The sequence below is a fragment of the Notechis scutatus genome, chromosome 6, assembly GCF_049901735.1.
Source record: "Notechis scutatus isolate UNSWTSFEM ecotype Mainland chromosome 6, rNotScu1.2, whole genome shotgun sequence".
Taxonomy (NCBI): Eukaryota; Metazoa; Chordata; class Lepidosauria; order Squamata; family Elapidae; genus Notechis; species Notechis scutatus.
Window position 1 is genome coordinate 3252833 of NC_142014.1, and position 144179 is coordinate 3397011.

General features: G+C 43.3%; 2 protein-coding genes across 3 annotated transcripts in view; one reads left to right on the plus strand and one right to left on the minus strand.

The window, feature by feature from the left end:
• Positions 1-6502: 6502 nt before the first annotated feature.
• Positions 6503-81681, plus strand: GRM3 (glutamate metabotropic receptor 3). Of its 2 annotated transcripts, XM_087969184.1 has the most exons (7): positions 6503-6693; positions 47665-47787; positions 49737-50335; positions 52654-53509; positions 77148-78214; positions 80214-80388; positions 81206-81681. In XM_087969184.1, the coding sequence occupies exons 3-7, from the start codon at positions 49874-49876 to the stop codon at positions 81277-81279; spliced, it is 2634 nt and encodes an 877-aa protein (XP_087825310.1). In that variant the 5' UTR covers positions 6503-6693; positions 47665-47787; positions 49737-49873; the 3' UTR covers positions 81280-81681. The 2 variants fall into 2 exon arrangements, with proteins under 2 accessions (XP_087825310.1, XP_026538401.1); XM_026682616.2 differs by lacking the exon at positions 47665-47787.
• Positions 81682-87025: 5344 nt separating this feature from the next.
• Positions 87026-144179, minus strand: part of ELAPOR2 (endosome-lysosome associated apoptosis and autophagy regulator family member 2) — a 73968-nt gene continuing 16814 nt past the window's right edge. Inside the window, exons 2-22 of the mRNA XM_087969193.1 lie at positions 136217-136337; positions 132622-132817; positions 131101-131248; positions 127359-127445; positions 114770-114875; positions 112684-112836; positions 110967-111055; positions 108679-108859; positions 106914-107042; positions 106078-106168; positions 105039-105141; positions 104502-104639; positions 103348-103611; positions 102145-102318; positions 100915-101104; positions 98896-98992; positions 96744-96845; positions 95242-95368; positions 92738-92916; positions 90911-91076; positions 87026-89061 (exon numbers count right to left, since the gene is read on the minus strand). Coding sequence (XP_087825319.1) covers positions 89002-89061; positions 90911-91076; positions 92738-92916; positions 95242-95368; positions 96744-96845; positions 98896-98992; positions 100915-101104; positions 102145-102318; positions 103348-103611; positions 104502-104639; positions 105039-105141; positions 106078-106168; positions 106914-107042; positions 108679-108859; positions 110967-111055; positions 112684-112836; positions 114770-114875; positions 127359-127445; positions 131101-131248; positions 132622-132817; positions 136217-136337 — 2901 coding nt within the window. The 3' untranslated portion in view covers positions 87026-89001. The remainder of the gene's footprint in view (positions 89062-90910; positions 91077-92737; positions 92917-95241; positions 95369-96743; positions 96846-98895; positions 98993-100914; positions 101105-102144; positions 102319-103347; positions 103612-104501; positions 104640-105038; positions 105142-106077; positions 106169-106913; positions 107043-108678; positions 108860-110966; positions 111056-112683; positions 112837-114769; positions 114876-127358; positions 127446-131100; positions 131249-132621; positions 132818-136216; positions 136338-144179) is intronic.

The following is a 144179-nucleotide window of genomic DNA, read 5'->3' on the forward strand; positions in this document are numbered from 1 at the left end:
AAATGCCAGTTTCTTCTAAGAGGGAATATTGAGGGACCTAACTGAATTTGAAAACGTTACTGGTGAAATTTGGATTGTTTGCTGGGTCTCTCCTATAAATTGTTGATGAGGTATGACTCAGAATCCAAACACTGCATTATTAAAAAGGTACAAAATCTGAATGTAGTAATGGAAATGCAGCAGGGGGAATTTCAGGGGAAGGAAAACATTTGATCCCATTTACAATGGTACAGTTTTACAATACCAGAAAACGGTTGTGTTTTATTGTTGATAGATGACTGCAATTCTGGCTGCCAAAGTTGACTCTTCGCTTTCTAAAACTTGCTGAAACGTAATGAGCAGTGGCAAGCTACAAAGCTCAATACTTATGGAAAATTGTCTCTATTAGAATGAAATCAAATAATGAAAGTTGAATTCCCATTTCAACCTGCAATATTCATATTAAAACTTCTAAATCGCATATCCCTTCAAAATATACTGAATATTTTTTTCCTTTATGCTAACTGCTGCTTTTCACTGAAAATGTTTCAATGCCCTCCATGGTGGCATGGATAACTTAAGTTGTGGGAGCATGCTTAGAATAACTACGTACTTTAAAAATAAATCTGACACAGAATTAAGTTCAAATCATTCCAAGACTCCAATGGAAAACATGGATTTGTACCAAAATAAATAAATAATCTTCTATTTCTTGAGCAGCCATACAACTCTAGATTATATTTTATTTCAGTAGTCAATAGCAAATGGTGACACATTGGATAACAGCATTCAAAATATTTCACTGTACTCTTTGACAGATGACATTCAAAGGAGTTGCGTATTTAAATATTTTCAGAGAATACTAATTAGCTGATATTAGTTTGCTGCCCTCCCTCATAACACTCGCAAAAACTGCTTTTAGTATTTTTTAAAAAATGAATTGTTATGCTTGGCTGCCTAATCAGCCAGGTGTTTAGACCAAATTTGTCACTTTTATCCACCTATCCAATCCCTCCAATGTTCATGGTTCGCAAAAGCAATTAAAAATGTTAATTTTCTATTGTAGTCAACAAAACAGGGAACAATATTAATACCTGTGAAAGCTCAGGTTACTTTTTATGTGTACACAAATTAAGTATGCATTGATGTGCAGTGATGTGCTCTATGGAATCACAAAAAACCTGCTGGCTTCAGAGCTCTTCCAGATGGGGATGTAAACGCAAGAACCAAGGAAGTTGATCCCTTCCCCACCTGGGGATCTTAATGGGCACCGTAACGGGGAAAATCCTTTTGCAACAATAGGTGTTGCTATGTAAGTAGAAATATTACAGGACAGCATAGGAACTGTCTCTCTCCAACCATCCTTCTACTATTACCATACTGTGATGACCCAAAGGGGCGTGGCACAAAGGCAACACAGTCAGATAACAATAAGTAGGAGTCCCTTTATTAGCTCCAACTTTGCCCCCAATGTCCTGGTTACCTTCTGGCTGGATTAAAAACTCTCCCAGGAACAGCCTTTGGTTGCAGAGAATCAAGTCCAACACATGGTCAACAAAAGCTATAACTATAAGTCCAATCAAAGCAAGAGGAGGTAATTAATTAGTCCAGCAGGGCAGGAGAAGGAATTCCAGACATGGAGGAACAGCAGTAATTCAACCTGGTTGGGAGGATGCCAGGAATGAAGATAACCACAGTCACACCACAAGATAAACTCATGTTCGTTCCCAGCAGATGCAGCACTCAGCTTGCATCTCTTTTAAACTCTCTTTCCAGGTGTGGCTAATGAAGGAAATCAGGGCCCTTTCCTCTCCCGTAAGCCACACAACCCATGTTGCTCCCTTCTCTGTTCCTCCCTGCATGCCCTAGGATGAAGAGGGGGTGGGCCTGGGTCTTCCTCTGAACTCCCTCTGCCTTGTTCTACCTCTCCCCTGCTCTTTGCCCTTCCCCAGTTTCCACCACAGCCAACAGAGCCACACTCCCATTCCCTGCCGGCCGTTCATCTTCCTCCTCAGATTCAGACTCCGACAGAGGCATGACACATACTTTGGTGACATGTTTGTTGGGAAATTCCCATCCAGGTAGAAAGGAGGATTCAGGTAGGGGATTAGCCTTGAATCCTTGTGCAGACACAAGAGATCCAGGACTGACCATCCTCCCTGAAGCTCCAAGGGACTTTATCTACCTGTCCGCAAGGGAAGGAAAGCCATCTGGGGAAGAATCCTGTAGTATAGGCAAATACAATAAAATAGTTAGTTTGAATTCTACGTATCTGGATCTAGTTTCTTCAGCCTGACAATCTTTGTTTGACTCAGATGCTAGATGCAGAGTATGCTACCCATCATGGCAAGTGCAAGAAATTTTGAACAGGTACCCTTCCTTGTTTATTTCATGGTTTGAGTTGGTTCAGGTGCAAAGATGAAGGAGTATGAACAAAGAGATAATTCCTGCCTACCGACTGAGCATTGTTGACTGACACTTTTCTGTGCTTGGCTATTGGCCTAAAAGAAACAAATGCGAATTGACCGGGGGGGTCCCCAGCTTCTACTTTCATAATTTCCCATGTCTTAAATAATTTGGAATGATTGGAGTGGTACAAAACAGCCTTATGTGGATTAGGAGGGGAAGGATTGAGGGGCAGGAGGACTGAAAATCTATCGCACCAAAAGATCCTGAGCTGTAACCAGACTGATAGATGGTGCGTAATGTTAATATTGGACAACAGTTGGCTGCTTATGAAATGTCATATTTGGTGGAGGCCAAAACAATCAAGGGAAGCAATAAATGCGACATGGCATTCAAAATCCAATTTTGAATTTGAAAAACCTTAAACGTTTATAGCTGCTTGGCAGAAGCAAAAATTTGTTATAAATGGGCTGCTCGTGAATATTCATTTCAGCTTCAGCTTAGGAGGATATTTACCTTGTAGATCAACAGCAGCATCTCCACAGACGTGCAAATGTGGATTAAGACACAGAGCAGGGTAATTTTAATCCATGCACCTAACGCTTTATAATGTGACGAGGAAGAACAGCGTGAGTTCTGGTGGGAAAGTTGTTTTTATTTATCTACAAGAACCCTGAGATCCAGTGAACAAAATGTGAGCCATCAGAAATACTCTTAAGATTTACAGGGTTTTTCAGTCCAGGAATTGCTTTGACTCTTAAACCCTCAAAGTCTCTCCACTCCATCTTTCCAAAAGTCCTCCAACTCTCTTCTCGACCGTCCAGTCTGGGACACCTTTTAGTGCTCTCATAGCTAAGAAAGCTAGAGCAAGCGATCCTTACCGATCTTGTTCCAAATCATGGAAAGATCCACAAGTAATTTTGCCTGATACTGTATGTCATCCAGTGGTGGGATTCATTTTTATTTTTTTTTACTACTGGTTCTGTGGGTGTGGCTTGGTGGGCCTGGCAGGGGAAGGACACTGTAAAATCTCCAGTCAGAGATGGGAGTTGCCAGGTCTCTGAACTACTCAAAATTTCTACTGCCGGTTCTCCAGAACTGGTCAGAACCTGCTGAATGTCACCTCTGGCATTCAGTCTGGTATGTTGTGGGGCTTAACTTCTATAATGGCTTCCATCAAATCAAAGAGAGATGCTCTTTGTTGTGGTGAAATACACAACAGAAATTAAACCTACAACTTCATCAAAAGCTCAAGAACACTTTTGAAGTCAGTACCGCAGGGATCTATAATATCATACATGAACCAAGAGTCTATTCATGGCTGTATGTTCTTTCAAATATTAAATTTAGGTTGATGAATTTGAATTTAAAGTTGATTAATCAAAATGGTTGTATTTGAAAGGCAGATGAAAGGGCAGGCAACAAATTTCCTCTGCTGGAGATACAAAAACATTGAAGATGTATTGACCTATTTGATATGGTCTTGTGAATTTTCGAAACTTTTCTGGAATAGTATTTCAGTGCATATTTGTGGATTTAGGTATATATACATATTTAGACGTTCAAGACATTAACATGATGTTATTGATGTAATGAGGGCTACTGTTTATCCTTGGATGCCCAGAATTATTTATTGCGGGTTTTTCTGTATTTTAAGCCTTGTAAACCACCCAAAGTCTCTTCTATGAGTTGAGCAGCTATATAAATCAATAAATGAGTAAATGTTGAATTATATAACTAAGTTCATCAATCTGTGAAGAGTTGTGGTGGCACTTTCCTTCCAGGTGGCAAATAAACTTGAGAAATTAGAAAAATGGCATTAGATCAGAATTTACAGAGCAGCTTTTGAAACAGTGTATTTTTATCTGTTCTGAAAAAGGCAATATTTTCTACTAATCAAAGAATGACCCAATATGCTTTTCTTTGACATGGCTTTATAAGGTTTCACACCTGATTCTAATATGGTATTGTATGGTACATTTTTGTAAACCAGCCATTACCTATAAATTTAAAACAAAAAGTAAAGTTTTTCTCTTTCTTTTATTATCGCTTTTCATTTAGGGGACTATTTCATATAATTTTGTTCTTGTTGCGTGTCTTGGTATTCTGTTTATGTTTGCAATCTTTTAAAATTGGCAAAAATTGGCAAAAAAAATCAGAACATAAAATACAAGCTGGACAGACAAGACCTTGTAGACGATCCTCACTCTGTCAAGGACCTTGGAGTTCTCATCTCTGATGATCTAAGTGCCAGAGCCCACTGTAACAACACAGACAAAAAGGCATTCGGAGTTGTTAACCTAATCCTGCGAAGCTTCTTCTCCGGTAATATTGTACTACTAACTAGAGCATACAAAACGTTTGCTAGCTAGACCAATTCTCGAATACAGCTCATCTGTCTGGAATCCGCACTGCATATCAGACATTAATACAATCGAGAGAGTCCAGAGGTGTTTCACGAGAAGAGTCCTCCACTCCTCAATTCCTCCAGTCTCTTCTTAAAAGCCTCCAGTGATGGATCACCCACAACTTCTGGTGGCAAGCAGTTCCATTGCCTGATTGTCCTCACCATTAGGAAGTTTCTCCTAAATTCCAGGTTGCTTCTCTCCTTGGTTAGTTTCCAACCGTTCCATTTCCTCCTCCAATTTACCACACGGGGACTTCTGTCCTAGATAAACAAATAAATGAAATAATCCGAAACCTCTCATGGAAAATAAAATAAAAGGTTCTGATATTGACGTGAACCTCTCTCAAATAATATGAGCAGTAGAAGACAACTGGGGTTTGCCCCCCCTCCTTTCTTGGAAGCTGGGGTTGCTCATAATTCTCACACTCATTCCAGAGTGGAACGGATTTGATAATCCCGGATGAAACCTACTTTCTACTCGCTTCACGTGTTATAAAGCATTACAGCTGTAAAGAACCGAATCCTATTTTCCTCCAAGTCCATCAACATGTGACGGAAAGTTTGCAAGGATCTTTCCCTTTTTTAACATGCTGTAGAGAACATCCAATGAGCCTCATCATGTTAAAACCCGAGCCTTTTTCTGTAAATTTCCTCTGCCTATTGTTGTTTATTCTCGGCACACATTTTAATTGCAAACACCCCACCATTATTAAGACGGCCATTATGAAAAAAACACACACTTTTAACTTCAAATGGCCCATGAATTATTAAGACCAGGGTTCCCAGCCGAAATATGTCATCGCATATAAAAGTCTGATTGCGACTTTGATTGTATCTTAAAATAGAAACAGAAAGAGCATCTAAGATGATGATGAAGATGATGATGATTATCATTATCATCATCATCATGATATACTTATAAACTTAAACATGAAAATCAGTCAACTGAACATTTAAAAATGTATCAAAATAATATATTATTAGTATTAGTATTAGTATTAGTATTAGTATTCCTCCCTGGGACAGAAGGAGAAAGTGGGCCTTTTTCTTAAATACAGCCCAGGTGTCAGGGGTGTGATTTTTCTGCCTGCCATACCTCCTGTCTGACCTGCCTCTCCATCTACTCGGGAGGATGCCAACCGCCGGCAGGCTTCTTTGGGAAAGAACGGGCGTGGCTCCCCTCTCTGCCCGGGCCAATCAGGCGGCACCCCGAGAAGATTGATGAGGGGTTGCTAGGAGACAAGCATCCTCTCCCTTTCCGAGGGACCAGAGAGGGAATTTGCTCTCTCGCCGGACAGCAAGTTCAACAGCTGGAGCGCCCAGCTCGCCAGGGTGGTGCAGCGCGTGCGGACTGGGTGTGTGTGTGTCTCTGGGGGGTGTATGCACGCGCGGGCGTGCAAGGCACGCGTGGGGAGGAGCTCCGCATCCCCCTCCCCGCCAAATCCTCGGGGCTTCCAAGTTCGCCCCCCGCCTCCCTTTCCCCAAATGGCCCCGGAGACCGGGAGGACGAGGAGGCGGAGGCGGCGAGGACTGAGCGCGAAGGCGCCGCAGCCGAGCGCATCCCCGGCGGAGAGAAGCTGAACTTCTCCCGCCGGCCGAGCCGGGACGGAAGGCGAGCGAGCCGTTGCCCCGCTGTCCTTCTTGCCCGCCAGGCAGCCCGGCCCCCACCGGCCCGGGGGCCCTGGAGGAGCTGCGGCCAGGAGGAGGCGAAGAAGAAGAAGAAGAGGCCGAGGAGGAGCGAGAGGGGCCCTCCCCGGCGCCCCCTGCCCACCGCCTGCCCGTCCGAGGAGGAGAGGAGGCAGCGAGAGAGGCGGACGGGAGGATGACGGGGGTGGGGACGCCCGCCGGGAGCCCAGCAGTAGCAGCAGCGGCGGCGGCGGCAGCAGCTCCGGCCAGGCACGGTAAGCAGACACCCCCCCGCCCCTTCTCCCCTCCTCCTCCTCCGCCCCCCTCCTGCCTGCCAGGCTTTGCACCGTCTCCCTCGGACCCGGCTGGGCGAGGCTTTGCGCCCCGGGGTGCTGCAGAAGCCTCGGAGAGCCCCCCGGGTTTCTCCCTGGGGCGCTTTTGCTTTTGGTTCTCCTCCTCCTGCCTGCCTGCTCTCCTCCGCTCCTCCTTGGGAGGGAGAAAGCCCATCCGAGAACTCTCCTTACGCAGTCGGGCGTTTGGTGGGTTTGGCCCCACGTTTCCTCGCGGAGTTGAGGAGCGGCGGGTGTTCTTTGAGCGGAGAGATGAACCCGCGCAGGTTGTTACTAAACACGGTCTGGTGGGCTGGTCTTCGGCTCTTGGTCCCGTTTCACGGGCTTCTTCGGGAGAGGTTCTTTTCCTTGGGTCCTGGGTCAAAGACGTGGGTTTGTTTTTGTTTTTATTTATTCTTTTTCAGGCGAGATCCCTTCAAATACGGTGGTGGGTTGAATAACCGTATTGTTTGGTAAGCTCCTATCAATCCCAGGACTTGAGTGGTGCGGATTAGCCTCCTGTAACGAATCCTCTTTGTTATCTTGATAACTAATTTGCAGACTATTTGGAAGAAATATAGGGTGAGTTGAGTAAGCGTGAAATAATATTTCAAGTCTTAGTGTGGCTTAAGTAACAGGGTCTCGTTTTTTGGGTTAAACTCAGGTGTGAATGAAGTCCATTTTGGTGGCTGTGCTCAAGGCTCTCTCTGCTAGGAAGCACCCAAAGTTTTTGGCTGGCAGCTGGCAAGCAGATTTGCAGTAGATTTAGCACAAAGCATCTCTCTAGAGAACAGGTCTTCTGCAGTGGAGGTGGGAGAGAGGAAGAAGAGGGAAGAGAGAGAGAGAGGAGCAGGGGCTGGAAAATGGCAGGTGTATAAACAGGGTTTTCGGAGAAAATGCATGCCAGGGATGGTGGAAATAACGGGAGACTTGAATATCAGAATGATTTGGCTTTTTCAGGGAGAGGGGGGAGAAAAGGAGGGAGGGAGGGAGAACGAGACAGAGAGAGAAGGAAGGAGAGAGAATACAATTAAGAGATGCTATTAGTGTAGAGTTGTTTTTTGTGCATAAAAAATGTTCAGCCTCATGGTTTGGGTAGAGTAACATTAGAGCATAATATCAAACCCTGATATTATGCTTAAATAGAGAGTTTCAACCTGGTTGTTTCTTGAAGCTTCCTTTGTTATAGGATAGAGGCGCGTCTTCCAAATCCAATTGATAGGGGAAGGAACATTCCTTTGGGAAGAAGGCCTCTAGTAGGTCTCTCTTCGTGTCAGGAGGTCATGGACGGGAGAACCTCCTCATGGATCCTACCATTAAGACCTCATATCTTCTGTCCTTCAACGGGGGACTGAACCGGAGAGATCCACTTGATCTCTGCTTCCCGTGGTGATTTCAGATCAACAGATATTCTGGTACAACCCCCCACCACGTGTTCTCCTCCCAGCGGACTTCAAATTATTTATGCACTATCTGGTGTCCACAAAGCCGGTGAGCCTTTGAACCTGACTCGGAGGAGACGTCCTCTCTTTTGAATCCTACAACAGCTTGTATGACTGTTGAGTGAGCATCCCTGTTCTGTTTGATGTTCACAGACTGGGTAGAAAAGGAGGTTTGCCTTGAAGGGAGAAAATGTCATCCCCTTAGGCTTATTTAGGACTTTGGGAATAGGACATTGTGTGTGTGTGTGTGCCATTTTTTTCCCCCTCTAGAAGGTGACATGCATTATGGCGATTTGATTTGATTTGATTTGATTTTTTTTACAAAATCATCCATGAAGATCGATACCGTTGCTTGCCAAAAGCGCTCTTAGCTTCATCATGTATCTCGGGAAAGCAGGTGTACTTTCCAGTGCCTTCGTTTCTAGCAGGTGTGATCAGCCGAACTGGGGTGGGCGTGGGTGCCCAAGGTTTATTTTTAAAGTCTCTTTCTTCTCTGAAAGGAAATTCAACCAGCCTGAATGGGACAGCAGCACCTTAGCATGAATTTACACACCTATAAATATATATATTTTCCCCTCCTGGTTATAAGTCCCTGATAGCTGTTGACTGAATGCAGGAGTCACCTAATCAAATAGCTTGACACAGAACAATGGCAAAACACTCGTGAGTCCATTCCTCTCCCTGGCAAGGGATGGAAGGTGCTACCTGCAGATTTCAGTCACTCTAAGCAATTTAAAATAAAACAATGCTATTTTAGGGAAACTGGAAGGTTTAAAACAGTGTCCGCCTTGTGTGTGTGTGTGAGAGAGAGAGACAGAGAGAGAGAGAGAGAGATATGAGATAGAGAGAGAGAGAGAGAGAAGTGAAACTTGTCTTTCACATTCAGAGCAGAGCAGAAAATATGCATTTTAAACATTTTTGTTTCACTGATCGTTGAACAGAACCATGAAACTGCCAAATGCATATAATGGGATGCTTCAACTGTTTGTAGTCCTTTAATTAAAACACCTTCTAGCATCCAGAGATTATCCATGGCTTTAAGGTCAGCTGTTATAGAGGAAGGCAAGGTTTTGTTCCCTTCAAATCCAGTTAAATGGAGACAGATATGGATAGAAATAAGTATGACCAAGAAATTCTAAAGTTATAGCGTGATGTGTATGGCCTGGGTTGATCTGTAAAATCTTTTTGGTTCTTGAATGGAAGAGCCCCCCCAGATACTTCAGGCTATATTGGGAGATAATACCAGAAGGGACCTTAGAGGTCTTCTAGCCCAACCCCCTATTCAAGCAAGAGAGCCTAGATCTTTCCAGACAAGTGACTGTCCAGTCTCTTCCTAAAAACCTCCAGTGATGGAGCACCAATAACTTCTTGTGGCAAGCTGTTCCACTAGTTAATTGTGCTCACTCTGAGGAAATTCCTCCTTAATTCCAGGTTGCTTCTCTCCTTGATTAGTTTCTACCTATTGCTTCTTGTCCTGCCTTCTGGGGCTTTGGAGAATGGCTTGACCCCCCTCTTCTTTGGAGCAGCCAAAAACGTGGGGTCAATTAGATATTGGAACACTTCTCTCACGTCTCCCCTAGACCTTCTTTTCAATAAGCTGAATATATCCCATTCCAGCAACCGTCCAGTCCCCTAATGGTCTTTGTTGCTCTTCTCTGCAGTCCTTCCAAAGTCTCCACATCTAAAAGGCAGAAGAAAGCAAAGACAGACTTCTTCTTCTAAGGCAGAGGTCTCCAACCTTGGCAACTTTAAGACTTGTGGACTTCAACTCCCAGAATTCCTCAGCCAGCTGAAACTAGATGCATGTATAGCTTTAAGATTTGCTTTTTAAAGACCTTTGGAGTTTTTCTACTTAGTAGAAATCATGCGAAGAATTGCATTTGAAATGTGTGTGTGTGTGTGTGCATGTGTGTGGGTGTGGGTGTGGGTGTGTGTGGAGGGGAATCAGATGTTTTATGTGTGGTGCCTCTTGACAAGCGTATGCTGAAAACTGGCACTGGAAATGAAGTGAATGCTCTCCCTGGAGGGTGTTAAACCTGCCACATTCACAGACTAAATGTTACAGTCAATGCTAAGCGACCCTGTGAACTAGCCTTCACCCAAAGGTTTTGATGGGTTTCATTTCGGGGTGACTTTTCATAGATCTCGTCCATTTCTGAGTATGAGCACGTGTACTGGGAAGGATATCCATTTACTATTTTCCTTTTAGCCATAGCAACAAAGTGTTAAGTCTAAAAACTCAAGGAAGTAGTCCATTCACAAGTTAATTAATGGCGACATAAGCTTTCTCCCACCTCCCCCTGGCATCCTCAGTGTATTGAAGTCAAAGCTCTTTAGCCAACAGAGAGAACTTCTTATGTCTGTGAATCTCAACCCTCAGGTCCTAATTCAGCATTTCGCAAGCTGGAGCATAGCTGGCTGGGGGGTTCTGAGAGTTGAAATCAGCTCGTCTTAAAGTGGCCAAGGTTGAGAAACCCGGCCTAGGCTGAAGGTTGCATTAAGTGGGCCTAAAGCCTTTCTAGAACTGCAGGCAGGGTGAAGTATAGAGAAGAGAGAGAGAGTGTGTGTTTGCCTGTGTGTGTGTGTGTGTGTGTGATGTGAAAGCAAAAAAGTAGAGCTGAGATGGATGATTTTGACACGGGCAGTTTTACTTCATTTTAAATCTTAAATCTTTTTTTTTTAAATATAGTTTATTAATTTTTACAATTAAAAGCAGTCACAATACATACACAAATAAGCAAAGGAAAGAAAAAGAAAGAAAAGAGGAGAGGAAGAGAGGGAAAGGATTTTGAGAAAGGAAAGAAAAAGAAAGGGGGAAGAAAGAAAGAAGGAGGTTACAAGGTTAAAAGTATTCTTATTTTAACACAAGTTAAGGTTATGACACAAGTTAAGGTTATGAAAACAAAAGAAGATCTTGCAAACTGTTTTTAAATCTAATAGCTCCTTTCCCCCCCTCTAATTAGCTGCCCCGCTAGGAGGGTGGGGTTCCTTTCAGTCAAAGAAAAAAATTAGGCATTTATCATTCAGGGAAGGTCATCCTTGGCAAATAAAGGCAGGGAGGGTCGAGACTGACAGAAGCAATTGTGCATCACAAATTGTTTCCCAACCTGGGTGACCATGGCTGCTAAGCTGGAAGAAGCAGGATAAGTTCACTGGAGGTAAGGTAAGATGATAAGACGAGACGATAAGAAGAGGGGAGGAGAAGAGAGGAGAGGAAATAGGGAGGGGAAGACAGAAGGGGAGAGGGAGGGAGAGGGGAGGGGGAGAGAGAGGGAGAGGGGAGGAGAAGAGAGGAGAGGAAACAGGAGGGGAGGACAGGAGGGGAGAGGGAGAGGGGGGAGAGTAGAGGGAGAGGGAAGGGGAAGAGAGGAGAGGAAATGGGGGAGGGGAAGACAGAAGGGGAGAGGGAGGGAGAGGGGAGAGGGGAGGAGAAGAGAGGAGAGGAACGGGAGGGGAGGACAGGAGGGGAGAGGGAGGGAGAGTAGAGGAAGAGGGAAGGGGAAGAGAGGAGAGGAAATGGGGGAGGGGAAGACAGAAGGGGAGAGGGGGAGAGGGGAGGAGAAGAGAGGAGAGGAAACGGGAGGGGAGGACAGGAGGGAAAGGGAGAGAGGAGGGGGAGTAGAGGGAGAGGGAAGGGGAAGAGAGGAGAGGAAATGGGGAGGGGAAGACAGAAGGGGAGAGGGAGGGAGAGGGGAGGGGGAGAGAGGGAGAGGGGAGGAGAAGAGAGGAGAGGAAACGGGAGGGAGGACAGGAGGGGAAAGGGAGAGAGGGAGGGGGAGTAGAGGGAGAGGGAAGGGGAAGAGAGGAGAGGAAATGGGGAGGGGAAGACAAGGGGAGAGGGAGGGAGAGGAGAGGGGAGAGAGAGAGGGAGGGAGGAGAAGAGAGGAAACGGGAGGGGAGGGGAGGAGGGAAAGGGAGAGAGGGAGGGAGAGAAGAGGGAGAGGGAAGAGAGGAAAGGAAATGGGGGAGGGGAGAACAGGAGAGGAGAGGAAGCGGGAGGAGAGGACCGGAGGAGAGAGGGAGAGGGAGAGGAGAGTATAAACTCTTCATGTATAAACCCATCCCTAGTCCTCATGGTTACACCCTTTCTCAGCTTCTGTAAATTGTTTCTCTGGAGCCATGCGATGAGTGGTTCTTACAACCAGGAGATCTTTGCTATGTCTGTATTTTACACCTTCCATTTTTCCTGTTCCCGTAGATAATGCAGTTTCTTTATTGCACCAATCTTCGTTTTGCAATCAGTGAGAAAATTACGGCAGGCTCATCTTTAGTTCTACCAAGAGTAATCCTCAGGACCCCTACATCATAGTGTAAATAGCTCTCCACGCTTAGGTATTTTGCTAGCCTAAAGCCTCTGTCAGTCCAATCTTTATTAGGGTCACAGACATCTCTGTCTTTTGGCTAAGATCAAGTGTAGTAAAGCATCCGTTGCAGCCGTGACATTTATCATCGCAATCAGAATTAGATGTAATGAAAGCAAAAATCCATATTAAGGCCAAATCTTTATTAAAGCCCTTTAAGATTTCACAGTGATGTGCAAGATTTCCAGTGGCCCAGAGATTTTTCATCCAGTGAATCGGAAGAAAAACTGAAATGAAGGTTAAAGAAAGAGAGAGAAAGAAAGTGGTTGCAACTTGGACGGTTCCCAGTGCACATGTCAACTGGGCCTTTCAGCTGAATTTAAATTTGGTTTCCAAAGATCAAAACACAATGTGAATCCCCATTTGGGGGAATAAGCAGCTGACAATATCTAATAAGTGGCTTAGCTGGAGATTATTCACACATTCCATTAAGATGGTAACTGAGATTAAACATGTCTTGAATAACATCCGCCTTCCCCCTCTTCTATCACACCCATCTTGTGCCTTCGTGTGTATGTTGTGTCTTCTAGCAATCTCTCCTGATGAAAACATTTGGAAAACTTGCTTAATGTTTTGTAACTGAGTTGTCCTCCTACACATGTTGATCTGATAAAGAGTTTTTGGACCAATGTTTTGTCATACAGAGACACAGAGAACTATCTCTCTTTGGCCTCTCATAGGGTAAGGTGTGTGAAATGTTGTTAGTTGCGAAGTCATGTCTGACCCATTGCGACCCCATGGACAACATTCCTCCAGGCCTTCCTGTCCTCCACCATCCTCCCCAAGGTTGAGAAACATTGGGTGAGATAGCTACAAAAAGGTGTTTCCTAAATAAGTAAATAAATAACCCAGCACATTGAAATCTGGGAGCCAAGCATGAATAGAGAAGAAAGAAAGAAAGAAGAAAGAAAGAAAGAAAGAAAGAAAGAAAGAAAGAAAGAAAGAAAGAAAGAAAGAAAGAAAGAAAGAAAGAAAGGAAGAAAGAAAGAAAGAAAGAAAGAAAGAAAGAAAGAAAGAAAGAAAGAAAGAAAGAAAGAAAGAAAGAAAGAAAGAAGGAAGGAAGGAAGAAAGAAAGAAAGAAAGAAAGAAAGAAAGAAGAGAGAGAGAGAGAGAGAGAGAGAGAAGAAAGAAAGAAAGAAAGAAAGAAAGAAAGAAAGAAAGAAAGAAAGAAAGAAAGAAAGAAAGAAAGAAAGAAAGTCATCCCAATGATTTAAAACCCTCTATTTGTTTTTGCCCAAATACCAATGCTCACCTTTTGTACTTAAAAAAATGGAGGAAATGGCTTCCCAAAGATTGGCAGGTGCTCTCCATCCATACCAGGACCTTTAGGGGCCTCTGCACAGGACGCAGCTCAGCCCTAAGCTCCCCTTTGGCCAGCCTTGTTTTCAAGGGGGATCGGGGGACGTGGGAATAACAGGATCTCCCCCAGACTGCCAAGCAGCAAAGAGCCCAGGGAAAGGCTGGACGTGAGAGGACGGGTGAACTGACTCCCCCTTCCCAACCCTTGTTCTTCTGCTAGATTCACAAACTGGGGGGACATCTGCACTGTCCCAATGGCTGCCAGTCTTAGCTTCCCGAGGCTGGTTCTTCAGGCTTCCCAGCAGCAAAAACAAGGATGGGAATCGTAAAACCCTTGACCGTTTGGTCAGCAGCCTTTGCCAAAAACCCCTTCCCAGCTCTACTCGGTGGCAGGCAAGGACAATTTAAAATGAAGAGCTAAATCCACCTTGCCAGTGGATTTATTTAGATCCGTTTCCGAAGGGAGCCTTCTCTGATCAGTGTGTGCTTCCAGAATACTAATCAGGAGAGCTACCTTTTATGGAATAATACATTAAGTAGCCCTCTGCTGAGTTAAAATCCTCACGAAGAGGGCGGCATGGCTTTCTTTAACCTTTTCACTACCCCCCTCCCTTCCGAAAGGATCTCAAATTAATCACACGATTTAACTCAACTCTGCACTCCCTGAGAGTCAAGGGGAAGGAAGGTGGTTTTTAAACCCCAAGAGGAAGACATTACTGGGATAGGATGGGATGGGATAGAAACTATGGAGTGGAGTGGAGTGGAGTGGAGTGGAGTGGAGTGGAATGGAGTAGAGTAGAGTAGAGTAGAGTAGAGTAGAGTAGAGTAGAGTAGAGTAGAGTAGAGTAAGTAGAGTAGAGTAGAGTAGAGTAGAGTAGAGTAGAACAGAACAGAACAGAACAGAATAGAATAAGGAATGAGAAAAGAGAAAATAATATAAAATAGAACAGAAAATAATAGAAGGGAAAATTAGAATAGAATAGAATAGAATAGAATAGAATAGAATAGAATAGAATAGAATAGAATAGAATAGAATAGAATAGAGGAAATCAGAATATAAAGAATATAAAATAGAATAAGGAATAGAATAGAATTAGAATTGAATAGAATTCTTTATTGGCCAAATGTGATTGGACACATAGGAAATTGTGCATAAGATCTCAGTGTACATACAAACAGCAAAATGTCATAGATCACACATCATAAGATACAAACAACAAGTGATAAATCATAAGATACGAATCAGTAGTAGAAGGTAGTAGGAATGATGAGAGGTTGAGAAGGATAATAGCAATACAGGTGTGCTGTCTTCTTCCACACATTGTGTGGGGAGAGAGAAACATCAGCCTACAGTAGCAACAAGTCAGAAAGAAGTAGTAGCATCTTTTTGACTCATGACCATGATTAAAAGGAGACGCTGCAGCTCCCTTCATTAGATTCAGAGAGTAGCTAAACTGGTGGGGGATTTACATTAAGAGGGAAAGGCAAGTGACGAATGCAGATGAGATCAAGAAAAACTTTACAAAACCTACCAAGAATCTGACACAGATATAAACAAATCCTCACTCCATGTAATTTGTCATCAGGCTGTAGCTTAATGCATTGATCTAAACCAGTTACTTTTCACCCCAATCCCTCCTCTGTTCCCCATAAACACTCTCTGTCTACAGTCAGCAACTATTGTGATGTACGACCAATATAACCATTGTCTTCAGCATGCCTGGCTGGGGAATTCTAGGAGTTGAAGTCCACAAGTCTTCAAGTTGCTAAGTTTTAAAGTTTATTTATTCATTTATTTGTATTTATTTATTTTATTTGTGTGTCAAACATGTACAAGGTAACAAGTATGAACCTAAACAAGAACAAAGGGAGTAAGTACAGGTAAATGGGGACGGTAGGCATGCTGGTGCGCTTATGCATGCCCCCTTTGAGGACCTCTTAGGAATGGGGTGAGGTCCACGGTAGACAGTTTGAGGTTGAAGCTGTGAGGGGTTGAGGCTGTAACCACGGAGTCAGGTCGGGCATTCCAGATGTTGACCACTTTGTGGCTGAAGTTGTATTTTCTGCCATCAAGTTTGGAGCAGTTTACCTTGAGTTTGCATCGGTTGTTTGCCCGTGTGTTGTTGTGGTTAAGGCTGAAGAAGTCGTTGGTAGGCAAGACGTTGTACCAGACAATTTTGTGAACGATGCTTAGACTGGACCGCAAGTAGTGCATTTCCAGATTGTCCAGCCCCAAAATTTCGAGCCTGGAGGCATAAGGGAATTCTATGGTGAGTGGAGGAGTGGAGAACTCTTCTCAAGAAATACCTCTGTATTGGCAGACCCATGCTTTAGATCCAGGGCCTTCCAACTTGGCCAGCTTTAAGACTTGTGGACTTCAACTCCCAGAATTCCTGACCTAACATGACCAGAGGAGGAATTCTAGGAGCTGAAGTCCACAAGTCTTAAAGTTGCCAAGTTTTAAAGTTGGCAGACCCTTGCTTTAGATGTTGGCTTCACAGAGTAAGTCTGGGAGCAGCTACATGATACTCCTCTCTATTCCTGCCTTCCTGGTCCATTTTCCCATCTATAATGCACATCATTGCTGCCTTTGAATTCACTCTTCTTTTTAAAAGCAAAATAGCTTCAGGGCATTTGAAAATTAACAACCCACTAGAATCCACCAGGTTCATCTCCTGAGAATCAGCACTGGGAAGAAGCATGGATAAAGGAAGATTATACAGCATGCTAATCATTCACTAGGCCAGCCTAAGTCAGCTCAATGTGCTAATTACTGGCTGTCATCATAGCCACCTTTGGACTTTTCCTATACTGCACTTCAACAGGCTATGTTGGTTAATTAAGGCCCATACCTGTATTCCCAGAGTTAATTCCATAATATTTACTGACGGAACAAAATGATGAGAGAGCAAACAATTGATCCGTTCTCCAATTCTTAGAACTAAGGAGAAATTTCCTAACAGTGGAAACAATTAATTGGTAGAACAACTTGTCTCCAGAAGTTGTGAATGCTCCAACACTGGAAGTTTTTAAGAAGAAATTGGATAACCATTTGTCTGAAGTGGTGTAGGGTTTCCTACCTAAGCAGGGGGTTGGACTAGAAGACCTCCAAGGTCCCTTCCAACTCTGTTATTCTAAGTTCCTAAAAGCCTTCCATTAGATGTGACCAAAATGGGGCCAAGGAGAAAGGTCTTTGTGTAGTTACTGGATAACATGATCCTTGACCTGTCTCGATGTAGTTCTCTTGGAGATTTCTTCTCCTGAATTCTGGGTCCTGCGTGGATGTCAAGGAAGGACAAAGTGGTCGGTGATGAATTTTCAACCCATTTTCAGGGTGACCAGGACCCCCACTTTGGAGCAACGAATGCCTCTGTATTTGGGCTTCAGCCCACGATGGAAGTCCATTCATGTTGCCTTGTAGAATCCCTTTCTGACCTCTTGGGCTGGAGTTCCCCAATTATTAGTGCTTCAATTTCCATGTCTTGGGGGTGGAATCTGACATTTTCAGATTGATGTGACTTCCATGGTCATCCAGGGCCTGTCCCAGGTGTTCTCTGATGTGACTCAGGTGAAGGTCACAGATTGGGCTTGTTTATATTGAGCCATAGTGGCCCAGTGGGTTGGAATGTAGTATTGCAGGCTGACTCTCCTCACTGTCAGGAGTTCGATTGCAACCAGCTCAAGGTTGACTCAGCCTTTCACGCTTTCCATCCTTGGGTCAAATGAGGAACCAGATTGTTGAGGGCAATAGGCTGACTCTGTAAACCACTTAGAGGGGTCTGTAAAGCAGTTGTATGAAGTATGTTGTATGAAGTATGAAGAAGTGGAACATAAGTCTAAGTGCTATTGATAATGCTATTACATCGCAGAATATGTTGTTGGTTTGAGCTCCGAGCTTGGCGATTTGGTTGCAAACGTTTCGTCCCCATTCAAGGAGACATCTTCCGTGTGCTTTGGATGGAAGCAAGACACTGAAGATGTCTCCTCCAACGGGGACGAAACGTTTGCAACCAAATCGCCAAGCTCGGAGCCCAAACCAGCAACATAACTACCAGCCCGAGCTACTAATATTCAAAGACATTTCAACATCACAGAATGCTTGACGAATGGCCTGCAGACAGAAAACCCAGCAGTGGGTTTGTTCTTTGGTCAGATCACTTCCTGATCCAAGTTAGACAAGCTGCCTCCCCAGGATGCTCATGGGGTAGGAGGACCAATTAGTGGGTATCCAGGGTGGATCCAGAAAGATTCCAGCAGATGTTTGGGATTTATCCAGTACTCTGATGGGCAATTTTGTAGATAGGCAACCAAAGTCCGTAAAACATTTTCCCAAGTGGGCTTCTTCTATCAGATCATGGGGGACGAAGTAAGAAAAAAGATACCTGGAGCACAGCTGCCAAAAAAAATCCCAAGAGTGAATTGCAGTTCACATCTAAATAGAGGTGGTCTTCAGCTGGTTCTGACCAGTTCTGGAGAACCAGTAGTGGAAATTTGGAGAACCGGCAAATCCCACCTCTGACTGGCCCTGCCTCCCATTGAGTCCCAGCTGATCGGCTGGGTCTTCTTTGGTTGCCCTGCACAGGAGAACGGAGCTGGAAAGCAGGTTAGTGGGGTGGGGAGGGAATGGGGATTTTGCAGTATCCTTCCCTTGCCATGCCCATCAAGCCACGCTCACCAAGCCACGCTCACCAAGCCACGCCCAAAAAACTGGTAGTAAAAATTTTTGAATCCCACCATTGATCTAGAAGTCCATGACTGAGCCTAAACTCCAGCTATAAGGGATGAAACCATCCCTATTTTTCCTGATTAAAAATTATCTGTGAGTACCATTCAGCGGCCTGGCTTAAGATCAGTCATTCCCTGGAAGGGAGGGACAAACACAGAGTGTTTATGGCGCCTTTATTGTCTTTATTAAATTTGGAATCTATTTCAAGAACTCCAGGTGGCTACCACAATAAAAAAAATAGTCACGCATAATAATAGTTAAAACAGCCAAGAGCAAATGATCAACACTGAATTAAACTAAGCAAGGCTCAACCATCCAACACAGGTGGTGCCATCCAATTAATTTCTCAACATTTTCAACAGAAGGACTTTCACCGTAACCCTCTTCCCAGAAAGGCAGCCAAGAGGGGAGTCAGGGGGAAACTAGGGTGTAGAACTGGCGTCCTTAATGAATAACAGACCCAAAAGTGTTTGTTTTTTTCCAGGAAGAATTTAATGGGTGGGTCAGTTCTGGTTGGAAAAGGCAATCCTTGGACCTAGGCCCAAAACTTTAGAGTGCTTTAAAGGGCAAAAAAATGGTACTTTGAATTATGCCTAGAAATGTTTGTGGAGAGTTTCAATCACGCAGGTCCTGGTTGTCCCCAAAATGTTTTTCCCAAAAGACAACAGGATTTTCTTGGTGTTTTTTTTTCCCCTTGGAGACATTTAAGACGTTTCTTCAGAACTGAAGAAGCATCTTGGATGAGAAGCAAAACATTTTCAAGGGAAAAAAAAACCCAGGAAAGTCCATTTGCCTGTCTCAAAAACAGCCACTGTGAGAGGGACTTTGGAGTCCTAGTGGATGATCCATTAAACACGAGCCAGCCGTGTGCAGCGGCAGCCCAAAGAGCTCATACAATCCTTGGTTGTGTAAACAGAGGCACAGAATCACGTGAAGTGTTAGGAGCACTTTATAAAAACTTAGTAAGGCCACCCCTGGAATATTCTGCATTCAGTTTTGGTCCCCACATTACAAAAAGGATGTTGAGATTTTGGAAAAAGTGCAGAGAAAAGCAACTAAGATGTTTAAAGGCCTGGAGATTAAAACATACAAAGAACGGTTGCAGGATTGGGGCTTGGCCGGTCTCGAGAAGGACCAGGGGGGACAGGATAGCAGTCTCCAGTGTTTGAGGGGCTGCCCCAAAGAAGAGAGGGAGTCAAGCTATTCTCCAAAGCACCAGAGGGCAGGACAAAGAAGAGTTGGGTCAACTGGTTTTCCAAAGCCTCTGAAGGCAAGAAGCAACGGGTGGAAACTTTTTAAGAAAAGACTGGACAGCCACTTGTCTGAAATGGTCTAGGGCAGGGGTGTCCAACCTTGGCAACTTTAAGACTTGTGGACTTCAACTCCCAGAGTTCCTCAGCCAGCAAAGCTGGCTGAGGAACTCTGGGAGTTGAAGTCCACAAGTCTTAAAGTTACCAAGGCTGGACACCCTGGTCTAGGGTCTGTCTCCTGCTTCAGCAGGGAGGGTTGGACTAGAAGACCTCCAAGGTCCCTTCCAGCTGTATTTTGATGGATTTGCCCCTTGGGAAAAAAAACCACCTTTGAGATATGCCTAGAAACCTGGTAGGCAGCAGTGCAGAACCCGTGATAGAGCCCCGGTGACGAGCCTCAGCCCAATAAAGAGATGGTACATTCTGACCTAACTGCCGTTTGTGAGTGGCCTTCAGAGGGTTTCCTGCTTCCCCCCTCTCCCCCGTCCAGCGATGCCTTTAACCTCCTTTTGTTGACGGAGACTTTTATCACAAAAACCAGTTGCAAAATTGACTCAGGTCATGTGGTGACCCCACTTAACAACTGCAATAACTCACAACCAAAATTTCAGGCTCAGCTGTGGACATTAAGTAAGGACTATTTACTGTATAATATCCAGTGTTCTCATTTGCCTTAGACGAGTGTTTTTCAATCCTGACAGACTTTTAGATAGGTGGAGTTCGACGCCCAGAATTCATGCTGGCGGGGGCATATTCTGAGCCTTGAAGTCCACCCATTCCAAAACTGCCAGGTTTGAAAAACGCCGCCGGAGGCCACCAGCATCCATTCCTCCTAGAAAGTTCCATTGGGCCTGGGGTGCTTGTTTGCTTCCTAAAAGCAGATCATTCTCTCCATCTCTTTAAATTAGGAGCCTCCAGGTTTTCCTAGTGAGTTTTCAATGCCTGTAAATCAAGCCCTGCTCTCCGTCTTGGAACCTGGCCCCGTTTTTCTCCACGGCTCTTTGTGAAATCCCTCCTTTGTCCAAAGCCTTTTTCAAAAGATGAATGGGGCTCGTTCTGGAAGCCCATATCCTGTTGGAGTCCAATCCCACCGTTCATTCAGGAGATGCCCTGGGGGTGGTCCCTGCAACAACCAAGAGGAAGGTCTCTTCCCAGGCTCCCGGATAAACCGAGATGCTAATTTCGGATGAATTGTGTGTGGTTAATAAGAAGCAGGCGGTTTCCAATGGGTGGCTCTTCAAAGGGCGCCTGGAGATCAGGACGAGCTACAGAGACGGCAATGCCAACCTTCTTGAAATAGGCGATGCTGGGATCACGAGGGCTTTGTCTGCTAGCTTTCCTGACTCACACCATACACAGCACTCCCGGGAACCCACAGTCTGTGAGGAAACTCTGTGTGTACCACAGGATCCCATTAAATGCACAACACAAACACTTCAACATCTTGGCTTCTCCGGGGAGCGGTTCCTAAGGATGGGTTATCAACAGGCACTCAGCACGTTTACACAACATTATCAAAGGCAGGAAGCCCATCAGGGCCACTCTGCTCTACTTAAGGACATTTTCCCGAGCAGTCAAGCTGTCCAGCAATTCTGGTTGGTAGCCATAATAAATTCATTCATTCATTCATTCATTCATTCATTCATTCATTCATTCATTCATTCATTCACTCCTCTATTTCAAACTATTTACTATTTAGTCAAACTATTTACTAAGTCTGCATCACTATTACTATTAACCCTCCAATCCTTCCTTTCACCCATCCCTTCCCACTTGTGACTGTATTACTGTGTAACTTTGTCACTTGTATCCTTACAATTTTTATTGACTGTTTCCTAGTATGATTTGATGGCTTATTGTACCCTGTGACTATCATTAAGTGTTGTACCTGATGATTCTTGACTCTTGACGAAGGTATCTTTTCTTTTATGGACACTGAGAGCATTTGCACCAAGACAAATTCCTTGGGTGTCCAATCACCCTTGGCCAATAAAGAATTCTATTCTATTCATTCATTCACACATATCTCTTGCTGGGCATCTGAACAGGCATTTATTTCTTTTAGGACATATAAAGATTGTCAGGATATGCATTTTGCTGTGGTTGGATATGGCTCACTATTTCATCAATCAGTGTTTTATATCACACCTGTCTCAATGCCCCTTTACAATATCTTGATCTGCAGAAATTCACAAGTGTGATTTCATTCATTCATTCATTCATTCATTCATTCATTCATTCATTCATTCATACAGCTGCCCATCTAACCCAAGTGGACAGCTCACAACAGCTAAAAGTAATGTCCAATACTGAAACTCAAGTTAAATCATTCTGTAACACCGTTCACTCTTTCAAGGCAGAGCAATGACCTTGCTCTTCATTCCAGGATGAAAGTGAGTGTGTGTGAGTGTGTGTTTGTGTGCACAACTATGCATGTGCACATTACTAGTAATTTAACTAGTAATTATAGACATCAAAAATCAGTACAAATTGTGTTATGTATAACATTAATTACTGAAGATTCCTCCCTCCCTCCCTTCCTTTCTTCCTTCCCTCCTTCCTCCCTCACTCCTTCTTCTCTCCCTCCCAACCCTTCCCTTCCTTTCCTCCTCTCTCCTTCCTTCCTTCCTTCCCTCTCCCTCCTTTTTCTCCCTCCCTCCTTTCTCCCTCCCTTCCTTTCTTCCGTCCTTCCATCCTCCTTCCCTTCCCTTCTTCCCTCTCCTTCCTCCCTCCTTTCTTCCTCCCTCCCTTTCTTCTTTTCTTTTCTCCTTCCTCCCTCTTTCCCTCCCTCTGAGCTTTCTTTCCTTGAGATTTTTCTGCAGTTCAGACATTTTTTTTTCCTGGATTTTAAAAAGTCATGTAGCATGCAAAGCTATTCAGTAACAGGTCTGAGTGAGTGAAGGATATTCTTTTAAAAAGGGGTATTATGTGGCACCAGAGGAAGTGTTTTATTCATATGAATGAGAAATAAACCAAATAACATGCATTGTCACTCTTCAATCCTGGCCTTCTCCAGTTTTCATAATTCATTGTGATTTGATTTCATTAGACACAATGGGAACTTTAGCAGAAAATATGAATATTGAATGGAGGAGAACCATCTTACAAAGCATTTGCCAGTCCAGTCCAGCTAAAAGACCTAAAACTGGTTTGCCATCCTGATGTCTGCTTGGAGCATCCCCCCTCCCAAAAAACATGAACTTTGATTGGTCATATGTTGATATCCACAAAATGACCATGAATGATAAGCTGCTTCTCTCCATTCCAAGGAATAACACAAAATATTCATGGAGGAGAAGAGCTACTCTACAAACTGCAAAAATAATTCTAATTGAACCTTCCACTGCCTTATCAAATGCTTGAGTTTTATTGCTGTTGTGCTCTGCTGTTTTCTTTTAGGTTAAGTCACACCAAGAGGGTTTGTCCATTGTTGAGGAACATGAAACAAGACAAAGAGGAGCCCTGAAGATGGTACAAAAGACCATCGGGGCCATTTTGAGAACAAATGATCCTTCTCTCGCAGCCATCTTTTTATTGATAAGAGACACTTATTTGTAGCTCAGGGTTGACATGAGGGGGTCCTTGGTGCTCTCTGAGCTTGGTGGTTTTCTTGCAGATGTTTCATGACCCAACTAGGTAACATCATCAGTGCTAGAAGGGAGTGAGTTTGCAGGGGGGGAGGAAGAGGAGGGGAGGAGGAAGGGGAGTAGTAGAGGAGAATGGGGAAGAGGAGGAGGATGGGGTAAGGAGGAGAGGAGGAGGAGGAGGAGGAGGAGGAGAACAGTTGTGGGGTCCTTGGTGCTTTTTGAGCTTGAAGGTTTTCTTGCAGACATTTCATGACCCAGCTAGGGAACAACTTCAGTGCTGATGATGTTCCCCAGTTGAGAGAGTGCCAAGGATCCCTCCATTTTTTTTTTATTATTTGTCCCCTCCTTTGCAAACTTTAGGGAACCTGTGCTGCAAACGTAAAGGCTTGCCTGCAGGTGCACCGTGCACCATTTTGTCCTCCCAGGTGAGCTGCTGACTCAGCTTCCCTCCCCTAATGAACCTGTTTCGGATGCAGAGCAGGAAGATGAAAGCACAAAGCGTTTTTTTTCCGGTCTTTTCACACCTTCTCCCAGTCCCTGCGGAGCGTCAGCTGAGCGCTTCGTTAGTCATCACTGAAACGGTAAAGCTGGGAAGGCTAGGTGCCTTGTGGGGGGGAGGCCATTTACAGAAAGAAACATCTCAAAAACGCTCTCCAGAGTTACAAGCCCTGGAACTGCCCAGAACTCCCCTGGTTTCAGTCTGGAGCGCAGCTGAAAAGCGTCCTTCTGGAGTGATGGGACGAGGCAAAGCAACCTGAGCAGGGGCTGGCTTCAAATATTTTAGCAATGGATTGTCTGCATGGTTGCTGGGTGGGCGTGGCCTAGTTGGCCTCTTGCACCATGGTGTGTGTGTGGGGGGGGTGCGTTTTTGCCCTCCCTGGCCTCCTGAGGCTTTCCTCGAGCCTCCAGGAGGGTGAAAACAGCCTCCCCGGACTCCGGAGGCTCTCTGGATGGCGGAAACAGGCCCATTTCCGACCTTCTCGAACTTCCGGGAGGCCCGTTTTTCACCCTCCCTGAGTCTCGGCATGGCCCCTGCACTGACCTGCATCCAAAACGGGCCGCGTGGGGACCCCTGGGAGGGGAGGGGAGGGGCCAGCCAGGAGTGGGATTTGGGGGGTTCTCCAAACGGCACGGAATCTTAGCTAGGGGGCTCCCCCTGCGAACCCCCAGCAGCCCAGCCCTTCAACTTGAGAGGAGGAGAGTGGCTTTATTTTATTTTGTTTTCCAAATACTCTGGCGAGTGCCTTTCCTCACCTTCTGGGCATTGAGCAGGAAAGGCATCGATGTCGGTGTCGGCCACGAGATTTGCGGTTCTGCTGAGGTGTTAAAGGGAAGAGTTGATTCCTGTTCGCCTCTGTCTGAGGCGATGAACCTCTGGTGATCTCTCGGCACAGCTAGGCTTTCCCTAGCCAGGAGCAGCAAGCAGGCCTTGCGGATTCGCCTACAATGTGATCAGGGTGAGGGGTTGAGCAGACCAAGAGCTGCCTGGGGCAACCTCGGTTCCTGACGGGAGTCAGTAGAGACCAGGGCTAGCCACTTTTAACAGAATAACAGAGCTGGAAGGGACCTTGGAGGTCTTCTAGTCCAGCCCTCCCTGCTCAAGCAGGAGACCCTACACCACTTCAGACAAGAGACTGTTCAGTCTCTTCTTAAAAGCCTCCAGTGATGGAGCAGCCATGATTTCTGGTGGCAAGCAGTTCCCCTGGTTAATTGTCCTCACTGTTAGGAAATTCCTCCTCAATTCCAGGTTGCTTCTCTCCATGATTGGTTTCCATCCGTTGCTTCTTCTCCTGCCTTCTGGTGCTTTGGAGAAGAGGTTGACCCCTAACTCTTCTTTGGGGCAGCCCCTCAAATACTGGAACGCTTCTATCATGTCGCCTCTACCCTTTCTTTTCTCTAGGCTAGCCAAACCCAAATCCTGCAACCTTCATATGTTTTAGTCTCCAGGCCTTTAATCCTCTTTGTTGCTCTTCTCTGCCCTTTTTCCAAAGTCTCAACATCTTTTTTGTAATGTGGTGACCAAAACTGGATGCAGCATTCCTGGTGTGGCCTTACGAAGGCTTTATCAAGCGGTACTAATACTTCACGTCATGTTGATTCTGTGCCTCTGTTGATACCACCAAGGATTGTCAACTTGTCCAAACTGAGTTGGGGAAAATGAAAGTTTATTTCTTAGCTCCATTTGCGTCTTATCGCTTCTCTCATAATCTGTCTGTGCATATATACTTATTAAGGTCACAGAATTCAGGGAACAAAATTGTTTTACGTCAACCAACATCTGAGAAAAAGTGACTTCGGGACTGCAGCTAATTCCCTTTAGTAAGTCCAGCTTTAAATATGGTTTTAATTATCTAAGTGTGTACATATCAGCAATATTAAAAAGGATGGGTAGAATTAGAGTAAACAAGAGAAAAACCATTTCTCTGAACACTGACCCTTTCCCATTGTCTCTGTTTATGTCTTTAATTCTCTGAGTAAAGCAACTAAGCCCAGTTTTCTTACCATCAAGGAGTGCAGAAGAGTTCTCTCTCCACCCTAAATTCCAACAACACAGTATTTTTCAAGAGGTTCAGCTTAACTTTAGTTACATGCTATTATTTGATGAGCCTCGGTGGTGCAGTGGTCAGAGTGCAGGACTGCAGGGCTACTTCTGCTTCTCTGCTGGCTGCCTGAAATTTGCCAGTTTAAATCCCACCAGGCTCAAGGTTGACTCAGCCTTCCATCCTTCCAAGGTGGGTCAAATGAGGACCCAGATGGTTGGGGTCCAGAGGCTGACTCTGTAAAATGCTTAGAGAGGGCTGGAAAGCCCTCGGAAGCAGTATATAAGTCTAAGGGCTATTGCTGTTTCTGTTATTTAGAGCAGATTCCTGAATTTGGAATATCAAGATGAGAAAGGTCTACCCACTTTGAAATGTCATCATTTTATGCTGTTACAAAATTTGAAAACCCTTGTGTGACTGGAACTGTTGTGATTCACTTTATGGAAACAATACGGCTTTTTAAAAAGACTCTTTGGTCTATCCTGATCCTTAATTACATTGCCAGTTGTCATTTTGAAGAGTTAGTACAATGCATTATTATTAGAGGCAGGTGTCCTCTAACTTAGACATCCTGTCTGCAGCAGACGTTTACTTCCATCTCGTGACGGTCTCTGGTTGGGACAAGTTGTTGGACAAAGATGAGTCTCAGCCTGATGAAGCAAAGCTGGTCTTATAGAAGACAAAATTTGTAGCTCAGGGTTGAACGGTGGGGTCCTTGCTGATGATAACTGAGATTGATGGTTTCCTTGAAGATGTTTCATTACCAAACTAGGTAACGTGATCAGTGCATTGATGGTTACTGAATGCATCCCTTTTCTATTATTGAGTTGGAAGGGACCTTGGAGGTCTTCTAGTCCAACCCCTGCTCAAGCAGGAGACCCCACTCCATTCTGGATAAATGGTTGTCCAGTCTCTTTTTCTAAAACCTCCAATGTTGGAGCAGCCACAACTTCTGGAGGCAAACTGTTCCACTGGTTAATTGCTCTCACTGTCTGGAAATTTCTCCTTAATTCCAGGTTGGATATTTTTTTGATAAAGCTTCCATCCTTTGCTTCTTGTCCTCCCTTCAGGCGTTTTGGACACCAGTTCAAGGGGGTGTAACTCTTCCACGCTTCCAATGGGATAGTACCTATTTTTCTTTATCCCCTTGGAAAATATTCTTTCCCAGTAGGAAAATCATGGCTTTATTAGGCCGTTCTATTTTACAAATCTCTGCTCCGTATTGCGTGGGCTGGCTTTAATTGCCAGATTAGTTGTGTCCTATGAAGGCAGCCTTTAAAAAATCCTCTGTTTTGGGAAATATTCTTTAGCATTCTTACGGTAGCATTATACGGAAACTGAGCGAAATCCTTTCATTAAAAGCAGGTATAAAATAGCTCTCCGTGCGGATCGTCTGCTTTAAACCCCGCAGAAACAATATTGGGATTAAGAGACAAAACAGTCCCTTGTCAGGGATCTCTCCTTTATGCCAAGGCATTGTTCTTTCACGGCTATTCCTGGTGGAAGTGACTGTTTATGGCATTATATTTGGGCTTCTTGACTTGCCCCCTGTGTAGAGTTGTCACCTGACCTTTTTTTTTTTTTTCCAAGGTTTGGCAAGGTGTGCAACACAGGCGAAACAAATCAGGCGATAAAACTGTTATTGCATCTAAGAAGGGGGAGATGGTTTAATAATAGAATCCTGGACCAATCAATGGGTTGGACTTGGTGTCTCTCAATTCATGGATTTTGTGACTCCATAATTAACCATTAGACCCACATCCGCCAATGAGTTCAATTCCACTTAATTAATTAAACAGACCCTTTTAGCTTCCAGGCCTCTGGGATCATCCACAAGCAAACTGTACGGTTATTTGAAAATTTTCTGGAGGGGGGCGAAAAGCACATTAAATTAGCATTCTTATACAGTAGGATAGTTATACAGGGGCATCTAAGGAGAGGAAGGGGCTAAAAAATGTCAGGCCCCCATTAGAGACCTGATATTGTATCAACGCAGTCACAATTTAAGCAGATGGTGCTTTAAATACAAGATTTTTCTTGTCACACAAAAACAGACACAATTATGTGGGCCATAATCACACAACTGCCTACAACAAGGAAGTTTGCAGGTGTTCCATCTTCCAGGCAGTGAAATATCTGAAACTGTTATTCATGGAAACATTATGATTGGATTATTTAATATCTCGCTAGTGCTTAAATTTCAGTCGGATTTCTTTCCCCAGAAGCTCTTCTTGTTAAAAAAAATAATAATAATAACAATAGAAGTTGATAATCATTCTGAAAATGTAATTCTGTGCCAAGTGGAACAGTGTGAGAGATGAAATGTACTGTATCTTCAAAGGCAATTCAAAATTGCAAATTGATAATTTCACAGTATTATCTTTGACATGCAGTCAGTCTAGAAAACAACGCATTTGATTAGCAGAGTCAAATTAAGGCAAACTGGTGGGTTGACATAAGATTTCATGGCCAGTGCTGAGAACATAGAAGCCCATTTTAACATGGAAGGAGGGACAAATTCTCTGTTGTTTAGACGAAGAATTTGAAAAAGGGGGCCAAACAGCGGCTCCATGCCCACATGTCTATTTGGATCAGTGGGAAGGGCAATTGATAAGGCCAACTAATCTTCGAAGAGATTGATTTAGCCCTAACAAAGCCTGTCAGGCCCAAGATTAAACTACCTTATCACGGCATTAACTAACCATCACAGGAGAATATTTGCAGCTCAGGGTTGAAATAGCAATAGCCCTTAGACTTATATATTGTTTCACATGGATTTGCAGCCCCTCTCTAAGCAGTTTACAGAGTCAGCCTCTCGCCCCCCAACAATTTGGGTCCTCATTTTATCAACCTTGGAAGGATGGAAGGAGGAGTCAGTCTTGAGCTGGCCAGGATTGAACAAGGCAGGGTTACCTTGCAATACTGCACTCTAACCACTGTGCCATCAGGAAGGAGATTAAGAAAGAGAGGGAGGGAGGGAAGGAAGGAGGGAGGGAGGGAATAGCACCTATATACTGCTTCACAGTGCTCTCTAAGTGTTTTATAGAGTCAGCCTCTTTCCCCCAACAATCTGGGTCCTCATTTTACTGACGTTGGAAGGATGGAAGCCTGAGTCAACTTTGAGCCTGGTGAGATTCGAACTGCCAAACTGCGGGCAGCCGGCAGTCAACAGAAGTAGCCTGCAGTATTGCACTCTAACCACTGCACCACTGCAGCCCCCCACGAAATGCTCTCTGAGCTTGGTTGTTTTCTTGCAGGCGTTTCTTCACCCAAGCTAGGTAACATCATCAGTGCTAGTGATGACCATAGCAGTGACCATAGCAGTGGTGGGATTCATTTTTTTTTACTGCTGGTTCTGTGGGTGTGGCTTGGTGGGCGTGGCTTGGTGGGCGTGACAAGGGAAGGAGATACTGTAAAATCCCCCTTCCCTCCCCCACCCCACTGACCTGCTTTCCAGCTCCGTTCTCCTGGGCAGGGCAACCAAAGGAGACCCAGCTGATCAGCTGGGACTCAATGGGAGGCGGAGAAGAGATGGGGTTGGCGGGGCCAGTCAGAGGTGGGAATTGGCCGGTTCTCCGAACGACTCAAAATTTCCACTACCGGTTCTGCAAAATATACCAGGGGATGCTAGATGGTGGTGGAACAGGTAGAATTCTTTGATATATATTAAAGTTATGTCTATGACTTCATAATGATAGAAATTCTACATTATTTTGGAAGCTCACTGATTGGTGCTTTTAGAAAACTTAAGTTTGAAGAGCCCAAATGGTAGAACAATAGAGAAATAGAGTTATCCCAAGCCCCACATTCCTTCACTCTTCAATTCTTCTGGACTAAACATCATGACGGAAAGCATCTGTCTATCTAGCCTAACCCTTTGTTCCTGTAAGATATTTTTGGTGGGGCATTCATGAAACCCAGCAGGAGAGGAGATGAAAGCGAGGAGTACAAAGGAGCCAGTGAGATTCCATTTCCATACCAAATAACTTCCCACAAGCTGTGTCAACTATCTCTAATCAAACAAACGCTCCCCAAAAATCAACATGGTTAACTTTGAAAGAATTAAAGCACGTCCCATCACCTATATGGCTCTGCTGTCTTGGGAACTTCAGCAACGAGCCAGAAATAATTAGCTTTTGATTGTACTGATTGCATCCACCAAAAATGTCCTCAAAAGGGAAAACAACCCCACTCATATCTGGACAGATATCCTGATATGAATTTCAAATATCTCAGCCTTCTGCATCTTAGCAATGGGTTGCAATCATAATTCCCAGAAGGTAGGCTTACTAACCTCAGGAATTGTGGGACACCCCTACCCTCACTAATCCTGTTTGCACGACTTTTTAGAGTTGCCTTGCAACAGACAGAAAGGAGGGGGAAAGCAGTGTCAGGGTGGGGTCAAGGGGAGTGAGCGTGGTGGCCTCGCGGCTCGAACGGGGGGGCGGGGGCCCCGGGGGGGGGGGGGGGGGCAGAGGGGGGGGGGGGGGGTTGGGGGGGGGGTGTTTTTTGTGGGGGGGGGGGTTTTTTTTTTTTGGGGGTTTTTTTTTTTTTTTTTTTTTTTTTTCCTTTTGGGGGGGCCCTTCTTTTTGGCAGCGAAGGGGGGGGGGGGGGGGGGGGGGGGGGGGGGGGGGGGGGGGGGGGGGGTCGCCTTGGTTGAGAGGTCAATCCTAGGCCGCCACAGATGTTTCTCTCTCCCTTGGGTGCAAATAAAAACATGTCTGCTTCCCACTGCTTCCCCCTCCTTTTCTGTTGGCAACTCTAAAAGGCCACAGAAATATTTTATGAGTTGACAGACAGGATATTGCCAACAAGGACTCTTGGGGTTGGTAACATTAAGGAGCGGTGGTGGGATCCTCAAGAAGGCTTAATCTTGAAGAGGGAAAAGGCTGCCTAGGGAAATAGGACCTGGCCTTGTCCTTCTCTCTACCGATCTTCTCAGCCTAAAAATTTTCTGATTTATGATCCCAAGATGCAACTCTGCTGAGCATGTCAATTAGGGTACGTAGGGTAGATTTATGGAGGCCTTTCTGACAAGTGTCTAATTACACGGGCTCCTCCTTAATTTTACCGTGTCTCATTGACCTACAAACATGAGAGATGGAGAGACAGAGACCATCTGCAGAGCTGTGGAAGCCTGTCTCCCTCCGGGCTCCAGCTAAGCGCTCCGGAGTGAAGCAGCAGAACGTCTAATCCAATGAGCAGGAGATCAAAGCCGGCCTGAACATTTCCCTCCGTGGCTCTGCTTTGGTTGGGCTCCTTCGTTTCAAAGTCTGCCGGCTACTTAGGACAGGATGATCGCAAATCGCAAAGCGCTTTTTCCCCTGAGTGATTGGCTTTGACAGGGCCAGTCGCCCACAATCAGACACAATGAAATCAGAGCTGGTTTACACAATGAACCGAGTTGGTGTGGCTGTTCTGGGCGCGCGAAGCTTCCAATGAAACCTGCTCCTTGCACATGCGAGCGCCTTGACACATTGGTGTCGCCTTCCTTTTTTTCACACAACGAGCTGTTCTTCGCGGGTTCAAGATTTCCTTCTTCCACCCCTCAAGAGTGTGTTGGAAGTCCTACGCAAATTCTCTATTCCAACGTCAGTCCAGGAGATGCTCAGGCTGACATTACAATGCAGACAACTTACGGCCCCAATTCAGCCCAACATTCCTGCTGCTAAGTGAGACATTTGTTAACTGAGTTTTGTCCTGTTTTATGACCTTCCTTGCCACTGTTGTGAAGTGAATCGCTGCAGGGGTTAAGTTAGTAACTCGGTTGTTTAGTGAATCTGGCTTCCCTAATGACTTTCCTTGCCAGAAGGTTGCAAAAGGGGATCACATAACCCCAGGACACTGCAACTGTCATAAGTACGAGTCAGTTGCCCAGCATCTGAATTTTGATCACATGATCATGGGGATGCTGCAATGGTTGTAAGTGTGAAAAACATAACTCACTTTTTTCAGTGCTGTCATAATTTTGAACGATCACCAAATGAACTGTTGTAAATTAAGGACTACCTGTATTAGCCACATCCAGGGTCTTCTGGACACATAGTATGTGGTGCCAAAAGAGGTACGATGATTGTTTATTTCACCAGATATTCTGCTGGCATTACCAGGTGATATTCAGAAAAAAACATGCAATTTGCACAATTTTCATGCAGCAAAGAACACCGGCTTACCCCAATCTTTCCTCTTAAGAGGTTTCAATTTGTCAATTAACCCTGGAATGCCCAAGTTTATATATGCATATAGATCAAAAAGCAAGGAAATACTATTTCTTATTTGATATATTCAAGATACACAGGATTTTAAATCTGAAGGGTTGATATGCTCGAATATTTGGGGGTGTGGTAGCAGAGGTGGGATTCAGCCGGTTCTGACCAGTTCTGGAGAACTGGTAGCGGAAATTTTGAGTAGCTCAGAGAACCGGCCAATTCCCACCTCTGACGGCCCCGCCAACCCCATCTCTTCTCCGCCTCCCATTGAGTCCCAGCTGATCGGCTGGGTCTCCTTTGGTTGCCCTGCACAGGAGAACGGAGCAGGAAAGCAGGTTAGTGGGGTGGGGAGGGAAGGGGGATTTTGCAGTATCTCCTTCCCCTGCCACGCCCACCAAGCCACGCCCACAGAACCAGTAGTAAAAACATTTGAATCCCACCGCTGCGTGGTAGTCCATTTATTAGTTGCGCTAATTGATATGAAGTGTGATTTCTTTGGACTGCTGGGTGTGGGTTTTGGGTTTTGTACTTGTGTATGTCTTTAAGCTACTTTTAACATCCAGATTCATGTATTTGAGATGAGCAGCCCCATGAATTTAATCAATAACTAAACACTGTGCAAAAACCTGACTTTGTGGAAGGGTGCTGTGCGGTCTCAGTCACACCAAAGGGAATTGGGTTATTTTATATTATTTTTTTGAAATTTTAATGAGCTCAGTACAGCTTTGTGAGTATTACACTTAAGGATTGTGATTGCTGTACCAGTTACCTGTGAATAAAAAATATGTTCCTGGCAAGTGGTGGTTTATTCCAAAACCTCAGAAATCTTTGTGCTTCGGTGACCCCTGAGCATATTTGTATGAAGATGAGATGAAGTTTCTCTTTTCCCAGTTCCTTTTGACGTCTCCACCAAGATTTTGCAGGTCGGTTGCTGCTTAGACTGCATATAGCTATTGGCAGGGTTCTGCAGGTGAGCTCACCTGGCAACCCTTCGCTGGGCTCAGAAGGCACCTGGGTTTGGCTAGTGCTTGAATGGAAGAACCACAGTGGTGAATTCTCCTTTTTCTTTAGATTACAAGCATTTCTAGGTCCTTCTTATATTTTGATTTTCAAAATGCCACCTGAATTACTTCAGTAAGTAACTCAAGGTGGTGAACATGCACTAGATTCCTTCCTTCTCCTGTTTCCCCCACAACGGCAACCCTGTGAGGTGAGTTGGGCTGAGAGGTGGCCCAAAGTCACCTAGCCGGTTTTCATGGTTAAGGTGGGACTAGAACTCACTGATTCCTGGTGATTGGTCCAAAGGCACCCAGCTGGCTTTCATGGCTAAAAGGGGACTAGAACTCATCATCTCCTAGTAATAGGCCCAAAGTCACCCAGCCAGCTTTTGTGCCTAATGCAGGACTAGAACTCACAGTCTCCTGGTGATTGGCCCAGAGGCACCCAACCAGTTTTCATGCCTGAGGTGGGACCACCAACTCCTGGTGATTGGTTCGTGCCTAAGGTGCAACTAGAACTCACTAAGGCGAGACTAGATGTTTTATTTTATATAGTAAAACCTATAGAAGTGTTTTGCAAGTACCTCCTATATTCTATTGCTACCTCTTGCAACCTCCTTTGAAATGTATTGTCCCTTTTCTAACCCCAAGAGGTGCTGACACTTAGCTGAGAAGACTCCTGTGCAGAGGCATAAGTAGCAATAAATCAATTTGTCAGACCTTTGGGTGTGACCTGGTCTTTTACGCCTGACAATCACATTGTATATTAATTCTATTGCTTCATGTAATTTTAACTGTAGAAGAGACTATCTGTAGATCCGGACTGAACTGCAGGCTCCTTGGTGCTGTCTGAGCTTGGTGGTTCTTTTGCAGACATTTCATGACCCAACTAAGTAACATCATCAGTGCTAGAAGGGAGTGGGATTTGCAAATCCCACTCCCTTCTAGAAAGCAAGCTCAGAGAGCACCAAGGACCCCACAATTGTAACTGTGGCTTCATTTTTAATAGTGGTTCTGTTTGAACCATGTGCAGTGATGGTATTCAGCCGGTTTGCACCGGTTTGGGACAACCGGTTGTTAAATTTCTGAGAAGTTTGGTGAACTGGTTGTTGGAAGAAATCATTCGGGCAGAGAACCGGTTGTTAAATTATTTGAATCCCACCACTGACCATGTGGTATAAGTATATAAGTAAATCAACTCGTGGTATATGTGTATAAATAAATCAATGCGTGGGTTGGGTTGCTTGATACAAGGTGGTATTTCTGGGAATTTGATCCACTGAATTTGCAGGACAAAGAGATCCCACACAGACCAAGTCAAAGAGAGAACTGATATGTGGAAGTTGGGTCCCTCTGGTAATTCGGGTGTCACAAATGCAGACCAACCCTGCAGGTCCTCACTTGTGAATCCCCAGGAACCACGGGAGGGGCTGCCTCATCTTTCTAAGTCTCTTTTCTTTGCAAAAGCCATCATCGTTCTTGGAGTTCCTCCCAGAGAGCTGGCTGGTCCTGAGCCACTGGGAGGTTCGTGTGGGTGGCAGAACATGGGCGTGTTTTGTTTTTTTACACAACAACAAAACAATCCCCAAATAAGAAAAGGTGTTAGTTTGGGGCACAACGCCCTTGATTAAGTGGGAATGGGCCCCTGCTGTCTCAGCAGCCAGAAGAAATGCAGCCAGTTTGCCAGCTCCCTCCTTGGCACTTGGCTGGCCCTTAAAGAGGTTGGCGCTCTCCACGGGACTTAATCAGCGCCCTGTCCCCATTCATCTGTTTAAACACATTTCCATTAGTCACTCCAAGTAGGGAGGGTTGAATTGGCTTAAAGGGAATGAATGAATGAGAGGCAGAAATTGCAATGAGAGCTGGCCAAGATGGGGCCTCCAGAATGATGGGTGGAAGGAGTTTTTGTTGTTGTTGTTGTTGTTGTTGTTTTTGGGTGTTAAGAAAACGAATGTGTTAAGAACAGGCGACAAAAGAACCTGTGAGAAAGAGCTGTGCTAGTTGTTCCACGTCAAGGGTGCAGAATTGGCTTTCTCTTCCTACCAGAAACCGATTTGCAAAAGACAAATGGACACTTTTATGAACACAAATCACAGAAAAAGTTCTTCCTGAAACACGACACACACCGTGAATATTAGCAAAGCCCCTGGAATTCTTACTTTTCAGACTCACAGTGTTGCGTCTCCGGGATCTGTAAAGCTGGTCTACTCAAATACACACCAACATCACAAAGCCCCAATCCTAGTCCGTGTGTTCAGCTCAAGCCAAAGAAACATCACCCTATTCCTCACAGGGAAATGGGTTTTCCTAAATACCCATGAATGAGAGAAATGCAGGAGAAACTTCCCTACTTTTTATTTTTCTGCCCAAAAAGAAAGAACGTGAATGTCACTTCCATTCCAATGGAACATGTGGGAAAAGGCGCTTTAGAGGAGCCAAAAATTCAGACCAGACCAGAAATATCTTGGGATGTTTCCACCCCGATTTATTTCCTATTTCCTTGGTTACTTTCAGACATTTTTATCTTTTGTATAAATGTGCTTAACGTAATAGAAGGCAGACAAAAAGAAGAAAGGAAACCCCAGAGTTACAAGGAAAGGATAAAAATATAACGAAAGAAAAGGTTTTGTCCTGATTAGCTTGATCGGATCTGTTCATATCAGCTTCTGCCCATGTGGCTCGAAATCAGTGGTCCCCAAACTTGGCAACTTTAAGACTTGTGGACTTCAACTCCCAAAATTCCTCAGCCAACATAGTCTTAAAGTTACCAAGTTTTGGGACCTCTGCTCTAAATCAAAATCCCAGTTTGTACCTAGAATATCTCCAACCAGGGGAAAAATATCACACCTTCCTCAGTCTGACCTACAATGCCAAGAATTGAGGAAAGTGAGTGAGTGAAGACTGTGTGAATCTACCACCTCTATGGCCTTTGCAGTTCAGGAACTTGATCCTGGTCAACTAATCATACCCTCTAACCACCTTTGACTATCCCTGGATTCTATTTTCTAAGCTTCATGTGGTGGGCTGCCCTTCATATATTTGTTGTTGATCCTCTTTGATCCGTAACATCTGGCTAATTTGGCCTATACTCGGAGCATTTTTCTTGATTGGTTTAATTCAGTTAATCTGCTTTAATTTGGAAAATTCATTTACATGATTTAATTTGTCTTCATACAGATGCAGGTAACAGCAACCCTAACCATGAAGCAAAAAATCAGACCCCCCTCCACCTCCTCCACCTCCTCCTCCTCCTCCTCTCTGCAAATCCCACTCCCTTCTAGCATGGACGACGTTCCACAGTTGGGTCATAAAATGTCTGCAAGAAAATCATCAAGCTCAGAGCACCAAGACCCCACAGTCCTCCTTCCTCCTCCTCCTCCTCCTCCTCCTCCTCTTCCTCCTCCTCCTTCCCATTCATGTAAATGGCATGTACAATGTTGTTGTAGAATGCAACTAAACCAAGAGATTCAAAGGAGTTTTTCCGCAGACAAAGCCAGTATGGGTATTCACTCAAAAAAAGATATTAAAAATATATATATGGTGGGAGTGGGTGGGTGGGAAAACCCATCTTCCTGCTCCAAAGCTGCCTGCCATTATCACGGCAGGTAGCAGAGACAGCAGAATTGGACACAGTGAGTGCTTGGATGAGGGACCTCCAAGGAACCCTGGTCTCTAAACTAAATGGATAACTCAGAAAAACATCCAAGGAGAAACTGCTTGCCCATATTGCCAAGAAAACTACACAGTTACGCCCACAAAGTCACACACACACCCCAAAATAATAAATGAGCAGGCAAGGTGCATGTATGTGTATTTGTGAACATTTGTGCATCTTCGTGGTTGTACCTATAAAAAACCTGTAAATACGTCTTTGCTCAAACAAAGGACGGAGCCAGTTTGGGTTATAGGTTAAGGTGTTGACCGAGAAACCAGGAGATAGTGAGTTCTAGTCCTGCCTTACTGGGTGACTGGCCCAAAGCCAACGGCCAACTTTGGGCCAGTCACTTTCTCTCAGCACAACCAACCTCACAAGGCTGTTGTTGTGGGGAAAATAGGAGGAGGAAGGAATATTGTGTGTTCACCCCCTTGAGTTATTTATCAAAATAATAAAGGCAAGATATAAGTAAGTAAGTAAGTAAATAGAGAGAGGAAGGGAGGAAGGGAGGGAGGAAGGAAGGAAGGAAGGAAGGAAGGAAGGAAGGAAGGAAGGAAGGAAGGAAGGAAGGAAGGAAGGAAGGAAGGAAGGAAGAAAGAAAGAAAGAAAGAAAGAAAGAAAGAAAGAAAGAAAGAAAGAAAGAAAGAAAGAAAGAAAGAAAGAAAGAAAGAAAGAAAGAAAGTCTCCATCATTATCTTGTAGATTGGAGACTATCTGGAGAGGAACAGTCTTAATTACACCAAAATGGGGTGATGACTGAATAATCACCATGTGTCATTTAGTGTTTTGGAGACTTTATTAACGTCTAACAGGTTCTGAACTTTCCTCAAGAAAATGCACCAGAGCAACTGATTTCATCTCCATTTTCCGCGTTTGTTCTCCAGCGCCATGGAGAGAATCAATATACACAGTAGCAGTGTCACAATCAGCCACATGATCAGTTTATCTCTCTGGTTGTGGAGCACCTGTGAGGAGCCTTACCCACAAATACACAATGATGCACACGTTTCCCAGGCTTTCTGATTTCAGCCCAGGTGAGATATGTATCCTGTCATATCCAGGAGGCTGGAAGCTGCCTGAACTCTGAGTCTCATTTTATGACAATGGTGAGACACCTCCGTCCAGTCTGGGATTCCATTTTTTTACTACCAGTTCTGTGGGTCTGGTTCTGTGGGTGTGGCATGGCTTGGAGGGTGTGGCTTGGTGGTCGTGGCAGGGGAAGGTTCCTGCAAAATCCCCCTTCCCTCCCCACCCCACTAACCTGCTTTCCAGCTCTGTTCTCCTGTGCAGGGCAACCAAAAGGAGACCCAGCCGATCAGCTGGGACTCAATGGGAGGCAGAGAAGAGATGTGGGAGCCAGTCAGAGGTGGGAATTGGTCGGTTCTCCAAACTACTCAAAATTTTTGCTACTGGTTCTCCAGAACCGGCTGAATTCCACCTCTGCCTCCGTCTCAGCTTCCCTTACAACAACTCGGTCGCTGCATAGATTCCCTTGGTGCAAATGGTTCTATAAACTCTGAAAAATGGAAAAAGCCACATTTTCCCCCTGAGCCAAAAGTGTTGCAAAATGGCTTCCGTGACATCCTGAGATTGAGATCACTAAACAGCCTGGCACATTTGGCTATTAGCTGTTATCAGTGGCTCCCTGAATATCCTTATTTTAGTCCAGCTACATATTTATGATCAGCTGCCATGAAGCCCCAATTTTCCCAGTTCTGTGTTGTTTAATTGCCCCCTCTCCCCCCCACTTTTTTTTTTGCTGCTGCTGCTGCTTCCAGAGGTGGCATTATAGACTACAAACTCATCTTCTGAATCCATAATTCAGGGTGGTGGAAGAGTGGCTACCTGCAAGCCACTTCTTTACAACTCTTTGCAAGTGCCAGCTCTGACTCTGATTGATCCCAGGCTGTTTACTGCTTTCAGGCACTGAGTAAATTATTTCTGGGTTTGCTCTGATATAGCTGAAATTGCAGCAAAGCTGGCATTTTCTTGTAAATCACTGCAACTTATAACAGTCTTAGTGGGAAAAGATGCTTTAATTGTGTGTTTCTCTCTCTCTCTCTCTCTCTCTGCCTCTGTCTCTCTTAAAGATGCTTTGATTGTGTGTATGTGTGTATGTGAGAGAGACAGAGAGAGAAAGAAAGCATACTACTGCCCAATCATAGTAAATCCAAATGCCTGGGAAGTTAAGTGGTTGGATGGACAGATAGATGGATGGACACATATACAGACACAAATTAGACAGAGACAGAGAGAGATAAAAAGAAAATGGTGGGTGGAGAATGAGAGAGAGAGAGAGAGAGAGAGAGAGAATAGATAAATGTAGATAGAAATTAAATTAAATTAAAATGGATATGAAATTTGTAAATTAAATCAAGGTGGGTCGTTGATAGCATGACCATGGATGTCCCAAAGGTCCTTTTTCAGGAGGCAACTCAGCTTTCTGGTTTTTCCTTGAAGACATTTCACTTCTCATGCAAGAAGCTTCTTCAGCTCTGACTGGACGGTGGGGAATGGAAAGATTTAGATTCCTTGCAGACAGCTGGTCATTTGTATCCTTTTAGAGGGTCGTTGAGGCCACTTGGAGGTTTATCTGTGTCTGAGAATCTCCGCAGAAGATGACTATGGATGCCATCTAAGTTTTTGTGACATAGACATACTCCTGCAGAGTGGCCTGTATAACAATAATTGTCATTTGAAATCGGGATAGAACATGGGGCCAATTCTTTTTCAAATTATATTCACCAGAAACAGATGTCCCTTCAGCAAGCAAGTATAAAATCCTTGGTATTCCTGTTTCTTGAACTGATTATGTTCATTCATGTTCTTAATATCGGAGAGCAATGATTTTGCCATGAGAAATGGAGAATCTAGCAATGGCACAGTCTGAATTCACTGAATGGTGTTTTGAGTTCTAAATACTGCACGAGTTTTAATTAAAAAGCATGCAAATCCTATTTTTGAATTAAAACAAATCACACTTTTGACTAGGTTAGATGGCTTGCCTGATCAAATGGTTTTTTTTAATAACTTGTGCAGAAATAAATAATTCGCTGCCATGTGCCAAGTCAAGTTAAAAATAAGGGAAATAGAAATGTCTGAGACTTTTATATATAAAGATAAGTCATTTTAATTGCTGAAATTCTTCCAAATTATAATTAAGACAGATGACTGCATTTAGTTTTAATTATTAATCTTTTGCAAGAGAATACCATAATTACATTTTTTTAAAACTAGTTGTGATTCTACTTGAAGTAAAAACATCCCAATGGTTTAAAATCTATCTGGGCAAATATGGCATCCGGTAGATTCTTGTAGACATTTTCTCAGCTTTTTATCACTGTTAATAAAGTGATCTCTGATAATTGATCAAATTTGACTTCGAGTATTATTCACATGGCCTTACTTATATGCATTAGCCAAGTTTTTAGAAGGAAAGTGTGTAAGCAGGCAGTTGCCCAGAGGTGGTATTGAGCCGGTTCTGACCAATTCTGGAGAACCGGTAGTAGAAGTTTTGAGTCGTTCGGAGAACCAGCCAATCCCACCTCTGACTGGCCCTGCCAGCCCCATCTCTTCTCTGCCTCCCATCGAGTCCCAGATGATCGGCTGGGTCTTCTTTGGTTGCCCTGGCCAGGAGAACGGAGCTGGAAAGCAGGTCAGTGGGGTGGGGAAGGAAGGGGGATTTTGCAGTATCTCTTTCCCCTGGCACGCCCACCAAGCCACACCCACCAAGCCACGCCCACAGAACCGGTAATTAAAAAAATGAACCCCACCACTGCAGTCACCTAGCAGCTGAGTTGTGAATCTGCCTCAGTCACAAAACCCATGGCCCATTACTGTCCTTACAGTTTCTTTGTGAGACAATTGTGAGATGACAATTGGTTGCTTCTTGTCCTGTCCTCGGGCACTTTGGAGAATAGATTTGCCCCCTCTTCTCTCTGATAGCCCCTCAAATAAAGTTCACCAAACCTGGGTTGAAAAAGACAGGTCCACCATTCTCTCAGAGAATGGTTAAACCCGTGTATTCTGGTGCGTTACGTTGATATATTGCTCCAACAGTGTTTTCCAATATGTTCATATAGCATTACATGAGCAGGCACTTCTGAAAATTGCTTGCCAAGAAAACTGCAGGGACAGAATCAAGAGCATATGAAGTATTAGTACTGCTTTATAAGGTCTTGGTAAGACCATGCTTGTAATACCACATCCAGTTTTGGTCACTATAATATATATAATATAAAGAATATGTTGAGACTCTGGAAAGAATGCAGAGAAGAGCAACAAAGATGATTAAGGGATTGGAGGCCAAAACATGCAAAGAACGGTTGCAGGAACTGGGTCTGGCTAGTCTAATAAAAAGAAGGACTAGCGGGGACATGATAGCAGTCTTCCAATATCTCAGGGGCTGCCCCAAAGAAGAGGGAGTCAAGCTATGCTCCAAAGCACAAGAGGGCAGGACAAGAAAGAAGGGATGGAAACCAACCAAGGAGAGATCCAACCTAGAACAAAGGAGAAATTTCCTGACTGTTACAACAATTAATCAGTGGAATGGGTTGCCTTCAGAAGTTGTCATTTGTCTGGGATGGTATAGGTTCTCCTGCTTGAGCAGGGGGTTGGACTAGATGACCTCTAAAGTCCCTTTAAGCTCTGTTATTCTGTTTTCCTCTGTCTGACTTGTCTCGGTGGTCTCACAATTGTACAGAAGGAAAAAATGGTTATGGCATTTATGTATTTAGCCTTCTATCCCTGTTGAAGCATCTCTACATTTATCCATTAATTCGATGCAATTGCAGTTTGCTAAGTAATTAGCGATCTCACTTGTTTCAGAGTTTTTAGATAAATAAAGAATAATGTTCTCTGATAGATTTAGGTGTCACTTTTTACTTAGTTAACGGGATCTGATTTATCAAGTTTGCTATTAGTACTAACCGTATTTCTTGTTTTCTAAATGCAGAAGCTATAATTTGAAGGAATTCATATTGTCTGTATTCCACGAAGACATTAAACTGATATTAATGTCTTCACCATCCAGTGCTAATAACTTTATACATTATCTTTAGAACTGCATAATTTTCAGCACTTCCAAAACACTTGTCTCTTGTCTCCAGTATAACTTTTCCCCCCCTATTTTATCGTTTAATCTTTGCTTTAGGTAGATAATTGCTTCATAGGTATCACGGATCATTTGTAAATTCGCTAAGCCGTTCCAGAAATGAGTAAAGTTACAAAACATGACTCCAAAAAGATTAACCCTAGGCTCCTTGCTGGTTTTGCTCAGTTACATCCAAAACCTATTTACGTAGTGAAATTATTTCATTCATGATTACAGCTGCAAGGTTAAGAGATGCTAAATTATTCAAGTGTGGCAAAACAAAGTAAATACGATAGATTAAAAGAAAGATAACAGATCCATTGTTCTGAAATTAGAAAATATGTACTGAATGTTTCTAGAATAAATCCTAATCTTCAGAAAAGGACTGCCTTTTGGGACAATCTGTGGTAGATTTTGGTCATTTGATGCACCAAATATGGATTCAATAATATCATTAATTTTCCACTGATTCATTGTTGAAAGAGTGGTTGCTTCCAGTTGGGAAAGTTATGCATTTCAGCTATTTTTTATTTTATTTTTTATATTTGGTATGTCTCTGTCATCAGCAAAACTTGATACATCATAAATCATAGGATGGGAGCACATGCAACAATCATTTATACATCCGCATGCTCATATCACCCAAAGTCCTTAAATAAAGCTATGTAAGTCACTGCAAAATGCCATGTCATTGGTCCTAAAGTAAGAGGGATTATTTCACCAGATCTAAATAAAGCCTCGGGGCATCTACAGGGGTGGACAGAAAAATCAAGGTGACAGCCACATCCAGAGTCCTGGTTCACACCCGTTCAAAAATTAGCCTCTATGCTGTTAAAAGAAACCTCAACATATTCTGTATGAGTGTGTGTCAGATCACCTCACGTTGCATTAGCAGCAACATCTGTACAAAAAAAAACAACACTGTATAAAGATGGCTCAGAAGTGCTGTCCTCACACTTTACAATGCCTTACGTAAAAACAAGTCACACTTGAATTGTTGTGTCATCATGCATGTGGTTTTTTTTCTCACACCTTCCGCACATGCCCCCAGAGGTTACAGGATTTTGTTGTGGGGGTACATTTAATTGGTTTTAAAAAATCAATCTTCTCTTTTTAATAATGTCACTCTCCCTCAGGATCATGGACATCCTTTAGTACTATGGATATGGGATTATGTAGATAAAAACAGTTTTAATTTTACAAAAAATACTCCTCCTATCTGGATTCTGTAATTTGCAGAAATCAAGCATCATTCTTCTTTCTTTCCTTCCTTCCTTCTTTCTTTCCTCCCCTTCTCCTCCTCCTCCTCCTCCTCCTCCTCCTCCTTCTATCTGTATTGTGTAATTTGCAGAAATCAAGCATCATTCTTCCTTTCTTCTTTCTTTCTTTGTCGCCTCCTTCTTGTTCTGCTCTTATTCTGTAATTTGCTGAAATCAAGCATCATTTTTCTTTCTTTTCTTCCTTCCTTTTCTTTCTTTCTTTCCTCCCCTTCTTCTTCTCCTCCTCCTCCTCCCTCTTCTATCTGTTTTCTGTAATTTGCAGAAATCAAGCATCATCCTTCCTTCCTTCCTTCTTTTCTTTCTTTCCTCCTCCTTCTCGTTGCTGAGGCCAACCTCCAGTTCATGGATTTTACCCAGGTGGCCTTCTGTATAATTAAAAGGGATTTTAGGTCCCACAAAATCAGCATGCCCCATGGTCCATCTGACTTAGATTTCATGAAAAAATTACATTAGGAGCACGAATTCTCTTGCAATGAAATCTGTTCTAAGTCCCTTTAGAAAAACAGCTTCCAGTGACCAAGTCAAAATCTCATCAGAAATGCCTCTATTTTGGAGCTATCCTGTCTAACTTTGGATTAATCCATTACAGCGTTTAGTAAACTTGAATGGTATCAGCTAATATTTAGAAGTTGGTCTGAGAATTGAAACCATTCTGGCACTAATTGCAAGAATTAGATTTAAAAAATTTAACATGTGGTAGCTATATTTAATTCAGCTATATTACACTTCTATTAATATCTTCAACATAGTGCCTATGCTGAAATGTTGAAGTTTTTTTTTTTAAAGTTATTTGTCTTCTGACTGATGTTCGATCTGAGGAAAGCTTTCAAAGTTTTCTTTAAATTTCACTTTATGCAAAACTTTAATGATAACAAATTTTCAGTCCAGGATTTCCATGTTTGCTTGACTCTGGAAGGAGTAGTGCAAGGAAGAGCAACAAAGAGGATTAGGGGACTGGAGGCTAAAACATATGAAGAACGGTTGCAGGAACTGGGTAGGTCTAGTTTCATGAAACGGACCAGGGGTGACTTGATAGCCATGTTCCAATATTTGAGGGGCTGCCTCAAAAAAGAAGGGGCTCAAGCTATTCTCCAAAGCACCTGAAGGCAGGACAAGAAGCAATGGATGGAAATTCATCAAGGAAAGAAGCAACCTGGAATTAAGGAGAAACTTCATAACAGGGAGGACAGTTCACCAGTGGAACAGCTTGCCACCAGAAGTTGTGATTGCTCCATCACTGGAGGTGTTTAAGAAGAGACTGGACAGCCATTTGTCTGGAATGGCATAGAATCTTGGCCTTGAGCAGGGGGTGGACTAGAAGACCTCCAAGGTCCCTTCCAACTCTGTTATTCTGTTATCTCCAGTTGAAACCGAGGCACAGCTGTTCTGTAGCAGAAAGTGATGCCTATCAGCTGGCTGTCCTTTTAGGTACTTTCATTAACAGAGCCCTGATCCAGCTAAATCCTTGGTTGTTTGTTCTGTGCCTCTGCTTATAACCAATGCCTTCTCTTGTGTTCTTTTTCAAAATTGGAGGCATCGATACATATTCCAAAATAAAATATAAGGTGGGTTTTTTTTAAAAAAAAAATCACAATAGGTGAAGCCTCATAAGATCTCATATTAGAATTCCAACAACATTGATGTCGTTCTTACATCAGCTTTAAAGAGATTTGAGATCTGGGACACTTCATGAGATTCAGCCACTTTTTACTTCTCCGAACCAAAATCGAAGGAATTGAGATAAAGGTGGTTGAAGGGAGAGGAAAGGCAGGCTTTGAAGGGTTCTCACAAAGAAAAGAGTTGGTTTCCAACACCCAAGGCTGTAGAACAAGGGATCATGTCTAAAATGACAGAAAGACAGACCAGAAAATGTAAGGAGTGGTGCGGTGCCTAGAGGTGGAACTCTCACCTCACACTCAGGAGGCTGTGAGTTCAATTCTAGGTAGAGGCAGGTATTTTTCTCTCTTGGGGCAGACTGAGAATATTTCTGCTGAACAAAACTCTGCATTGGTGACAGGAAGGGCATCCGGCCAGTAAACCTTCTGCTAGCTCCATTCAGTTGCCCAGACTCCACCTTGCAAAAGATTATGGAGTCATTAAAAGGAAGGGAGAAAAACGTAAAGTACAGAAAGGGAAACTCACTAGTATAACCAAGGAAGGCAATCAATTTCTCTTCCATTGAGCTATCCAAGAAAAGATGTTTAAGTTTAGATTTGTTAGATTAGATATCCAGGACTATAATCCTATGGTTCTATGACATAATACATGCTAGAACAGGGGTGTCAAAATCTCATCCTCACAGCAGTGTCACGTGATGCATTGGGACTTTCCCTCCCTTCACTAAATTGCACGTGGGCCTGGCCAGCGCATGACACAGTCTGGGAGTAGGAGGAATAACCGGCTTGGTGAGGTTGAGGCAAAGAGATGAAGGAGAAGAGCACAGATGGACAGAATCAAGGATGTCATGTAAGCATCCTTGGAAGAAGACCTGTGAACCATAACCAGACAGGTGGAGGTGGAGAATATTGTACCACACCATCTGCAGGAGTCATGCCTGACTTGATGGCACAAATTACTTTTGAAAAGATCGTGTCATAGCCTCCTGAACTAGAAGTTGTTGCTGAACCCAACCTCTAACTTGGCTCCTATAAATTACGGACAGTCAAACATCGCCCAAAGAAAGAAAACCTACAGTAGCCTCTAACGTTACGAAGTTGGTGCCTGGGCTTGGTTTCCCTCCAAATGTTTAATAGACCTTTCCTTGATTACTAACTTGAACAAAACAGCACAGTGTTTTATCTACATCACTTTCATGGTTGGCTTCTCGCCCAGGAGAAGAGTCCATGTGAGTGTGCAGACGTGGGAAAAATCAATACAGCGCTTGGGGAAAAAAGATTTATTACCAGGCCCAACGCTTGTGGCCTATGTGCTCTTGTGACATCCACAATTAAAACATACAAGCAAGCAGGTGGAATCCGCCATCCATCATGCTGTATTCATTCTTTCTTTCTTTTTTAACGCCTGCCACAGTTCCAGAGATCGTCGGGCCGCGCTCGGTGGAGCTGTTAAAATAATCAGGCTGATCACGGGATGTAATTTGCTGTGGCTTCTCACTCGCTCACAAAACATGTGTTTTATTAACCGCAACATCGTACACCCGTGAGAATGAAGACGGAGGGGCGACATTTGTGTGATGCAATCATTACTATCCTTCAGTGTTTTGTGGGTGTGGTGCATGAGTGTATGAGGGTGTGGAATTTTAGGCTAATTTGCGGAAGTTACTTTTCTAATGTTGAGCGGATTCTCTATAGATTGCAGATTAACAGAGTTGGAAGGGACCTTGTAGGTCATCTAATCCAACCCCCTGCCCAAGCAGGAGACCTTATATCGTTTCTGACAGATGGTACTCCAGTCTCTTATTAAAAGCCTTCGGAGATGAAGCTCCTACAACTTCTGAAGGCAACTTCTGTTCCATTGGTTGATTGCTTTCACAGTCAGAAATTCCTCCTTATTTCCAGGTTGAATCTCTCCTTGATCAGTTTCCATCCATTATTCCTTGTCTGGCCTTCGAGTGCCTTGGAAAATAGCTTGACCCCCGCCTCCTCTCTGGGGCAGCCCCTCAAATATTGGAACACTGCTCTCCTGTCCACCCTGGTCCCCCTCTTCCTAGACTAGCCAAACCCAGTTCCTGCAACCGTTCTTCACATGTTTTAGCCTGCAGTCCCCTAATCCTCTTGATCACTCTTCTCTATAATCAGATAAGAGCTTTGATTTTTCTCAAATTTAAGTACCCACTAAACTCCACTGGGTTCAACACAGTGTACATTTAAGTAGATTTATGCAGGAATACATGTATCAGAAAGTTTTTTCCCCTGATTCTTCAGCCTCAGTGATGCACAGAAGTGATGTTTATCATGATCTCATTGTGTCAGTGATGGAATCTTATGAGTCTCACCTGTGCAATGACATCACATCATCAGTGATGTAATCATGGCTTGTACGGGATGCCTATAATTGACTGAACACTGTTGTTCTTCTCATTTACTCTCAAGGCAATTCTGAAGTAGACGAGATAACGTAATTTTTGGCCACAGACTATCATCTAAGCTAACATTAGGATTATGAGTGGGACATAGAATCTGTCCGTGTGCAGTTACACAAGTTGGTAGAAAATTCATGGAGTTATCATCCCAATTTGAGGGATGATACCAGTCTTGAAAAATCTGACTGAATTTACATTTGAATCACAAACCTACAGTCATCTTTCATACATCTTATTTCCATAAAGTTATATATTCTAAATTCAGCACTATTCACTGCTGGAGCAGACTTTCTGATTCTTGGCATAAGAGTTATGATATTTCTGTGCATCTCCTTTGTATAACTTATTTGTATTTTTATTGCTTTTTGTAGAATTTATTGTTCTTTGACTAAATCCTATGAATTTGGAAATCATTTTACATTCTCTTAATATTCAGACCGACATGTTCAAAGGACACCGCGTGTATAAATCACAGCCTTGGTTGACAAAGTAGTTTAAGTATGGATCCTGACCTATCACAGCCACAGTTTTTATGCACTTTGAAGGAAACTGAGATAAGGTATGTGCTTCTGCTTCTACCTAGCAAAAGCTAAATTGACCTGGGAAAAGCTCAGCTTCATAGCTGAGAGGTTCTCCAGACAAGAGCCTCCAAGAGAGAGAAGGAAATAAACCTATCTTAAGTAGAAATCCTGTTCCGGGTCCACTCTCTAATTATTATTATTATTTATTTCCTTCAGGATGCAATCTTATTTTTCATAGGGAGCATTCAGGGTTGTGTTCCCCCATATCTTGAAAGGGCACGCCATCCAGGAATATGACCATGGGACAAGCACATCATTTTTGCAAAACTGCAGGTCCAAGACCTAGGAGTAGCTAGCCATCTGCCCTATCTTGATACCTTACAGGTACTCTTTAGCAACTTGCTTAATAACCACTCACAGTTATGATGGGGATGAAACAAGTAACTCAGAATTGAAAGCTTTTTCAGTTTTGAATATTTCAGAATATGCAGATAGCTACTGATTTATCACCTGGGTCATCTCTGAGATGGGCCCAGTTGGAAAGATAAATAAGAAAGGGATTTGCCCAGCTGTGTGATCAAGATAAGGCGGTATCCCTAATGAAGCCCCACTCTCTCCAACCTGTTGCCTTAAAATGTTTTGGAAGTGCAATTCTCAAATTCTCAGCCCCAAACAACTTAGGAAATGTGCAGTCCCAAACCACACATCCACACACCAGGTGTCATAAGTGCTAGCTCTGTTAGGCAGCATGGCAGGGGTCACGTACTGCAGAAGTCTCCTTCGAGATGGAGAAAATTGGCATTCTCCTGCTGAATTGCATCATGGTATAAAAGGAAGCCCCTTTCAAACATGACAATGGACATTCTCTGTCATCCAGCTCATGGTTGTCCCAAAAGTGCTTTTTCAAAAAGCAACTGGACTTTCTTTGTTTTTACTTGAAGAGGTTTCACTTCTCATCCAAGAAGCTTCTTCAGTTCTGAAGAAGAACTGAAGAAGCTTGGATGCCTTTGGGGGGGGAAAAAACCACCTTGGGGATCTTTCATAAAGTTCAGAAATATACTGTGTTTGTATGAACAATAGATGTCAGCATTCCAAGCAGTGGTGGGATTTAAAAATTTTTATTACCTGTTCTGTTGGTGTGGCTTGGTGGATGTGGCTTGGTGGGCGTGGCATGGGAAGGATACTGTAAAATCCCATTCCCTCCCCACCCCACTAACCTGCTTTCCAGTTCCGTTCTCCTGGGCAGGGCAACAAAAGAAGACCCAGCTGAACAGCTGGGATTCAGGAGGCAGAAAATAGAGGGAGTTGGCGGGGCCAGTCAGAGGTGGGATTTGCCAGTTCTCCGAACTACTCAAAAATTCTGCTACCGGTTCTCCAGAACTGGTCTGAACTGCCTGAATACCCACCTCTGGTTCCAAGTAATGCACCCATAGAAAACAAACTCCAAGGCACTCGAGTTTCATCAAAGAACAGTTTATTGGATACATCATTTTGGCACAAACTGGTAAAAGCCGACGGAGGTTTCCCGCGGCTTTCACCTAATTAAAAACAAAAGTTTTCCCCTTCCCCACAAGTCACTGGTCACGTTGTCCAATCCAAGTGCTAGCTGGCTGCTGGGTCACTGGCTCCTCCTCTGGCCAGCCCCCTGTGAGAATGTCCTTGGTTTCCACAGGAAAACTTCATTGTTTTGGCGACAAAACCCCATCTAACTATTTCCGCCCTCCCACTGCTGTGTGGCTACTCTGAAGCCTCCAGGCTCACTTCAGAGTTGACAATAACCTGGCCTGTTTTCAGAGTAGCAAATGGCCTCACATTTTCAGGAGGATGTCAGATTGACGAGAATAGTCATCCTGTCATTCTTGTGTCACCATTAGAGAACTTGGTCCAAGCTTCCCGTGAAGATTTACCCTGAAGATATTTGCGGTGAACAATTTTATGATCCGTTCTGCATTTCACCTTCTTCCTAATTACTTTTCCATCTCTGTAGGCACCTGACAGAAGGTCCAGTTGGTTTGTTCCTTCCTTCTCGATGGGATGGCTCTTCATCCCGTGAAGCTACGTGCTGGAGAGAATGAAGACCTCTGATGTTTGTTTCTTAGAGCTGCCGGAAGAGGACCAGTGAAGATGTTGGCAAGGCTTCTTATGCTTGCGCTGGCTTTGTTCTCCAGAAGTGTCTTCCTTTCTTTAGGTGACCACAACTTTTTAAGGAAAGAAATTAAAATAGAAGGAGACCTGGTGCTGGGAGGCCTCTTCCCAATCAAGGAGAAGGGGACTGGCACCGAAGAATGCGGAAGAATCAACGAAGACCGGGGCATCCAGAGGTTGGAGGCTATGCTGTTTGCCATCGATGAGATCAACGGGGACAGCCACCTGCTCCCGGGGATTAAGCTTGGAGTCCACATTTTGGATACCTGCTCACGAGACACCTATGCCTTGGAACAGTCCCTGGAGTTTGTCAGGGCTTCGTTGACGAAAGTGGATGAAGCAGAGTACATGTGCCCTGATGGCTCCTATGCAGTTCAGGAAAACACCCCGTTGCTCATCGCAGGAGTCATTGGAGGATCTTATAGCAGTGTTTCCATACAGGTGAGCCGCTCCATCCATAAAGATAACACAGCGTGTCCATAATCATTCACCTGTTTCAGGGAATCTAAGGATCTCCCGATCAGGAAATTGGGACTGGTGGGGTTGAGTTGTGCAGCCACAGTTCAAGGCAAAGGAATTGGAAGAGATGGTAACCACTAAATGTTTCTCATGATAATCTCAGCATCATCTACAAGAAAGTATGAAATTTCTAAATGTTGGGTCAGGATAATGCTTCCTTCAGGGCAGCCATTTCAAAATCTGAAGGCGTTCTCCAAGACCTCAAGATCTTTCCAAGCATGATTGATATTATTGAATGGAAGGTTTTGCAGATCAAACCTGGGGCTTCCCAAAATTTAAATACTAAAGAGATGACCTCCAGAACTTTGATTTCTGCCGTTGGCATTCTTGAGGCCAAGAATGTTTGAAGGAAACAAGGTGTAAGGCTTAGGTGGAGACTTATCAAAAAAATTTACCCAGCTTAAGTAGTTCTTCTTTTTGGCTTGTTGGCCATCTGACCACACATCCTTCAGTCAAAGAGCCAGAAGAAGCGGCTGGATGATAACAACTCCACAGCTGGAATTGCTGATAAAATCAGAATAAGGATTATGGGCCTCTCGTCTCATTGCCCTGTTTGCTGATGACATCACAAAGTTCTCCAAGCTTTTATCTTTTATCTTTCCTGGAGGGTTTTAATAATAGGTCATGAATATTCAGATCGTTTTGCAGTGTGATTTTCAAGATGGATATGGCAGGAGGTAACTTTAAACAGCCGTTGCTTCGGGAGTTTTTTTTTCCCAGGATATTTTTGTCTCAATTGTTTCCCTGCAGGCACAAATGTGAGAATTTGTTACACAGGGATAAAATCTTATTATATCCTAGTGATGCAATTAAAAGATTTAACTCTCACATTTGTAGAAATGCAGATATAGTCATTTAAATATTCAACATCTGAGTCCAAACAAATTATAATCTAATAGTTCATTGAGCAATCATTGATTCAATGTAGTCAATAATTTGCATTGTAGCAAAGGAATATCTAATTCTCAAAGTTCAACGGTTGGATTTGTACAAAATGGTAAACTAATTTATGGTTTCTGAATACCATACGGGTACATTTAATTCTACCCACTCTCCCCTTTGCTGCTGCTGAGAAAAAAAATACAATAAATAGAAATTTTATAAGAAGAAAGGACAGGGTTATGAATTATGTTTAATGATAAAACCAAGAATTCTGCTCTTTTCGCTAACAAGCCAGAATCTAAAACCTGTGTTTGATTTCTGATTCCTAGCCATTCATGTATTCTTCTCAAATGGGTATATCATCTTGTCTCTCTTCAATTCTAAATCAGAAATTTTGTTGGGAGGAAAGGGGGGGGGAGAAAGAAGGAAAGAAAGAAGGAGGAAGAACGAAAGAAAGAGAGAGAGAGAGAGAGAGAAAGAAGGAAGGAAGGACAAAAGAAAGAGAAATAAGAAGAAAGAAAGAAAGAAAGAAAGAAAGAAAGAAAGAAAGAAAGAAAGAAAGAAAGAAAGAAAGAAAGAAAGAAAGAAAGAAAGAAAGAAAGAAAGAGAAGGAAGGGAGGGAGGGAGGGGGAGAAAGAAGGAAAGAAAGAAGGAGGAAGAACGAAAGAAAGAAAGAGAGAGAGAGAGAGAGAGAAGGAAGGACAAAAGAAAGAGAAAGAAGAAAGAAAGAAAGAAAGAAAGAAAGAAAGAAAGAAAGAAAGAAAGAAAGAAAGAAAGAAAGAAAGAAAGAAAGAAGGAGGAAGAACGAAAGAAAGAAAGAGAGAGAGAGAGAGAGAAAGAAGGAAGGACAAAGAAAGAGAAATAAGAAAGAAAGAAAGAAAGAAAGAAAGAAAGAAAGAAAGAAAGAAAAGAAAGAAAGAAAGAAAGAAAGAAGGAAGAAAGAAAGAAAGAAAGAAAGAAAGAAAGAAAGGAGGGAGGGAGGGAGGGAGAAAGAAGGAAAGAAAGAAGGAGGAAGAATGAAAGAAGAGAGAGAGAGAGAGAGAGAGAAGAGAAAGAGAGAAAGAAAGAAAGAGAAAGAAAGAAAGAAAGAAAGAAAGAAAGAAAGAAAGAAAGAAAGAAAGAAAGAAAGAAAGAAAGAAAGAAAGAAAGAAAGAAAGAAAGAAAGAAAGAAAGAAAGAAAGGGAGGGAGGGAGGGAGGGAAGGAGGGAGAAAGAAGGAAGGAAGGAATCCAAAGACCATCATATTAGATGCTCCCAGAGTCATCTAGAAGAGCTCCGATCATTCACCAAATTCTGGACCCACTCCTGGAAAGACAATGGACCTTCTCTGCATCCTAATGCTGTTTTTCTCTTTTTTAGGTTGCCAATTTGCTCCGGCTCTTCCAGATTCCTCAGATCAGCTATGCCTCCACCAGTGCCAAGCTCAGTGATAAGTCCCGGTATGACTACTTTGCCAGGACGGTGCCCCCTGACTTCTACCAAGCCAAAGCCATGGCTGAGATCCTGCGCTTCTTCAACTGGACGTACGTGTCCACGGTGGCCTCGGAAGGAGACTATGGAGAAACAGGGATCGAAGCCTTCGAACAAGAAGCCCGCCTGAGGAACATCTGCATCGCCACCTCTGAGAAAGTCGGCCGGTCCAACATCCGAAAATCCTATGACAGCGTCATCAGAGAACTTCTCCAGAAACCCAACGCCAGAGTGGTGGTCTTGTTCATGCGTAGCGATGATTCTCGGGAACTCATCGCCGCGGCCAACCGGTTCAACGTCTCCTTTACCTGGGTGGCCAGTGATGGCTGGGGGGCCCAGGAGAGCGTGGTCAAGGGCAACGAACATGTTGCCAGTGGGGCCATCACTCTAGAGCTTGCTTCCCATCCGGTCAAAGAGTTTGACCGATACTTCCAGAGCCTCACCCCTTACACCAACCATCGCAATCCCTGGTTTAAGGACTTCTGGGAGCAGAAATTCCAGTGCAGCCTTCAGAACAGGAAAACCCACAGAAAGGTGTGTGACAAGCATTTGTCTATCAACAGCTCCAACTACGAGCAGGAGTCCAAGATCATGTTTGTCGTCAATGCAGTGTATGCCATGGCCCACGCCTTGCACAAAATGCAAAGGACAATGTGTCCAAACACAACCAAGCTCTGCGACAACATGAAGCACCTGGACGGCAGGAAGATGTACAAAGACTATTTACTCAAAGTCAACTTTACAGGTAAACCGTCAGCCTCTTCTGATGCTTTCCCTAGGAAATAGTTAGGTTTTATTCTACATTTATTTAGCCTCTTCTTCGTCTTGGGCTCTCTTGTTCAAGCAGGGTTTGAGGTGACGAGATATATATATAGATATAAATACATATATACGTATGTATGTATGTATGTATGTATATATATGTATATGTATATGTATATGTATATGTATATGTATATGTTTTCTTAAGTTTTCGTGGGTACTTACATGTATGGTATTCAGCTTTGTTCGGGTATTTTCCCACGTCATTGTAGTTGTGCTTTTAAAGTTGTAGCAACGTTTCAGCAGAATCTCATCTGCCATCATCAGGCTTCTGTATATATATATATATAATCTTGAAGCAAGGGAGGACTTAACAGAACTAGATAAAGCCAACAGCTTCTGTTGACTAAATTATCAAGACAAACAACTGCAAATGCCTTTTCGTTCTATTTCAAGGCCTGGCAGGATAAATCAAGAGGTAGCCAGCAGTTCCACCGAAATCCAAGGAAATGTCAGGAAAACAAACACAGATGTCGCTTCGGAGGGAAACAGGCAGGATTAGAAGAGACAGGTAGATTGGTGAGCTATTTAAGAGGTGGTGCCAGATGGACTCTTTTCTGTCTGTGTAGGAAGAGTTTGTTTTCTGGAGAAATTAGCCAAGGGAGAGAAAGTTAAGCAGTCAAAGACAGTCAGATCCAGAATAACAGACTAACAGAGCCAGGAGGGACCCGGGAGGTCCTCTAGTCCAGCCCCCTGCTCAAGCAGAAGACAAATGGTTCTCCAATCTCTTCTTAAAAACTTTCAGTGATGGAGCAGCCACTTCTGGAGGCAAGTTGTTCCCCTGATTAATTGTCCTCCCTATTGGGAAATTCCTCCTTAATTCCAGGTTGCTTCTCTCCTTGACTGGTTTCCATCCGTTGCTTCTTGTCCTGCCCTTGGGGGCTTTGGAGAATAGCTTGACCCCTTCTTTTGGGATGCCCTTGCAGGAGGGGGGGGTGGGGGGGGGGGAAAGGGTGGAGGGGAGGGTGGGGGGGGGGGGAGGCGGGCAGCTTAATGAAGAGGAAGGGTTTAGGTATACAACACTAACACAAACACTGCTTTAGGGCAGACCTTCTTTTCAATAAACTAAACATATCCCATTCCAGCAACCGTCCAGTTCCCTAATTACCTTTCTTGCTCTTCTCTGCAGTCCTTACAAAGTCTCAACATCTAAAAGGCAGATGTTCTAGCAACCTCCTTAGTTCTAGGTTGCTTCTCTCCTTGCTTCATTCCAGATTGTCTCTGGAAGGGTTCACTCCACATTCAACTACTTCTGCCCACTTTCCAGAGGCATTCTTTTTCAAAAAGCTTTAGTCTAGCTCAAAGATTACTTCTTTATATTAGCGCTGATTTTCTCTACCCTGAACCATTTGGGGTGATCCAGATTTTCAAAAAGCATTATTTTCTAGCCATACGAACATTTAAAATACAGCAAAGAGCACTAAATAGCTAAAATAACAAATATCACCACAAACCCTCAGTAGTCCTTAAAAACACTACTAAAAATAAAGGTTATGAGTTAATAAATGCAATTTGCACGTAGAAAAAGCCACATGTGAGCCAATGCAGCTTGTATTTTTAGCTACCCTCCCAAAGGTTTTGGCGAAAACTTTAGTAACCACAAAACAGGAACCTGCTTTCCTATATAGTTGGAACAAAAAACATCTTTTATTTTAACAGCTGCTTGCCTTCTCATCCTAGAAATGAAATAAGGGATTTATGAAGGCACCAGTTTCTCCAAGCTATTTATTGTTTCCAATGTACTATTCCAGAAGAGGGGACATTTTGTCTCAAAGGCAAGCAGCCTTTGCTAAGAGAGTCAGAAAAAAATGGGCCTAGATGGGCTTCCTTTAAAATGGCAGTGGTTTTTTTGGCACCAGGATGCCAGTCAAGATCGCTTCACCCTTTCCAAGACCTTTGTGAAAGAAGACCTTCCGGAGGGCTGTATTGCAAAATACAGTGGCCATGCTTCCTTGGGCAAAAATGAACAGCAAACCTGAAAAATGGCACATCTACAAAAAAGGTTCATAAGGGCTAAAAATATTTATGTTTTTATTTTATTTAGAACATTTGATTTTATTGATAACTTTGCGTGACAAAGGAATATACAAGAATAAAGCCCCCCCCGCAAAAAATATGTTAAATGAAATAAATTTAAAAGGGCAGCTTTCTAATATAAAGGCCCATTCTTTATAATAAAGGATCTGTGGTGATTATATTTTAAAGTGGAAGCTAACTGTGAAAATGATCATTTTTGTCTGGCTGAAAATGTTTCTTGAAAGAAAGTCCTTTAGTAAGGACATAGTTTAATATTTGGAGCAGGGCTGTGTTATATTAGACTATAGGGTTCCATAACTCTAATGATTGGTCATACGAGCTGGGACTTATGGAAGATGTAGTCCCTAACATCGAAATACCTGGCCTACTTCTGAATTACAAGGTTATCTATCAGCCACTGAAGTCATTGGGTGAGTTTGGGCCCATTCTCAACTTGACCAACTTCACAAGGTTTCATAAATTATTATTTTTTTAAAAAAAAAACACATATCCCACCTTAATTCCATGCAGGAAAGGCAAAATAGAAATTTTGCCAACAAAAAAATCACCTTCTGCACCTCACAGAAATGTATAACCTACATTTGAAGACTTGTTAGACTGATTTCTTTCTTGAATCGCAACATTTGAGAGTTTAAAGGAGTGGGGGGGAAAATGGTTTTCTCATCCCCATCTCACAACCTGACAGAACACGTATTGTTTACTCTTCCCCCAAGAATTGCTCCATAAACCAGGTTAAGCAAAGGAGATCTTGTGGAAATTAATTTACACAACGGTATTGAATGGCTGAGTTCCACTGTCACGTGAACTGGGGTTTTGTACTGGGAACTATTTTTGTTTTCTTGAAATAACTTAAGTCACTTTACTTCAAAAAAGAAAAAGTTGGCTGGGGCCTATTTTCCATCTTGATCTCTATCCAATTTCCTCTTTTCAAGAAGAAAGGAAAAAGGGAGTGGGATTTGCTGAACTTCCAGCGAAGTGGGGGGGGGAACCCACCTCTTGAGAGCCCATTTCCATGGTAACCACTCCATTCAGGTAAGAAAGTAAATAGGGTCGTTGGCCTGCAGCACACATTTTCCCCAGACAAACTCACATCAACCCCCTTAAGTCCCCACCTTCTGTGCCATATAGACTAGCTGAGAATTGCAGCTGAATAAAATCTTATTTTTTTCGGTTGTTGTTGTAGACCCTTAAAGTATTATTCTATGCCAAAGGGAGCCTGGGCTTCAAAATATATGCTGGAGTTGTCTTATTGCAACTCAGTGTACATCCTGCCTTTATTGTGTGCAAATCGAGGTGTGTACATAATGCTGTTGCCTTCTAGGTTCTTCACTATAACAACCCTACCTGGTCTGTGGTAAAGTTGGGTGGGAAAACAATGATGGATCCAAAATCATCCAACTGACTTTCATGCCTAAGAAAGAAGTAGAAGTGATGGTGCCCTGGGTTCTAGATCGATATCTTCTACATTAAATTGGCACTTGTTATAATGACACATCTTCGGTCTAATGTAGAAAGTCAAGACCCCAGATCAGAGGTCTCCAAACTTGGCAATTTTAAGACTTGTGGATTTCAACTCCCTGCCCCAGATAAAGTATTTTATCCTTTTGAGCCTCCTTCAGCCTCAGATGAGTATGAAAAATTGCTTGTTATGTCAGAGTGTTTTCACACAACGCGCTGGACCCTAAACCTGGGTTAAACAAAACACAATTTCAGCATTCATAGAACAGGACATTATCTTAATAAGCTGGACATTTCTGGTCTTTGCACTCCATGGTTCTTTGGCATAATCTGGTATTGCCCTTCCTTCACAAGACATGATTAAACAATGGCTGGTTTCTTGCAATACTCTGAACCATAAATTGGCCAACCCCACTTTAACTTAGCCTAGCCACCATATTAAGACTAATGCTTGATATGGTTTTGTGAATCTCATAAGGGGGAAAATGTGCTTAGCTTAGAGGAAAAAGGGGGAGAATAGTCATTATTCATTCATTCGGCTGTCCTGTAGGAGATTGAGTTGTTCCAGAAGGCAGGACTAGAAACATTGGGTGGAAATTGCAGAGAAGCACAGTTTGACCAAATATGGTGAGAAACTACTGAATGGTTTCAGCAGATTGACCATGGACACTCTTCCTTTAACAAGTGGTATTAAATGGACTCCAGAAGATGGTAGAGAACAGGAAGACCTGGAAGAACCTTGTCCCCGTGGGGTTGCAATGGGTCGGACACAACTTTGCAACTAACAACAACAAAAACTGTTGGAGATACTTGAACAGAAGTTGGATCGCTATCAACCAAGAATGTTGGGAAGGACTCTTGTACTTTAGATCTTTCTGGGCAGATTGTTTCCAGAGGACCTTCGACGAATAGAATAGGATAGGATAGAATAGAATAGAATAGAATAGAATAGAATAGAATAGAATAGAATAGAATAGAATAGAATAGAATAGAATAGAATAGAATAGAATAGAACAGAACATAATTTTTTATTGGCCAAGTATGATTGGTCACACAAGGAATTTGTCTTTGGTGCATAAGCTCTTGGTGTACATAAAGAAAAAATAAAATATCTTCATCAAGAATCCTAAGATACAACCCTTAGTGATAGTTGTAGGTTACTAATAAGCAATTGAATCATACTAGGAAACCAATAAAACAATATAAATTGTAAAGATGCAAGCAACACAATTACAATCATAAGTGGGAAGAGATAGATAATAGGAAGGATGAGAAGAAGAATAGTAATACAGTCTTACTAAATAATTTGACAGTGTTGTGGGAATGAGTTGTTTAGCTGAGTGATGGCATTTGGGGAAAAAACTATGCATAACAAATCCTTTTCTTCTTCTGTTACTCATTTGAGGTCTTCTACAGGAAAATCATCTACAATAATATTTAAAAAAATTACCTAGTCATTACAGGCGGTCCCTAAATTAAGATCCTCCAGCTTCAGGGCAAGTTGTTCTTAAGAAAAGGCTACCTATTACTAAAGGTGGCAGGTGGCATTGTCCTTCCTCTGTCCAATAAACTACTGAAGCTACACAACATTTTTATGAGCCCCTGAAGCTGTGCATTTTTAACCCACAGCCTGTTTTCAGAAGTTTATGAAAACACATTGCATGCTTTCATAGTTTGTCAACTCAAGGAAGGACAACTCCATCCACCATTTTTAGTAGTAGTTTGTTTGTAAGTACAAGTTCTGAGCTGCCTACAAATTCAAGTTACAAGGAGATTTAGGGATGGAATTTATTCTTAATCCAGGGACTAGTTTACATAACTTTTTTTTTTAAGTGTTTAACTGAAACTGTTCATTCTTTTGTTAGCATACGGTAGCATTATTTTCCATCTGATTTATTTCTTGGCACAATACCTGGCTTGTATAAAGCTCTGCCTTCAGTTAATTCTTCAGATTAGGAACTTGTGCAAATGTGACTCTGTGAGTTAATTCAAGGCTACACAACTCTGTTGTTGTTTTTTTAATATCCTTGGGATTTTCCTGCAGATCGCTCTGGAGATTATGGGGTAACAAACTAAGAAAGCACCTTGCATATTCTGTGTTTATCTCCTTGGCAAAATAACTTTCTTTTCTTCAAGATGCATCATGATGTTGTTGAAAACAGCAAACTTTAAAGATTCTCAACTGAACAGAAATATTTAAATATGGTAGAAACCATCTGAAATCAGGCCAGATTTCTCCAAAAGTAGCTTGCAGGACCATACAAATAATGAAAGCCAGACTATAGCCAGCAAGGAGCTCTTAGGAATAAGACAAAAATGCAATGCTATGTAAGAAAGATGACAAATGGGTGGAATGGTAGTCATGCCAAGGATTCCTTATGAATAGTGATGGGGCTGTTGAAAAACATGCTTATTGCATTAGGAAGCAGTGCTTGCTGGATCTTGGGTCACTTCAAAAAGCATAGAAGAGATGAATCTTCTTAAAACTTAGACTGGAAAGCACAAAGAAATCCCAGGATAACAGAATAACTGAGTTGGAAAGGACCTTGGAGGTCTTCTAGTCCAACCCCCTGCTCAAGCAGGATAATCTATACTATTTCAGATAAGTGACTTTCTAGTCTCTTCTTGAAAACCTCCAGTGATGGAGCAGCCAGAACTTCTGAAGGCTAGCTGTTCTACTGAATGATTGTCCTCACTGTTAGGAAGTTTCTCCTTAATTCCAGGTTGCTTCTCTCCTTGATTAGTTTCCAACCATTGTTTCTTGTCCTGCCCTCAGGGGCTTTGGAGAATAATTTGACACACACACACACACACCACTTCTTTGTGGCAACCACTGAGATATTGGAAGACTGCTATCATGTCTCCCCTCATCCTTCTTTTCACTAGACTAGACATACCCAATTCCTGCATCCTTTCTTCATATGCTTTGTCTCTCTCCAGGCCTTTAATCATCTTAGTTGCTCTTCTCTGCACTCTTTCCAGAGCCTCAACATCTTTTTTTAGTCTATGCTGACCAAAACTGGCTGCAGTATTCTAAGAGGTACAAATGCTTCACGTGGTCTTGATTCTATCCCTCTTCTGGATTAGACTGGGAAACTGCAAAATAAAAGCTTTCTGGACTAAGACTGCAGCAAGCAGTTCTTTATCCTTGACTAGAGAACTTACCAGGATGAAGTTTCGTGACTTGATCCATTCACTTTGGCCAATCTACAAGAGGCGAAGGCAGTTCCAGTTCCTCTGTCTCATATAATTGGGATGTAATTTTATTTAGTGGGAAAAGAAATGGAGGAAAAATATCTGCCTTTCATGCACATAGTTTTTCCCAGTTTTCAACTCTCCCCCGAAATGTAAAGACATCATTCAAGCCACAGAGAGTTAAAGAGCATTAAAAAGATTTAAAGTGGTATAGTCTACCTGAACTGAAAAAAATCAATGCATTTGGGAGCCTTGGTAGAATCTGTGGTTGACTTTTCTTTGAAAAATATGGTAATTTATTTTGAGGTAAAGCTAAAACACAAACGGTTTTGAAAAGCAGCATATGTTTAACCTTTTTTATTATAATAGAGGGGGGAAAAGAAGGTAAGAAAACATGTTTCTTCTTTTTCTCTACACAGATACATATCTCTGTAGACATCAGATATCAGGCAGACTTAGTGCACAAACCAAATATATATTGTGTATGTTTGATTCTACATTAAAATCTGAAAACTAAAATGCATTCAACAATAGAAAACTCTGGAAATTTAAAAGTTAAGATCAAGATTTTTAAATGGTTTCCTCCGAACAGAAATTCTAGAAATAAAATACAGGGCAGCTGTGTGTGTGTGTGTGTAGGGTTTTCTTCCTATCCTTACATAACTGACAGCCATTATTTTACTCCCAATCATAACAATGTGCAGAATTCATTTATGACGTTCCCCCACTTCATTTCCAGACCATGGATGCATAGTTCAACAGAATTTACTTATTATTTTTTTTTAAAAGCCAGTGAACGGTGCTGCATCATTCTTAAACAAGCCCAGGGATGAGTTTTTTTAACCCTAAAATAAGCAGGCGCATAATTTGAATCTGCAAGGAAAGAAATATGAAGGGAGGCAATCTTGAACCAAGTAATGTTATTTTTAACTCTCTCATCCTATCAACTGAATAGGCTTCAAGAAAGGGCTTTTAGATCTACAGTATTTGTTCGTAGATAATGTCCTTTCAATGGAAAAGAAAAATAAATCTGAAATCTATCCAGTGGTGGGATTCAAATTTTTTTACTACCAATTCTGTGGGCATGGCTTGGTGGGCATGGCAGGGGAAGGATACTGTAAAATCTCCAGTCAAAGGTGGTATTTGCCGGTTCTCTGAACGAGTCAAAATTTCTGTTACCAGTTCTCCAGAACTGGTCAGAACCTGCTGAATACCACCTCTGAATCTATCTCTCTGTCTATATCTACCTATCTGAATCTGTCTATATATATCCTTCATCTCTGTGTCTGTCCATCCATCGACCTATCTATCTCTATCTATCATCTATCTCTAACTATCTATCTAGCCATCAATCATCTTTCATTTATCTATACATCTATTAAAGATGCTACTATTGCTAGCACCCTTGGTGAAATGTTCTCTATTAGTTCTGATGTTTTCTGTTCTATTCCAATAAAGTATTCTATTCTATTCTATTCTCTATGTACAATCTACCTACCTACCTACCTACATACATACCTGCCTACACACACACACACACACACACACACACACACATATATATATATATATATATATATATATATATATATATATATATATATATATATATATATATATATATATATATATATATTTGTTTTCTTAAGTTTTGGTACTTACATGTATGGTGTTCGGCTTGGTTCGGTATTTTCCCACGTCATTGTAGTTCTTTTAAAGTTGTAGCAACGTTTCAGCAGAATCTCATCTGCCATCATCAGGCTTTTGTATAGTGTTCGTCTGTGAGTTAGACTTTTACAGTGGTTTCAGATTTATATATATATATAACTCAGCTTTGCTCAATCTGAAACCACTGTAAGTCTAACTAGACGGATACAACTGATGATGAATGATGCTGCAACTTAAGACTACAACACGAACCGAACACCATATATATATATATATATATATATATATTTCTTAAGTTTCGGTACTTCATGTATGGCCTTCAGCTTTGTTCGGGTATTTTCCCACGTCATAGTAGTGGTGCTTTTAAAGTTGTAGCAACGTTTCAGCAGAATCTCATCTGCCATCATCAGGCTTTTGTATAGTGTTCGTCTGTGAGTTAGACTTTTACAGTGGTTTCAGATTTATATATATATATAACTCAGCTTTGCTCGGGTATTTTCCCACGTCATTATAGTTGTGCTTTTAAAGTTGTAGGAATGTTTCGGCAGAATCTCATCTGCCATCATCAGGCTTCTGTATTGTGTTTGTCTGTGAGTCAGACTTTCACAGCCGTTTCTTTAAATATATATATTTACTCTGAGAAGCACAGAGCCCAAGACACAAGCCTGAAGATGATGAAGAGACTTCATCGAAACATTGCCTAGATACTTCAATCTTACGTGGGAAAACCGAATAACAAAAATCCAATCTTTAGTTTCGGGTTCTCTCCGCGTAGATTCAAAGTATCTAGGCAACGTTTGCGAGGTCCCACTCGCCATCTTCAGGCTGGTGCTTTCGGCTAGTGCCAGTGCAAGCAGTGTGTGACCGGAGCTGCCATCTCTCTCTATATACAAGTGGTGGGGGATGGTGTGCTGGGCTGGTTGGCTGTGCTGCAGCCTCTTGATTGGTTGATGGAGTTGATGTTGGTATAATGGGCTGTGTAATGGCCTTTTGTTGTGGAGATATCCTGGATCTTGTGCTGTCATCTCCTGGGTCGTTAGCCTCTTGTGTTTTAACGGCTTGGGTAATGGGTTGTGTGATGGGCTTGTGAGTTCTTTTGTTGTGGTATCCTGGGTCTTGCGTTGTAATCTCCTGGGTCGTTTGTGTTTTGATCTCTTTTCCATTAGCCTCCTGTGTAGTAACAGCTTGGGTAATGGGTTGTGTGATGACCTTGTGAGATTTATTGCTGTGGTATCCTTGGTCTTGTGCTGTGATATCCTGGGTCATTTGCTGTGTTGTGACTTCTTGAGTTCTTGAGGTGTAATTTCTTGAGTTTTCTGATGTGATGTCCTGAGCAGGTGGCTGTGATGTAGCATTTTGGGTTTTTAATATGGCTTTGAGTTTGGGGTCTGGGTCTGTGTTCGTTTGGCTTGAGTTCGTGGTGGTGCCACATCTTCATGGTGGGGTCAATTCGCTTCATGTATGGTTCAGAGGAGTTTGAAGTGGGTAGTGATGCAGCTGCAGTGCGGCTTCTGGTCTGTGGTCGTGTCTCATCTTCTGTGTGGGTGTGAGTCTGATTTTTACGTGGAAGTGTGGTGGTGGCATCTTGTGTGGCCCTCATGGGTGTGGGTCTGGTGTCATTTATCATGTTGGGTACTCGTCTGTTCATGAGGGCGGGTTTCCAAATGGCTGGTAAGCGGGAGGTGTCATCTCTTTTATTCATGCTGTGTGGGCGTTTTTCTATCTCTATGGCTTCTCTGATTATTCTGCTGCTGTGGTGTTCAGTTTTGGCGATAGTTCTGGTATTTTTAAGGTCAATCTCATGTCCTGTGGCTTTGAGGTGTTGGACCAGGGAAGAGGTTGGTTCTTCTTTTTTGATTGAGTTCTTATGTTCTTCAACGCGTGCACTTATTCTTCTGTTAGTTTGTCCAATGTATGTGGTGAGGCAGGCAGTGCAGGGGATTTCATATACTCCTTGGTTTTCTAACTCGATTTTGTCTTTAGGGTTTCTTAGGATGGTGGATATTTTTCTGTTTGTGCAGAATGCTGTTTTAATGTTGTGTTTTTGGAGGATCTTGCTGATTTTGTCTGTAGTGCCTTTTATATATGGGAGGAGGGCTTTGCCGTTCTCTTGTTCTCTGTCTTGGATTTTGGTTGGGGTTTCTTTTTGGATTAGGTGGGTGATCTTCTTTCTTTGAAATCCATTGGCTGTTAGTACGTTGGTGAGAGTGTATAGTTCGGTTTTTAGGTGTTGTTCATCAGCTAAGCATTTTGTTCTGGAGATGAGTGTCTCAGCTACGGAATTGATCTGTGCTGGGTGGTGGTGTGAGAGTGCGTGTAGATAGCGGTTTGTATGTGTTTTCTTTTGGTAGATGGTGTCTCCTAGGGAGCCATTGGGTTTTTGTATACCAAGACATCTAGAAAGGGAAGTTGATTGTTAGCTTCTGTTTCCATGGTGAATTGTATTTTGGGGTGTAGGCTGTTGAGGTGTGTGAGGAAGTTGTTCAGTTTTTCTTTCCCGTGTGGCCAGATTATGAAGGTGTCATCTACGTATCTGAGCCAGAGTTTGGGTTTGTGATCATATTTTTCTAGAGCTTGTGTTTCAAAGTGTTCCATGTAGAGGTTTGCGATGACAGGTGAGAGGGGTGATCCCATGGGTGCTCCTTCTATTTGTTTGTATTTTTGTCCATATATATATATGTGGATCTTTGGTTATTCGGGTTTTCTCCCGCGTAAGATTGGAAGTATCTAGGCAACGTTTCGATGAAGTCTCATTCATCATCTTCAGGCTTCTGTCTTCAGCTCTGTGCTTCTCAGAGTGATATGAGCTTGCAGCTGCTTCTTCCTTTTAACTGCTAGTGGGGGTGTGACTTGATTGGGTGGGGGCTTTCAATTGGAAGCTTGTGGGAATTAAATTTTGATCTCGGCAGTTGCATAGGAATGCGAGGTCACATAAAATGGAAGCTCTTTGGACTTCAAGTTTTTCATAAGTCCTGGTCAGATGGTGGGTTTCCTCCCGTAGAGGTGCAATATTTGTTTTCTGAGGTTCTGCGGGTATTTGTATGTGGATCTTTGGTTATTCGGGTTTTCTCCGCGTAAGATTGGAAGTATCTAGGCAACGTTTCGATGAAGTCTCATTCATCATCTTCAGGCTTCTGTCTTCAGCTCTGTGCAGTCACATCACTCTGAGAAGCACAGAGCTGAAGACAGAAGCCTGAAGATGATGAATGAGACTTCATCAAACGTTGCCTAGATACTTCCAATCTTACGCGGAGTGAATAACAAAGATCCACATAAAATACCAGAACCTCAGAACAAATATATATATATATATATATATATATATATATATATATATATATATATATATATATATATATATATATATATATGTGTTTTCTTAAGTTTTGCGGTACTTCATATGGTGTTGGCTTGGTTGGGTATTTTCCACGTCATTGTAGTTCTTTTAAAGAACTACAATGGCGTGGAAACTACCAACTAACAACACCATACATACATACATACATACAAATGTTTGGCTTCCAGTCTAGAAGCTGAAGCAACTAGACGTCAGGGTGGGACTAACCATTGCTGATGCCTACGGCTGTCCACCCAGGGTCATCATTGAAAATTGGCTTCCATCACAACATTAGGGCAGCCTTCTTGATTGTTTTGACCACCTCCTGGGCATTCCTCTGTTGTGGCATCAGCACTTTCTACTTCACCCTCTTGCCAGAAACATCAACAGCACCATGGACAGATCCCTTTGCATTGATTGCTAGGAATTGGGGCAAAGAGAGAGAGAGAGAGAGAGTGGAGTCATAGGGTGTAGTGGAAGTAGAACCCTTGAAGGCCTTAGTAGGTTCTTAGTAAGTTCTTTTTTAAAAATAAATTTTACTAAATGCATTGTTTAAAAACATTGAACATGGTGAAATAATTTTTGTCATATCTTTTTGTCTTACATCTTATAATATATATCTTATATACATTTCTTAGTAGGTTCTTATCTTGTCTCCTCACCCTCTTGTTTGGTCAAAGTCTGCTCTATGTTGGGGAAGGATCCACCCCAGTGCAGGACTATCCTCTTCCTCCTCTCTTCCTCTGGCCCACCTCGATTGCCTTTGCCTGAGCTACACAAGCATCTCAGCAAACATCCAAAAAGTTTTGCATCCAACTTATGCTACAAATAGCCCACCGCAGTGTCTCATCCTAGGAGGGAGTTAAACTGCAAACCATATTAGTGAAGAATATGCAAATTTAGTCACAGTGAAGCGGAACAGAATTGTTGTAGTTGTATTTCGATTTATCTCGGTGACCATGAACTTTTGCTTGAAAATCCTTTCTCCCAAATCTGCAGTCAAGTAGGGGGAAAGAATCCAATTTTAAAATACTGTTAATGATTTCGGTTCAATTGTCTAAATTGATTTGGGGGGGAGAGAAAAGGTGTGTGTGTGTGTGTGTGTGTGTGTGTGTGTGTGTGTGTGTGTGAATTGTCCGATTGATTTGAAGGCACTTGGTTCAACTTGATCATTTGTTTGGAAATTTGATTCCATTGGGGGATAATCAGACCTCTTCACACAGTTGCATGAATACGTAATAAAAATACACTAGAGGTGAACTTTTAAGGATGAAAATGTATAGTCAATTTCCTTAGAGTAAAACTTATTTTCAAAAGATCTTTTGGGTTGGTTTTTTTTTTGCTCATCCTGATCCTTTCCCTTTTATTTGCTGTAGGTTTTATAGAATTGATAGTTAGAAGATTAGAAGATTCCTTGAATGCTTTCCAGGCAGTTTTCCAAAGCAGCACTCAGATGTTAAATATATTTAAATTATCTCAATCTAATCCTGAATAGGAATCCGTTTAAGAGAAGAGCGATGATCTTGTTAGCAATCTTTTATTGCCTTGACCTAAAAAACCACACACATATCTTTATCTTGACTCAAGCCATACATGCACAGAGAGAGGGGGGGAGGAGAGAGAGAGAGAAAGAGAAAGATACTACTATATCTCGCAGGTGACCATAAAATGAACATAGATGAGAAAACATTAGCACATGTATTTGAGCAATGACATCATCATCATGAGTGTGATGTCATTATCACTGCTGTTCTGAAGGTGGGACAAGAAGCAACAGATGAAAACTCATCAAGGAGGGAAGCAATCTGGAACTAAGGAGAAATTTCCTGACATTTATATCAATTAATCAATGGAACAGCTTCCCTCCAGAAGCTGTAGGTGCTCCAACACTGGAGGTTTTCAAGAAGAGACTAGACAGCCATTTATCTGGAATGGTGTAGGGTCTCCTGGTTGAGCTGGGGGTTGGACTAGATGACCTCCAAGGTCCTTTACAACTCCGATATTTTGCTTTAAATATTTACAATCCCTGCAAGTTTGAGGAGAACTGTACAGATTTTTTTTTTTTTTAAAAAAAAACCTCCTTTATCAAGTCTTACTTCATGTCATTTTGAAAACCAGTAATGGAGTTATGTGGTTGACCCTTTCTTCTCCCTCAATGCCCCTGCAGTATTGAGGTCTTACAATAGAGGTAGTCAAATGAGGTGCAGGGCCTTTTTACTTAACCTCTCTTTTTCCTGGACTTAACAGGAATAACTTCAGTGGTCGAATGCTTCTTTCAGCTTTCATTTCATCCGGTTTGCCCACCTAGGAACGTTATGAAGTGATATCATGTTAAGCAGCAGCCATCCATAACCTAATCATCATTCTGCTGTATTTAAACCATCCCCTCCCCCTTCTATAACTCTCCAACAAATATTGAGTGTATTTGTTGCTAAAAATCAAAAGAGTCCATTAGGCTCTGGACTTCAAGATGCTTCTCCAAGATTGGTGCTCTCGTCTAATTTTTGACAGGTCCGTGAATTGCAAGAAAGACAGGAAATCCTGCATTCCTGTGAACGTTAAAGGCATCATTAACGCCCCTTTCAGGAAAAAAAAAATGCTCGCTTCAGCCTTCCGTCACCTTCAGATTCTCCTTGGCTCGACCCTTCCATTATTTTAGCAATGAAAGAATCCACCGGCAGCCTTTCTCTATCATTTTCCCCCCCGAAGGTTTCATGATTGCTCTCAAAATGATTCAGTGGAGCAAAGTATTGAGATGTGAAATAATGGGATGCGATGGCCTTTGGTTTCTGCTGGATTGAGGGGTGCCCACGTGAAAGAATCTGAACTGACTACAGAATACAAAGCAGGCCTGAAGAACTTACATGGGGATCGTGTCTTGTGTGTTGCGGTGGATTTGCTGGAAGGCTGGCTTGCACCAACGGTGGCCAGGTTGAGAATTGTAGCTTAAGTATCAAGGCCTAATTGACCTTGACATATCCCAGATGCTAAGCAAGGTCATCAGAGTTTAGTACTTGAATTAACCCACAAAAATTCAGGAATGTTGACTGCTTATATTGGAAAGTAGAGGAGGAACATGTCAGAAGTCACGGGAAACCATATAAAAGGCACAGAAACAAACACCAGGAATTGCTCTTGATTTGATGGGCGATCTATCTTTCTCTTCTGATACAATAGGGAAACTAAATGTCTGTGGAGATTCTCCATCATCCTGGTCATGGTTGTCCCAAAAGTGTTTTTCCAAGAGGCAACTGGACTTTCTGGTTTTTTCTTTGAAGACATTTCGCTTCTTATCTGAGAAGCTTCTTCAGTTCTGGAGAAGTTTTTCAGTTTTCCAGAAACTTCTTGCATGAGAAGCGAAATGTCTTCAAAGAAAAAACCAGAAAGTCCAGTTGGCTCTTGAAAAAAAGCACAAAGTAGGTTTTTTTTTAAAAAAAGAGTAGCTTCCACAAGGCTGAAGTCTGTCCATCCGAGGTAAAAGTTCAGTGTTTTTATGTAATGTGAATCATAAGAGAGAGTCAGATATCCTCCTTCATCTTGTACTGGATGCCACATTTTGAATTCTTCGCAGAAGCATCTCAAGAAGATGCCAGTTACAATAGCGGCTGCTTACCCTGGTTGGACATGTTTTACATATGTACCTAAACTGTTGGAAGTATCATGTATGAATGAACGTAGACAAAAAGATGAATTAGTCAGGAAATCGTGTTTGGTGACAGATATAGTCCAGATTTATCTGAATGTGCAGCTTAAAAAGAGCTTCATGGAGTAGAAAATCTCTTCGGAAAGTCCAAGCAAGAGAGAAAAACTACCAAGTATTTTGAGGACTGCCCTGTTCATGTCCCACTCCTTAATTGGAATATGGGGAAGGATATAAAATGGGTTTGGAGGTTTTAAAGAATTAAGTTCCAAAGCCTTGCAACTCAGGATCTTGCAATAAAATCCATATCAAGGCACTTTGCAGTTCCTACCCATTCTTGGCAGTTAAATGGTAACATACTGTGTTTTTTTTATAATTAATATTGTTTCGTTTACTTCAGACAGCATTGAGTAGGCTCTACGTTCTCTGCTGCCCTCTTGCTGCAATGAATAAGTAGGATTCGTACTTCTGGAATTGTTTCGTTTGTTCATTCATTCGTTCGTTTGTTCATTCGTAGCAGGTCAGGGAAGACTTCACACATCACTCATTTCTCTCACACACTGGTATCCTAATTTAATTGAATAACTTTTTTTTTTTTTTTTTTACTAATAAGAGCCCTGTTGGACAATAAGTTGTGTCTGCTTCTCTGTTGCCTTTGGGAAAGTCACAAGTTGAGCACGGGGGTTATTGTTTGCTCCCAATGATGTGGTTTTAGGTTACCAGCTCAACATTTGCTATAGAGAAATAAAAAATTAAAGAAATAGTGTGCCGTGTTTCCCCCAAAATAAGACCCTGTCTTATATATTTTTTTTGCCACCGAAAAAGGCACCAGGTCTTATTTTCAGGGGACGTCCTCCACTGACTAACCTCACTTGCGTGTGTCGCCCCCGGCCTCCTTTTCTCTGTCAGAAGCCTTCAGGAACTTCTTCTTCTGCGGCCGGCAAGGCTTCCCTGAAGGCCTCTGCAGCCGATAAGAGAGCTCAGGCCTCTGAAGGCCTCTGCAGCCGGATCAATCCAGAGCATTGTTATCAGCTACAGAGGCCTTCAGGAAAGCCTTGCCAGCCTTGCTGACTGCAGAAGAAATGGGCTGGCAAGGCAGGTGTTGGGGTGTGTGAGGCCTGGCTACACCTGTCCAAAGGTAAGTAGTAGGGAAGCTCCATCCCCACCATCCCCACCCTGGCTTAATTTTTACCCCTCTACTCTGCAGTGGGAGGGATCTTAGGGCATATTTTGGGGGGTAGGGCTTATATTGGGCACACATGTAAAAAAATCAAGCTAGGACTTAGTTTCAGGGTAGGTTGTATTTTTGGGGAAACAGGGTAGTTCAAGGCCCAACACGGAGCATAGGTCGGCACCTGAGCCAGCCCTCTACACATGTCTGTGTGCAAAATGAGAAACTTGGGAACGGTGATTCTGCTTCTCTTTCTGGCAAATTGTGAATACAGGTCGTCCTTGATTTACAATGGTTCATTTAGTGACTGTTCAAAGTTACAACAGCCCTGGATAAAGTGACTTAGGACTGCTTTCAGTCTTATGGCCACTGCAGCATCCTCAAGGTCACACGATCAAAATTCATACACTTGGCAACTGGTTCATACTTATGAAGGTCGTAGTGTCCCAGGGTCACGTGATCCCCTTTTGCGACCATCTGAAGTCAACGGGGGAAGCCAGATTCATTTAACAACTGGATTGCTGATTTAACAACTGCAGTGATTCACTTAACAATGGTGGTGAGAATGGTCGTAAAATGGGACAAACTCATTTAACAAATGCCTCACTTAGCAATAGAAATGCTGCACTCAATGGTGGTCATAGGTTGAAGTAGGTAGTATTAGGTCACAGCACCAAGCTGACCCACCTTTAAGATAGGGCCAAGTATATTCGCCAACAGCATTGGGCGAGCTCCCTGCCAGACGTAGCCCCTAAGCCATGAATCGTGGTTTCCCTTTGAGTTCCAGAGGAGAAGCCCAGTGAAAGGCCCCTCAGCTTTCTTAAATCTCAGGCGTCTTCGGGCCCCACAGCAACTTTGACAAGGCCATCAATTCCAGGGGAACCCAGCGCTTTTCTCCCTGGCGCTGGCCTGCTCACCCCGCTGCCCTTTTAGGGTCCCGTCCCCTTCAGTGGGCTGCGTTAGAAGCCGCGGCTAAGAATCACCTTTCAAAGGCCCGGTGGGGGAGCGGAGTGGTTGGGAAACGTTGGGCTTTTCATTTCCTTTATAATTAGAATGTGATTGCTTGTATAAATTAGCCTGCAATGCCCGTTTCCCAGCACAAATAACTTTAAATTAAATGACTCTTATCAACCCCAAGGCATCGGTGCTTAGAACCTCAGAGGGGAACTTGGGAATTAGGAATCAAACAGGATGAATTTCTTTCTCAGAACACGGTTGGATAATGGTTCTTCTTTCCCCTTCTGTAACCACAATGGTCTCCCCCTCCTCACAATCACAGCAAAAAAAAAAATTACTTGAGGAAATCGACTTGAGTGCAGTGTTCGATATGGAATACATTCTCCCACACAAACAGATTAACAGGGTTGGAAGGGACCTTGTAGGGTCATCCAGTCCAACCCCTCCTGCCCGAGCAGGAGACCCTACACCATTTCTGACATAGGGCAGTCCAATCTCTTCTTGAAAGCCTCCAGGGATGAAGCTACCATAACTTCGGAAGGCAACTTCTATTCCGTTGGTTGATTGTTCTCACTATCAGAAAATTTCTTCTTATTTCCAGGTTGAATCTCTCCTTGTTCAGTTTCCATCCATTTTTCCTTGTCTGGCCTTCGGGTGCCTTGGAGAATAGTTTGACCCCTTCCTCCTCTCTGGGGCAGCCCCTCAGATATTGGAAGACTGCTCTCATGTCTCCCCTGGTCCTTCTCTTCCCTACTAACATATTTATATAAAATGCATGATGTATGTTGCAATTTGCATACGTGTAACAAATACATGCTATGTATAAATAAAGACATGCCCAATAGAATCAATGGCTTAAAATATGGGTCAGCAAATGGTAGGGATTCAGGAGGCTCCTCCCACCTCAGTGTCATAAATCCTTCAAAAGTTGGACGTGACCTAATTTACGGACAGCACACATAAATTCCCGGCTAATGGGCAGATCTGCGCTGATTGGGGGAGGGGCCTTTGCAGAGCAAGGACAGTTTTACACTCACAAGGACAGCTTTGATTGCCCAGTTGAAGCTCTGCCCCTGTGAACTACTTCCATTGTATATTGGTGGCTGACCTCTTGGCTTTTTTGGAGCCCCCGTGGGATGTCCTTGGGAGCCCCATCTACGTTTATGCAAAAGGGGGAGTGTAAATTCACAAGCAAGGCTCTGAGTCTATCTCTCATTTGAATAGATGGGGGAGGAGGCTTCGAATGGAGTAGGAAAAATCTGAGTGGCATTGCTGGACACTTTTTCTTTCCATGCCTTTCCCCAAAAGGATCCCAAACAAAGACTTCTATGTGAAGAAATTATCAGGGAAACATAGCCATAGCCCTTAGACTTATATACCACTTCATAGAGCTTTTACAGCCCTCTCTAAGCAGTTTGCTGAGTCAGCCTGTTTCCCTGAACAATCTGGGTCCTCATTTTACCCACCTCGGAAGGACAGAAAGCTGAGTCAACCTTGAGCCTGGTGAGATTCGAACTGCCGAATTGCAGGCAGCCGGCAGTCAGTAGAAGCAGCCTGCAGTACCACACTCTAACCACTGCGCCACTGTGGCTCCAAAGTCCATAGGCTTTGAAGCTGATTTGAAAGAAATCTTTGGGCACCATTGAGCATCATTCTGCTCTATTAAAGCTGCCCGTCTTTTCCACCAAACTTCTGCAAAGATGCTGCTTCGAAGGAACCTGGTCCTTAAGAATTGGTTTCCTTAAGGCAGGGGGTCCTTTTTATTTCATGCTTACAAGTGTGGGCCCGGACTCTGCAGAGTCATTAGCCAGGCCACTGGACCTTGAGGATTAACAATTAGCTCAATTAATGTCTGGAGCGTTGTTGTTTCCTGCTTTTAAATCTTCTGTCGACGAAAGGAGAGACCCTGCTGGGTTGAAAGTCAAACAATTCCTGGGTTTCAAGCATATATGGTCACCTTGACCACACAATCATGGTTCTCCCCTTCCAGTTGTGATATTGTTGTCCTCACTTGCTTTCCTTTATGCTTGGAGGACGTATTTCTAAAGCAGGAAGTTGACCACAGGTTGATCTCCACTCCTCAAAGCAGACTTTGCTTTGTGTACAACATCTTCAGCCCTGTGGGAAGCACAGCCCTTGACCTGCCCAGAGACATCTAGGAGGTCAAGGGCTGTGCTTCCCACAAGGATGGGTCAAGAGCCATTGAGGGTGGAGAACCTCAGCAATGAAATGACATCCTTAACCATTGTAGGTCCTAAGACACCCATATTGCTCCTTAACTTCACTACAGGATGTCTTTCGCTTATGACCATAATGGAATCTGCTAATTGGGGTAATAAATCATGATGATTGTAAAGCAGATCATCACACAACCTACCCCACATAAAAAACTGGCAGCGCTTTGACTACACCATCGTGGCCACCACACTGAAACATGTGGGCTGTCAGGGTTCCGGCGATTGCCCTAATTAAATCATGAACCTCAAGCCAAGCTGCAAAAGAATCCGAAAGGTTTATTAGGAGCAACACGCCAGCATAAACCTAAATGAAGCCAACTCTGGCATACGTGACCCTGTTTCCCCCCTCCCCCGCTCTTCCCTGGGTGTATCATAAATCAGATTCTCCAATAACGCACCTTCACGGGCTGGGTGTCATCCATATCACGTTCTCCAATGAAGGATTTTCGTGGGCAGAAGATCCGGTAGCCTAGCTACAATCTTTGTAAGATAAGCATGGAATGTACTTCTGGTTTTAAACTGCCATACTGCTCCTTCAGATTCCTCTCTCCCTTGTTCATGGCAACTCAAAAACAGGCATAGGAATGTTTTACGAGTTGACATGGGCACCCTGCACACAGATATTTACACAGAGGAGAAGAAGCTCCAGGTTTGGTTCCATCTGGGCATGATTGAGAAGACGGAGAAGATGAGTAGTCTTCCTTTCTAGTGGGAGGAGGAAAGGGGTCAGCCTTAAAGTCAGGCTCATCATCATCATCCTGATGCTGTGGACCGAATCCTGTAGACGCTTCCCTCGAAGCAACCTTCTTCCGCTCTAATCGTCATTTAAGACCATGTTCCTTTCTGAAGGCTTTGTGGTGATGATGTCTCTATTTACATAATGGCTGCTCTGTGAAATAAAACCAGGTGGCGAGGGTAATGAAGTAGCTCCTCTAATGATGAGCCACTACAAATTGCTATCGCACACAGAACCAGAGGCAGGGAGTTAATGAGGAGACGAAGGGATGATAGATTGTGACAGGAACAACCTTAGAAAGTCACAGCCTCCCCTGAAACTCCAAATAGCATCCACCGTCAACCCTGCGGTTGGCAGCTTGTTCAATTGTCACTCTGGGGTCTTGCGTTATTGTCGTCATTATCACACTCCGATGGAAAAGGGCCAAAAGTAGTCCATCCAAAATCCTTTTTCTTCAGGTGAAACTCAAAACAACACCTCTCCTTAACCGCGTAGGTGTCGCTGAGATTGACACGACGTTGTAATGTTTGTTTTGGCCTTGGGGTGGGGGGGCTTGCCAAATTTTGGTGGGTGGAAGATCCCAGACTCTTCCTATAACTATGGAAACGGAAGCTACAAGAAATACAGAAAATGTTTTTTAAGAATTCCCTGTCAGGATTATCCAGCGGGCCTTTTGAAGGGATTGGAGAGGCTGGATTACATTTCTGGAAAGGGTACAGATGAATTTCAGAAAGCATGTCGGCTGCTGTGCACTTTCTTGGGAATTTATTTTGTGTTCAGTTCTAGGAAAAGGAGGTTCTTTGTCTCCCGCATATATGCACACACATACACACAAACACAAGGGGGAGAGGGAGTGGGGGGGAAATGAGAGAGAACAAGAGAGAGAAAGAGAATGAGAGAAAACGAGAGAGAGGGGGGGGACAAGAGAGAAAGAGAGAGAGAGAGACAGAGAGACAGAGAAAAGAAAGAAAGAATGAGAGAGGGGGAACAAAAGAGAGAGAGAGAGAGCATAGCAGAGGTTGCAATTCTGCACAGATCAAGGGAGAAGGAACTTTTAGATCCATTGAGATTTCTGACCCAGAAGCCACAATCTTGGTTACAAAAGAATTTATTTAAAGACAAGCATGTCAATTGTTAAGTATATCAGTGCAAGAAGAAGGGATTATCCCTTTTCAACTGTTTAAACTATAAAAAAAAGAAAACCATCATTTCTGGGCAGGGGACCTGAAAGAATGATCTTAAATTAGGTTTTGGTTGAACATCGGAAAAACTGTCCTTTGTTAAGAGCAATAAGTTCCCCTCTTTTAGGTGTACTCGGGGAGCAGCTCAACAGCTACAACAGGGGCCCCCAAACTTGGCAACTTTAAGACTTGTGGACTTCAACTCCCCGTATTCTCCAGCCAGCATAGCCTTAAAGTCTTAAAGTCGCCAAGTTCGGAGACCTCTGAGCTACAACATCTGTCAATTATCCTTCAAATTGAAGTCCTGCCATGGGAGTTGAAGGCAGCGGCCTCAGGGTTCCTTCCAGTCTGAAGATGCAGTGAGTTGATGAGCTCATCATCTAGTTTGAATTCTCCAAAACAGGGTGACTCCCTGATCTGTTTCCTAAAAGTCATCTCACTTTCTTTAGATGGACCCACAATTCCCAAAGCTTGATTCTTCTCAGATGGGCTTCAGGGTGCCCACACTGATTATCCTACTTGCTTGCTTCTTAGGGGATTAATTTTAATGAACCCATCATGTCTATTATTGTTAATCTAGCAAAATCTTTGGCCAAAAGAGTCAGGTTTTGGACCAGGTTTTGGATCTTGGGGAGATTGTGGCTAAACAGAATCATTGAGATGAGTGAAGACCAGGCTTGGAAGCCAGAAATAAACCAAAATGATGCTAGAAATGTTTAATATTTCTCTCTAGTTTCATGAATCATATTGGGTCTCCTAAATCTCATAATCAGTTTTACTTACTGGGTGCGAGGGAAGCCATTCGTATTTAGGAATTGTACATTTGTAATTGTAATTCGTAATCGTAATTAAAAGGGACGCAGTGGCTAAGACACTGAGCTTGTCGATCAGAAAGGTCAGCAGTTCAATGGTTCGAATCCCCAGCACTGCGTAACGGAGTGAGCTCCCATTTCTTGTCCCAGCAGCTTCTGCCAACCTAGCAGTTTGCAAGTAGAAAAATAGGGACCCCTTTGGTGGGAAGGGAACAGCGTTCCATGCACCTTCGAAGGCATTTAGTCATGCCGGCCACATGACCACGGAGACGTCTTCGGACAGCGTTGACTCTTCAGCTTTGTGACGGAGATGAGCACCACCCCCTAGAGACAGAAACGACCAGCACGGATGTGCAAGGAGGGGAACCTTTAACCTTTTACCTTTAATTGTCCTCTGTGTTTCTGGGTTTGAGGGAACAGCTTTAGTAGGAAAGTAAGATGCAGAAGAACAATGAATTCCAATGTTTAATCATCACAGTGGGCTCCCAGTAGTGAAATAAGATGGGATTTAGGTCACCCTCCAACCCTTCCAAGCCTCCCAGCTCTCAGTATTCAATGTATTTGATAATTGATTAAGCACCAATAACTTAGAAGGTCTGTTTTGAAGGCCGGTTGATGCTGGGAATTCTGAAGCAGCAGCTTCCAAGGAAAAGACTGATGGTTTTTCCACGACTGCAGAATCCTGGGGTTGGATGCAAAACTCTTTGAAATTTCAAGTCACATGTGATATCCTCATATTTTATAATTTGATAGGTTTGGAGGTGCCAGGAGTCTTCAGGCAGATTATTTCTGTAACGGGAATGCTTAGAAAATTTAAAAAAGAAATTTCAGTGAGATAAATTGACTAAAGCCTACCCTAATTATAAATGAGTCTTTTTGATCCATTGAATTGCTTTCATGTCCATCAAGATTAGTTCGTTGAGTTTTGATTCATCCGGAACAAAAGCTGTTGTGCTGTTTTATATGTGATTACCAAGAATGGATTCATCTTATATTGTCCCAGAAAGTTGTTAGCTAGATCAGGGCCTTTTTCCTTCTAACGTATTTTGTTTGTCACTCTATCCAAAAGGCACAACAATACAAGAACATATGAACGTAATATGAAAAGCCTATTTCCTTCCTATTTCCACAGCTCCCTTCCATTCTTCCAAGTCTGCGGACAATCTTGTTAAATTTGATATCTACGGTGATGGGATTGGCCGATATAATGTTTTCAACTTCCAGCAAGCTGGAGGCCGATACTCCTACCTGAAAGTGGGACAGTGGGCTGAAACTTTGACCCTGGAGGTCAATGCCATTCACTGGTCCAGAGGACTGGTCCCCGTGGCCCAGTGCAGCGACCCCTGCGCACCCAACGAGATGAAGAATATGCAACCCGGAGATGTCTGTTGCTGGATCTGCATTCCCTGTGAATCTTTTGAGTATCTGGCTGACGAATTCACCTGCAGGGACTGTGGCCCAGGACGGTGGCCCAGTCTGGATCTGACCAGCTGTTATGACCTACCTGAAGATTACATCAAGTGGGAAGATGCCTGGTCCATCGGGCCGGTCACTATCGCGTGCTTGGGCTTCATTTGTACTTTCTTAGTGGTGGGAGTTTTCGTCAAGCACAACAACACACCTTTGGTGAAGGCCTCCAGCCGTGAGTTGTGCTACATCCTTCTTTTTGGAGTCTTCCTCTCCTACAGCATGACCTTCTTCTACATCGCCAAGCCTTCTCCAGCCATATGCACCTTGCGTCGTTTGGGCCTGGGCACTTCCTTCGCCGTTTGCTACTCGGCCCTCCTGACCAAAACGAACTGCATCGCCAGGATATTTAATGGGGTGAAGAATGGGGCGCAGAGGCCAAAATTCATCAGTCCCCGCTCTCAAGTCCTCATCTGCCTGAGTCTCATCATGGTGCAGATCGTGTTGGTGTCCGTGTGGCTGATTTTAGAAGCTCCGGGCACTCGCCGATACACCCTTCCGGAGAAGAGGCAGACGGTCATCTTGAAATGCAATGTGAAAGATGCCAGCATGCTCATCTCTTTGACATACGACGTGATCCTCGTCCTCTTATGCACTGTGTATGCCTTCAAAACAAGGAAGTGCCCAGAGAATTTTAACGAAGCCAAATTTATCGGATTCACCATGTACACAACCTGTATTATCTGGCTGGCATTCCTGCCGATCTTTTATGTGACATCGAGTGACTACAGGGTAAGGCATCCGCCGTCATTTCAGCCAAATTCTAACCCATTGTTAGAAGCACATTCCTTCCTTCCCTTTCTTCCTTCCTTCCTTCCTTCCTTCCTTCCTTCCCTCCCTCCCTCCCTCCCTCCCTCCTTCCCTTCCTTATTGTGAAAGCTTTCAAAAGTCAGCCCGGGGCTAAATGAATAACTGAAGTGAATGGCAGATAGAGATTTTCAACTATGTTAGGGCAGAGAACACAGACATGTGGAATAGAAATGCCACCATTCAGCGAAAATTATTAGAGGTTGTGTCCTTGAGGTGGGTAGAGTCAAGAGTTCGGCCAGGGGGAGAAACTGAACTGAAGCATGAGTAGCAAAGTCTTTCCCCTTCTATTTTAGACTTTCATTTCAATCATTCACCCATTGTTTCATTCATTAGATTCATATCCCACCTTTTCCTCAGGAGCTCAAGGTCATGTCTGCAAACTCCCTCTTTCCAAAGTCCTATGAAGAGAAAGACTGATCAAAGTCACCCAGTGCACAGCAATAGCCATAGCACTTATATACCACTTTACGGTGCTTTTACAGCCCTCTCTGAGCGGTTTACAGAGTCAGCCTCTTGCCCCAACAATCTGGATCCTCATTTTAGTCACCTCGGAAGGATGGAAGGCTGAGTCAACCTTGAGCTGGTCAGGATTGAACTCCTGGCAGTCAGCAGAGTTTAACCTGCAATGCTGCCTTCTAAGCACACCACCACCACCAGGGCTCCCTTCATCTGTAGATGAAGATAGACTTAACCTGGCTGTGCTGGAAGTGTGTGGATCCATTCCAATTATATTAACATTGATTCAATACTACAGATCGATTTGTTTAACTCTTTGGTTCATTGTTTTTCAGTTTGGAAAATTAGTTCTCTGCATATCCACTCTAAACATTGAAAATGAATCCGGAATTTAGTTCACTTCATTGAGCTGAAGTGATTTGATGAGCTGTTTCACTGAATTGATTGAGGGGTTTCCACTAATCAAAGTTTCACTGCATAGATTTGATATGGGAAAGCCTTGCAGAACGCCAATATCCACCCATTGACCCAAACACATGAAGTCAAGAATGCACATCATTCATCCACATTCCGAGTCCCATTCACACCAATAAGAAGATGCCTCCACTCACCAAAATCCTGGTTTCTCTGAAATTCTGTCGGTCCTCTACTTAGACCTCACCCATAATATCAGTCTACCATAATCTGAAAGAAGAGCCAACAAGAAAGTAATGGGCCATAACTCAACCCTATGATAGACTTCAGAAGTGAGACCACAACTGCTCTATTGCTCTAGATTACTGATGCAATCTGGGGCTAGTCACGGGCAACCAGGAGATCCAACCACGATTTATGTAGGTACCGAAGACTAGCAATGGTTACAGCTTTATTGGGCAGCAACTGTCAGACTTACAATCCCCCTTGGTTTTTGGCACGAACCTCTGGATATTAAGGTCCCAAAAGAAGAGAGACAGGTAGGACTATCAAATCCTCACCCGGAATCGGACAACTCACCATGGCCAACTTGCCATAGTCAACTCATTGTTGCCAATTCACCCTGGCCAACTCTCCATGGAACAACTCACTGTGGCCAATTCGCTGCAGAACAATTCAATTCAATTTTATTTAATGATTTAAAATATTTTTAAAAATAATTTTATTTTTTGTCATTCACATTTCATTTTGTCCTTCCTTTTGCACCCTTTCTTTAATGATTCTATTCCACCAATTTCTTCGATCTTCATGTCGCTTTTGTCCTGCAGCAAGTTGCCCTGTTGGCGAGTTGGCCAAGGCAAATTGACCCCTCCCACCTCATAGGCTGCAGTTGAGAGGATTTGTCACCTAAACACACATAGAAGGCTACCTTGCATGCAGAGCGTCTATCTTTCATTCTTTTATTGGCAACATCTGGCATAAGAATCCATGCCTCTCCCTTGCTGACATCTCTAATTCTGCAATATCGTTATTTTCTTTCCCCTCCGTGTAGGTGCAGACCACAACCATGTGCATTTCCGTCAGCCTGAGTGGCTTCGTTGTCCTGGGCTGCTTGTTTGCCCCCAAAGTGCACATCGTTCTTTTCCAACCGCAGAAGAATGTGGTCACTCACAGGCTGCACCTCAACAGGTTCAGCGTCAGTGGGACAGGAACCGGTTATTCCCAAGGTAATTCAATAAAGTTGCTCCAGCCTTCTCTTCTTTGACAAGAAAGACTTTGTTCTCTTCATTTGAGCACTGATACTCTCTGTCACTGTCCCAGAAAGTCATAGAAGCTTGTAGCCAGAGCAAAATATCACAAATATGTATTTATTTGTATCTCAACTTTACTATTTTTACAAATAACTCAAGGCAGTGAACAAATGCATCTTCCTCCTTCTATTTGCCCACACTAACATCCTGTGAGGTGAGTTGGGCTGAGAATGAGCAACTGGCCCAAAGTCATCCAGCCAGCTTCAATGCCTAAGGCGGGACTAGAACTCACCGTCTACTGGTGTTTGGGCCAAAGTCATCCAACCATCTTCCATCCTTAAGGTGGGACTAGAATTCACAATCTCCTGGTGATTGGCCCAAAGTCACCCAGCCGGCTTTCATGCCCAAGGCGGGACTAGAACTCACCATCTCCTGGTGATTCGCCTAAAATCACTCAGCCAGCTTCCATCCTTAAGGTGGGACTAGAACTCACAACCTCTTGGTGATTGGCCCAAAGTCACCAAGCTGGCTTTCATGCCTATGGCGGGACTAGAATTCGCCATCTCCTGGTTTCTATTCTTAGTTATCATTTCAGCACTGACACCCAGATTTCCAAGGAGTAGGACGTGAAGTCAACCAAATCAAAACCATGTGATCAAAACACCTTTTAAAATATTTATGCATGGAGGATTCCTTCGGTTTAAAAACATTCCGCTGTGATCCTGAAAAAATTTGAAGCTTGTTGGTGGTCATCCCTAGCATCTAAAGTCCTGTTTTCCCCCCTCTCTTCCAGCCTCTGCAAATGTCTACGTTCCCACAGTCTGCAATGGAAGAGAAGTTGTGGACTCCACCACGTCCTCCTTATAGTCCTCCTTCAGCCGGCTTTTGTATTCTTAGATGGTTAGAGAGAAAAGCACATTTCTTGTGCACCCTGGGATAAAAAAAGTGAACCTTTTAAAAGGACTAGCATTTCTTTTCTAGAAACCGTGTTAATAAATTATTTTGAGGACTGTACAGTCTTACCGTGTTGTTCTGTTCGGAGCAACATGAGGAGCCTTCTGAGAATAACCGTTCTAAGGGATGTAGAAGTAGCTACGACTCATATAGCATCAGTGTGTTGACCTCGGAGGGGGGGGAGGGAGAAAAGGATGATAAAACTGCCATGTTAGGTGGCTTTCTTTCTAACAAGAGACCTTTTTTTGGTAAATTCCTTGTTGTAATTTAGACTGCATTTCTATGTTGTATATTATAGTCACATTCTGTGCGACAGACGGTTTTCATGGCAGTATTAAAGACGTCCATAATAAAATCAGAAAAGTTTTTCCAGCATGTCTGTTTTCTTTCCGTAAAAGAAAAAAAAAAAAGAATTCCTCAGGTTTATTCAATCACCTTGCACACAGAGAAGGACAACCAAGTCGCGTTATTTCCAGCTCAGCTACGACGTAGTAGAAAACTGCAGCAAAGACAAATTTTGTCTAGTTTGTTACACTTCTGTCCTTGGGGAAATCTGTTGCGAGAGAAGGGTGGTCTTGAAACTGGGCTATGACAATGACGGTGTTGCATCAAATTAGCTGGTCAATAAACTACATCCCATTCTCTGAGGTGTGCTGCTAAATCTCCAGGGAAAAGGAAAAGCTTTCCCCTGACCAGTCATGTCCAACTCTAGGAGGTAGTTGTGGCCTGTTGGCCGTTGGCCCCTCCAACAGATGAAGAGGGGAGGAGGAGGAGGAGGAGGAGGAGGAGGAGGAGGAGGAGGAGGAGGAGGAGGAGGAGGAGGGAGGAGGAGGAGGAGGAGGAGGAGGAGGAGTGGGAGTCAGGGCCAGCATCAGGGCAACCTGGGAGCTCCGAGGCAGAAGAGGGAATAGAGCTGGCAGAGAGAGACAGAGGTGGAGTCTGGGCTGTCCATCAGCCCTCAGGTGGAGAGTCAACAGCCCTCAGGTCTGGAGGTGGCTGATGAGGAAGAGGAGGAACATCTGGGTCCAGGGCCTGACGCATGGATCTGCAGAAGGCAGAGGAGAGGAGAGCAGTGGAAATCTATGGGCCGGTCCTTGGAACAGAAGAGCCACTGCTCCTAGCCAGGCCCCACCCTAGCTCTGGGGATAAAAGGCAGGGGGTGGAGATGGATAGGTGTGGTAGACAACTATTTATCTCCCGGCCGGCTGGCCTTGTTAGCTTGCGTTGAAACTTCTTTGCCGGAGCTCCTAATAAAGGAATCTTTTGAGTTCACACCAGAGGGTTTGTCGTGTTTGGGGAGCTGGGTCAGAAGAGTAGTGTTCACCTCTGTTTCTTGGCCCAGCGTTGTCTAAAAACATTTTCTGTGGTCAGGTAGCCAGCATGACTATAAGTCAAGGTGCATGGAATGCTTTTACCTTCCCACCGAAGTGGTGCCTATTTATCTACTCGCATCTGCGTGCTTTTGAACTGCTCCATGGGCAGGAGGTGGAGCAAGGGATGGGAGTTCGGGTCTTGAACCCGGTCTGTCAGCTGTCCCCAAAAGATAAGGCTTTAGTAAATGAGTGACATGTGCAGTGTTTTCGTCTGTAGCCTTCTGCAGGAGCATAATTCAAGCAAATTACTTTAAGTTGGTATTAAGTTGGTATTTCTTCCCTGTCCATGCTCTGATCTGCTTCAGAAACTCATCCCCCTGAGGTTTAAATACAATAATAGCATAAATAAAGGAAGCTACGATGATTCTCAATGTCCACAAGCCTTGAGATATTCTGAAAAATTAATCCTTTAGGCCTGTACTTGACCGATGGGCATTAAGAAGACAGATAACAATTTCAGGCCAATTAGATCAATAAAGGTTGACATTTATTAGTGGAAATCCAAAGGTTAGACTTTCCGCATCGTTCGAACTCGTAGCAGCAATTTCATAACCAATATGGCTACACACGGGATACAACAGAAACTCCAACCGCAGAATCGGCATTCAAGCCAATTTGGAAGTCTTTAAATTAAAACTTTCTGGAGGAATATTGAAGAAGAAGGGAAAAAAAACCTCTTTCTTAATCACATAAATAATTGCATTAAAATCAAGTTTCCATCATTCACCCTTGAACATCCATAATTTCCCAGCCCACCCAAAATTAGTATGATCTTTTAGGGTGAGCTCCTTTTCCAGTTAGGTGAGTTATATGTATACAGATACTCCTCGACTTACAAGAGATCATTTAGAGACCATTCCAAGTTATGACGGCACTGAAAAAAGTGAGTTGTGATCATTTTTCACACTTATGACTGTTGCAGCATTCCACAAGGTCACCTGATCAAAATTCAGCTGCTTGGCAGCTGGTTCCTATTTATGACGGTCGCAGTTTCCCAGGGTCATGTTTTGCGACCAAGCAGAGTCAACGGGGAAGCCGGATTCATTTAACAACCGTGTCCCCAACTCAACAACTACAGTGATTCCCTTAACAACTTAACAGATAACAGATAATCAGAGTTGGAAGGGACCTTGTAGGTCATATAGCCCAACTATGGCAAGAAAACTCGTAACATGGGGCAAAACTCACTCAGCCTGTGTCTCTCACTCAGCGACTGACATTTTGGGCTCCATTGTGGTCGTAAGCCGAGGACTACCTATATTCTGAATTTTGCTAACAAAATCTTTTCATTGGCTCATCAGCCCTTGGGACCGCCTTGAAGTTCAACCAAGCCCCTTCCCTGTCTTCACATAATTCCCAAAGTGGCTCCTGGTCTTCTCAAGGAAACATCTGTTAATACCTCTTCACAGACACAGGCACCAAGAGAGATTTTGATACTCTTACTAACACTTCAAATTCCCCATTGAAAATTGCAGAGGGTGAACTGTAGCCAGGATGATACCCTATGTAGTTCCACCTCGCTCTAAGACAAGGGTCCCCAAACTTGGCAACTTTAAGACTTGTGGACTTCAACTCCCAGAATTCCTCATCCAGCAGCTGGCTGAGGAATTCTGGGAGTTGAAGTCCACAAGTCTTAAAGTTGCCAAGTTTGGAGAGCTCTGTTTTGTCCATGGCTTCCTGAGACACCAACAAACAGTCACAAAATCCAAAACTCTTTTATTCTAGTTCAATGGCTGTGAATGATCATCATTCACAGCCCAGAATGAGTCTCAACCGGTTATTATTAGTCCCAGGGACATCTGCCAAAGTTCTTCCAGAGACGTCTGATAAGAACACACCTTTTCTGACTTGAAGTACTGTCAATGACTAAAGTCCCAATTAGTCTTTCCAAAACCAAACAAGAGAACAAATTCACCACAAAGCTTTCAGAGTCTAAACTGATCAGAACAAACGATGTTGCTTCCTGCAAAAGTTTTCCTACCTTTGCACTTCCTTTATACCTTATGGGAGGGGCAATCACCTCCCAGCCTTACTCCTGAGTCTCCCCTTTTGTCTTAGCTGCTCTCAACTTCTAGCAGCTCTGCACATACGCATACTGGGAACAGGCTCCTCTTGTTCCTCTGCCTCACTGCTGTCAGATTCTGGAGGCTCCGGAGTCAGCACACAACTCCCTGATGGTCCTGGCCCCATCTCTGCATCAGATTCAGGACCCTCGTCCGAGTCCTTCCCAGATTCCCGGACTGGTCCCTGTTCTTCCCCACTGTCCGAATCCACTGCTGTCTGCACAGGTTGCCAGCGAACCACAACAAACTGCTCTAAGAGCTGATTTGAAACCCATTCAAGACGCTGCCAAGCTAAACTCTGTTACCAACTCAATTAAAAGTAAACCAAGTGGAACCACCTACTCAACTTCGGTGGGCTGAACTTTTGAAGCTTTTGACCGAAGTTTGGCTATTGTCTTCATTGAAGCCGTTGGATGCTTCAGATGCAGTAGGGAGACTAAACTTTTCTGTCTGGCAGGCTCTCCTACAACACGGAGAACCTATATTTTTGGTAGACCTTCTGTCCCGGGGATATTATTATAAAGTAAGAAAGGGAAGCATGTGTTCCTTCCCAAAAATGGCCAAACATAGTCAGCCTATTGAGGAGAGGACGCCGTACACGCCACACCTCAATGCACCACGACGCAAACAACATACTTGCCGGAATTCGTGTGACGTTGTGTTGTGCATGGCATCAAGGCAGGTTCTATTAGGCCCCTGCTTTGCTAAACCTCCCCTGCTCTCCAACAGCCCTGTTAAGGTTGCAAGACATGTTCAACCTCGCCCAGAGGCCACAGGTTCTGACCCTACCCCCATGAAGCATGTAAAAGAGATGCCCTTGAGGAAAATGAGAAAGAATCCATGTTTTGGTCTTCACAGAAAGGAAGAAAACAAGGAGAGACCATTTTTCACACTTAGTCACAGTTGCAGCATCTCCGTGGACAAAATTCAGATGCTTGGCTGACTCATATTTATGACGGTTGTAGTGTCCCGTGTGTATGCGTGTGTGTGTGTGTGTGTGTGTGTGTGTGTGTGTGTGACCTGATCCCCTTTTGTGACCATCTGACGAGCAGTCACTGTGGTGGGGGGGGACCAGATTCACATCACAACCGTGCTACTAACTTAACAATTGTAGTGATTCACTTAACAACTTCGGCCAGAAAGGTCGTAAAATAGGACAAAAGTCACTGAACTGCCTCTCTCTTTTAGCCATGGAAATTTTGGGCTCCATTGTGGTCGTTAAGTCAAGGAATCCCAAACAGTTACAGCAAATAAATAAAGAAAACGTTATAGATAAAAGCTCACCAAATATACAAAAAAAGGGGGGGGGGCCTTTATAATTATTTATCCAATGCATAGTGACGATGGAGTAAATCTCACGGAAACCCCCTGCAACCGACTTCTGAGTAAAAATGCACGAGACTGTTTTGTTCAAGCATTCAAAGGTAAAGAAAATGTGCTGGGGTTTCGTTTTGTTTCTTTTGCATCCTTTGTGTGCCTGTGTTTGTCGGGGTGAGGCACATCGCAGTTTTAACCACAAGGAATTGCAGAGCCTCTCTGAATTTCTGTGACTTCCCCCCCCACACACACACAGACAGAAAGGAGGAGAAATCTTATATTCTGCCACTGTATGTAGCACATTTGGTAAACGTAAATTATCTTTCTCCTATGAAAGATTAATAAATCTTCAGAGTCTGATATTGGGAATCTGGGATAATTATTCAGAATGCATACAGTTTCAGATGGAGGTTTCATTCAGAGAAGGATGATTAATCAAACGTCCACCATAAACCACAGCACATGAATGGTTTTTTTTCTTTTCTTTTAAAAAGAAGCCTCACTACAGTACTCTCACTTCATTTTTTCTTCAGTGCTTTGTATTTTACACACACACACACACACACACACATATATATATATATGTATGTATGTATGTATGTATGTACGTGTTTTTTAATAAGGCGGGTCTTATTTTTTTCAGGCCGTCTTTGGTGATTAATTTTGCTTGGCGCGCGGCGGATGTTAGCGTTTGGGGCACTTCATATCACACGCAGGCAGCACCATATCTGGGTGTGCACACACACACACACACTTAATTTGGGGGAGGGTTTAATTTCATTTCATGTCTATAAAACATGCTGGGATATGGAGAAACAGGGTATGTATGTATGTATGTATATGATGTATGTATGTATGTATGTATGTATACTGTATATATATTTAGAACTCATTAGAACCATTTTAGAACCTATTAGAACTCATTTAAAATCCCCCGTCCATGGTTCACCCATAATTTAACTATACATTTATAAAACATACTGTATCTTTCATAGAATTTATCTCCCTGGTTTTATGCTGATGGATATTTTTGCATTGATAGACTTTATGTTGGAAATTCTGGGGGGAAAAAATGTGATAGATTATAGGAAATCCCTACGGCTGATTTTTGACATGGGAAGGCGGTTGGTAGAAGAACGGAGGGCCATAAGGAAGACGGAAATGGCCCTGTGGTTTTTTCCCAGCCCTGGGCTACCGTTCAGGTGCTTCTCACCTGTTGGAAAAATGATACTGTGACCACAAAAAAGCTCTTAGGATCCATGATTTAAATTCTTTTCCCCCACACAGCTGTTATACCCAATTGCTGCCTCGGTTCACCTGGAATATTTCTTCTGTTGCAACAAGGAGCGCACGCCCAGAAGAAGTGTGCAAGGCAGCAGTGGGATCCTATCTGTTGCACTACTGGTTCGGTGATCACGCACGCAGCTTTCCGCATACCAGCTGAGAGGATCAAGAAGAGAAAAGCGCAGGGGCCGGTGGGAGAGGGACGATCTTGCCTTTTTCTCTTCTTTCTCTTCTCAGGTGATTGTCGGAGGCTGTTTTTTACTACCAGTTTTTGCTATCGGTTTGGCTGAACCAGGCTGAACCGGGCTGAACCAGTAGCATACCACTACTGGTGCAAGGTAAGTAAGATTATGTCACTTTTTTTTGAAGCCCAATTTGCACTATTTATTTCCCACTAGGTCTAGACGTGTGTGCATAGACCAAAAAAATGGCCCTTAAGCGTTCAAACGTTTCAGGTGAATGTGGACATTCGGCAGCCATGGGCCATTGGTGCTTTACAAGGCATTTCAATTCCTCATTAACAAACCCAGGTCCTTAACAGTCCCCTCTTCCGCCCTTCCAAATAGCGTGCGCAGGGTGGATGAAGGTGTACGCAAAGCAAACAAAATCACGGGGAAAGGAGCCTCCATAAAGAAAGGGGTTGTGTAAAGCCAATGGGTTTGGGTGTGAGCTGCACCAGGTCTCTGGTCCTTCTTGTTAGGGAACACGTCCCGTCAAAGACGGAGGGGTAGTGGGGCCCTTCTGGATAACCCCATAGAGAATGACACATTGTCGTCCTTGAGTGTGGGCCATCTCCTGGACGTATCTGCAGCTAGATTTAGCTGCTTCTGCTGGAGAGGAACTAGATTCCCAGCCTTCACCAAGACCTCACCTTGGCTTTCTGCATCAAGCATCTTCCTCGCCAAAGTTGAGGAGGAGGGGAGGAAACCCTTTCCAAAGATGAGACTGGAACCTTTCTTCTGTTTCAAGCATTGAGGGATGTTTCGATTTCAAGACAAAAACTCAACGCGGCACCTCCCAGCTCATCGGGGGAGCCTGGTCATGTTCTAAGAACTCAAGCAGTTTCACGTGGGTGACAGCAGGGAACTTGAGGGATACTGAGAAGCAGCATCGGCCATGCCAGAGCAATGCACAGGTAGGCCTCTACCTGGCGTCAGGTAGGACCTTCTCTCCCAGGACAGAGTGAAGCAACGTTTGGAACGGAGGATGGCAACCAAGGGAGCAGGGAGGGCAGAAAACTGTCGGTTTCTCAATCTCTTGCTACTGTATATTTTAAGGAAACGCCATGCAGATTTTCTGCCTCTGAGCCAACCCAACGGGCTACGCCATCCATAGTTCCTCATTCCCTGAGTTGAGCCACAGCTGTAGGATGCTAAGGGCTGGCTTTGCTTTTGGCAACTGAGTCTCACAATAAGGCAGTGTCTCCTCTTTCTCTCTCTCTCTCTCTCTCTCTCTTCTTCTCTTTCTCTGTTGCTTCCTTTGCCCATCGCTCAACGTTTCTCACCCAGGAAGCCAATCCTCCGATGTGGTCTCAGCACGAGTTTGAAAAATTGGTCCCCTGGAAATAGAAATTGGGCACAACGGGCAAAACCGAGCCTTCATATATTTTGAGATCTGGAGGATTTCAGCTGGACAGATTCGAAGCGGTCTTCTTTTTCCTAGGTCAGAAAAGAAAAAAGTTTGAAGGGGGTCACTGATCCGTCATTGGATCCTCCAATTGAGCAATTAAGCAAAAGGGCCCTCCCTCGTGTAGCGTACCACAAAGAAGTGTAGTTCCAGCAAGACTACAAAATGACAATAGCACTTCGACTTATGTAACCCTTCACAGTGCTTTACAGCCCTCTCTGATCAGTTTGCAGAGTCAGCAAGTTGCCCCCAACAATCTGGGTCCTCATTTTACCAACCTTGGATGGACAGAAGGCTGAGTCAACCTTGAGCCGGTGAGAATCGAACTGCTGGCAGTGGGCAGAATTATCCTGCAATGCTGCATTCAAACCACTGTGCTACCGCGGCTCTTCGTAATAGGGGAAAGCACAACAACAATATTGACTCTCACATAGAGCCGTGTGTGTCTATCTGTGTGCAAGGACTGAGTTTCTAAATATTACATTTAGTATCTAGTTTGTATACTTATCACACATCGGGGGGGGGGAGTACAACTTTGTATCCCGCTCACTCATTTCCTGTGAAAACATTCCATTTGGAATATGCTTCCTTGTCTAAATGTTAAATAGATTTCCAAAGATTTTCTGGAAGCTGCTTTGAAGTTTAGAGGGATGGGGACACCATCGTTTTACAGGAAGGAACAGTTCCATCTCCCTCAAGTTAAAAAGGGGAAAATAACCAATGAGAAAGAGGGGGGAACAATCACAAAAAGTAGAGACAAGATTTGTACCTTAAGAAATAATAAAAGAAGAGCATAGAGGATGTTTTCCTACAAAACTGCACTGCGCAATAACCAGTTTTATTGAGGAAATATTCTGTACAGGTGGCCCGAACCGAGACTGGAATTCCCATTGCTAAGTGAGATGCTTGCTAAGTCAGTCACGACAGATTTTATTATCTTTTTGGCACACGGCTGGTAAGTGAATCAATACTGTTGTTAGGTTAATCGTGGTCATTAAGAAAATCCTACTTTCCCTATTGACTTTGCTTGTGTTGTGGCCTGCCGGCAGCTGACGGAGCTGGCAGCAGAGTCAACACAGTAGTGAGGAGGTTGGGGAGGAACCTGGGCCGGTCTTGGAGTCTGAGGAAGGCTCGGACGAGGACTCTGCATCGGAGGCAGGGATGGGGCCAGGGCAGGCTAGCAGTCAGCAGCTGCCTTTGGGTTCGGACAGCAGTGAGGTGGAGGAGCTTCTGGAGCCAGTTCCCAGCCTGCGCATGTGCAGGGCTACCAGAAGACAAGAACAGTTGAGAAAGCAGAGTCAATCAGGAGTAAGGCCACACCTCAGAGATGATTGGCCCCTCCCACAGGACACAAAAGAGGAGCAAAGGGGACGTGAGCTCTTGCAGGAAGCAATTATTTTGTCTGGTCGGTTCAAGCTCTGAAAGTTCTGTTTGACTCTGTGCCAACTTTGGCCTTGCCCTGCGTCGGACAATTAGTTCTCTGACCACATTCCAAGTGCCATAAGGTGGGTGTTTATCAACATTCCCCTGAAAGACTGTATGTGAAGCCTTGTGAATGAACGTAATTCACAGCCGTGGAATAAAAGAGGTTTTGCCGGGACAGAGATTGTGTGTTATGCTTGCTAAGGAAACCTAGGTCAGAACAGCTTGTTGGAAGCCAACAGAGAAGATCCCATCAGAAGACTCCAACTGTGGGGATGCTGCAATTTTAGCAACAGTCGTCAGGCACATTTTTTCGCTGCTGTGGCCACTTCCAACAGTCACTAAAGAAGTGGTTTGTAAGAGGAGGGCTACTACCTATTTTGGCAATCCACCCGCATTTTCCCCTCGCTTATTCTACGCTGTTGATTCTGCAGTCAGAATTCTCTCTCCCATGCTTACCTTGGTGGCCAGGGACTTGAGTTTTCCTAACAAGGACTGTTTATTCGAATACACAATTTCCTCTTCGTTGTCTTCTCCTTCCATGATAGCACAGCTATCGGCAGCCGGAAGCTCACACTCCTTGGAATTGGCCGTCATCACCAGTTTTGAATATTTATACTCCAATCTGCAGGAACCAATACAGACAGAAGCAACGTTGTGGCTAAACTGACTGCTTTGATTAAATATAAATAAATAAATAAAACCACAATCACTTTTGTTTCTGCTTGGAAACCATTTCTGGACTTTGTGCTCGAGGTGGGGAAAAAAACTGAATCCTGGATTTTGGGTTTTACCAATTAGATGGATTTGTCATTGTAGAAATGGCTAGTTTTTGTTTCATTTTCTTAAATTTTTTTTACTAAATAATAAAAGATCTTTATTACCTCTTTGTAAAGTTAAGATAGAACTTATATATGTCAGAAGATCCTGATGAAGTCCACAAGTCTTAAAGTTGCCATAGTTTGGATACCTTTGCTACAGAGCCTATTTGGTGGCTTCAATGAACTGCTAAGTGTGTGTGTGTGTGTGTGTGTGTTTGTGTGTATCCTAAAAATACGAGTTCCGGGTGTAGCTATAAAAGAAGAGAATATAAAGAAAAATGATGTTAGCAGAGGCTAACAAAAGGTAAGGGGATAATATATTTTAAGTTCCGGAGACGTATGCTATTTGTACTTTTCCTTATCAAAGTTCAGCTTCAGAAATTATGCTTCTTATTAAAGAAAAAAACACAATTATTTTGTTTCTTCTTGGAAACCGCTTCTGGACTTTGTGCTTGAGGTGGAAAAAATAAAATGTTGATTTTGGGTTTTACCAATTTGTTAGGTTTGTTACTATGGAAATGGCTAGTTTATACTGTTCTGTAAAAGTAAAAGGTTGAGCTTTGATGCTACTATCTTTTTCTACTGCCCCAAAGGAAGTCAGAATCCAACGCTTTTTCTTTCTTTTCCCCCTTTTTTTTCTCCCCTTTTCTCTTCCCTTCTCCCTCCCCTATCTTCCTACTAATTTTTATTTTATTTTATAGTATAAACTAATAATAAAAAAAGAAGCAATCTTGTCAACTCACACAGACTATACCTGGAGGTATTATCCAGTGAGATAAGAAAAGATTCTTCAGGTTGATCTTTAATACAACTGAGCAGAACTTCGTACCAGATTCAGAAACAAACTAATACAAATATAAGTTGTAGATCCAAAGCACAGAAGACTTTTGGGGTGTTTTCATGGGCCATTCCTCCCCCTCCTGTATAATTTATGTTGCAAGATGGCAAGAATCCTGCAGGTTGGCTCCTTTAGCAAGGCAATATGCCAAACTAGTGGTGGGAGATCAGGAATGGGGAGGTGGGCCAATGCAACTCTCCACCAATGGGAGGACAAGCTGCCTCTCAGACAGGCAGGAAGCAAAGCAATTATAAGTACATTGATGACGTTACCCAGTTTGGTAATGAAGCATCTGCAAGAAAATCACAAAGCTCAGAGACCCCAAAGTAATTGTAAATTTACGCCTTTGTGAGGCTACAGCAAGGGGTGAGATCTAATTAAACGTGGCTTTGTTGATTCGGCTAGGATTTCTTCTTAATGAGAAAAATTGGGGGGAGGGCAGAAGAAGATGAGATTATTAATTTGGGGGGGGAAAGGATAAAAAGAGGCACCCCAGAAACTCTTGTCAGCTGAGAACAAGAGATCTAGAAAGCCAGAAAAACCCAGAACTCTGAACTGATGGATTTAACTCTGCAAAATCAGCTGATCAACTCGATATCTTCTTTAAAAAGGACGTATAGGACTCACTTCTGATTTTTCTTCCAGAAATAGCAAGTTAAGGCAATGAGCAGGACTCCTGTGAAGGCACCAACCCCTGCGCCGACTTTCAGCCAGAAATCCACCGTTTCACAGATTATAATCTTTTTCTCGGGCAAGGAAACCCCTTTTATACAGAACTTGGGTTCATTCCAGACGTATAAGGTTTCCTAAGACAGAGAGAGAACGAACGAAGGAATGAATCAGTCAACCAATCAACCAATCAATAATCCATCAATTTTATACATTTGGTTTTTCCTAGGAGGCAATTCCATTCAAGTCCTACAGAGCTCATGTTTAAGCAATGACATAGTCAGTCAGTTCCATGAAAGCTAAGGAGACCTAAGAAATCATGCGTGTATATATACGTAAATGCATCATTTAAATAGTTTAATATCAAAGTGAAAGCCTCAGGATCTAATCAACCATCACCTAGGATTTCCACTGAGACAAATAATCCCACTGTAAATAGTCAGAATAGGAACACAACTAGTAATGTTTTTCCCCTTCCTCTCTTCCTTGTTGTTCAGCACATTTAATTGGCTCCTCCTTGTTATGCTTCTAAGCAAGACGTCCCATTCAAGATATTTCTTCTAGAAGCTGAACTAATCTTCATGTCGCTGAAAGTATCTTTTTGCTGAAGAAGTACTTTCCTGTCTGGGCCAGGGAATTCTTAGCATTTTCTGTAAGAATCTTTGCAAAAAGCAAGGATTGCGCCTTCCACCTAGGGAGATTTTCAGTCATCCAGGTCATGGTTGTCAAAACGTAGTCACCAAACCGAAGAAATTATTAAGAAAATATTGGAATGTGCTGAAATGAGCAGATTGACATTTGAAATTAGAGAACAAGAAGATAAACAATTTTATGAAGTTTGGGATCTTTTTTATCAATGGTTAGATAATACAATATAATAATAGAATATTCAGAAACTTAGGAAATAATAATGAATATACATTTTTTTTGTTTTCTTCTGTTTTGATAACATCTTTATAAAATTTTATTAGGATAGACTTGGTATGATTTTATGATCTGTTATAAAATAAATTAAGTAAATTATAGTTATCTCACTTAAGTATGAATTAATAAAATTATAGTCAAATGATTGTTTAATAATAATATTAGGATATATAATTGTTGATTGATAATATGAGTTATTATGTAACATAATTACAATGGTGACTATGAAATGGATGCACAAAAAAGAGTGGTAAACCAACCGATACACTGTCTGTAAATTTATGAAGGAGGATGATGCTTTTATGTTTGATGTCTTATGTTTTATGTGTTTTTGTTTGTTGTCAAAGTCAATAAAACTTTTACTTAAAAAAAAAATAAGAAAAAAAAAACGTAGTCACCAAACCGGAAGTAACACCGGTTGAATCCCACCCCTGCCTGGGATGAACGAGAATCTCCATAGAAGGAAGACCTGGCCCTCTTTATTTGGGACTAAATCTTCCATTCAAACAATATTTTTCGCCATCTATGTCTTACTTTATACCCTGTGGATATCATCATTATATGGCCACATTTAAGAGGGTTGGCAAGTTTCCCACCCTTTCTTTTAAATTCAAGAGATCCAAGAGCATTCATCCACACCCGTTTTTATCCCCAGATCCAGCAGTTTACCTAAAACCAGTGATCAAAGGGATGGTTTGCATATAACTGTCTTCAACAAACGGCATATTATTCCCTTCTTCGTGTTTCTCACTGAAAAGTTTGTACTCATTTTAAGACTTAGTATATTCTCGGACTAGCTCTGTACCCATGCTTCGCTACAAAACTACGTGGTTGGGCTTAGTTTTGGGGGAGGAAAATAAGGGGGGGAATTCTGCCTCTGCCTACCAACATCCATCGGTATTCACCTAGCTAGCGTCCTGTCCGTGTGTGAGAGAGTTGAGGGTTGTTTGGAAACTGAAATAGTATTTGCTGTGTGAGCAAAAAGGAGACAGCAAGGAGCCTGGGCGTGGCTTAGCTCAACTGTTCTGCACTAAAGTTGCTTGGTGCTGCTGTGAAAGTGAAAGTGAAACTCCTCTGCTTGTGTTTTGCATTTGGAAGAGATTTCTTTTTTTCAGGTGGGGAGGGGGAGTAGAACTCCTTAGCATCAGAGCGTGTTAATAATAATGATAATATAGGAAATACTCTAAATGCTCTGAGGGTCATTTGGAAAAATCCTTCCTTAGTGAGCATCTAGAAGCCAAGAGGAACATATGGGCCAAATTTCAAGTACATTGTAGGCATTACGGTTCTGTAGATTTTGTGATGATGCGTGAGTGCTTCTTTGCTCTTATACATAGAGATTTTGAAGTTGTGTTTCAGCTTTTCTCGTGGGAGGAAAAAAATGAAGGCCCAAGATCACTGGTGATACGTTTGGGTTTCCTCATGCCTTCCTTACCCAAATTTGTAACCGAGTTATAATTTTTAATAAGACAGAAAGCATAATGTGCAACTACACAACCTGTGTTGAGCTGCCAGCGAAGATGCAACCAGTTAATTACCTGGTGTCCTTTTTTACAAGCACCCTCGATCTCGTGGTAGTCCTGCTCGGTGCACATGGGACAAGCTTCTGCACTTTCCCACAAGAAGTAGAATCCACACCCATCACAGGTCCCTGCAGGACAAGAACTGGAGGAGAAATGCTGGCTGGGTTAGAGTGATGCATTCAGAAGCGAGAAAATTGTTAACTTAATTGGTTCTCAAAGAGACTTCCTCCCTGTCACACTCCCAGTCCATGAACTGCAAAATAATCACACACACACGTTGCCAAGTTGGCCATTGACAATGTTCTGAAAAATGCAAAACTGTGGTCGTTTTGTCTCCTGGGTCCAGGATAAATATATTATGAGCACTCGGCTTCTTTAATGGACCCTCTTCCACTTCATTGCTCAGCGTCCTTTCGGGACCTTTTCCAACAAGGATTCAAAATCTCCAACACACCGTCTCCTCCTCTTTTGACTCTGAGTTAGCAGCCTGCACATCTGGAGTCATCCAGGGGCTGCTCTATGGTGAGCATCAATCCGTACATGGTTTATAATTTAGTTTGCACATGGCTAAGAGTTCAGGTTGGTGGAACTATCGTAAAGGGGAGGGCATCTCATTTGGTCTAACCTAAACCACAAGGTCAAATTCAGAAGATCCTCTGCAGGTGAATAGGCAGAGGAAGAAAAAAAATCCTACAGAGTAAGAGTGCAATTTGTTTGGAAGAAAAATGGGAGCATGACATTCCAAACCAGAGGTTGTTTTTTTTTAAAAGATGGTGTTCAGGGACCACATCTGTGGATAGATTTCAAGGCACAGGTGAGCCTGGATGGGGAAAAGGTTAAGCCTTTTGTTTTTCATTCAATTCTCACTAAAATTTAGATCCAAAGGTGCTTTTTCAAAAGGGAAGTGGACTTCCTTGGTTTTTTTTTTTTCCCCCTTGAAAACGTTTCACTTCTCATCCCAGAAGCGTCTTCGGTTCTCAACTTCTCTTGAATGAGAAGCAAAGTGTTCTCAAGGGAGGGAAAAAACCAGAAAGTCCAGCTGCCTCTTGAAAAAGCACTTTTGGGATAAACCATGACCTGGATGCCTGACAATCTCTGTAGACACTAAAGACACTAGCTTTCTTTTCATTACAAGGAGCCCTCCCCCACACTCCCCTGTTTGCCTCACGGGAGCCTCCTGGGCGAAGCGGTAACACAGTGAGGGGGGTCACGGCACAGCTGATCATCGGAACAGCTGATCGTCGGGAGAGGGGGGGGAAGAAATACCTCAAGGAGTGACTGGGCAGAGGAGAACGCAGTCAGCGATGTCGGACATGCATGCCATGTTGACCATGCACGATAAGGACTGACTGGGAGGGGAACGGAGGGGCAAGCGGAGAGGGGCGGAACCAGCCAGGGACACAATTAGCTGGTTCTCCGAACTGCGCAGAATCATAACAACCAGTTCTACAGAACTGGTCCAAACCGGAAGAATCCCACCCCCTGCGTCCGCTCGAGTTTCCTGTCTTAACACATACCTGGGAACTGAAATTTCTCCCTGGCCGAGTTTCGTGGGGTTGCACCTCATTGTCACAACAGACCTGCGGCCATTTTCACAAGTGGCTGAAGCACCTGAAGACCTGGGCAGAAAGGAGAAAAGGGGGTTCCAGGTGTTACCCAGAGAGACGCAGGGTCTCTCTCAGCTTCCTGCAGTGAAAAAAACCCAGGTGTTTTTCATTTTGGAGAGGGGTGTCTTCTTAGCTAGAGGCTTTATGAAGTGATTGCCAGTTTTTATCATATTTATTAGCAACTCTGGATTTGGCACTAAGATATAGGATACTCTTGAGTCAAGCTCTACCCCTGGAGACTGTGAATTCATGCAAGCTATTTTACTGACATTTTCTGCCATTGCATTCTTTCAGATTTATTGTTTATTATTATTATTATTATTATTATTATTATTATTATTATTATTATTATTATTATTAATATTCACAGTCTGGGACTGATAAAAACTTAACAGTTCAAGTGAAAAACCTGAGCTGTTAAGGTAAAGTATTAATAATAATAATAATAATAATAATAATAATAATAATAATAATAATAATAATAATAATATTCACAGTCTGGGACTGATAAAAACTTAACAGTTCAAGTGAAAAACCTGAGCTGTTAAGGTAAAGTATTATTATTAATTATTATTATTATTATTATTATTATTATTATTATTATTATTATTATTATTATTATTATTATTATTATTATTTTCCAGTCTAGCCTACATCTTTATTTCCTTTTACGGGACTCACTAGACAAATCTAACTCTGCTTAACTTCCATGTTATTTGAGACTTGGCAGTGCACATTTAATAAATATTTCTGAAAACTTGGGGAGTGGGACCATGGAAGAAAGTTGAAGAGAGTGATTCCCCCAGTCTAATGTTCCCCTATTTGTCCATTGCGGACAGTCCTTGGTTTACGACCAAAATTGAGACCAGCATTCCCATTGCTAAGCAAGGCATTCGTTAAGTGAATGACATGGTCATTAAGAGAACCTGGCTTTCCCTACTGACTTCCAGAATGAAGGGCTCTTGGTGCTCTCTGAGCCTGGTTGTTTTCTGGCAGGTGTTTCATCACCTGAACTAGGTAACATCATCAGTGATGCATGATGTTGTACCTAGTTGGGTCATGAAATATCTGCAAGAAAACCACCAAGCTCAGAGAGCACCCGGGACCCCAGTCTGCCTTCTTTCCCTTCTCCACAAACACCTCCCCTTCTAGCACTGATGATGTTACCTAGTTGGGTCATGAAACATCTGCAAGAAAACTGTTAAGGTACTTAGATGTAAGAGCTGACCAGCAGCTGTAAGGCTGATGCAATGTAAGGCTGATGCAATAAGGATGAATCAGCAAACGTACTGCCTTTTTAAGACTAAGAATGGGTCCACAGAAGTATTTACCACTTTAAGAGTTGTCTATATAAAGGCAGCCATGAGAGGGCGTATTCTCTCTCCTTGTGTCCTGTCTTCATTGTAGAGTTCTCCATACAGAGTCAAGAAGATTGATTGCTTGCCAGGTATTTGCCTACCACATATATTTCTGTATATAACTGTCTTGTATATAAACCACTGTTAAATGACTAAGCCTCTGTGTGCTCTGTTTTGGTCCTGGGTTGTCTCACAATAGCAGTCAAGCTGCAAATGCTTTGACAAAACCCACCAAGCTTAGAGAACACTAGGGACTCCTCATTTCAATCCTGAGCTACAAATGTTCTCCTTTATTAAGACCCAGAATACTGAGTTAGACCGACAGTCCGGGTAAAGAGAAGAATGTCTTTTAATTGTGCTATCAGAGGCTTTATTTCTCCAATCATTTTGCAGAAATTAAGAAGGCAGCCGTGTGAAGAGCAAGAATAAAATTGGTTGGCCAAGAAGAAGAACTGAATCCTATGAAAAAAGGACACGAACCATATTTATAATATTACATATGATGCTAAACAGAACGTAGCCGGGGGGGGGGGAGGATAATATTACAGGAGGGTTATTAACACCCACAGTCAAAACAAATTATGGTGCCTCTTGACTATTTAATTTCGCCCTTGGTGACAATGGAAGCTTCTCCTGAATTTTCACCTCCCCTCTGCAGATTGCAAAGGAAAATGAAGAATCGAATGATTCGTTCTTCTACTTACTTGTAATAGAAATGAACATCGGGCAGCTTTGTTTCAGATGGCACAAACATTTCTGGCTTAATATTAACATTTCCCAGCGTCGTTTCAACAGTTGCTCCTGCAAAGAAGAAAAGGAAGCTATTTCTGAAAGGATTTCTAGGCGGTTGGGAGGGAGACTATATATTCCACAAAATGTTATCAGGAAGATGTTGGGCTCCAAGTTCACTAAGGAGCCCGTCAGCTCTGAACACGCCTTGCAGCAAGTCAGATTTGAAGATTTGATTTGCTACAATGCAAGTTGGTCTAAGGCCAAACCGAGATGTTTCAACGTTCGATATATTTTCTGGTTTTCTTATAAAAATCCCCAAGACTGTGTGGAAGAATTCAATGTACATGTCAAGTTCGAAGCATGCTTATGCTTTGCAACCATTGTCACTTCTCAGCTTGCCAATGACCCAAAGGGGAGGGAAGGGGGAGATGGAATGGAGGCTGCAGATGCCAAGACGAGCTGTGAGAACCAAGGACACTTTGGCAGGTATTCGCCAGAGCCAGAGACTTTTTCTCATAACAATACAATGACACGCCATGTGGACACTGGGACCTGCACTAAGAGGGGAAGGGAGAATCCTATACTTTAATTATGTGGGTTTGCACAGGGAAGAGCTAGATCTGGTTTTGCCCTCGTCACTCAATATTGCACTCAATATTGAGTGTACTCAATATTGCCCTCAATTTTGCCCTCGTCACTCAATATTTGCACTCAATATTGAGTGTACTCAATAGATTGGATTGTCTCCACTGTGCTTGCTTTGGTTGGGTTCGTCAGTTGGAACATTGATGGTACGTGCACATTTAGACTAGCCAGGAAATTGAAAAACACCCCAGAAAAAACAGTGGTGACAAACTATTTCCCTGTCCTTGCCAAGAAAAGAACATGAATATAATCACTAGGAAGGAAATTCAACTCAATCAACGCTCTGAGCAATATTTTTGTGAGCAAGTGGTAGATTATTATTTTTTTACTCAAAGAAAGGAAGACGAATGTTACTCAGTTAAACCAATTAAGCTCTGAACCTTCCCTGCACGAATCTGTAATAATACCCCTTGAGCAATGGAGGCCTAGGGATAAAGGAAGCTTTCTTTTAAAAGTAACTTGGAATCTAATTTGTTAGCAATTCAGTACAGAAAACTACCCCAAAAAATCACTCCGATATCTTAAAAGAAGGTTTTTCTTCTATCAATAAGCACAGTATTTTTATATATAATAAAATTGCAAGGCTTTAGACTTCTTTCAGGTCATTAGAGCCCCTGAACTGAGAATGGATGATGTGACCACTGATTTTAAGTACTAATACAGTAATCTATTAAAATCAGTTGGCCAGTCAAACAGAGATATTTATTAGTAGATACTCCTGTATAAAAAGCTGGGAGCACTCATGATGTTTCCTAGTTGGGTAATGAAACATCTGCAACCAAGCTTAGGGAGCACCAAGGACAATTATTATTATTATTATTATTATTATTATTATTATTATTATTATTATTATTATTATTATTATTATTATTATTATTATTATTATTATTATTATTATTATTATTTCTTCTTCTTCTTCTTCTTCTTCTTCTTCTTCTTCTTCTTCTTCTTCTTCTTCTTCTCCTCCTCCTCCTTCTCCTCCTCCTTCTCCTCCTCCTCCTCCTCTTCCTCCTTCTTCTCCTCCTCCTCCTCCCCCCTTTCTAGCACTGATGATGTTTCCTAGTTGGGTAATGAAACATCTGCAAGGAAGCTGCCAAGCCCAGACAGCACCAAGGACCCCATAATTAAACCCTGAACTATAAATATTCCCCTCTGTCAATATCATCCTTGACAGATGATAGAGACATCCCTGGTCCACGTCTTTAGACTTGCAAAAATTGCCCATTGCAAATCATCCTATTTCTACAAATCAGAGTTCTGCTGGGCTGTGTCCACATGGCATCCTATTCTGCTCTGCCTGGGCTTTAGGGCTGTTCATTCTTGCATCCCAACAAGGAGAAGATTACCAAGGAACACGTCGGCCAGGCTGTTCGACTGAAGGGCCAAAGCGGTGCGGAAGCCCTTGCTGTCCGGAGGGATGATGGTCGACTGGCAGACAAAGGCCCTCACTACGTTGGAATAATCTTCTGACTCGGCCACCATATCCTTCAGCGTGATATCCGTTATGTTGTCTGCACAGAGGGCTCTCTTTTCTCCCTGTGGAAGTTAAAAGGGGGAAAGGCCATGGGTTGGTTTGTTTCTTAACGTATGTCAAACCAGACCCAGGTTCCTCTACAATTTCATGCTAATTGGCTGACAAATTCAGGAAGCCATCTGCCAAAATGGAGCTGTAGTGACCATGAAAGGAACATGGTGATTCCTTTGAAGATAATCAAACAGCCGGGGGGAACGATGGAGGAAGGAAGGAAGGAAGGAAGGAAGGAAGGAAGGAAGGAAGGAAGGAAGGAATGAAGGAAAATGGAGAAGGAAGGAAGGAAGGAAGGAAGGAAGGAAGGAAGGAAGGAAGGAAGGAAGGAAGGAAGGAAGGAAGGAAGGAAGGAAGGAAGGAAGGAAGGAAGGAATGAAGGAAAAAGGGAAGGGACAATAAGGGAAGGGACAATAAGAAAAGGAAGGGAGGGAGGGAGGGAGGGAGGGAGGGAGGGAGGGAGGAAGGAAGGAAGGAAGGAAGGAAGGAAGGAAGGAAGGAAGGAAGGAAGGAAGGAAGGAAGGAAGGAAAACCAGAAACACAGATGGTAGAGAATTAAATGTTTCTGTGATTATCTGGTGTTTTGGTATGATCAGACTAACCACAAACCTCCCTTCCTGATGATCGAATAGCCTACGTCTTCCTAACAGGGTCACGAATCCACAAGTCGCTGTTTCATTTCCATTCTCCGATCGGCTGGAGATCCCAATAAGGTGACAAATTTTATTTAGCTGTCTGTTTCTTTGGATTTATATGCCCTACTCCAAATTGTGTGACCATGACTGCAGGCATTGGACATTGAACGAACAGCGTGGCAGGAACGCTGAAACCAAAATCAACATCACCGTGGCCTCCGGGTGGCATCCTTCAAACCCTCCTCCCGCCTTCCCAAACCTGCCTTCTCTGTTATCCGGGTTCATCTCCTGTGGGGGAAACCGGGTTTTTGGAACCTTCCTAAAGGCTAAAGACACCCCTTCCAGCTCTGACCAGATCAAATTGCCTCGGATCCCAGATAATAGTCGTTTTTAATCTTGGAAAGGCAGGCGCTTACTTGGGACCCACACAGGCTGATGTTGAAGAAATGGAAGAATTTGGTGCCTCTCGCGGTGAAGCTCGGTCCATTCATTAAGGAGCCCACCCTGCTCAGACGGCTGAAATCGTAAGCCAGGCTCCGGTTGTTCCTGACGTAGGAGAAGTGGCAGTCATTGTAGCAGGCCGAGCGGTCCTGAGGAGAGGAGAGGAGGACAAATTAGAAGGGAGCGGCTGCAGGGAAGACTACGGGAATCAAGTTAGAAACTAGGCTCAGGAGGAAAACCAGCCACCCAAATCATCATCACAACGGGGTGGATCAGAAAAGGGAGACCGACAGCTTCCAGACACTCATCAGCTGCAACTTCCAGCATCCCTTCCTTCCTGTTCCTTATGCTGGGGCTGGGTGTAGAGGGAATTGTAGCTCAGTAAGGTCTGAAAGTTCCAAATCCTGATGTTGACCAAAGAAGGGACTATTATCATCTCCATGTCTCCAGTAAAAGAATCAATCAATCAGAATAGAGCTGGAAGGGACTTTGGAGGTCTTCTAGTCCAGCTCCTGCTCAAGCAGGAGCTCCTACACCATTTCAGACCAGTGGCTGTCCAGTCTCTTCTTGAAAACCTCCATTGAGCAAGCCGTTCTACTGGGCGATTGTTCTGTTAGGAAGTTTCTCCTTATTTCTAGGTTGGTACTTTCCTTTATTAATTTTCATCCTTTGCTTCTTGTCCTGCCTTCAGGTGCTTTGGAAAATAATTTGAACCCCCTCTTCTTTGTGGCAGTCCCTTGAATACTGGAAGACCACTATCCTGTCTCATCTAGACCCTCTTTTCTCCAGACTGGCCAAACCCAATTCCTGCAGCCATTCTTCATATGTTTTAGTCTCCGGGCCTTCGATCATTGAAGAGAGATGAATGAGTTCTTGAAAGCTCCTGGCATGAGCAGGCAAAGCTTTGACAAGAAAAGAGAAAGGAAGTCGCCCCCTTCTAATCTCTGGAAAGGTGTTTTGGTTTACAACTGCTTGTCAGCTGTGTCCCCGAACTGGGCCGAACCAGTAGAACACCACCACTGGAACTAGTATGTTTGGCCAACGAAGAGAAAGCTCAGGGAGACCTGGTGATGGACCAGCATTGGAACACATCCTGGTCTATCTAGACAAGCCACTGACCGAATCCTCCATAGTCAGGCTTCTTTCAAAGCCCAAGGTTTTTGAGGGGCCCACTTTACCTGGGTGCTTTGGCTGCCAGGCCCACAAGGGACGCAGGCTCCTTCCCCGTAGGCTTGGTGGATAGAGAGGTACGTGTTGGGAGGGCACGCTTGACACTGGTTGGTTTTCTTCTCTATGTAGTGCCCAAGAGGGCACGGGATGCAGGAGGAGCCAGACTGCTCTAAACCAACGGCACAGGCCCGGCAGGAGGAGGCCACTCCGTCCACTACATTGCTCACAGTGATCGAGTAGATCTTGGCCACGTCGTTGATCAGCTTCCTGTTCTGAAAGAAACAGTCCCCCCAAAAAATAGACCACTAAGACCCATTAAATGCATCCGTTTTCTATCTTGTCTGTCATCACCATCTAAGAAATGCTACACTCAGGTATATAAAGAGCCATTTGCAACACCTCCACTTTAGTAATTGCCAAGAGAAGAGAATATTTGTAGCTGGAGGTTGAAGTCTGGGGTCCTTGGGGATCTCTGGGCTTGGTGGTTTTCTTGCAAACGGTTCGTTCTCTCACTCGGGAACATAATCAGTGCTAGAAGGGAGTGGGGTTTGCATAAAAGAGTAGGAGGAGGGGGAGGAGGCAGAAGGGGAAAGAGGAAGGGGAGAAGGAGAATGAAAAGAAGGAGAAGGAGGAAGAGAAGGAAGAGGAAAAAGAGGAAGAGGAAGAAGAGGAGGAGAATTGTGGGGTCTTTGATGGTCTCTGTTCAAAGTTACAACAGCCCTGAAAAAAGGGACTTATGACCGTGTTTCACACTTACGACCTTTGTAGCATCCCAAGGATCAGGTGATCAAAATCCAGGCACTTGGCAACTGACTCCCATTTAGGATGGTTGCAGGGTCCCAAAGTCACGTGATCCCCTTTTGGGACTTTCTGACAATCAAAATCAGGGGGCGGGGGGAGCCAGATTCACTTAAGAACCGTGGCAGGAAAGGTCGCAAAATGGGGGCAAACCTCACTTAACCAATGTCTCACATGACAGCAGAAATGTTGGGTTCCCTTGTGGTCTGAAGCCCAGGGCCACCTGGAATCGTAATGGTGCTGCTCCGGCTGTTTAGGGATTAGAATTTGCCGGCTCTTTGAAAGCTGGAAACCGAAGTTTGTCTCATAGCTTTACAAAAAAAAAGAAACCCTTCATTTTCAGTGAAAGGATTGTGAGACTCACATCTTGGCCTTGATTGGTCCTTTGGAAAGCCCAGGTGAATGTAAAGGAGGCATTCTTGGAAATGAGGTGGGTGTACGACTGCTTGCCCTTGGCCCCACTCCACGACTCCACCACATTGGTGCTCTTCTTGTTGAGGTCCTGAAAACCAATCAAAACAGACCAACAAACCATGAAGAAAGCACACGTTAGGGAACAGGACAGTTGTGATACGCTACCGGTTTGGACTGGTTTGGCCGAACCGGTAGTAAAAAAAAAAAAAAGCCAACCATCAGCTGAGAGGAGGAAAAAAATCCTCCCCCTGCTTTTCTCTTCTTTATTCAATTGGTGCTGTAGGTCTCGGACGGTGTGGGAATAGCTGCACACCGGCATTAGGCACACCCACCAAGCCACGCCCATCAAGCCACGCCCACCAAACCGGTGGTAAGACCATTTGAATCCCACCACTGGAGCAGGACTGAGGTTGTTAGATAAAGTTGGCGGGATGGGGCCAGCTGTAGCATCTCTACAGACTTCCCTCCGTGGATCCTCCTCACTTACCACCATGAAATAGAGCACGCAGTCTGCAGAGCAGATGGTCTCAAAGACGAAAGTGATGCGCCCAAGTTCTGAGCCCATCGCTCCTGTTACGGATGTGGGAGGCCTGTTCAACAGAGAGGAAGGGATGAGTTGCCAGGGGCTCCAAGTCGGCCTTCTTTCAAAATAGCTAGCTATTTCAGGTCAAAGAGACGAAAAGCCCATCTTGCTGTTCATTACCTGGCTCTTCTAAAACTCAGGGATGGATTTATTCTCATAAATTAAAAAAAGTTTAGCATCTTTAGCCTTGTTCTATTTTCCTAATATTTTTAAATTAAATGATAAAGGATCTTTATTACCTCTTCCTAAAGTTAAGATAGAACTCATGTGTGTCAAAAGACCTTGACGAAGTCCACATGTTAAAAGTTCCTAAGGTTGGACCCCTTTACTATAGAGACTGTTTATTGCCTTCAATGAACTGCCAATTTTAGTGTGTGTGTGTGTGTGTGTGTGTGTGTGTGTGTAGTCACATACAGCATGTATGCTATTTGTACTTTATCTTATTAAAACTCAGCTTCAGAAATTATGCTTCTTATTAAAGAAAAAAGCCACAATTATTTTGTTTCTCCTTGGAAACCACTTCTGAGCTTTGGTGCTTGAGGTGGAAAAAAATAAAACGTTGATTTTGGGTTTTACCGATTAGATGGGTTTGTTGTTATGGAAGTGGCTAGTTTATATTATTATGCAAAAGTAAAAAGTTGAGGTTTGATGCTACTATCTTATCCTACTGCACCAAAGGGAGTCAGAATTTCAATGCCTTTCTTTCTTTTTTTCCCCTTTTTCCTACACTTATCCCTCCCCTACTTTCCTACTGTTTGTATAATAAAATAACAACATATTTGAAAAGAAATTATGCTTCTTAACGCACAAACAAAGCAGATTGTGAGAAGGACGCCCACTGCATCTCCTCCAGGTTTGCCCTCCAGGCTCCATTTGAGAGCCTGCTAAAGGACCAGAGCATAATCCCCTTGCCAGACCCATCAGAAATTACTCTACTCCTTACTTAAATCCTGGTACGTGGAGGTTCACAATGAGATAGTCGTTATCTGTGCCTCCTGCCCCGCTCCGGATGTGGTCACCGGCAACTTCCCAGCCTGAAAAAGGAAAGTCCCATCTATAGATAGACCGTCTGTAATTTTGAAAATGTTAACCCATCTTCCCTAAATCCAATCACTTTGGTTTACACACACACACACACACACACACACACACACACCTTGCCCATGGGTACAGAAACTACAGCTTGCTATGGTAGCCTTCAAGGAACATGGACCAATGGTTATGAAGAGGTATCACTGATCATGCAAATGTTCCCACTTGCCAGAGGTCCAAGCGGAGGCCATCTCCAAGTTTCTGGCCACCCAAAGGGCCACAGGAGACAACTCAAAGATGCCGTGAGCCCCCAGGATGGATGTAGTAAATTTATGGGAATTGTTGTGGGCTTTTTAAGAGAAGAAATGGGACCTTGGAGTCTCCGAGAGGCACAGCAGGCCCATTTCTCACCTTAAAAGCAAAGGCTGCATCTTGGACCTAACATTCTCCTCTGCCAGGGACGGCTGAGATCCTTAGAAGGACATTCTTCCTTTTCTCTTGGTTGGAGGTGCTTTTCCTCAGCACGCAGCTGACCCCTGGGTGAAGGTTAAAGCTTAGGAGAAAATGCTCTTCAATCTATGAGAACAGCTAAATCCTGATCTCCCATTCAGATAAAAGCACAGCGTAAGTTATTGATGCTGTAGGAAACACCGTGCTTGGTTGGATCCTTGCTCACCCAACGTCTCTTTCAGGGTCTGAAGCAACACGAAGGGAGAGATGGGAAACGTAATATAAAGACCAGCTCACCATTCATCCCATCGCATTTGGAGTTCCCAACGTTGAAGCAGGAAGTCTTCATGTTGAGAGGCAACATATTCCACCACTTATATTCCAGTCCAAGCACTGGCTCGGTGCCAGCAGGACAGGCCTGGCACTCTAAAGAAGGAGGAGACGAGAATTAAGTTACTCCTGCTATGGCCTGTCAGCTGCCGGCCCTCCAGCAGCCGAGTCAGAGGAGGGGGAAGGAGGCATGGGAGTCAGGGTCAGCACCAGGGCAACCTGAGGGCTCTGAGGGAGAAGAGGGAATGGAGGTGTGTGTGTGTGTGTGTGTGTGAGAGAGAGAGAGAGAGAGAGGCAGGGAGGCAAGAGTCAACAGCCCCCAGGTCTGGAGGTGGCTGATGAGGAAGAGGAGAAACAGCTGGGACCAGTGCCTGATACATGGATGCGCAGAAGGCAGAGGAGAGGAGAGCAGTGGAAATCTATGGGCCGGTCCTTGGGACGGAAGAGCCACCACTGCTAGCGAGCCCCACCCAGGCTCTGGGGATAAAAGACAGGAGGCGGAGATGAATAGATGAACTATTCCTCTTCCGGCCAGAGAGACTTGTTAGCCTGCAGTGAGAGAGAAACTTTTTGTCGGGGCTGCCAGCGTTCCTAATAAAGGAATCCTTAGAGTTCACGTCAGAGGGTTTCTCATGTTTGGGGAGCTGGGTCAGAACAATTCCCCCCCAAAAAAAACTATTGATTTTTTTTAAAAAAAAAAACTGTTTTATTAAGCACTGTAAGAACAAAAACAGCCCCACCCCAGTCTAAATGCCTTGGATGTGAAGATTCCCATAGAGAGAGAATCCAAAATTTGGTGATCTCAACCGTGGAGTCCAAGCTCTGTCCTTTTTTTTTTTACACAAGCCCTACAGATCACGTGGTTGTGGGTGGCATCTTGACACAGACCTTCGTGGATGAACCTGCTTGGGTTATTCAGGCCAGCTACCTTTCAGTTAACACAGCATTCTTCATCTCGGAAAGCGTGATGTTTCCCTTGCATGAGGGCCTTGTAATACTCAGTAGACACACTGGATCAGAAAGTACCCTACTACGTTATTCTGCCTTAGATGATCGAAAGGAAGTTGACGCTAAAGAGAGCCTCCTGTGCTTAAAGGCCAGAGAAAGATACTTAAGAATAGAATAGAATAGAATAGAATAGAATAGAATAGAATAGAATAGAATAGAATAGAATAGAATAGAATAGAATAGAATAGAATGGAATGGAATGGAATGGAATGGAATGGAATGGAATGGAATGGAATGGAATGGAATAGGAAGAGGAAGAGGAAGAGGAAGAGGAAGAGGAATAGAATAGGAAGAGGAAGAGGAATAGGAACAGAATAGGAATAGGAATAGGAATAGGAATAGAATCTGGAAGGGACCTTGGAGATCTTCTAGTCCAACTCTCTGCCTAGGCAGGAAACCCTACATCACTTCAGAAGGACCCACCCTAATGAATCAATCACTTAAAAATGGAAGCGAGAAGTTTGTGTCTTCAGACATGCGGGGTTCTGTCAGTGTATCCTTACAATAAAGTCCAACTAATTCATCCCGTCTAGTTTCCTGTCTGCTTTGCCCCTGATTCAATGAGCTTTCCCGCTTTTGAGAGGCACAAGATCCTTCAAGATCCGTGTTGTATATCACAGTCTGAGTTCACAGAGGACGCGTGGCTGCCACCAACACAACCTCAAGTGAAAGCGAGGGTTTCTATTGCTAATCCAGAGTTCCCATCCCGGTCAGTTTCTCATACCCTGGTTTCCATTAGAAAACATCCCCGATGGGCACGGAGCGCAGAAAGACGAGCCGTTGTTGTAGAAACCAGGGTTGCAAGGCGGGCATCCTTTCTTCTCTCCCGAAGGAGGGAGCTTCGCCGCTTCGGAGACATCCTCTTGGCAGATCTTGGGCTCCACCCATTTGTACATGATCTGGGTCTGAAAACGAGAAGACACAAAAAGAAAGAGAGAGGCTTTGAGAAAGAGGGACAGCCAGGGAAGGAAGCCACCGACAGGGTTCCAAGCCACGTCCCCGTAGCAAACAAAACTCCGAGGCAGGTATATTCCTCAAAGAATAAATACGTCATATTGGCACAGGCTGGTGAAAACCGACGCTGAATATTCCCACGGTTTTCACCTAATTAAAAGTAAACATTTTGTCACTTTCTCAAAGCAACCAGTCACACAGGCCAATCAAGACGCCGTCCAGTTGCTAGGTGACTCCAGTCCCCTCCTTCCGAGCAGCTGCAGGGATATCTTTGGTTCCCAAGAGAAAGTATTTTGTTTTGGCTACAACACCCTCAACTATCTCTATTCCCCCCTCCTCCCTGCCCTTCGTCTCCAATGTGCCAGCATGGAAGCCTCAAAATGGCCTCAGTCAGGCCAGCTTCAGGGTTGACAGCAACCCAACAGGAGCTGGAAGTCAAGCGTAGGCCTGGAGAAGATCCGATGAAGTGAGCGACTGAGGCAAATGCAACATGAATTCAATGTCACTATCAAGATATCCAAGATAGGCCAACTGCTGCTAAAGAAGTGTCTGGATGTGGGAACATTCATGCAAAATGTTTACCCGGTTTCTGTTGGATAAATTCATGTCGTTCAATGTTTATAGTCAACATTTGATGGGAGAGTGGAAACTTTTCTTCTGCACAGCCACCAAAACCAGAGCAGGAAGGGGAAATGGAGTGAGTAAGGATTAGCTTACAGCATTGTTAGGGATAACATTGTTTTACCCTAACTGTTTTGGGTAAAGATAATAAAATGATGAATCATGGTTTGTCAGATAAAGTGTATGTGACTTTAAGCTAAAGGAATGTAATTAAGGGTGCAGCTGTAAAAGTACTATATAAGCAGCAAGGCACTCTCTGGCTCTTACTGGCTGGCTTATTGAAGACTGCGTTCTTGCTGGATCGGGGAGGAGAAGAAGTGTTGGATTACTTTGAAGATATTTCTCAACGGAGAGAAGATAAGTTTGGACAGATTTATTATATGTGTACTGACACTGGCTATTCGACACGGACTTTGCAATTAGAGTATCCTCGACAAGACTTGACTGAATTTGGTATATGACTAATGGACCGTTACATTTGACTATGCTATAATTCTTAAATGGAATAAACAATATTTTTGATAGCACAAAGCGTATCTGTATTTTTACTGCGTGTTAACTAGAAAACTTATCTCACACATTTACCTGTCTTCCTATCTGACTTCGCTGTACATTCTGTTTTAGTTTGTTTTCCTTAACACCCGTTGGGGAATCCAGGCTTAACAAGCATGCTTGAAAAGGTACCACCATGGCAAGGGCTGAACATCTTTGGAAGCCTGACTCTGAACTATTGGTGCATTACTTGAAAAATCAAGAATTGTGGGCTCCTCGGGGCTCTCTGAGCTTGGTGGTTTTCTTGCAGACATTTCATGACCCAACTAAGTAACATCTTCAGTGCTAGAAGGGAGGGGGGGTTTGCAGGGAGGAGAAGAAGGGAGGAGAAGGAGGAGGAGGAGGGTAGGAGGAGGAGAACTCTGGGGTCCTTGGTGCTCTCTGAGCTCCACTGTTTTCTTGGAGACATTTCATATCCCAACTAGGTAACATAATCAGTGCTAGAAGGGAGTGGGGTTTGGTCCTATCTAACACTTAAAAGGTTACGTAGTTGGGTCATGAAACGTCTGCAAAAGAACAGCCAAGCTCAGAGACCACCAAGGACCCCACTGTCCAACCCTGAGCTACAAATGTTCCCTTCTATAGGAAGCATCAGGAATGAGCAGTCAGGTCAGGCATGGATCGGTTTCCTGCCTTGACTTTCGAAACTGGACCCGTGTACCTACAAGGCGTTTGAGAGCATCTCACTCTTGTGCAGGACACACGCAGAGTTCAGCCCAGCCGAAAGACTTTTCCATGCAGGAGCCGATCCCTGGTGAAAGGAGGATCAGCCTTCGGAGGCTCCTGAGTGAAGGCTTCTGACGTGTGACTCACTGCGGTGCCCCCATTTTAAATAGTCGGGGGGAAGATTTGAGGATTGGGAGCAGGGGAAGGGATGCCACTCACTTTTCCTTCCCAATCACACGGAGTGTGGATTTGGAAAAAGTCCTTGCTGGAGCAGGGCAGGCGTTCCAGACACCGGCCTGATCCTTCATCTGAAAGTAAAAGACAGGAAGCGTAAGAAACACCTTGCCTGGCCCGAAATGCTGCAGGCGGGGCTTTCTCATCCGTTGGGGGAGAAGCAAGAGACAGAATGACGGAGCTGGGAGGGACCTCGGAGGTCTTCTAGACCAACCCCCTGCTCAAACAGGAGACCCTATTCCATTCTAGACAAGTGGTTGTCCAATTTCTTCTTGAAAACCTCTCGTGGTGGAGCAGCTGCAACTTCTAGAGGCAAGCTGTTCCACTGGTTAATTGTTCGCACTGCTGAGAAGTTTATCTTTATTTCTGGGCTGCTTCTCTTTATCTGCTAGTTTAGTTACAATAAATCTGGAAAGCAGATTCTCTTTAACAACCTCTCAAGGCAACTTTATTTATGAAGAGAAGGATGACTTAGAAATAACGGGATGGGGGAATTCTGACGGTGAGAATAATTCACAGAATAATCTCCTTGATCTTCCATTAGGCGCAGTTTCTGTCCCAGTTGGTGTCAGGCTACTTAAAGTCCCCCACTGCTATTGTGTTGGGTGCTTCCTACATAACCTAGTTAACTGACTAGCAAGAGGTTCATCTATTCTGTATGGTCTGGGTGACCTGTAATATACACCTATGGCAACGTTATTCTTTTTAAAAACTTTTATATTAACCCAAAGGCATTCAAGATGGTTCTAAGAGTTGTTCTGCTATATTTCTGCAGAGATGCAGTTATTTCTTATATCCTCTTTTATTAGGTCTGCTTCTTTTAAACAATTGAAACCCCTCTAGGCGTGTATTCCATTCTTGGGTTTCATCCCACCAAGTAACGGCATTCATATCATATTTGCCTGATTAATCCATGGAGTAGCTTGCCTCCCAGAGTGGTGGGTGCCCCATGACTGGAGGTTTTCCAAAATAGACTGGGCCACCGTTTGGCTGAGATACTAATAAGGTTCCTGCTGTCAGGGTTCCGCCAATTGCCCTAATTAAATCATGAACCTTGAGCCAAGCTTCAAAAGAATTCAAAAGATTTATTCGGAGCAACGTGTCAGCATTATCCCAGTTAAAGCCACCTCGGTGTGATTTATTGTCACCTGTGACCCTGTTTCCCCCCTCCCCCCAGGTGTATCAGATTCTCCAATGAAGCACCTTCACGGGCTGGGTGTCATCCATCACATTCTCCAATGAAGGGTTTTCAGGGGCAGAAGATCCGGTAGCCTAGCTACAATCTTTGTAAGATAAGCATGGAATGTACTTCTGGTTTTAAATTGCCGTACTGCTCCTTTAGATTTCCCCCTCCCTTGTTTATGGCAATTCGAAAACAGGCATAGGAATGTTTTACGAGTTGACACCTGCCTTGAGCTGGGAGTTGGACTACAAGACCTCTGGGGTCCCTTCCAACTCTTATCATTCTATGCTCTATGATGCCATTTCATTCATGCAAATTTCTGAACATGCAACATTAATGCCCTTTCTTATTTAATATCACATCGCAAAGGCCTCCATGCTTAGAAAAGGCTTCTCTGGCTGGCTATGAGTTCTCAGTGCTGCCTTCATAAAAAAATGGATCTCTAATCTTCAAATCCCCCTGAGATCTTTTTTAGCTTTGAGGGGAACATCCAGTTCTCCTCGGAGAAGGGAAGAGTACCTGAATAATGTGTGGCTTCTGGACACTTGGTGCATTCCTTGGCCCCTTTTTCTGAGTAGGTGTTTCTTGGACAGATTTCACAGAGGGAGGAACCTGATTTGTTGCTAAAAGTGCCCGGCTTGCAGGGAAAACATTCAGATGTGTAGGCCACCCCTGCAAAACAAGAAGAGTGGAAAAAGAAAGTACACAACCACCCAGAAGTAGGCTTCAGTGGCAATAATGGAGGGGTGTGTGTGTGTATGCATATATGAGGTTATTTTGGAGTGCATAATGCTGGATTGGAGCAAGATTATCTGGGTTTCAATCCCTGTTTAGCTACAAAATTCATACAAAATTCAAAATTCTATTTACCTAGAACAGGGGTCTCCAAACTTGGCAACTTTAAGACTTGTGGACTTCCAACTCCTAGAATTCTCCAGCCAGCATAGTTTGTGGCCTTCAACTCCCAGAATTCTTTAAGTTGCCAAGTTTGGAGTCCCCTGACCTAGAACTTTGTTGGATTAGCTAGAGGCCTCTTTATATTCTAAAAAGCGGAGGATGTATTTAAAAACTTAACCCAAATAGCAGATCTGCTTTATTTTAAAAGCTTCAAGCATGCTATTAAACGAAAGTGCTCCCTTTTCTTAAAATGACAGCCAAAGAATAAAACTCTATGAATTCCTTTGACACCTAGGGATGCATGTCTTCTGCACTCAATGTCAACTTTCATTCAAAAGTTTGGCGAGAGATTTTAAAAAGGGATTGAGGTGGGAAGAAGGGAAATTCCTGGGAGATAGGCATGTAGAAAGGGCCACTTATCTCTTCGATGGGAGCAAAACGTGTGCATCTCCCAAAATATCTTGGGGGGGGGAAATCCTTGGTGTAATCCATTTCCTAGGTTGCAATCAACTCATTTGCAGATCACTCCCATCATTCTAATAATAAAATATACACAACTTACAAAATTTGCATTATTTAAAAACTATAACTCTTTTCCCACCCAATGCATTTTTTCTTGTTGTTGTTCTACAAAAAGAGCGACCATTTTGCTTAATGATATTATTCTATCTATTGTTCTATAAATCACGAGTTGACTTCATATGAATTTTAGTTTTTCACTCGCCTGAATTCTTAATCAAGCTACTATTTTCCCTGTGGATTCAGTCCTATCCAGCAGGTGTCACTGTTTTCCTAGTAACTAACTCACCCGCCAAACTGCTATACTACTTTTTAAAAAATGCCACTGCAAAAATTTCTTTATATTCCCTATTTCTTAGCCTCCCATCTCCCTCAGAGAGATGTAAGAATGGGAAAGTAAGAATAAGAAATCAAAAATCAGAAACTTCGCATTTTCCTGTTAAGTTAACTCCTATACATCCCCCATTCCAGCTGCAAAAATAAAGGTTACCACAAGCTGATCTTAATTCCTGGAGTCTGCATGAACCTATCAATATTGTTTGCCTGGCCACAGGACAGAAATAGCCAGTTCCTTTTTCCAGGATTATTTTTTAAAATTATTACTATTTTTACTTTTTTTAAAGAATTCATTTTCAACTTGGGGATTTCCTCTTGGTGTCCCATCCATCAGCCATGCAGCTGACCAGCTAAGCTGAGCCTGGTGAAAATTAATGCCTTTGGATAAAAAGAATTACGCTGAAAAAGTGCCACTCAATTCCTCCTGAATTTTTTGCATTTTGATTTAATCCTCTCTCCCTGGTTATTTTATTTTATTTTTTCCTGCCATTGGCTTTCCTTGAAGGAATGCTTTTTTTAGAATCAAGGTGTTTTTATGACCGGTTTTGCATGATTAGTCTTTTGATTATTATTTGATTATTTTTTTAAAAGAAAAACAGAATGGAACTCATTTAAGTACCTAAAAGTACAAGAGCTGTTACTATAAGACAAGGATCTTCAAACTTGGCAAGTTTAAGACGTGTACACTTCCCACTCTCAGAATTCCTGAGCTAACCTGACTGGAGGAGGAATTCTGGCAGTTGAAGTCCACAAGTCTCAACGCTGCCAAGTTTGAAGGCCCTTGCTATAAGACAAGAGTGTTCCTTGCAATGAAAACAAAATTGTCTTATGGATGCACTGAAAATGGTCACACCTTCAATTGTGATGTTTTTCACAAGGATGGGCTTGACCACCTGCGACCCCATCAATATCCCCGTTGTTCTCCAGTACAAGATATTTGTTCCTGATTTCAGGGTTACCTGGGAAGAAAGGAATAACAGCATTAGTACTCCAGACTCACTTCAAAGACACTTTATAACAATATACCAGATTCACTTTGACACAAACTAAGCATAGCACAAGAGAAAGAAGTCGATCAATCACAATAGAGTGGGAAACAGTGGTGGAATTCAGCCGGTTCGCACTGGTTTGGGAGAACCGGCTGTTAACTTTCTGAGCAGTTTGTTGAACTGGTTGTTGGAAGAAATCATTAGGGCAGAAAACCAGTGGTTAAATTATTTCAATCCCACCACTGGCTGGACGACACCTTGGAGGTCTTCTATCCAACCCCCTGTTCAAGCAGGAGACCCTACACCAGAGGTCTCCAAACTTGTCAACTTTAAGATTTGTGGACTTCAACTCCCAGAAGTTGGCTGGAGAATTTTGGGAGTTGAAGTCTACAAGTCTTAAAGTTGCCAACGGTTGCCAACGTTTTATATATGGTATATATATATATGGTATATATATATATATATATGTATGGTGTTCGGCTTGGTTCGGGTATTTTCCCACGTCATTGTAGTTCTTTTAAAGTTGTAGCAACGTTTCAGCAGAATCTCATCTGCCATCATCAGGCTTCTGTATTGTGTCCGTCTGTGGGTCAGACTTTTACAGTGGTTTCAGATTTAAATTTGGGGCAGCCTATTGCTGTGCCAGAATGGTTTTTTCTTCATCCTGATTGGTTGGGAGTCTTGGTCTGTGTTTATTGGTCTCGGAGTTTGCTGTGTTCTGCTTGATGGGTGTTTCTGATATCTTCTGTCTGTTTTTTGAACTATGCACCCTGACTAAAGTACTGACAGCCAACGGCTTCCACAAAAGCAAAATCACCAGCTTGATCCACAAAAACACACTGAAACATAATAGAGACCCAGAAGATGAACAGACCTATGGAACAGCTGTCCTGCCCTACATAAGAGGTACTACAGACAAAATTAGTAAGGTACTACACAGACATCACATCAGGACTGCCTTCAAAACAGACAGAAAAATAGCAGCCATCCTTAGCAACCCCAAAGATAAAATTGACCTGGAAAACCAAGGCGTATACGAAGTCCCCTGTGCATCATGCCCGGCCACATACATTGGACAGACCAATAGAAGAATAAGTACCCGCCTGGATGAACACAAAAATGCAGTCAAAAAGCTGGAACACACTTCCTCACTAGTCCAACACATGGAAGCTACAGGTCATAGCATCAACTTCAATGGCACCAAAACCCTGGCCACTATGGAAAACCCTAGCCACAGAGTCATCAGAGAAGCCATAGAGATTGAAAAAGACCAGAAAGCATGAACAGAAGAGATGATTCCACCAGGCTGTCAATCATTTGGAAGCCTGCACTCACAAACAAAAAAATCTCCACACCACAAGCCAGGCAAACACCTGGGCACAAACAGATCCCCCTGATACCTCCAGCTCAAACACACCCCAACCAGGCACCCAGATGAAACCCAGCTTCCTAACTAATGATAGCCGTCCATTTACCCGAAGCCAAGCTGCACTAAAGACCTCCATTAAAGTAACACAATGCTGCCAGCCAATCAAGATACAAAAAGAGCCAAAAAACAGACAGAAGATATCAGAAACACCCATCAAGCAGAACACAGCAAACTCCGAGACCAATAAACACAGACCAAGACTCCCAACCAATCAGGATGAAGAAAAAACCATTCTGGCACAGCAATAGGCTGCCCCAAATTTAAATCTGAAACCACTGTAAAAGTCTGACCCACAGACGGACACAATACAGAAGCCTGATGATGGCAGATGAGATTCTGCTGAAACGTTGCTACAACTTTAAAAGAACTACAATGACGTGGGAAAATACCCGAACCAAGCCGAACACCATACATGTAAGTACCCGAAAACTTAAGAAAACATATATATATATATATATATATATATATATATATATATATATATATATATATATATATATATATACACACACACACACACACACACACACACACACACACATATACATATACATACATATATACATATATACATATATACATATATACATATACATATACATATACATACATACATACATATATACATACATATATATATATATATATATATATATATATATATATATATATATATATATATATATATGGTATACGGTATACAGTATATGGTATATATATGGTATATGTTATATATATATATATATATATATATATATATATATATATATATATATATATATATATATATATATATATGGTATTCAGCTTTGTTCAGGTATTTTCCCACATCATTAGAGTTGTGCTTTTAAAGTTGTAGCAACGTTTCGGCAGAATCTCATCTGCCATCATCAGGCTTCTGTATTGTGTTCGTCTGTGATGTTGGCAGATGAGATTCTGCTGAAACGTTGCTACAACTTTATTTATTTTTTTAAGCAAATTTTATTAATTTCAAAGACAAACAAATCATCATCAACTATTACATATTTGAACCTTTTTCCATTATAAATTTTACAAGTCAGATAAAACCTTATTTTATACAATACAATTCTATTTTAAGCCATTTCCATATGAGCATAAAAATACCTCTTATCCAATTTCTCTTTACTTCTCTTTACTCTTATTCAATTTCACTATTATTATTTCATCTATTTCTTTCTGACTTGATTACCATTATTCTCATTCTGTATTTCTACAAGGTTTTATTAATACTCTCAAAAACATTACCTATTTTGTTTACCATTCTATATCTTCTATATAAACTTCTCCACACATTTCACTCTTCATAATTCTATCTTATTTAATCCATCTTAATTTAAATCATTATATTTGTATCTTTTGCCCATTCTTTATTATCCCTCTATCTCATTCCTTATAATGAAAAAAAAAAAAGAATTTCTCCTGAAATCACTAATCAGAGTATGATGCCTTTCTATCCTCCCCCTAAATTAATTAGATTAACATTTAAAATAACACCTAATACCCAATCTGATTCTGCTTGGTACATTCTGTCTACTAATTTTTTTCTTTTAATAACAATAAAAACAGAGTAATAAATCCAAAATGATTAAATACATAGTTAAGTAATAAATCTAAATATTAAATCTTATAACATTCCCATTGCCTTTCCCTTTAATATTTTATTACATTTTAAAATCAATCATTATTAAACATTTCAACATTTTAATTGAGTTGTGCTCAATTAAACTCTTAAGCCATTCTAATTTTCTATTTCTAATACAGATGTTACAATACCATCTTATGTACCTTGCAAAATCTTTTTTAAGGAAATTGTACTTTACCCTTTGTCCCTAAAAAAATTCCTCTTTTCCCATCTAATTTCAAAACTTTGTGGCTTTTCTCCGCCTTTCCCCTTTCTTTCTTCCCCCACCAAATCTTCCTACCCCCCCTTCTTCTAGCCTCTGCCTTGCTGGCATCCCTTCTCTGTTGTGTTCCCTTTTTCTTTTGTTTACTATCATTATATTTATTTTGCATCTTATTTTTCTCTTTCTTAAATGTTTTTTTTAGATCTTAAGTCCTTCATTTTCCTCACTTTCTTCCTTCCTTCTTTCTTAGTTAAATTTTGGAATTCATTAAAGATGGCGTCTTTGTCTTCTTCTTGTTGTTGTTCTTCTGCCTCCATCTGTTGTATTGTTTGTTGATAGTTAACCAGCGCCATTTCTAAAAATAGGAAGGCTTTTTCCATACCATCTTTACCGGCTGCTTTTGTTTGCTCATATTCTTCCCTCAGTTCCTCAAAAGAAAAAGCCACTATAGATCCCTTCTTTTCTTTTTCCCCTCTTTCTTCTTACACCAACCAAGACATTTCAAAAAAAAGTAAAACAATCCCAAAATCCACAATCCTCAATCAATCCAAGCCAAGACAAAATTCTCCCTTTCTCTTCCAGGGGTAGTATCAGACAAAAGAAAAAAGAAAGTCCAAATCTGTATTTTGAAGCCTTATTGGAGTTATATTTCTGTCTTCAAATCCTTAAGGCATCTCCTCCAACAAAATCAAACCAGATGAATATATTTTTTGTCCTCTCCCTTCCGACTTATCCCATAAAGCTAGTTTTACCTGAAAAAAACAGGTTTCTCAATATCCACTTATTAATTCCGTCGGGAGGGAGAATAAACTTTCCTTTCAGCACCTCAAAATTGCTGCTTATTTTCTCTTGTGGAAAGAATCATCCAAAAAGCCATCATTTCCAGGAATTATATTAAATGTATCTTAGAGTCCTGGATCAACCAAGAAAACTTTCACTCTCAAAAGCTTTCTCCTCTTCCTCCTGCGCATACTTGCCCAGCTGTCGGCTTCTTTGTGGCGGCCATTGCGGACCGCCGCTGCACCGTCTTGGGAAAAGGGGTTCTGTCGGCCGGGAGGGGGTCTGCAACACCCCAAACCCCTCTCCGAATCCCCTATCTTCAGCTACCCCTGCAGGGTAGCCTAGCTCCGGACCCGTCCGGATCGGAGCACCAAAAGCGGCTAGCGCGGCAGGGATCGCTCAGAGTCGCAAATCCCTGCCGCTCGCGAAGCCGACAAACCGGAAGTCCTAAACGTTGCTACAACTTTAAAAGCACAACTATAATGACGTGGGAAAATACCCGAACAAAGCTGAATACCATACATGTAAGTACCCATGAAAACTTAACAAAACATATATATGTGTGTGTGTGTGTGTGTGTATGTATATATGTGTGTATATATGTGTGTGTGTGTGTGTGTGTGTGTGTGTGTGTGTGTGTGTGTGTGTGATATATATATATATATATATATATATATATATATATATATATATATATATATGTTCTGTCTCACCTTTCTTCTTTCTCAAAAGATGAAAGAATACAAACTCACACAAACACAGGCAGGCAAGCTGGCTCGGACTTCACAGAGTTAATTCTTTGGAACTGATAATGTCCTTGGCATTCCAACATGCTCTGCCTGCCAAGTCCGAACTGATAACAAGTAAAAAGCTACTCCCAGAAAATTACAAGGCAGACCACAAAATCATTCACAAAGAAAACCTGAAGTAAGATTAAACTTTGTCCCGTACAAAGTTCCAGCCGACAACACACCCACTTTTATCCCCTGTGGGGTGTGGCTTAATGACTCAGCTCACTCTCTGACCCTCCCACGCCTCCTACGTTGCTGCTCACATTTCTCCCTATGACGCTGCTTAAGATCAAGCCAACATTCTTCCTCTTGACTCCCTGACAGGGGATGCTCCGATATGCCCTCCTCCTCCTGATTAATCTCAGGCTGTTCCTCTCGGTTGTCTGATGAAACCTGAGGCATTATCAGGGAGGAAGGCATTGCCAGAGAGGAAGGTCCTGGGGAGGAAGGCATTCCCAGTTCCTCCTCCTCATCTTCCGAGTCCTCTTCCTCTGACAGCACAGGCTCGGGAATCGGAGCCACAACATATGTGTGTGTGTGTGTGTGTGTATGTATGTATGTATGATTATGTATATGTGTGTGTATATATATATATATATATACATATACATATACATATATATATATATATATATATATATGTGTGTGTGTGTGTGTGTGTGTGTGTGTGTGTTTTCTGAGGTTCTCGCGGGTATTTGTATGTGGATCTTTGGTTATTCGGATTCTCTCCCGCGTAAGATTCAAAGTATCTAGGCAACGTTTCGGCGAGGTCCCACTCGCCATCTTCAGGCTGGTGCTTCCGGCTTAGTGCCAGTGCAAGCAGTGTGTGACTGGAGCTGCCATCTCTCTATATATACAAGTGGTGGGGGATGGTGTGCTGGGCTGGTTGGCTGTGCTGCAGCCTCTTGATTGGTTGATGGAGTTGATGTTGGTATAATGGGCTGTGTAATGGCCTTTTGTTGTAGAGATATCCTGGATCTTGTGCTGTCATCTCCTGGGTCGTTAGCCTCTTGTGTTTTAACGGCTTGGGTAATGGGTTGTGTGATGGGCTTGTGAGTTCTTTTGTTGTGGTATCCTGGGTCTTGCGTTGTAATCTCCTGGGTCGTTTGTGTTTTGATCTCTTTTGATTAGCCTCCTGTGTAGTAACAGCTTGGGTAATGGGTTGTGTGATGACCTTGTGAGATTTATTGCTGTGGTATCCTTGGTCTTGTGCTGTGATATCCTGGGTCATTTGCTGTGTTGTGACTTCTTGAGTTCTTGAGGTGTAATTTCTTGAGTTTTCTGATGTGATGTCCTGAGCGGGTGGCTGTGATGTAGCATTTTGGGTTTTTAATATGGCTTTGAGTTTGGGGTCTGGGTCTGTGTTCGTTTGGCTTGAGTTCGTGGTCGTGCCACATCTTCATGGTGGGGGTCAGTTAAGCTTCATGTATGGTTTAGAGGAGTTTGAAGTGGGTAGTGATGCAGCTGCAGTGCGGCTTCTGGTCTGTGGTCGTGTCTCATCTTCTGTGTGGGTGTGAGTCTGATTTTTACGTGGAAGTGTGGTGGTGGCATCTTGTGTGGCCCTCATGGGTGTGGGTCTGGTGTCATTTATCATGTTGGGTACTCGTCTGTTCATGAGGCGGGTTTCCAAATGGCTGGTAAGCGGGAGGTGTCATCTCTTTTATTCATGCTGTGTGGGCGTTTTCTATCTCTATGGCTTCTCTGATTATTCTGCTGCTGTGGTGTTCAGTTTTGGCGATAGTTCTGGTATTTTTAAGGTCAATCTCATGTCCTGTGGCTTTGAGGTGTTGGACCAGGGAAGAGGTTGGTTCTTCTTTTTTGATTGAGTTCTTATGTTCTTCAACGGTGCACTTATTCTTCTGTTAGTTTGTCCAATGTATGTGGTGAGGCAGGCAGTGCAGGGGATTTCATATACTCCTTGGTTTTCTAACTCGATTTTGTCTTTAGGGTTTCTTAGGATGGTGGATATTTTTCTGTTTGTGCAGAATGCTGTTTTAATGTTGTGTTTTTGGAGGATCTTGCTGATTTTGTCTGTAGTGCCTTTTATATATGGGAGGAGGGCTTTGCCGTTCTCTTGTTCTCTGTCTTGGATTTTGGTTGGGGTTTCTTTTTGGATTAGGTGGGTGATCTTCTTTCTTTGAAATCCATTGGCTGTTAGTACGTTGGTGAGAGTGTTTAGTTCGGTTTTTAGGTGTTGTTCATCAGCTAAGCATTTTGTTCCGTAGCTGAGACACTCATCTCCAGAACAAAATGCTTAGCTGATGAACAACACCTAAAAACCGAACTAAACACTCTCACCAACGTACTAACAGCCAATGGATTTCAAAGAAAGAAGATCACCCACCTAATCCAAAAAGAAACCCCAACCAAAATCCAAGACAGAGAACAAGAGAACGGCAAAGCCCTCCTCCCATATATAAAAGGCACTACAGACAAAATCAGCAAGATCCTCCAAAAACACAACATTAAAACAGCATTCTGCACAAACAGAAAAATATCCACCATCCTAAGAAACCCTAAAGACAAAATCGAGTTAGAAAACCAAGGAGTATATGAAATCCCCTGCACTGCCTGCCTCACCACATACATTGGACAAACTAACAGAAGAATAAGTGCACGCGTTGAAGAACATAAGAACTCAATCAAAAAGAAGAACCAACCTCTTCCTGGTCCAACACCTCAAAGCCACAGGACATGAGATTGACCTTAAAAATACCAGAACTATCGCCAAAACTGAACACCACAGCAGCAGAATAATCAGAGAAGCCATAGAGATAAAAAACGCCCACACAGCATGAATAAAAGAGATGACACCTCCCGCTTACCAGCCATTTGGAAACCCGCCCTCATGAACAGACGAGTACCCAACATGATAAATGACACCAGACCCACACCCATGAGGGCCACACAAGATGCCACCACCACACTTCCACGTAAAAATCAGACTCACACCCACACAGAAGATGAGACACGACCACAGACCAGAAGCCGCACTGCAGCTGCATCACTACCCACTTCAAACTCCTCTAAACCATACATGAAGCGAACTGACCCCCACCATGAAGATGTGGCACGACCACGAACTCGAAGCCAAACGAACACAGACCCAGACCCCAAACTCAAAGCCATATTAAAAACCCAAAATGCTACATCACAGCCACCCGCTCAGGACATCACATCAGAAAACTCAAGAAATTACACCTCAAGAACTCAAGAAGTCACAACACAGCAAATGACCCAGGATATCACAGCACAAGACCAAGGATACCACAGCAATAAATCTCACAAGGTCATCACACAACCCATTACCCAAGCTGTTACTACACAGGAGGCTAATCGAAAAGAGATCAAAACACAAACGACCCAGGAGATTACAACGCAAGACCCAGGATACCACAACAAAAGAACTCACAAGCCCATCACACAACCCATTACCCAAGCCGTTAAAACACAAGAGGCTAACGACCCAGGAGATGACAGCACAAGATCCAGGATATCTCTACAACAAAAGGCCATTACACAGTCCATTATACCAACATCAACTCCATCAACCAATCAAGAGGCTGCAGCACAGCCAACCAGCCCAGCACACCATCCCCACCACTTGTATATATAGAGAGATGGCAGCTCCGGTCACACACTGCTTGCACTGGCACTAAGCCGAAAGCACCAGCCTGAAGATGGCGAGTGGGACCTCGCCAGCGTTGCCTAGATACTTTGAATCTTCGCGGGAGAGAACCCGAATAACCAAAGATCCACATAATATATATATATATATATATATATATATATATATATATATATATATATATATATATATATATATATATATATATATATATATATATTTTCTGAGGTTCTCGGGTATTTGTATGTGGATCTTTGGTTATTCGGGTTTTCTCCTGTGTAAAATTGGAAGTATCTAGGCAACTTTTCAATGAAGTCTCATTCATCATCTTCATGCTTGTGTCTTCGGTCTGTGCTTCTCAGAGTAATGTAAGCTTGCAGCTGCTTCTTCCTTTTAACTGCTAGTGGAGGTGTGACTTGATTGGGTGGGGGCTTGGCTGTGTTCTGATTGGGTGGGGTATGTTCTCATTGGTTTGGGGCCTGGCTGTGTTCTGATTGGCTGGGGGTTGGCTGTGCTCTGATTGGCTGGGGTGTGTTCTGTTCAGGTGGGGGCTTGGCTGTGTTTTGTTCAGGTGGGGCTTGGCTTAGTTGCTGGGGAATTTGAGCTGGTGAGCTGTGATCCTGCTGTTTGGCTTCGCATTCGTGGTCGTGCCGCATCTTCATGGTGGGCGTCAGTTCGCTTCATGTATGGCTCAGAGGGGTTTGAAGCGGGTAGTGATGCAGCTGCGGTGCGGCTTCTGGTCCGTGGTCGTGTCTCATCTTCTGTGTGGGTGTGAGTCTGCTTTCTACGTGGAAGTGTGGTGGTAGCATCTTGTGTGGCCCTCATGGGTGTGGGTCTGGTATCATTCTTCATGTTTGGTACTCGTCTGTTCAGGAGGGCGGGTTTCCAAATGGCTGGTAGGCGGGAGGTGTCATCTCGTTTATTCATGCTGTGTGGGCGTTTTTCTATCTCTATGGCTTCTCTGATTATTCTGTTGTTGAAGTGTTCAGTTTTGGCGATAGTTCTGGTACTTTTAAAGTCAGTCTCATGTCCTGTGGCTTTGAGGTGTTGGACCAGGGAAGAGGTCGGTTCTTCTTTTTTGATTGAGTTCTTGTGTTCTTCAATGCGTGCACTTATTTTTCTGTTAGTTTGTCCAATATATGTGGTGGGACAGGCGGTGCAAGGGATTTCATATACTCCTTGGTTTTCTAACTCAATTTTGTCTTTAGGGTTTCTTAGGATGGTGGATATTTTTCTGTTTGTGCAGAATGCTGTTTTAATGTTGTGTTTTTGGAGGATCTTGCTGGTTTTTGTCTGTAGTGCCTTTTATATATGGGAGGAGGGCTTTGCCATTCTCTTGTTCTCTGTCTTGGATTTTGGTTGGGGTTTCTTTTTGGATTAGGTGGGTAATCTTCTTTCTTTGGAATCCAACTTTAAAAGCACAACTATAATGACGTGGGAAAATACCCGAACAAAGCTGAATACCATACATGTAAGTACCCGTGAAAACTTAAGAATATATATATATATATATATATATATATATATATATATATATATATATATATATATATATATATATATATATATATATATATATATATATATAATATATATATAATATATAATATATATATATAATATATAATATATAATATATAATATATTTTATTTATATTTTTATTTATATATATATATATATATATATATATATATATATATATATATATATATATATATATATATATATATATATATTCTGAGGTTCTCATGGTATTTGTATGTGGATCTTTGGTTATTGGGTTTTCTCCGATAAGATTGGAAGTATCTAGGCAACGTTTCGATGAAGTCTCATTCATCATCTCAGAGAAGCACAGAGCTGAAGACACAAGCCTGAAGATGATGAATGAGACTTCATCGAAACGTTGCCTAGATACTTCCAATCTTATGCGGGAGAAAACCCGAATAACCAAAGATACATACATACATACATACATACATACATACATACATACATACATATATACACACATACACACACACACAGAGAGAGAGAATAACGAAGCACAGAGATTGATGTGATTTTGAGACACCACGCCTTGTTTGGCTGAAGCACCTTGAAGGAATGCACTAACTAAGGGTAGAGCCAAACAGTGACAACCCAATTTAAAAGTACACACACACAAGCGCACACAATTTCCACACCCCACCTCAACTCCAAGCCAAGAGGAAAGGAGTTCCTGTCTAAAAGGAAAACCTTGCCCTGTTTGTTCAGCTCATGAGTTTGCTCAGAAATGTTTACATGTGTGATAAGGATACACTGGTGTGTAACTAAAATGGGCTGCCTCACACCTTCGAGCATTTTATGCGATGTTTCTCCCCACCGTTCTGGAGACACCAGGCACAAAATCTCAAAATAGAAGCGCTTTCTCTTTATTGGGAAGGTGGAGATTTGGAGTTCTCTAGGAGACTGCTTATGAAAAAAGACTTAAAGCGGCCTCACTTAAATGCTTAAATACCGCTTTAATCGATCAATTACATCATTCAAAGCCATGGATTTGTTATTTTATTTTTTAGACCTTAAGCCACAGTGGCTGGCCTCATTACAGCACAAATTTCCATGACCAAACATCACAGTTTGTGGCACTAAGTCTCAAATGAATTGGCCATCTAGTGGCTCAGTGTAACACATAAGCCTAGTCAATAAGTGACTGCCTCACTTCTTCAGTCCGGGTGAAGCAGCAGAGGTGAGTCCCTTCATAGAATGACAAAATAATGGATCTGGGAGGGACCTTGGAGGTCTTCTAGTCCAACCCCCTGCTCAAGCAGGAGGTCCTATACCATTTCAGACAAGTGACTGCCCAGTCTCTTCTTGAAAACCTCCCACAACTTAACCAGCATCCCACTGATTAATTGTCAGGAAAGTTCTCCTTAGTTCCAGGTCAGATCTTTCTTTAATGATCTTCCACCCTTACTTCCTTTCCTGCCCTCAAAGGCTTTGGAGATAACATTGGCCCACTCACTATTCACTAAGATTAGCCGGGTTGTGACTGATAAGATTTTCATGAATTTGCTGGTAACTTCAGAGAACCAAGGAAAGAGGGGGAAAAGGAAGATGAATGATTTGTATCCTGCACGAGTCAAAAGAGGGCTGTGAAAATATCTACAGATCCCTCACATCCCGGACATAAACTGTTTCAACTCCTTCCCTCCAAACGATGCTATAGAACCCTGCACACCAGAACAACTAGACACAAGGAGAGTTTTTTCCCGAACGCCATCACTCTGCTAAACAACTAATTCCCTCAACGCTGTCCAACTATTTACAAAGTCTGCATTACTATTACTATTAATCTTCTCATCACTCATTATCACCTCTCCCCTCCCACTTGTGACTGCATGACTGTAACTTTGTTGCTTGTATCCTCACAATTTATATTGACTGTTTCCTAGTATGATTCAATTGCTTATTGTATCCTATGGCTATCTTTAAGTGTTGCACCTTATGATTCTTGACTCTTGACGGATATATCTTTTCTTTTATGTACACTGAGAGCATTTGCACCAAGACAAATTCCTTGGGTGTCCAATCACACTTGGCCAATAAAGAATCTATTCTATTCTATTCTATTCTATTCTATTCTATTCTATTCTATTCTATATTCTATATTCTATTTCTATGAAAAAAAAACCATAATGCTTTTGGGTTGTTAGCACTTCATTATTCGGACATTAAGTAATAGAGACCCACAAAAGGGTTTTGAGATCAAAATAGTTTGAGGGCAGAGCATCTTACCATGAAATTTATCACTGTTAAAATTCTGAAATATCTTCAAGCCAGGGCAGAAATAATCAGGTCCAGAGATAAATCATTTTGACCTTGTAATATAGTTTGGACCACTGTGGGATGTTCTGAGCTCAACATAATCCGTCTAAAAAAAGTCTCAACTTTTAACAAAAGCCACACAAGGTCGCACTTACAGAATAAGAACCCCATTCTCCGTTATCTGTTAATTTCACCCATTTATCACTGGTGGAGTCCATCTCTTGGCACTGGTCGTTTTGAATCTGAAAAAAAATAAAAAAAATAAAATAATGATAAATAATAAGAAGAGTTACCAGACTGTCGATCAAGGCAAACAAACAATTAGAATTTATGCAACCTTTACTTGCAATCCCATAATCCTTGCCCTGTCATAAAGTGAGCCACGGCTGCCCTCACCCTATTAACAGAATTAGAGGAATGTAACAGAACCATGGTTTGCATGAACCGTTGTGTTGTCCTTCTTCCTGATAAAAAAAAGATTGCACGTGCATTCAAAGCAATGCTTCACTAAATACAGTAAAATTTATTTTTACTGTAATTTCTTTGATGAGTAACAACAGCCTTTGTGCTTTTTAGATTGGTGTGAGGTTTCAACCCAGGTCACCCTGCAGGAGCCCGAAAATCACTTTACAATAATCACACTAAGATGCCTGAGCGATATTATTCAGTAGACAAGCCAGTAACCAGTTCAGCTGGCTTGGGAGAGAAAACATACCAAGTTGTGGCGTCGATGTGTAACCCTTTCCTACGTGTCATTTAACAAGAACAAACGTGTGTTGAAAGACGGTGTGCTTCTGATGGTCAGGTGTCCAAATATAACAGAAAACATAATACTAGGCAGCAATGTGAATTTGGCAGGTAACCCACAAGGCTAAACATGGTACAGCTTCAGTTGAACCACTGCAGCCATCTTAAGTTTCCATGATGAAACTCTCCAGGTGTTTCCAGAGGAACTTTTAGAAGTTTCAAGCTGCTATTTTCAGTGGCTTTGTCGATTTAAGAAGAGCAAACCCTGAAAGGTTCTTGATTAAAAACACTCCAAACACTAAAAGATTCCTGATTAAAAGTGATGGGCAGGTCCCCTGATCGGTATCTCAGCTAGGTTAATTGCAGAATAAGGACAGTAATCACTGCCCTGATAGGTTGAATGCCCTCTTGTATTTAATTCAGTTTCAAAGTCCCTATTTTTTTGGTAGTGCAGGATTAGAGAATATTTTTTTCTAGCCATGAAAGGAAATTGACTTGCATCGACTTTTAAAGCAGTGGGATGTGGATTAGGGGCTATCTGAAGAACGCTTGCTGTCGAGATGAACCTGCTGGTTATTGGGATCAACAGAACAGGCTCTTTTGAATATAACCCCACCGCCAGAACAAAAAACGGGATTTCTCCAAATATAAATGCAAATAAAATGATTTTTTTTCTGTCCGTTACAGATACGAAGGTCTCCAAATCAGAAGCGTCACATACTTCCACTCAATTTAGGAACCCCGACTCTCACTGCCCAAGTTCAGACTTCATTCTGTGCCCATGTCTGTTTTGGTCCCGATCCTCTGATTGAGCCAAAAGGTCTGGATTCCCACAAGTCCCTTAGCCAACCCAGCGTGTGGCATGAACACTATCCTGGCTGTTCTTTCGACCAGGGCCTGAAACTAGCTGCTGCCAATGAAGCGTAGAGCAGAATGGCTGGAAAGCTACCAAGAATGCCTTGATCAAAAAACCGGCCTGAGCTGGGAGTGACTTTAGGGCTCCAACAATGACACGGCGCTTCTGTTTTTCTGCAGGGGAGAAGAGAAATCAGTCGGTACCAGGCCGGCTGCACACCTGGAAGACTGCATCCAGTTTTGGTCACCAGGATGTAAAAAAAAAAAGAGGTTGAGACTCTAGAAAGAGGGCAGAGAAGAGCAACCAGGATGATGAGGGGGACTGGAGGCTAAAACATACGATGAACAGTTGCAGGAACTGGGCCTGGCTAGTCTAGGGAAGGGAAGGACCAGGGGAGACAGGAGAGCAGTGGTCCAGTCTCTCAGGAGCTACCCCAAAGAAGAGGGAGTCAAGCTATTCTCCAAAGGACCTGAAGGCAGGACAACAAGCGACGGGTGGAAACTCATCAAGAAAAGAAGAAACTTAGAACTAAGGATAAATTTCCGGACAGTGAGAACAATTAACCAGTGGAATGGCTTCCCTCCAGAAGTTCTGGCTGCTTCATCACTGGAGGTCTTCAAGAATAGATTAGACAGCCATTTGTCTGAAGTGGTGTAGGGTTTCCTGCCTAAGCAGGGGGTTGGACTAGAAGACCTCCAAGGTCCCTTCCAAATCTGCTATTCTATTCTATTATACCTTATTCTATTCTATTCCAATTTCTATCCTATCCCATCCCATCCCATCCCACTCCACTCCATTCATTCTGATTCTATTCTATTCTATTTTCTATCCCTGTTCCATTCTGTACCCTCTTCTCTTATTTCTATTCTACTCTGTTCAATTCCTTGTTGCGCCTGGGAGTCAATGTGGGTTCTGCAGCAGAGTCACTGCTGGCGTCTTTCTTTACAAGAGGAGAAACTTCCTGGCAGAAGAGAAAGGAAAGCCGCTTCCTGCAGGGGGGGCGGCACTGTCTGATCAGAGGGAAGGAGATTTCAGCCAGCAGGATCCTTTGGCCAGGCTCATCACAACCTCCTTGCCAGGGTCCCTTGAGGGTCCCTCCAACCCTTCTGCAAATGTCAATGAAGGCTGTGCCCACTGGGACAGCCACTCTTTGGGGACCCGAGTTGGCCATGGCAGCGATTCATGCCTTGCCCAAAAGGAAGGAGAGGGCAGGCCGGGACTGCTGCTTCGGCTGAGCTGTCTAGCAAGGTCCATGTCTCTGCCCATTCAGTCGTCACAATTTTGCTCGAGGCCCAGGAGAGAACTGAGAATTTCAGCCCCTGGAGGCTTTGATGATGCATAGAAACGTCAACCTGGATTCTACATGGCTGAGTAAGATCAGGAACACGGATCGTCCAGGGAGAAGCCTTAGAAAGGAGGAAGGAAGCCTTCATCTCTTCTGGACATTGACTTGAGATTGAGATGGTCCTTCTATATAACCCTGTAGAGCAGGGGTCCCCAAACTTCTGATACAGAAGAGGGAGGGAGGGAGAGAAGGAGGAGGAGGAGGGGGAGAGGAGGAGGAGAAGGAGGAGGAGGAGGAGGAGGAGGAGGAGGAGAAGCAGAAGAAGCAGAAGCAGAGGCAGAAGGAGAAGGAGGAGGAGGAGGAGGAGGAGGAGGAGGAGAAGGAGAAGAGGAGGAGGAGGAGGAGGAGGAGGAGGAGGAGGAGGAGGAGGAGGAGGAGGAGAAGAAGAAGAAGAAGAAGAAGAAGAAGAAGAAGAAGAAGAAGAAGAAGAAGAAGAAGAAGAAGAAGAAGAAGAAGAAGAAGAAGAAGAAGAAGAAGAAGAAGAAGAAGAAGAAGAAGAAGAAAGCAATGGGAAGTCACTTCCATAAAATGACCTAGACACTTTGATCAGAACTTGTCATCCATGAAGCACAAGAGGAACCAAGCCATAGACTACAACTAGAGCCCCCAAAATCATGTGAACTTACTCTTAAAGAGCTGATATCTAGAATGTTCGCTTTACAAGGTTATAGTTTACATTAGTCACTGGGTGGCCCACTTTTCCTATCTGGTGGACATCAAAGCTCCAGAGATCTTGGAGAATTGCAGCCCAATCCGATCAGATCAGGCAGCTCTGGATCAAGTAATCAAGTCTTATTGTAGGGGGAGAATCGCGTTTTCATAAGGCCTAAAAAAAGGGGTCACTGGGAATGCCAACAGACTGCCTTAAAATTATCCTCCCTGGGCTCTATTTTGGGATATCCCGCATCAACTTAAGATGGATTTTTAAGGTGCACAAATTCCCCCTTACAAAGAACTCGAAGAAGATGTTGTTGTCAATGTACTGGTACTCGAAGAAGACGGAGCCCGGCTTCTTCAGGTGGACGGTGTAGATTAGAGAGACGGTGCAGTCGTCCCTGTTGGACTCGATGTAATTCCCACGGGGGGCCCACGAAGATCTGGACAGAAGATATAAAGGGAAACAAGGCCTTGGGTTACTCCTGCCCGGCACCTCAAGGTTATATTGATGAGGAATGGTTAACTTACAGCCTGAGTGTCAAACTCTCATTGAGGGCCACATCAAGGCTGTGGCTGACCTCAGGGGTCCAGTGGGGCGTGGCCGACTGGGTAGTTTTGGCCAACAAGGTAGGCGTGGCCAGCTTGACACCACTCAATGGGCGTGGCCAACTCAGTGGGAATGACCAATGGTGGGCACGGTCAGGTTGATGCCACTCCTCAAACTGCTGGCATGTTTCCTCTTCGCATTGGGTAGACCAAGCCAAAGCCATGTGGGCTGGCCCCTTACATTTACCAGGACAGCCCCAGGGGCCGGACGGATCCAACCACATCGTGGGCCTTGTGTTTTGACATCCCTGATTTATAGGCTCTTTACTTAATTATTTATTTGGCGTAGGTCAATACGCTGTTTAATAGGCTGCTGGAATTGGGGGAAGGAGTTCATTTTTTTTAAAGAGGCCAACCTTCAAAGATCTTTTCTTTAATGGACCTGTTTTCTTTTCGACACTTTTCATCCATGGGGTTTTCCTGGCAGGGAGACCAGAATGGGTAGCTGTTCCCTGCTCCAGTCAAAGCCATGGCGTTTCTGTGCGGCTGTGAGAGTTGGACCACAAGGAAAGGCCGAGTACCGAAGAATGGAAGCTTCCTAATTGAGGGTTTTTGGAGGAGGAGGATCCAGTCAGTCAATCCTCAAGGAAATCACCCCTGAGTGACAGGCCCTGAAGCTGGAACTCAACTACTTCGGCCACTTAATGAGAAGAGAGGATCCTCGAAGAAGACTTTTGGGAAAGGCGGAAGGCCAAAGGAGAAGAGGACAGCAGAGGAGGAGATGGCTAGATGGTGTCCCTGATGCAATGAACATGGATTTGGGCAAACTCTGGGAGAGAGTGGAGGAACAGATTTCCCCTCCTGTCCTCTATTGTCTCCTGGAGTTCACCCAAATTCATGTTCATTGTGTCAATGACGCTATCTGGTCTTTGGTAGAGATGCTTAAATAAAGACAGGATGGGTGACCATCAGTCAGGAACGTTGCAACGAAGCTTTCTACATTGGGCAGAAATTGGACCAGCTACTTTCCAAGGTTTTTCCTGACTCCTGCATTCAATGAATGTGTAATACATCCAACACTGGTCTGCAGGAGGATGCTGGGCCTTCTGAATGCTCAACCTAGACCAGATTACTGCCAGGTGAGTGCCTGTTTACATCCTCTGGCTGGCATCTTCTGGCTACTATTGGAGTCCTGGCATCCATAAGGAAAGGAAGGGACTGGTTCTCCACGAAGTCCTGGAGACCAGAAGATCCGTGAGGTCCTTACTTGGCACAGCTGTCTGCTTTACTCTCAGCTGAGCCAAGAGCGGAGTCCATGTAGGTGGCTACGTTAGAGAATCCTGCCGGCAGCTCATCCCACTCATCGAATTTGATCCCGCTTCCCAGCGAGTAAGTCCCTTCGGCGCATTTGCTGCAAACCTGGTTCTTCATCTCCAGATATTCACCAGAAGCGCAAGAGAAAGCTGAGAAGGGAAACGTTGACAAAGGATTAGTAGAGAAAGGCAGTCGATCCAAGAACATTTTTTTTTAAAGGCATTGATTATTGCACACTTCGCTTACAACAACGGTAGCAGCAATTTGGGGAATTGCACTGCCTTTCCCATTTCTTTGCATTCAGGGACCTTCCTGTTTTAACTAGGGTAGGGAGTGGTTAGGGTGAGGAGGGGCTGGGCCAGACCTCCCCTTCTATTCTCACTTCAAGACTCACTGAAAGTGAAAGAGTAATGCAATTCGTTACAAGGAAGAATTTTTTTTTCCTGCTGAGGTTTTGTTTTGTTTTGAGCAGTTTGGGTAACTTATTGTTACCTGTTGTGGTTGTGAGGCTGAAGTTGTGAACTTTGCCACCAAAACCTCTCAAGTCAACCAGAGAGGGGTCATGGCATCTGGTTATCCTGTAACTGGTTTATACAAAAGGTAGCTTGTTTTTTGAAGCTTAAAATAAATATATATTTTGGTATGATTAAGTAGAATTTATTCCTTGTGTTCTAACACTACAGCAGGAAGGGACGGAAGGAGGGAGGGAGGGAGGGAGGGAGAATAGAAAGGGAGGGGGAAGGGAATGAGAAAGGAGGGAGGGAAGGGAAAGGAAGGAGGAGGAGAGGGAGGGAGGGGAGGAAGGGAGGGAGGAAGGAAGGAAGGAAGGAAGGAAGGAAGGAAGGAAGGAAGGAAGGAAGGAAGGAAGGAAGGAAGGATCCAACCAATATGCTTTAGGTCATCTTCTGATCTTCTACTCATAATTCATCTACAAGAGAACATGCAATTTCTGCAATGCTCTTTTTTTTTTTTTTGCAATGTTGATCTGTAGTGAACTCGTGGGCCTCATAGCAAAAGAGGAATCACCTAGGAATAGAGAATATAATTTACATGTATGCCTTCTGACCAGACTTGACTTTTATATGTTCCTATATTCAGCAGACATGCAGTGAATTGACTAGGCCAGTAGGACATTGAAAGGTTCTGTGCACTGCCAGCTTGCCTTTTCATTTTCAGGGCTTTTTTTGTTCCAATAGACACATCTCCAGAAGGAGGAATTGCTCTGAGGAAGCCAGCTGTTGCCTGGTTTAATCAGCAGCCGATTGCCACTAATAGCACATGAATATCTGGGGCCCCTGGACGACTTGATTTTCAACTCAATGTGTTCTTCTCTCAGACCATGAACAAGACTTCACGTGCCCTGCAATCAGCTGGGCCCCCACACTGGGTGAGCACAGTGTGGTGAACACACCTTCTGGGCTTCTGATGGCTCTCTGGGGAGACCAGGAATACACACCTGGTTCCCAGGTGAGTTTGTGGTTGCTAAGCTGCCTTTCGTGAAAACTTCAATGTCTCGTGTTATTATTTCTCTTCGCCCTGAAAAGCAAACGGTCACCATTTCCCCAAAGCTTCATCTATTGCCCAGAAGGATGTGGCTGGTAATTTGTGAGATCCTAGTCCACATTAGATCTGCTCGAGCAGGAGACCCTGCACTATTCCAGACAAGTGACCCTCCAGTCTCTTCTTGGAAACACCTCCAGGGACGGAGCACCCACCACTTCTAGTGGCAAGCTGTTCCACTGGTTCATTCTTCTCACTGTTAAGAAATTTCTCCTTATTTCTAGGTTGCTTCTCTTCCTTATTCAGTTTTCATCCATTGCTTCTTGTCCTGCCCTCAGGTGCTTTGGAAAATAGCTTGACTCCCTCTTCTTTGTAGGAGCTCTTCAAATATGGGAATATTGCTATCCTGCCCCCCAAACCCCCGTCCTTCCTTTCTCTAGACTCAATGGAGATTATTCCAGAAAGAATCTTAAAAACCTCATTAGGCTCCTTACTGTTTATGGGATCGTAGCAGAGAGCCGTAAATGAAACATTAATACTAGTCAGCTCGGGTATTTTATTTTATTTTTAATTCCCAAAGATGAAAAAAAAATCCAATGCAGATACATTGGCCAGCTACCTGAAAAACAACAAGCGTTTTAACTTGGGAACAACGCTGACACTTTTCTGCTAAATTATGACCAGGCTGGGCAAGGAAAATCCCCAGCAAAATTGTGAAGCCTCGTTAGCCACAATTGCTTTTTGCTCCACTAAAATATTAACAATACATAACTACATAAAAAGAAATTACATTTCCCTCCTGCGCTGGTAGAAAAACCACACTGGGCAACTAATTGTAAATTTATATTCTTTTACTTAAAATATCAAGGTGGTTATGAGTAAAATGAAACCACAGAACGGCAGGGAGCAAACAGTCCTCTAACAGGCAGCCCCATAAAAACAATAAAATTTATAACCGAGAAACAATTAATAAAAGAAGAAACGGATCAAAATCCTGAAGAGAAGTCTGAGAAACAGGACCTATAAGGAAGAAAAGTTGTATGGCTCCAGACACTCATAAATAGGTCAGCAATAGAAATAACAATTAGACACTGCTTCACAGTGCTTCACAGCCCTCTCTAAGCAGTTTACAGAGTCAGCCTCTTGCTGCAATCTGGGTCCTCATTTTACTGACTTCGGAAGGATGGAAGGCTGAGTCAAGCTTGAGCTGGTCAGGATCGAACTGCTGGCAGTCAGCAGAATTAGCTTACAATACTGCATCCTGACCACTGCGCCACCAGGGCTCTTTAGGTTAAGAGTTACCAGTGGTGGGATTCTACCCGTTTCCCTAATGGTTCGGTGATTGTGCACTTCACGCGCGTGCGCGCACGCAGCTTTCCAGACCCCAGGTGAGGCTCTGCTGCGCCAAACGGCTGAGGGGAGAAAGAAGAGAAAAGCGCAGGGGCAGCTGGGAGGGCCAATCCTGCCCTTTTCTCTTCCTTCTCCTCTCAGCTGTTTGTCAGGGGATTTTTTTTTTTTAACTACTCCTTGGGCCCAACCAGTAGCGGTTTTTGCTACCGGTTCAGGTGAACCAGGCTGAACCGGTAGCATTTCACCACTGAGAGTTACCATGCTTAGGGGGCCACCCCTGAGAAGATCCACCCTCTGCCAACCTGTGATATTAAATAAATAGTTCATATGAGGATTAAGCAAGTTTTCAGCTAGGGGTCCGAAGGCTCCTTTTGAGGTCGGGCTTTGTCAGCTTCATGGCATCAACCAGATAGGAATCCCAACCAGGTGAGCTAATGCGACTTCCTTGCGGAGCCACCTTGGCAGACCCTCACAAGTCTATAAGTATATTTGTACAAGTACAACTCTCCCACTGTCTCTTTTTTAGCCTGAGAAACTGCACGAAGGTGGCCCATAAGGGGAAGCATTCAGGGTTGGTGAGCTCTGCGGGAGATTTGCCACCACGTTATGATCATTTAAAAAGTTTTTAATTTAAAAAGCTCCGTTCTTTTTTTCTGATGGATTAGGACACTTCATGTTTAAATCAGAGAAAGACCTACTGCATTCTTTTCCTTTGACGGGGTCAGGCAAGCCAGAACATTCGGCGCCCGGATTCGGGATGGCCACCCTCCATCTGGACTCGCTGCTGTCACACTCGGTGTACTCGAAGTGGTAGTCGGCCTGCAGGACATTTAGGAAACAAAAGAACGGTGTTTGTCCATTTGTCTGAAATAGGGTTTCCTGCCTGAGCAGAGGGTTGGACTAGAAGACCTCCGAGGTCCCTTCCGGCTCTATATTCTAACTCTTTTTTCCCCTTAGATAAGCATTTTGTTTGGGTCAGATTAAAGTTGTGAGATTCAGCCACAACATGACCTGGTTAAGAGGCTCCCGAGGGATGGCCAAGGGATGGGCCCACCTATTCAACTGCTGTGGTTTCTGCCACAACACCATCGAACATGCTTTTGACAAGTCAACACTAACTAACCCTTGTTGTTCTAGAGCCAGCAGCTCCGGTTTAGGTCTTGGTCAGGGGAATGGAGAAAAGAAGAAGAGGGTTCAAAAAGGAGGAGGCAGAAGAAACGTAGTTGACTTGCCATTCTTTTCACAGGTGTCTCAAAGACACAACGCAAATCTGGGTTGCAATTGACTTTATCTACAGCCTGCAGTAAGATTGAGGTTTTAGGTCAGAGTCAGAAGGTGACTATCGCTATTAAAAATCCACCTACTGCTTAGCCCTTTTTATATCTTCATCTCTCTCTCTGTGTGTGTGTGTGTGTGTGTGTGTGAGTGAGTGAGAGAGAGAGAGAGAGAGAGAGAGAATGGGAGGGAGTGAGGGAGAGAAGCAGATAGACAAACAGAGAGAGGGAGGGAGGGAAGGAAAGAATAAATGTGTGTTCTATCTAACTGTCTGTCTGTCTATCTATCTATCATCTCTCTTTCATCTCCATTTCCCTTTCTCTCTATTATCTGCCTACATCTGTCTGTCTGTCTGTCTATCTTCAATATCTATATTTATCATCTCCATCCATCCATCCAATATTTTCCAAGTATTCCAGAGAGCCTGCCATAATCAATTTTGCAAGGATCAGCTCCAAAGGTTAATACCATAATAACATAGCAAAGAAAGCAGTGTGCGTGCGTGCGTGTGCGTGTGTGTGTGTGTGTGTGCAATTGTTTCCCCCTGCACTTTCCTTTGACCTTTCCCTCCATCTTCCCTGAGAGAGAAAAGCCAGCTGTTTTCCAACAAACAGACCCTGTTAAAAATGGGGTTTTTTAAAAAAAAGACTCCTCCAGCCAGAAGGGACAGAGACATGGAGCAGGGTTGATATGATCATGGCAGTTTTCCAAACTGAAGGGGGATGCCAGGCCGGGGCGCTGGGAACCATTTTAGAACCAGCTTTGGACCTGTTTCTGTCTCTTTAATGTTGACGCTGTCCAACCGATGAACAGCTGGCTTATCTATCGTTGGTCTGAGCCCACTCCAAAGGGGGTCTGTTTATCGAAAGGGAGGCAAGACTGCCGAGCTTGTGAGGGATGCGTTTCCTCACTAGCAGGAATTGTAGCATCCCACCCACCCACCCCAAACATATGCGACCCCCTCCGTCTTTCCTGCCTTCCCCAAGGAGGCCTAGTCACAGTCGCCCTATTTTTAGACTTTCAGGACACCAGGAAAATGCTCCCAAGTCAGGCTGATGGTCCTGAGCAAGGCTGCGGGATGGAAACGATGGCAGGTGCGGAATTATTCCGGGAAGGAGAATGCCCGCTACTTGTTGGCTTGGAATAATTGCCTAGGTGAGTTATATTCAACATAATCCTTGCGCATGACGCTCAGGGGGTGGTGGTGGCTGATTCATTTAGTCTTCATCCATCAACTGCTCAGTGCCAGCGGCTGCAATGCAAATCACTCTCTAATTGTCTTGATTCATTTTGCGCCCTGTGGTTCCCATCTGTTTTGTCTGCCAGATGCAATGGGGATTTTACTCACCCTCCTTCCCTCGTCTCTATTTCACCTCATTTACTGGTGGAAAGCAGAGTTGTCCACGGGGGAGGCCTTTAAAAGGCCATCAAGAGGGCAGCCGTAACAATGCAATCAGAGCTGCCATCCTGATTTACCTGACCTCTTTGCCCCTTGATGGAAAAACCTCTTTCAAAGGCAGGGGGTCACTTCATGGACCCATTCATATAATGTATCTCTCTTGTGGAAGACACAGTTTATCTGTAGGAAAAGAAGAGGCAGAGCCTGGAGGCGGCGTCAAGAGAGGACTCAGCCTAGAATAGTTGCATGGTCACAAATGGTCTAAGTCCAAATGGCTGGCTGGAGAATTCTGAGAGTTGAAGTCCCACGCATCTTAAAGTTGCCAAGGTTTGCAAACCCTGCAATAAATTGCATTCTACTGTTATTGTTATTGTTATTAGATCCTACTTTTTACATTATAGAGCCCAGAATATCACACAGAAATTGATATACATTCAGCTAGGCTTCTGAATGCATCTCCCCTTGAAAGCCATGCAGTGCAGAGGATTGATTTCTAAAATCGGGAAGGTGTTCACGAGCAGCCAAGGAGGAGAGACAGAACCTGACAAAACTGAAAGCAGAAGTGCCTCTCGCTCTCCTTGAACCCCGACACAATTTTCACACCCAAACCTAAACCAAGTGGGCCTTCATGACAGCCCTAATAATCCCCTCCAGCAGCCGAAGGACAGGGTTCATTAGCACAGTACAATAACTCTACATTTTAAGAAGCACCTGTTAGTCGTGTGTCTGTCCTTCTAGGTGTGATGCCAAGGCTGTGGTTTTCCTTGACTGTCAAAAGGGAATGTTGTGTGCTTCTCATTCAAGTCTGGAGGTTTTTTACACCACAAATAATATGAATAACCAATAGGAGTAATTCTTGAAGGCTGGATCTATCACCGATGTACACTTGTATGAAAGACCCGAGGTCTTCAGAAGGATCGAACTGCCCATGTCAACCCATACTACTAAGTGCTCCATTACCCAAGTTGACAACGCAACCTATGCATAAGAGAATCTGTGTAAGAACGTTATTTAGAGGAGCACAAACCCACTACACAGCAACCCTGAATAGCAGAAAAAAGAACGAGAATGGCTACGCAACATCTTCCAACAAAGTGGATACACACACACACACACAACTTTACCAAAGCATGCCTGGACACTCAACCCACTGCAGCGCAATCAACACAAGTTATGAAAAGGATCACACTGCCCGACATCAAAGCCATCTCCAAAATAGCCCACAGACAACCACACGGCATCACTGTAGCACATAAACCAACTAAAGCCTGCCAAAACACCCTAAGTAAACCAAAAGACTTAGTAACCCAAGAAGAAAAATACAGAGTCATTTACAACACAGAGAATAAAGGTACAGATAGCGCAAGGATTGTGTAAATGTTATTTTATCACCAGCTTCCGTCTGCACCTCTTTCACCAAACTGATTCAAGGTGGGGCTGTTTACAGTGGTGGGGTGGCATGGTAGCTCAGTGGTTAAGACGCTGAGCTCATCATCTGGAAAGCTGGCAGCTCAGGTTCGAGACCTGAAAACTACACGATGGGGTGAGCTCCCCTTCTCCCCACTGCAGCTGCCCACCTAGCCATTCAAAAGCATGCAAATGTGAGTAGATAAATAGGTACCACTGGCGGGAAGGCAAGGGTGCTCTGTGACACCATGTGGCCACATGACCATGGGAATACCTTCGGACAAAACTGACGCAATGGCCTTGAAACGGAGATGAGTAGCGCCCCGTTGAGTCAGCAACAGCTAGCAGAGTAAAATCTTCCTTTACCTTTTACTCCTATTTAGAAGGGCATTTTTCTCACACCTTTAAGGCTAAACTGTATCTTGGTTTGCTTTCATGGTTCCTGTCCAGCTTCCTCAAGGTCTCCTGCATTCCTCTAGACCATCAAACTCGGTTCCTCAGGCTATATTACACCCTGTTTCCCACCTAGATGAATATATTTTTAAAAAGTTGCTATCTTTGTGAAATTCCATTCTGGAATAAAAGAATAGCACTGAATCTATTTTCAGGTTGCTTTGTTCTGTTGTTTTGATGAATGAATGAATGAATGAATGAATGTACAACAGGCACATCTACCTGTAAGAAAACAACATCACAGCATAGAGAAAGATCCATAGTTGGCTGCACCTCCCATGTGTCTGGAATTATGAGAAGGTGAGGAGGTGTGATGACCCGGGTATGACACAAAGGCAACATAGTCAGATAATCAGTAGGAGTCCCTTTATTAGCTCCAACTTTGCCCCCAAGTCCTGGTTACCTTCTGAGCTGGAGAAAAACTCTCCCAGGAACAGCCTTGGGCTACAGAGAATCAAGTCCAAAACATGGTCAACAAAAACTGTAACTATAAGTCCAATCAAGGCAAAATGAAGCCATTAGTCCGGCAGGGCAGGAGCAGGAATTCCAGACGTGAAGGAACAGCAGTAATTCAACACAGTTGGGAAGACGCCAGGAACACAGATAACCACAGTCAAGATAAATTCACATTTGTTCCCAGCAGACGCAGCACTCAGCTTGCAACTCTTTTAAACTCGCTTTCCAGGTGTGGCTAATGAAGGGAATCAGGGCCCTTTCCTCCCCCATAAGCCATGCAACCCACATTGCTCCCTTCTCTGTTCTTCCCTGCATGCCCTAGGATGAAGAGGGAGGTGGGCCTAGGTCTTCCTCTGAACTCCCTCTCCCTTGCTCTACTTCTCCCCTGCTCTGCCCAGCTGGACTTTGCCCTTCCCAAGTTTCCTCCACAGCCAATGGAGCCACACTCCCCCTCCCTGTCAGCTGTTCATCTTCCTCCTCGGATTTAGACTCCGACAGGGCATTACAGGAGGCATGCAAAAGAAGCATTGTTCTTTCACATGACTCACTAATGATGATTCTGTGTTTACAGAAACGCAATGCAGCCTCCGGGCCATCTGTGCAGAGGGCTAGACGCCTGAATCCTGGCTTAGACGTTTCTTCTTCTACACTCTGAACAGTTGGTGGATCTCTCCCACAAACATGTCACCAACCTCCACAAAATGAACAGAAGGTCTTGCAGACAGAAAACTTGCAGACAGAATTTGACTGCACATGTGGCAAACCTCAATCCAGGTTTCATGGTGATAGTAGATGACAAGCTTGGGTAACCAAAACCAACCCCAAATGGGTAGTAATTTCAATACTACCATAATTCAACAGCAAAACGCTCTCTAGCTGTCAAAGAGTTTCTCAGTCTGGGAGTTGAAATCTTTGTAACTTTAAGACAGAGGTCTCCAAACTTGGCAACTTTAAGACTTGTGGACTTCAACTCCCAGAATTCTCCAGCCCAGAATATCCCATGGAAATTGATATACATTCAGCTGGGCTTCTTGAATGCATCTCTCCTTGAAAGCCATGCAGTGCAGAGGATTGACTTCTGTCTCCACTTCCACTCAGCCTTAGACAATAAAATTTTGTGCCCCCAAATATTTTTAGAAGCCTGAGGTTCAAAAAGGAAGGAAAACGTACAAACCATGGCTAGCTCAACGAGGGCCACAGTTGAGCAAGACAGCTGGTAGAGATACAATTCTTCCTTCAGTCCCTGATCAAAAATGGCTCGCAAACAGAGGGAGCCACGCTTGATCTTGTGTTGACTATACAACACCAACACAGAACTTGCTCATTTATTTTTATTTTATTTTTATTTGTCAATTGCTTACAAGATAATAGGTATAAGTAAAAACATAGTTATGAATACATGGATACATATAAGAATATATATATACACACACACACACATACATATACATATACATATACATATACATATATAAAAGAAACAATAGGACAGGGATGGTAGGCACATTGGTGTGCTTATGCACGCCCCCTACAGACCTCTTAGGAAAGGGGTGAGGTCAATAGTAGACAGTCTAAGGTTAAAAGTTTTGGGGGTTTGGGGAAGAAACCACAGAGTCAGGTAGAGTATTCCAGACATTGACTACTCTGTTGCTGAAGTCATTTTTTCTGCAATCACGTTTGGTGCAATTAACCTTGAGTTTGTATCTATTGTTTGCTCTTGTGTTGTTATGGTTGAAGCTGAAGTATTCATTGACAGGTAGGACATTGCAACATATGATTTTATATACGATACTTAGATCGGACCGAAGGAAGCGTAGTTCTAGCTTTTCTAGGTCTAAAATTTCGAGTCTGGTGGCATAAGGTATTCTGCAACGAGTAGAGGAGCGGAGAACTCTTTTTGTGAAACATTTCTGGACTTTCTCAACCGTGTTTCAATGACCTCAACAGTGCAGCAATGAGAGGGCTCTTTCAGGTAGGACAACAATGCTAAAATCCATCTCTACTTCCAGCTCTGCTCTGACTGACTGACTCCTGCCCTGTCTTACGTGCAACAAGACAGTTTGCAACCCAATAGCAGCTGCTTTTTTCTAGCAGGAAAAAAACCTACACCCTTGCTTTCCTCTACTCAGGCGCTTTCTCTGCTTGCTGCTATCATTCGATTCGGCTGTATCTGCTTCACAGCTTCGAGGGCATTTGAGGTGGGCCAAGAGTGAAGACACTGCCAAACTGAGCAAGTTCTCCTTTATTTAACTCGGGAGGGGGGGTGGCTTGTGCAGCAAGGGGCAGATTGTGACACCAGGCCCAGAAAAATTCCTGTTGCCATCCATCTTCTCCTAGGCAGCACTGGGGAACCCGTCCAAGGTTAATGTAGTCTAGACAGCGAGAGAGAAACCGCAAGACCGAAGCGAATGCAGTGACCAAACAGCGGATTGTCAAATCCTGCTAATTCAGCACCTTAATGCACAAATTACAAGGCAGCCTCATTTCTCCCTTCAAGAGGTAAATGATTGCGGCTGAAAAAAATACGAGCGCTTTGGCTGCAGCTGCACCAACCCTCCCCTATAATTCTGGTACATCTCTTCTATTCCACCCCAAAAGCTGTGAGAAGTCTCCAAGATCAATTATAGGTCATCCTCAACGTATGACCATAAATGAGCACCAAATTTCGCATGAGTTCAGTGAATTTTGCCCCATTGAACTGTTCTGACCAAGGCTTCATAGACCGTAATTACGCACACACTTATTTTAAAAACAAATCTTGTTTTATTGCAACGCTGGGAATTGTTTTCATTCCCAGCTGGTAATGAATCTCAAACAGTCCCTCGAGATAAGCACCCACCTTTCTTTTCTGTGAAGTGCTACCAATAGCAGAAGTGTCTAATGAACTGGAAAAGAAACCAACTGAAATACAAAGAGCTTCAAGAATGAATCTGAACCGAACAAACGACTTTGCTTCCAGCAAAGGTTTCATCACCTTTGCCTTGTCCTTTATACCTTATGGGAGGGGCCATCACCTCCCAGCTTTACTCCCAAGTCACCTCTTTTGTTTTAGCTGCTCTCGCCTTCTAGCAGCTCTGCGCATAGGTGCACTGAGAACAGGCTCCCCTTGTTCCTCTGCCTCGCTGCTGCCAGACTCCGAAGGCTCCAAAGGCAGCCCCCCACTCCCAGATGGTCCTGGCCCCATCGGACACAGGACCTTCATCCGAGTCCTCTCCAGACTCCTGGACTGGTCCCCTTTCTTCCCCACTGTCCGATTCTGCTGCCGTCTGCACCAGCTGCCAATGAACCACAATATGAACAAATTTTCTTGCCATAATTGTTAAGTGAATCTCTATAGTTGTTAAATGAGCAGCAACAGCCCTTGGACTTATATACCGCTTCATAGAGCTTTTACAGCCCTCTCTAAGTGGTTTTACAGAGTCAGCCTATTGCTCCCAACAATCTGGGTCCTCATTTGACCCACCTTGGAAGGACGGAAGGCTGAGTCAACCTTGAGCCGGTCAGGATCGAACTGCTGGCTGTGGGCAGAATTCGCCTGCAATGCTGCATTCTAACCACTGTGCCACCACGGCTTTTTGGTAATATGGTTGTTAAGTGAACCTGGCTTCCCCATTGACTTAGCTTCTCAGAACATCGCAAAAAGGGGTCATATGATGCCGGGATGCTACGAC

What these genes read in the sequence shown, in the direction of transcription:
- GRM3 (XM_087969184.1), top strand. Translation starts at nt 49,874, where the DNA reads ATGTTGGCAAGGCTTCTTATGCTTGCGCTGGCTTTGTTCTCCAGAAGT. An exon ending in ATAGCAGTGTTTCCATACAG is followed by an intron (nt 50,336 to 52,653) that starts GTGAGCCGCTCC and finishes TCTCTTTTTTAG; the next exon opens with GTTGCCAATTTGCTCCGGCT. An exon ending in ACTCAAAGTCAACTTTACAG is followed by an intron (nt 53,510 to 77,147) that starts GTAAACCGTCAG and finishes CTATTTCCACAG; the next exon opens with CTCCCTTCCATTCTTCCAAG.